General features: G+C 45.0%; 1 protein-coding gene and 2 long non-coding RNA genes across 3 annotated transcripts; 2 read left to right on the plus strand and 1 right to left on the minus strand.

The window, feature by feature from the left end:
• The first annotated feature begins 8781 nt into the window (after positions 1–8781).
• Positions 8782–116544, plus strand: LOC144580778 (uncharacterized). Its single transcript, XR_013530903.1, has 4 exons — positions 8782–8875; positions 13079–13136; positions 84560–84710; positions 111338–116544. It is a non-coding gene; the product is annotated as an uncharacterized LOC144580778 (long non-coding RNA).
• CXCL14 (C-X-C motif chemokine ligand 14) lies at positions 20723–28889 on the minus strand. The gene is made up of 4 exons (XM_002744177.6): positions 28615–28889; positions 28317–28422; positions 24523–24636; positions 20723–21895 (listed from the first exon to the last, which is right to left on the minus strand). Exons 1-4 carry the CDS (start codon positions 28712–28714, stop codon positions 21880–21882), a joined length of 336 nt encoding a protein of 111 aa, XP_002744223.3. The 5' UTR covers positions 28715–28889; the 3' UTR covers positions 20723–21879.
• LOC144580777 (uncharacterized) lies at positions 29075–32941 on the plus strand. The gene is made up of 2 exons (XR_013530900.1): positions 29075–29512; positions 30049–32941. It is a non-coding gene; the product is annotated as an uncharacterized LOC144580777 (long non-coding RNA).
• Positions 116545–143745: the final 27201 nt, after the last annotated feature.

Here is a 143745-nt window from a genome sequence, read left to right on the forward strand (position 1 = left end):
GGGCCATTGACGAGCTCCCTCCTAACCAGTGGGCCCAGCTGCTGGGGATCTTCTAGAAGTCGACACGCACTATGATCCTACATGGGACTCGGGCTAAACTTCCTCACCAGGCACAGCATTGAAAGGGAGTGAAGGAGGAGGAAGTGAAGGTGTTCCATGAACCTGTAGGTAACGTCTTTATTTGGAGCATTTCCAAGCCCTGCATTCACTCTGGAAATCATTTGTCACTTCTAGGGAGCTGTTTGAGCAGCCACGAGGTGGAGCTCAATGCCTGCCTCCCAAGGGCTCCTCTTCATTCCGGGAAGCCTTTTCCAGAGGGGGAGGGCTGGAAGGCGGGTGCAAAAGACTTGAAAAGAAAAGTGCCCAGAGGGCAGCTCTCCAGCTTTGTATGCCCCTATTCCTTGATGAGGATTGTAGAATCCCTGCCTTGAAGGGAATCTCCTCTCCTTGACACTCAAACCAGACCCCTTCCATTCTACCAAGTTAGCAGGGGTTTTCTTCCTTCCTTCCTTCCTGGGAACTGAAGCTTGAAGGGAGTGGGTGCCTTGTTCTCAGAGCCGATCTGGGGCAGTGTCCAGCTCCCAAGTCTGCAGTTTCTTCTAGTGTGAATTTCTGTTTGTGTTGAGGTGGCTTTGGTATTTTCCTCAATGGATTGCTACATTGCATGATTCCATGAGGCATCTTTTTTTTTTTTTTTTTTTTTGCAAATGGTGCTCCCTGAAGACATGTAAATATGGCTGACAGTTATTGTCCTGCCAAATGGAGAACTCTGTACTTAGCAGATACTCTAAATATGTAAAGAAAGAAAATTACTGCTATTAAAAAATAATCGCTTCCTTTTAAAAAAGAAGTATAAGCACAGGAATAAAAATCAGCCAATATGAAAGGGAGCATAATTAACAGAAAGTCAGGCCAGGTGCAGCGGCTCACACCTGTAATCCCAGCACTTTGGGAGGCCAAGGTAGGAAGATTGCTTGAGCCCAGGACTTCCAGAAAAGAAAGTCTCTCTCTGCTGACTTCAGCTGTCTTCCCTGGAGGCAGCCAGTTACTCTGGGGCTCCTCCAGAAATACATGTGCTTGAATGTGCATAGAATTGTGGGTGCTTTTCACATTATTTATTTATTTATTTTTGAGACAAGAGTCTCACTCTGTCACCCAGGCTGGAGTGCAATGGCATGATCTTGGCTCACTGCAACCTCCGTCTCCCGGGTTCCAGTGATTCTTCTGCCTTAGCCTCAGAAGTAGTTGGGATTTCAGGTGTGCTCCGCTGCACCCAGCTGATTTTTCTATTTTTAGAAGATACAGGGGTTTCACCATGTTGGCCAGGCTGGTCTCAAACTCCTGACCCCAGATGATCCATCTGCCTTGGCCCCCCAAAGAGCTGGGATTGCAGGTGTGAGATACCATGCCTGGCCTGCTTTTTTTTTGTGTGTGAAAGAATTGGCAGCATATTATTCTGGTTATAAGGTACCTCCAGGGCTCCTCTCTACCCTTCACACCCCTGCACCATGCCCCTGGATGCAGATCCAAGTGGACTTCACTGGGTGACTTCCTCACTCTCTTGTCTCAAGCGGGTTTGGTTCCTGATTTTTGTGCTGCGAATTTTACTAGTATGGCTGATTCCAAGCTACCAACAATGTAATAATTAGCTCACCAAATGACACTGACATGTAACAGTCGGCTCTCACAGGCGGGTGGAGCTGGCCCCAGAATATCATGGCCTGTCCTTTATTAAATGATCTTGAGTTACCCCTCTTGAGCATATCATCCATATTTCCTACCAGGATTCTGACTGATACACCAAATGCACAGTTCTGCACCTTAACAATATGTCTCAAGGATCCTTACATATTAGAACCATCAGATCCACCTTGTTTCTCTTAAAGGCTGAATATATCCATTGGGTAATTCCTTATTTTTTTATTATTTTTCATTTTTTTGAGACAGAGTCTTGCTCTGTCTCCCAGGCTGGAGTACAGTGGTGTGATCTCAGCTCACTGTGATGTCTGTCTCCCAGGTTCAGTTCAAGTGATTCTTCTGCCTTGGCCTCCCATGTAGGTGGGATTACAGGCATGCGTCACCATACCTGGCCAATATTTTTGTATTTTTAGTAGAGATGGGGTTTCACCATGTTGGCCAGGCTGATCTCGAACTCCTGACCTCAAGTGATCCACCTGCCTTGGTCTCCCAAAGTGCTGAGAATACAGGTGTGAGCTACGGCGCCCAGCCCATTGGGTAAATTTACAATTTATTTAACCATTTCACTATGAATGTGCATTTAAATGTTGCCAGTCTTTTGCTATTGTAATTGTATAATGAATCTTCTCATTTATATGCCACCTTAAATATGTGCATATAATTATAGATAAATTCCTTGAATTAGAATTTCTAGGTGGAAGAGATTTGCATTTAAAACTTGGTAAGCATTGCCAGATTCCCCTCCAATTGAGATTGTACCAATTTGCCAGCAACGGTGAGTGAAAATACCTCTCTGCGATACCTTCCCCAATACATTATAGATGTTGACGACTATTTAAACCAACCAGGCTAAACACAAAGCCTGCCTGAGAGGGGACTGTCATTCTCAGAGGGTATGCCCTAATCTGTTTTCAGGGGAGGAGAAACCAACTCCTGGCTCCCTTCCTCCTTCAGAAATTGCAGGGGAGCGAAGAGAGCCAAAGACTGTGAAGTTAAAAAAGATGCTTTAAGATTATGTGTCAGTGGTCTTTAGCTTGACAGTATCTGGAAAGGTTGCTAGTTTTGAAATGATACTTTTCACAATGTGCTCTGGAAGGCAGAGGAGAAAGGCAAAAAGGACCAGGTTGATGAAACTAATGAGGCAAGGGGAGAGGAATTCTGAGTTTCTGAGAAAGCGGTCAGGGACCTTGGGTTTAGGACAAGCGGAGGGAGGGGAGTTTACTGATCTGGTTCCCCATGGATAAATATTTCCATTGACTCCATTACAGCAAGCAGTGCTGCCCTGATGTCCCTGTATGTGTCGGCTCATCTACTGAATAAAATATACCTTCCTTCCTTCCTCCCTCCCCTTCTCTCCTTCCTCCCCTCCCCTTCTCTCCTTCCTCCCCTCCCCTTCCCTTCTTTCCCTCCTTCCCTCCTTTCTTCCCTCCCTGCCTTTCTTCCTTCCTTCTTTTTCCTTCCTTCCTTCTTTTTTTTTTCTTGACCGGGTTTTGCTCTGTTGCCCAGGCTGGAGCACAGTGGTGCCATCGCAGTTCACTGCAGCCTTGACCACCTGAGCTCAAGTGATCCTCCCACCCCAGCCTCCTGAGTAGCTGGGACCACAGGAGCGTGCCACCATGCCTGGTTAACTTTTTAAAAATTTTTGTAGAGACAGGGTTTCCCTTTGTTAATTGGTCTTGAACTCCTGGGGGGCTTGTTCATTTTTTGGTGAGACATTGATTAGAACTGAGCAATATTTTTTAATATGAAATTTTATTTTTGAAAAACAATTATTCAACTGGATTTTAAAACACTGAGCAGCCAAATTTTTATTAATAAGCTTTTTTTTAAGAATAGTTTTACATTTACAGAAAAATTGAGCAGATAGTACACAGAGTTCCCATATCTCCCTCAATGTAGTTTACTCTATTATTAACATTTTTTTTTTTTTTTTTTTTTTTTTGAGATGGAGTCTTCCTCTGTCATCCAGGTTGGAATGCAATAGCGTGATCTTGGCTCCCTGCAATCTCCACCTCCTGGGTTTGAGCAATTTTCCTGCCTCAGCCTCCCATGTAGCTGAGATTACTGATGTGCACTGCCACTCCTGGCTAATTTTTGTATTTTTAGTACAAAAATTATGTACTATGTTGGCCAGGTTTCACTATGTTGGCCAGGCTGTTATGGGCAGGCTGGTTTTGAACTCATGACCTCAGGTAATCCACCTGCCTCAGCCTCCCAAAGTGCTGGGATTATAGGTATGAGCCACTGCACCTGGCCTTATTAACATCTTACTTTAGCATGGCACATTTGTTATAATTAATGAACCAATACTGAGACATTATTATATTATTTTGAGGCAGAGTCTCACCCTGTTGCCCAGGCTGGAGTGCAGTGGCACGATCTTGGCTCACTACAACCTGTCTCACATGTTCAAGCGATTCTCCTGCCTCAGCCTCCTGAGTAGCTAAGATTACAGGTGCCCGCCACCTTGCCTGGCTAACTTTTGTATTTTTAGTAGACATGGGGTTTTGCCATGTTGGCCAGGCTGGTCTCCAACTCCTGACCTCAGTTGATCTGCCTGCCTCAGCCTCCGAAATGTTGGGATTACAGGCGTGAGCCTCTGTGCCCTGAGGAGACATTATTATTAACCAAATTCCACAGTTACTCCCATTTCTTTAGTTTTCACTAATGTCAACTTTCTGTTCCAGGATCCCATCCGGTAATCACATAGTGTTTAGTCATCATGCTCCCCTCTTTCCATGTGTCCTAAACCCAAGGTCCCTGACCACTTTTTCAGAAACTCAAAATTCCCCTTGCCTCATTAGTTTCATCAACCTGGTTTTTTTTTTTTTTTTTGCATTTCTTCTCTGCCTTCCAGAGCACATTGTGAAAAGTATCATTTCAAAACCAGTAATCTTTCCAGGTATTGTCAAGCTAAAGGTTCCTCTTGGCTGTTGAAGTTTCTGACTTTCTGTTTTTGATGACTGTGACAGCTCTGAGGAGTGCTGGTCAGATATTTTGTAGGGTGCTGGAAATGGGGATTTTAAATGATAACATATTGTGTCAAACTATCCTACAGAATACCTGGACCAACACTACCTTTGGATCTCAGGCTTCCCCAGCTGGGTTTTTGTGTGCAATCAGCAGGTGACTGTAAATAGAGTCTGGAGTTTAATTTTATCGGGGAAATTGGTCAGAGGACATTTATTTGGGAGCAGCCCATCTGGGTGGGTCAACTGAACGCTTCTTGAAGAGGAGGAGAAACATTTCCTACCTCAACATCAATCTGACCTACAGACTCATGATTCTTCTCATTAGCTGAGCCCATGCTTTGGAGAGGAGTAGGGGCGCAGGATGTTGAGGCAAAGAGAATTCATCTGGAGCCTGGCAGCTTTGGCTTGACTCATCACTTTGCTGGTCCTCTGTTAGCTGTGTGGTTCTTCAGAGCCTCAGAGCTTTAGGTTCCTCATCTGCAGAATAGGACAAGAATTCCTATTATCTGGAAAGTTGGAGGATTTCATGAAATAGTAACATATTCCAGGTTGGGTCTGGCATATTTTAGCTGCTCTAGAAATGATAGTTTTGATGATGATGGTGATGACATGATGATGGACCCAGAGAGGAATTCCAGGCCCAGAGAAGGCAAGAGGTCTTTGCTTTTAGAAGTTGCTTATTCTTCATTGAGCTGGAAACTCTTTCTTTTCTGGGAGAGCATATCTGGAGAATGGAGGCGCCTAAGTCTGCCTTTTGCTTTTCTTTTGGATAAATATGCTCTTTTAGGACAAGCATTAAACTCACTTCCACAGAGTGGTTTCTTCAGAAACTTGACTGTATTCTCAAGCTGCTAATAACGACATACCTGAGACTGGGTAATTTATGAAGAAAAAGAGGTTTAATGGACTCACAGTTCCACATGTCTGAGGAGGCCTCACAATCATGGAGGAAGGCGGGGAGGAGCAAAGGCATTTCTTACATGACAGCAGGCAAGACAGCGTGTGCATGGGAACTGCTCTTTATAAAACCATCAGACCTCATGAGATGTATTCACTATCACTAGAACAGCACGGGAAAACCCCATCCCCATGATTCAATTAACTCCCACCAGGTCCCTCCCACAACACGTGAGGATTACGGGAACTACAATTCAAGATGAGATTTGGGTGGGGACGCAGCCAAACCATATCACTGCCTTGAACCTTATTTTTGAGGAATGCAGTTGAGGCTTGCTTGTGAAACTACAATGCATCAATTTATTTGATTTCCAGGCACTTGAATTAAAAAAACATTCTGAGTGTATTGAATTTTTTCAAAAATGAACATCTTGATGTTCTAATAAATAGGCTGATTCTACTAGAATGGGGTAGAAAATGAGAACTGCTCAATTACTCATGAGAATCTTCCACCAACAGTTTCTGAACTCGAAGGAACAACCTTGCGATGTGGAGGAGAAAATGGATCCAACGTTTTTTTCCGGGGATTAAAAGTGAGTCGGAAATTGCCAGGACTTGGGAGAAAAAGGCTCTTGTTGAGTTCCCCTTTGAATCACCGAGTCCCTTTCTCTCAGAGTGCTAAGTGTTGAGATGCAGCGTCCTTACTGCCTAGAAACCCAACAAAGACTGGCTTGGTGGCTGCTTTCAGGTTTCAGTTCTATGTAGAATTTTAACCATGAAAAGATACAAAGTTTGGTTTCTTCTGAGTCCTTAACTGAACACCACAAAGGGGGACAATTAGAGGGGTGCTAGACTACTGTCTCTCACCAGCTGTGCTGCTGCTGTTTGGAATCTTGGAACCCCAGGAGCCACATGGGGTACACCATTCTAGCCCCCTCCATTCCTAGTGCTCAGATACGCACCACAGACTCAACCCTCCAGGGGCGGAGCTTGCTGGGCGCTGGGGAGGCTGCCTGCTGCGGTGGAGAGAGGATGGATCTTTATTTAGCTTTGTAGCCTGGTGTGTCACTGACTTGTAGGGTGTCCTAATCTGTAAAATGGAATAATAATGCCTGGATTGAAGGCCCATTATTAGGATGAGGTGAGATAATCATAGATACTGTTTGCATAGAATACGAAGGCAATAACGATAGTCATTCATATACTATAGTTGTTCTCCCAATTGCACCCCACCCTTGATTTATAGTGCAGATATCCTTCTGCCCATCTTTCAAAGCCCCCCTCTGCCCACTATCCCAGACCATTCCCAGCTCCCTGTACTCTGCTCTGACTGAGCAGGTCTCCATGGTTTCCCCTGTTCATCTTCCGGTTACACATGTGACTAAGGGGCTATGCTCCTGACCTTGAGCAAACGTCTTGATCTTCCTTAGAAATGGAAAGGGATTCTGACATCTTCCCCCTAGGGATCATTGCCAAGGAAAAATTAGACAATGGAAACCAAGTACCTAGCCCAGGGCCTGGCCCCTGGTAGATGCTTAATAAAACCCCCTTCCTCTGCCTCAGCCTAGAACGTGAGCAAGAAAGGACATCTGAACAGACAAAGGAGGTCCCACAAAGGCCATGCGCTGACTCTAGCATAACTCGGGAGGCTCTCTCAGCAGCTCACCTGGTTCGCGGTGTGCAGCAGAGTGAGCGTGTATCTAGACTTTGCACTCAGACTACTAGGTTCAAATCCTTTGTCTGCCATTTTCATCAAAAAGTTATAAATTTCTTCATGCCTGTAATCCTAGCACTTTGGGAGGCCGAGGTGGGTGGATCACGAGGTCAAGAGATCTAGACCATCCTGGTCAACATGGTGAAACCCCGTCTCTACTAAAAGTACAAAAAATTAGCTGGGCATGGTGGCGCGTGCCTGTAATCCCAGCTACTCAGGAGGCTGAGGCAGGAGAATTGCCTGAACCCAGGAGGCGGAGGCTGTGATGAGCCGAGATCGCGCCATTGCACTCCAGCCTGGGTAACAAGAGCGAAACTCCTCCTCAATTAAAAAAAAAAAAGGTTATAAATTTCTCTAAGCCCTAGATTACTTGCCTGAAAAAGGATTGTAAAAAATTTACCTAACATTTAAATGATTCCAGGATTAAATGTCAGAAAGCATGTAAAACAGCCCATAATCAAAACTCAGTAAATTATTATTGGTGTTCACCAAATATTGGAATAAATGTTTTTATAGTTTTCACATGAATAGTTTCACTAGCTATATATATTTAATAAAATTGTGGACTATAATATACTTAATTGTATCCCAACCTTTGAGTATTTTCATTTTACTTTTATTTATTTATTTTTACCTATGGTAAATGATACTTCAATGAACATCTCATGCAGGTATCAACTTCTTCCACTGAAACTCTTCCCTTAGGATAGACTCCTAGAAATGGGATTGTTCACTTAAAAGGCTTGTTCAGCAATTCCTGAAGATATTTCCATAATATCACGCTGGAAAGAGTGGCTGCAGAGAGTTATTTGATAATACAAAACACCCAGAAAGGGTTCTGTTAGGTTCAGCAATCACTCCTAATGGAGATCTTTCTTTCATGCTAGCTTTTTATTTTACTCCATTTGGTTCAAATCCATGGCTTTAAACCTTGTTACATTATATGATTATTTACATTTTTGAATCCAGTGGGGGCTGTTATTCATAGTTGCTTGTTTTTTTAAAGTCTTGTTAATAATACAGTTGATATAATTAGGAAGTTATTTATTTTTTGCAACGGCGCTTTACCCATTTTTTTTCTTTTTTTCTTTTATTTATTAGAGTGAGGGGCTTGACTCTAACTTAGGCAAAACCAGAATGAGTTGGCTCCTATAAATTGAGAAGGGCTGTACAAGTTAGGCAAAGAGAGATCCAGGGGTTAACCCATATGATCTTAGTCCCATCACTCCATTTCTCTGCTCTGATTCTTTTCATGTGTTGGCTTTGATTTCCGGCAGGATTTCTTCACAGGACCTCAAAACAGACTTCTGGTTGTCTGAGTCCAAGTCTTTACGGCTTGGGACCCAAAGAGATAAGAGGTCTCTTTTCACAACTTAACACCAAGTAAATGTTATGAAGTCTCTGATTGGCTTTCTTGGGTCAGATGTTCACATCTGAGCCAATCAATGTGCTGGGGGAAGGATCCTGAGCTCTGATTGGCCAAATTGGGTCACGTGCACCAAGTCCTGCTGCTAGCATCAGAGGTCATGGGATCACGATTTAAAGCTCCCTTGCGCTCCACGGGGAAGAGAGGGATTCTGGGATGAAGAGGAAGGTGAGTTACCAGGCTTCTCTGGACGTCATCTGTGAAACGGAGATTACAGCAGTGCCCATTTCCCAGGCTGGTTGTGCAGGTTATGTAAAACAATGGGCTTGTCACTCTGCCTGGCATGGAGTAGGTTTCATTAACTGTTAGCTTCGAAGACAGCCACGATAGTCACACCTACTATTAAGTAAATCTGATTAATATAAAGGCACTTAACCTGGGCATGGTAGCCCTCTAGCCCTGTAGCTTTTTGAAACGGGAGGAGTGTTACCAAGCGGCATTCCGAATGTCTTCCTAGAAATGTTGGAAAATCCCTAATCCTTCCTGGGAACTGTGCCTGGCACAAGGCAAGAGCCTCTTTCTCTTTTTCATTTTTATCTTTTCCTAGTCTTCAGGCCCCTCCTGATCTCTGCCCTGTGGCTACTTTTTTTTTTTTTTTGAGACAGAGTTTCGCTCTTGTTACCCAGGCTGGAGTGCAGTGGCACGATCTCGGCTCATCGCAACCTCCGCCTCCTGGGTTCAGGCAATTCTCCTGCCTCAGCCTCCTGAGTAGCTGGGATTACAGGCATGCGCCACCATGCCCAGCTAATTTTCTGTATTTTTAGTAGAGACGGGGTTTCACCATGTTGACCAGGATGGGCTAGATCTCTTGACCTCGTGATCCGCCTGCCTCGGCCTCCCAAAGTGCTGGGATTACAGGCTTGAGCCACCGCGCCTGGCCGGGCTACTTTTTTTTAACCCACCTGTAATTATCAGCAGCTACCAAATACCCGGTATCCCAGTGTGGGGGAAAGAAAGGGAAACCGTGACTTCCTGGGGCTCGATCAGTCCCTCCCAGAGGTGTATGCCTAGTCAGACGGAAGCTGGAATGGGCGAAATCTTTCCCTCGAGGTGAGCTGTTGACTGCATTTTCTACCTTTAAGAGGAGTGCCAGCCTTGAGGGTGGTGTGTTGTGTTCTTAGATTCAATGCAGGGCAGCCCACGTGACTTAGTTTCTCTCACAATGCAGCAAGATCTAAGATATAAAATCATCTTTCTCCCCTTCCTGCTTTAACATTTCTGAAATCAGAATATGCCTTCTAATAAGTGTGTGTATTGTAGGTAGTGGATTACCAGCCTTCCACAGCCCCACACCTACTTCTATCTTATAATAAATTGATGCTGCTTCTGACCATCAGTGGTGTCATAAAACTGAGAAATAACAGTAATGTGCATGCTAAGGGACTGTAGGCACTCAGGGACTGTACTAAGCATTTATGTGCATGATTAGGCTTAGTGCTTCTAACCACCCTGCAAGATAGGCCCAGCTATCTTCATTTAACTACTAGAGAAACTGAGTCTCCAAGCGGGACTTGGCTCAAAGTTGCATGGTTTGTAAGTGGCCAAGCCAGGATTCAAACCTAGGCAGCTCTTTCTGATTCCAGAGCCATGCTGTTATGTGATACGTTATAGTTTCCTTGTCAGTTTCGAGGGTTAGATCTTGCAGCGGGGGAGCATTCTACTTTGTATTTTATGATCAATAACCGGCTCAAAAGGGGAAGTCCCTTTGTTCCACCCTGCCTTCCCCTCCCCATGGCACCAACTTCAGGCGCCAAGCGGCACGCAAGTTGTGAAGCTACCACGAGGTGGCGCTTTTGATCTTTCTCCTTACTGTGAGCTCTGGGCCCGAACTGCCTTTCCCTTGTCTTTCTGTTAACGCACAGAGATGTGTTTAGTGGAGCTGTTGCTTGGTGGTTTTCAGCAGAATTAAAGCCTTGCAGCCTGCTGGGAGAGGAACAGGTCATAGTTGGGGTTGGACGCCATGAGGGGAGTGTGCATGGAGACGCTGTCTGGACAGAAGAACTCTGTTCAGCACCCAGATGGTGGCTGGAAACCAGTGGTAGTGTTTGGTCATTTCATAGTAAACCTCTTCTCCTTGGGCTGATTCCTTAGTATAAAAGTCCTATGAGTTCACTCAAGAATCTGTTTGAAAAAGAGTGAGCTAGGAATTTCAGTGTCCCTTCAGGAGCTTTCAGGGAATCTCAAGTAGGAGGCTTCCCGATCATTCTCCTTCCCACCACACAGCAGCCTGCACTGAGGAGGGCTGCTGTGGGGTGGGAATGTGGGGGACACCTTGGGGAGAGTCCATTTGCTGGGCCCCGGGCTGTACCCAGGCATGGGAGGGACACAGGACCACCCTTCAGGTCACCTTTCCATTGACTTGGAAGAATGAATGTCACAATTTTAGGGCTGACATGTCCCGCATTGGGAAGGGGCGTCCCAGACATGCCCTTGACCATGTGTGGATGATAACATTTCCTAATGATTCACAGAGTCAAATATACGCTCTAAAAGAAGAACCTGGACATCAGGGCTCAGTTCCAAGAAGCGTTCTCCCAGCTCACTAGCCCCAAGTGACCACTTTCCTTGCTCTCCCTCCTCCCAGCAGTTGTAAAACACATATTTTGTGCTAGGTGCTCACCAGGGGCTGGGAATTCTGAAACAAATCTATTTACTATTTTTAGGGAACCCACAACCTAGTTGAAGAGACAGACATATCTAGAAAAATGCGGTTTAATGTGGTAATGCTGAGAAGTGGTAAAATAGGCTCAGACAGGCCTGGGTTGAAATCCTGACTTGGCTGTCCGGTAGCTGGGTATCTTTATGCAAGTGATTGAATCTCCATCAGACTCAGTTTTCTTATGTATAAGACAAGGATGATAGTATCGATGTTATTGGGTTGATGTGAAGATGAAATGAGAACTTGTGTAAGGCACCTTGCCCCAAGCTTAACCCAGGGAGATGAACAAGTCTCATTGATCTCCTTATCCTCTAAGGGATTTGCAAACGTTTTTAGTATACTGGGTGATAGAATGTGAATTTCAAATACTTCCCAAAGGTTGGAGTGACAGGGAATAAACCGGTAAGATTAATTGGGGCACATGTAAAGTGGTAGGGCTAGCTTCAAAGACTCAATTGCCCCAGTGTAAGATTGGAGTGAAGATATGTGTGGCATGGAATTCTGCTCTTGTGTGATGAGGCCTTGGGGGCCAATTAAATGCCTGCTTAATAGATGTGACTGGGTGACTGAGAACATGAGCAGACTTAGATGGTGTGAATAAAAGTACTGTGTGCAGGACAAGGACAACGAGCCACAGCCACATAGCAGGTGGTTTGGGAGGATGACCTGGAAGGCAGGGGCCTGGAAACCATCACCTAGAATGCCTGAGTGGACAACAGGGTTAGCCTGGGAGGTCAGGTGTGTCCCAGCATGGCCGCTGCCCTCTGAATATCTCAAGACTGGCACCCGGAATAGGCGTTGTGCTACCTCTGTGAACTCTGGGGAGGGAACTCAGGAAGCATCTTTTACTGTCCTGATTTAATCTTAACACTTCCTAGCATGTGGACTCTTCCAATCATAGAGTGAGCTGCTTTTTGAGCTGTGAGGCTCTTGTTACTGGAAATATTCAAGCCACCTGGATGTCCTTCCTGGGATCCTCTAAGTCGGGAATTACTCACACAGGGCCCAAGGGCCATAAGGATGATGTCAGGGGAGCTCAAGAATCTCCTGAAATGATTTGCAAAATATACCGTGCATTTTTTTTTTTTTTTTTTTGAGACGGAGTTTCGCTCTTGTTACCCAGGCTGGAGTGCAATGGCGCGATCTTGGCTCACTGCAACCTCCGCTTCCTGGGTTCAGGCAATTCTCCTGCCTCAGCCTCCTGAGTAGCTGGGATTACAGGCACGCGCCACCATGCCTGTATTTTTAGTAGACATGGAGTTTCACCATGTTGACCAGGATGGTCTAGATCTCTTGACCTAGTGATCCACCCACCTCGGCCTCCCAAAGTGCTGGGATTACAGGCTTGAGCCACCGCGCCCGGCCACCGTGCATTTTTTTTTCAGGGAAAGGGAATCATATTTTTCATCAGCTTTTCAAGGTGGCCCAGAGTTCAAAAGCAGTTAAAAATTTTACAACTTCAAAGAAATTTTTCTAGTGGATACAATTTTTCTAGTAGGACTAGATTCTAAGGTATTTTTTCCCCAGGTTTAAGATTCTTTGGATTGTTGAATACATTTTTTTGAGGAACATGAATTTATTATTATTGACTACTATTCACTGTGTGTTTGTTATAAGCTGCACAAAATGTTACACATTCTATTTGAATTATCTCACTTAGGGTCTCAAAAAATTCTTTGAAATTAAGCACTATTATTATTCTTATTTTGCAGGTGATGAAACAGGCATGGAAATTTGCCAAGGTCACAGAAGGTTTCAGATTCCTTTTTGGTAAATAACTGCTTCAAGTTTGGCCTTTTTATGTCTGATAAATGTAATGTTGGCTGGGCATGGTGACTCAAGCCTGTAATCTCAGCACTTTGGGAGACCGAGGCAGGTGAATCATTTGAGATCAGGCGTTCAAGACCAGCCTGGCCAAAATGGTGAAACCTCATCTCTACTAAAAATACAAAAATTAGCTGAGTGTGGTGGCATGTGCCTGTAATCCCAGCTCCGTGGGAGCAGAGGCAGTAGAATCGCTTAACCCCAGAGGCAGAGGTTGCAGTGAGCTGAGATCGTGTCATTGTACTCCAGCCTGGGCGACAGAGCAAGATTTCGTCTCAGGGGAGAAAAAAAGTAATGTTAATCCCGGTAAGTTAATCCAGGTTTTATAGGATATGAAACTAAAGTTTCCCTTGGACATTTTAAAGGCAGATGATAATAACAATAGCAATAATAATAGCAAACAACTACCATTTATTTACTGCCTGCTTTCTCTGTTGAGACATTTATCTCATTTAATACTCACTATAACTGTGAAGTTGAAACGGGCAGAAATTAATTTGCCCATAGGCCACTAGACTTTGAAGGAGAGGGGTGAGAACAGCTCTGTAGACACCTGGGGGTAGACATCAGGCTGAGGGTCTGGGCCCCTTCTGTGTAGCTCTTCCCATCAGGAGCTGCTGGAATATTTCCAGGGAAGTACAGAAAACCCCTAGCATCTGGAGTGGGTGAGAATCCAGGTAAGACAGTGGCAGCTGGACATTTCCTGAAGCCCCAGGACTAATGCGCTGGCCCTGGGCTAAACACAGAGAAGATGGAGGCAGTAAACCTGAAGGGTTCAGGGGCCACCTCAGAGCTGCCCTGGCTCCAGGCCAGGTGGCTCAGAGAGGCTGCGACACCAGCAGGGACCCCATGGCCGGCATCTTAGGCCTCTGCCTTCTCTCCCACCCCAGCTCCTTCAGGCTCAGGGAGGGAAGAAAGTGAGCCGCCTTTTGGTGGGCTAACACTCCAGACTTTACCAAAACCTTCAGTCCTTGGTAAGGTGGGGGAGGGAGCTGCGCCTGTGGGTCTCAGGTAACGATCTCCCAGGCTTCTCAGTATGCTTCAGCCTTCTGCAGCCTCCTCAAATTGGAATAGGATGTCAAAGGCCCATATCCCATTACCAGTCCTCTGAAGTAGCTAATCCCTCACTTAAAGCGCATGCCAACCACATTGTCAAGGAAAGATTTGCCTCAGTCCTCTTGGAAGTTCAGCTGCTTGGCTGACTTTTGTTTTCTTGAAACCAGAACCTGATGCTTAAATTGCCTGGGGAATCTCATATGGGCAGACACATGGAGAGAGGGACAGTGATTTTTATTCCATTCTTCATTCAACAGTTGAGTCTCCAAAATACCTGGTGCCTCCCAGGGAACAATCCGCCAACATCAGATCCAACCTTGGTCTAGCAGGGAAGGCAGGCCAGGCCGGAATAGGGGGTTGTAGGGTACTCTATGGGTTAAAGAGTTACCATAACTTCTAAAGGGCCCGGAATAGGGGGTTGTAGGGTACTCTATGGGTTAAAGAGTTACCATAACTTCTAAAGGGCCCAGACTCACTTGGGAGTTGGTGATCCAAGGGGAGAGGTTGACTGATTGTTCCTTAGACGTCATTCAGTTCCACACCCCACATACTTTTCTGCTAGGCCCTGTCAGTGGGGTGATTATACAGCACGTCAACCATACTTGGACTCTTGAGAGTGAAAGTGAACATTCTTCATAATTGCATTGGGTCAACTACCGTAAACCAGGACTGTCTCAAGCCACCCAGAATATATGGTCATCCAACCTAGGAGTGTCCAAAACTTAACACTGCCCAGGACTGCTTAGCTTCTCTAAACCTTAAGTTCTTCATCTGTAAAATGGGACTAATAATGGAGCTTGGTGAGAAAGCAAGTGCTGTTGTGGTTATCATGTAGGTTGAACTTTGCTGCCCCTCAAAATATGTGGAATCAGTAGGATCGGTACCCTAGTAGCCATAAAGGAATTGAAGGATATGCTTTATCTTGTAATTTTCTTGGCTTATAAAATTTTTTTTGGTTGTACCAATGTGAATACTTACCTCCAGTCTGTTTTTGTAGGCCATTATTTCTGGGGGAAAAAAAACCTTTGTGATTTAGAAACGATTCTTGTGCAAAAGCTGCCTTTAAATAACAATGGGTTGAAAGAAAGAGCCTGTTGCTTCACCATCCTGTTGCTCTGGGGGAGTAACTTTGAATATTAGAGAGTCTCATCTGCATCTAATTAGACGTGCCTACCACTCATCCCAGAATATCAACTCTGTCCTCATTGTGAAATGGGGCAGATTATTTGAAATCCAGCTTGGAACTGATTTTCTACCCCACAGAAAATCATTTTGCTCTAACCAAAACATTGAGTTGAACTTGATGACATCACGGTCAGTGTATTTGGTGTTGGGGGAAACCCCCTGCTGTTTCTCTGCTCAAGTGGAATTTGTGTCTACCAAATGGGAGCTGGAGCAGCCATTTCACAACTCCAGGGCTTCCTTTCTGGATCAGGGGGAGAGGCCCTAGAGTAGCATGTGACTTCTGCAGACTCCTGCCTGTAGGAGACAGAACTAGACACTGACAAAACAAACCTGGCCGAGGCTGGTTGTTTGTGGGGCCCAGGTTAACTGGTGATGAATCTCCATTTGATAAACAGGGGGTCAGCCCCAAGCCTGAGCACGGGAGCATCGTGGAGCATCCTACGGGCTGGGGTGGATGGGAACCGTAAGACACTGCGTACTTCATAGAGCAGTCAGTCTCCTTGGAGCCAGACACACGTGGGTTTGAATCCTGCCTCTTTCACCTGCCAGCTGTGTGAATATGAGTGAGGTGTTCATCTCATTGAGCCTTGGTTTCCTCATCTGTAAAATGGAGCTTCAATAGAACACCCCCATGTGGTCATTACCAGGATTCAGTGACAAATGTATGTAAGGTATGTAAGGCCCTCCAAATAGGATCTGGCTCACAGTCGCAATAATTACACCCATCCTTGTCACTGTCCTCATGCAACCTCAGGGAACTTGGAGAGCCCTTGGCTGAGGCACCCGGACTCTCTGCTGCCCTCTGGCAGTGAGACTCAGCACACACTTGGATGGAGAAAGCTGGGAAGTGTTACTTTGACAGCAAGAAAATAGCTTAGGGTTTTAGTGCTTTCTTGAAAACCTCCAAGAATATCCATGGAACTTTTCAAAAACAGGAGAAGAAAATACCCCAGAGGCTCTAAAAGCAGCATGGTGTCTTCCTTGTATTCGAGGTTGAGCAGGAAAGGTTGTGTGGGCTTCCAGATCCTGGCAGGACAGGCAGGAGGTGGTGACCCAGGAGAGAAGGGACCTGGGCGAGAGGGGAGTGGGGACTGAGGCTGGGGCTGGGCTCTGTGGACATGCATCTGGGGCATGGCTGATGCTCCCGGGCCTCCTCTAAATCCCCCAGCGTTCTCTACTTCTGTTTTTGGGGCTCTGCTGTGGCTATCCCATCTCATCACACTGGGACATGGTGGCCACAGGCCATGTCAGGGCCGGCATGAAATCAACACCTTTTATTTTTCTTGCCTGATTATGACTTGCAATCTGCCATGAGCCTTCCCAGGACTGTCAGAGGTCTTGATCAGGGATCTCCTCCTCTGAGCCTGGGTGAGGCACCTGCCCCTTTCGGGCTGCCCCAGAGCCTGCCATGAGTCCATCTGGCAGTCAGACCAACAGGTGATTTCAGGCAGCTTCTTTGCCTCCCTTGGAGACTGAGTTACTGGAGGGGCCATCTCCAACATGCAGCACAGAGCAGACATTTAAACATGAAACAGTAGCTGGGTGAATGAATGGTTGAACTCTGTCCTTGGATAAAGGAGCACAGCACAGTTTGCATATAGCAGTAGCTCAGGAATGCGTGAAGAAAGCGTGTTCTCCAGGATCTCCCTATGATCCTAATATTAATTAAACTGTGTTTGAGTACCTCATAAGTGCTATCACAGATTCTGCAAAGTTTTTACAAAGCAGCATGTGACACAGCCCCTGTTTCTGAGAAGGGCCTCTCCTTAGATGCTCAGGTTAAAATAAAACTGTTAAATTGTAGTGCAAGTTATGTAATAATTCAGGACCAAAATGAATCCCCCATATGGATATTAGAGTTGATACTGGAGGCAGGGTCTGCTTCATGGGCTTGTGGCATGTGAGTCACACAGAGCATGTCTGGAGAGGGCCCCATGCTTGGTTTAATGCCCTGCTGTGGCCATCTAGAAATTCTTTTTTTTTTTTTTTTTGAGACGGAGTTTCGCTCTTGTTACCCAGGCTGGAGTGCAATGGCGCGATCTCAGCTCACCGCAACCTCCGCCTCCTGGGTTTAGGCAATTCTCCTCCCTCAGCCTCCTGACTAGCTGGGACCACAGGCACGCGCCACTGTGCCCAGCTAATTTTTTGTATATTTAGTAGAGACGGGGTTTCACCATGTTGACCGGGATGGTCTCGATCTCTTGACCTCGTGATCCACCCAGCTCGGCCTCCCAAAGTGCTGGGATTACAGGCGTGAGCCACCGCGCCTGGCTAGAAATTCTTAATAATTTTTGAACAAGGGGCCCTGTATCATTTTTTTTTTTTTGCACCTGGCGCTGCAAATTACATGGTCAGTCCAGGGTGACCAGGAGAAGCTCCGAGTGGAGGAGATCTGAGAGGGGTCAATGAGGGGGAGGAGTCAAGCTGCAGGGCTGGGCTGGAGCACTCTGAGGACATGGCCATGCTGGTGTCAGCCCACCGCAGCACCAGGCCTGCTGAGAATGAGCCTGTGGGAAGTCAGGGGCAATGGCATGTGGCTCCAAAACAAGCCTGACTGTGAGGAGGTAGTGGCTGCAGAGGAGGTGGGGCCTGCCCCTTGTGCAGAGGAGAAGCTCCCTCTTAACCAGGGAAACGTGTGAGAGCCACGAATGCAGGGCCCACTCTGAAAGGCCACCTGGTCTCGTTTTGCTGCGCTAAGATGACTCTCTTTGCTGGAAGGTGGCAGGTGGACACCCCACAGGGATATGGGAGACCCAGAGGAGAAAAGGTACCGGAAAGAGGTCTGTAACCCCCGGAAAGAAAATTCTTCTCCGGAGCCTCGCGCAGTTCCGGGTGCCTGTGGATCCTCATTTGGTGTTTCGTGAAGTGTTTGAGCTCAGAATCTATTCTCAGTGGTTGGGCTAATCCCTGTCTGCTGGAGGAAAGGGCCCAAGCTCTCCCTGGAAGCATAGCCCAGCCTCTGTTCTCCTTGGACCCCACCTCTGTAGGGAATGGAGACATTTACACACAGCCTCTCCACCCTTTCTGCTCTTTGACCCACTGAGGCTTGAGTTCCAGGGCTCCCTCTATTCTCCTAAGCAAAGCGCTTCCCTTGTCTGGGCACCTGCAACGTATCACATCGTGGGAGCACAGTTAGAGCATGCAGGGCCAGTGCTTGGGTGAGTTCCTGGATCAGTGGCTGGCCCGCTGTGAGGTGACACTGTTACTGTTACTAATGATCCAATCTGTGACTTGGGACATCAGAGAAGGGAGGGACCATCCAGGCCAGCAGAGTTGGAGGAGGGTGCCCTAGCTCTAGAGCCACAGGCAGGTCGAGGAGAACCTCAGTAAGGACAGGGAGTGTATGTGGCTTGTTCACAAGCAGTACCTGAGCCCTGTACTGTCTTGTAGTGGCTTTTGTTCTGGGTGTCCGGGGCTCTTCAGCCAGCTTTGTACATTGGCCTTCCCTTCTGAGGCTCCACTGGTGCTGCTCTGAGGCTGGGCAGGTTTTGCGGTTCCCAACAAGAGGCTGAGCCTCTGCTCTGCCTTGCCCTGGCATGCACTGTCTTATGGGGCTCTCCCACTCTGTTCTGTCTGTTGGTATCAGGGTTTCCCTCACCAGTCTACCTCCTTTCTCTGTAATGAAGGGAAAGGCAGGACCACCCTGGGCATTCATGGTCTCCAGCTCACTGTGGCCTCAGCCCACCCCTCCTCTACCCCTCAGCAGAAAGGCTGCCAGGCAGTGGAGGGTGTGATAAGTGGTCGCTTTGTGACTTTGGGCAACTTTTTTAACCTCTCTGATCTTCAGTTTCCTCAGGAATGCATGTGGTATAATTTGTGGTGCCAGGAGGAAATAAGGTGGTGATGACAGCATTTGTGGCAGCACCTTGTAGGGCCCTGCTAGGACAGGGTACTTGCTGGGTGTCCTCGTCAGTGTGTGCAGAGCCAGCGTGTCAGGAAGCTGTCTGGGGAAGTGAAAGGGACATGGGTGACTGGCTCTCAGTTGCAAGTGTAGCAGACAGGGTGGAGGCATGTCCCCCTGAGCAGTCCTGCTGGGTGTGGAGAACCCAGGGAGGGCAGAGGGGCCTGTTTCAGGGCCTGGCTGACTTAGGGTACAGTGAGATGCAGGGCTATAGGTAGTTGGTACAAAGTGCAAAGTGGCTTGCCTGATGTTATGCTTATTAAATAGCTTCTGGCTGGGCATGGTGGATCATGCCTGTAATCCCAGCATTTTGAGAGGCTGTGGTGGGAGGAGGATCACTTGAGTCCAGGAGTCTGAGACCGGCCTGGGCAACATAGGAAGACCCCATTTTGCCAGGCATGGTGGTATGTGCCTGTCGTCGAAGCTACTTGGGATGCTGAGGCAGGAGGATCCCTTGAGGTCAGGAGTTTGAGGCTGCAGTGAGCTGTGCTTGTGCCTGGGTGACAGAGTGAAACTCTGTCTCGGGGGGGGGGGGAGCGGGGGGAGGGCTTCCATTACCATGTGCTCACCATGCCCTGGTATCCTGCTGTGCCTGACATGGGCCTACCTCCTGCAGTCCCTAGAAGTGCCATGAGGTGTGCCCTACTGTCTGCCTGTCCACCTGGCAGGAGCAGAAACAGCTGCAGTATCTCCCAGGCATGGCTCCCAGATGCCCAGCCCAAGTCCCACAGCCTCCTGGGCAGGCATTTCCCACCTCCCCGAGTCCCCCTGGCGTCTCGGGGCCCTGGACCCCAGGCCATCTTGACTGGCCCCATCTACTATCTTCTCTAAGTGGGAGAATAAGAGTGTGATGTGATCACCTCACTGAGCCTTGGTTTCCTCATCTGTAAAATGGAGCGTCAATAGAACCACCCCTGTTGTGGTTGTTACCAGGATTTAATGAGATAGAGCATGTAAGGCTCTCCACACAGGGTCTGGCTTGCAGCAGGCAATAATTACACCAGTCCTCGTCTGTCGCCGTCCTCACGCAGCCCCAGGGAACTTGGAGAACCCTTGGCTGAGGCGCCGAGGCTCTTTGCTGCCCTCTGGTGGTGAGGCTCCGCGCTGTCTTGCGCGGAGGAGGCTGGAATGGTGATCCAGTTCCCTGTGCTCCAACCTGCCCGCTGGGATAAACCTGCTGCAGGGGTAGGAAAGCCTCAAGGCCTGGCTTCTTGGCTTCCCAACTGTAATGACAGCTCCACACATTCCACAGAAGTGATGGTGCTAACAGGTATTTGGGAAGTACCAGTTTTCTTTCCCAACATCTTTGTATTTTTTCAGGACATGGCAAACATTTTATTGTCATCCCAGGTTAATCAAATAGAAAAAAGGCAGCAGGCTAGAATGTTGGTACATTTCAAATATATTTTATTACTTTCCATCTTAGAAAGAATATGAAACCTGCATGCAACGCTAATGGTTTCTGACATGTATGTAGCATATAACACAGCAGTACAATGCAGCGCATACTGGGGGATGGGCAGAGTGTGGAGGGGGTGTTCTTAAGGGTATATGTACAGAGGAAAGGGCACATGGTCATCTCAGCTTTAGAAACAGGACTGCACTGTTTAACATTGAAGAATTACATGGGGAGTCACAAATATATTGCTTTAGTACTGCATGTTCCATTGCAGCGAGGGAAAGAAACATGCTTTGAAGGTTTTCCCTTGTCAACAGAAAGTGTGTCTGTAGCTGTGTACTGCACAAGTATTCATATATTTTTAAGTTTTCTCCTAAGGTTTTTGCTGACAGTGTTGGGAAACTCACATGCTTCTGAAGCATTAAAGATTGAACCTGTGAACCTTTCAGAAACCCTCAGGTTGGGAAAGACCCCACACCTTCTTTAAGAATTATTTGCCTTGCCATCACAGGCTCTTGGAAATGTTTCCTAGAGTGTGTAAAAATTAACCAGGGAAGAATGAAGCACATTTTTTTTTCTGGCAACCAAACTTGAGCTCCTTAAAGAACAGATGCAGAGAGACCTGCTCCTGCTTGCCTGGCCACAGGGGCCACTGCAGAGTCACACTAAGGCTGTGACCGGCCATAAGCCCAGGAGAGCCCGTGGCAGCTGTGCCGAGGCTCCAGGACCTCTGAGCGGAAGCTTCCCAAGCTAGGAATGGAGCAACACAGCAATGAATTGTGTCCACCAAGCTCATTGTTCCTCCCGGGCGCTTATAAAGCTCAGATGTATAGTGACGTATGGACAAATACAGAAAAAGCATCTTTTAAAAAGGAAAGGCATGAGTTTTCCCCTTTTTGATAAAAAGCAGCCTGTGATGAAGCCTGGAGCACAAGAGAGATGGGTCTCACATCTGGAAGCCTTTCGCACGCAGCTATAAAATGTAAAAACTGACCCTTGGTAAAAAGTGCTTCATAACAATATATAATTTGTGTCTTATGCCTGTGAGAAAGAAAGGCTTTTTTTTTTTTTTTTTTTTTTTAAATCTGCAAAGTCCTTTGCACAGTCTCCCAACTGGTCTGGAGTTTTCCTATCAGAGGTTTTTCACCCTATTCTTCGTAGACCCTGGGGAGAAAAAAACACACGTGTAAGTGGCTCAGGACACGAGGCAGGCAGTTCACAAGCTGCTGCTAAGTGGCTTTATTCATGTCTGGTCTGCAGGGAGTGCCCTTGTCCCAGGACTGCCCAAACCCCTGGGGGATGTGGGAGGGACCCTTCTGAGGATGTGGCCCCAGGGACCATGAAAACGCACACCAGTGTGGCTCTGTCCTTTCTAACCATCTGCAGTCTCACCTATGCAATCTCATTCTGTCCTCAGAGGCCTATGGAGCAAACCCGCTTTTCATGTGAGGAAACTGAGGCACCTCAGGCTTAAGATTTGCCCAGTGGCCATTGACTGTTAGTGGCAGGAATGCAGTCTTTCTCTAGCATGGTGGGCTCTCCCGCACCTCCTTGTTCCTTTCCGTGTCTGTACTCAGCCTCTCTATTTAGGGAAAATAGCAAGGGTGGGAGGCATTCTCTCCCTTGACTTAGGCTTTATATTTCTTTATATTTTGCCCAAAGAATGCATGTCCTCCAGAAGAATACTGGCTCTAGAAGCTGCTGTCTGGAGTCAGGTGGTCGGTGGGGCTGGGGCCGTGGCACGGGAGGCCTGTGCCCCTCAGTCCCCGCTCCTGGCCGCATTGCCTCATCTCTACGGGTTCCCAAGCCCACCTTCCCCTCACCTCTCAAGCTGTTTCCAGGTAGATATTTTGCTTTCTTCTAGTTCTGCCCCATGGCGGCCCTGGGGCCGTATTTTACACTCAGCTTATCGCTTCTCTGTCTTGTTCTTGATTTCTGAGTAGGACCACCGAATTATGCATTGAAATAAAATGCCTGACTCAGCTGCTTCCCGTGGCGGCCGGAGCTCTGGTCTCTGAAGTGCTCAGAGCTCCCCTGTGTGGTCCCCGTGGGCCTGAGCCCACCGTATACCCTTCTCCTTCCTCCACCCTAGGTTCAGTATTTTCTCTCTCTCTCTGCAAAGAGAACTTCAAACACTTCCTTTGTCACTGCTCTGCATTCATTAAGATATTTTCAACTTTTTTCAGGGGAGGGAGGTTGGGAGGGCAGGGACACCTCTTTCACTCCAAGAAAGAGGGGCAAACTTTTGTAACAAGGTGAGAGAACGCCTGGTAGCTGAGAGGCTCTCATTGCTTTTATTATTGGACTTTTGGGGGATAAAAAAGCAGGGCCATGTTTTGACCTGTGGGTGCTGCCTTTTCCAGGCTGCAGCTCAGGTGGAGGGGAGGAACCAGGTGAGATAAAGGTTTGGGCACCCCCTAGCAGTCAGACCAAGATGTCCTCAGCCTCTTCCATAACCTGCTCATGGGGTTAGCCTTGTGCCCGTGTTGATGACACAGGGCCTGGAGGGTGACAGAGAGTGGACTGGGCAGTTCTGGCTTTTGCCACATGAGCCGCCTGGTTTGACCAGAAAGAGGGCTTCATTCCCGTCAGATTTACAGAAAATAATTTCTCACTCTCATCACTTTCTATTTCAAGCAACTGCAGATGCAGCTGTTTTGGAGGCAGCAAAAAAGGCTCAGGTACAGGGGTTGAGCCCGAGTGTCAGCTGTGGGAGAGCTGGTCAAGGGCTGAGCTTGGGGTAGCACTGCAGGGCCGGGTGATGGGAAGGCAATGGAGGCACCCACTGTGGCTGCACCTTCCACTCTGTGAGGGCAGCTCATGGGGTAGCACCAGGAGGCCTGGTTTGCTGTCCTGGCTTTGCCCTGTGCTCCCAGGCAAGTCACCCTCTCTCCCATTTAGCCTTGATTTCCTCCTCTGCAGCGGGGGTGCTGGCACTAGCTCCTGGGGAAGTCACCTGCATGCGTGCATTCATGTGTGTGTGTGTGTGTGCGGTTCCTGATCATGCTCTGCAGGCAAACGTGTAAACAGACTCTGAGTATTTGAGGAGTGAGGCAGGACCGGCTACCTTCGCATGGTACCGGGGAGCTAGGAACTGGGTTCCCCCTCTGAGGCCAGATACCAGGAGGTCAGAGCTGGGAAGCCACCTTCCAACTCTGGGGAAACAGTGTCCAGTAAGCACAGGGCTGATTCAGGGCACTGGCGGTCTTAGCACTGCTGCCCTCCTTGGTTAACAGTGGCTCTGATTTTGAAGAGCCAAAACCATGGTGCCTTTCAGCACCTGCAAAGGAAGGAGTTTATCAGGTTTCTGGGCAGCGGTGGGTGTGGGCACCTTGGAGAAGAGAACAAGTTTTTGGCAAGGATCATCCTCAGCATCTTGTGGTTTTATAGCTAATATCCACCATCACCTAAGTGGTCACATGTCACCCCTCTGAAGTGCTCAGAGGCAGCCATGCCAGTGCTCTCCTTGCTGTTTAACAACTTACATAATTTAAATAAAAAGAGGAATTAAGATTATAATGCAAATGTAAGAGTGAGACAGACTTTAGTTTATAAAACGACAAACCTGACATCTTCACAAATGGACAAGAGATGCTAGCTTTGTTAAGCGGTGAGTTCCTCGTCCCTGGGGGTATGTAAGCAGTGTCTGAGAATCTGCATGCTGTGGGTGTTGTGGTGGGTGTTCACTTATTAGATGGGGCTAGATGACCTGGTTTGGGGGGTTCCCTTCCCATCCTGAGAGCCACAGCTGGGTCTGGGGGAAGAAGGAAAGCAAGTTAGGCGGCACGTACCTGCGCTTCTCGTTCCAGGCGTTGTACCACTTGATGAAGCGCTTGGTGCTCTGCAGCTTGGGGTGCAGGCAGTGCTCTTGACCTCGGTACCTGGACACGCTCTTGGTGGTGATGCTGAAATGGAGCAGGATGAGGTGGAGGGTTGAGGAGCCTGAATAACATGTTGCCCCTCATGTGGCCTGTGGGTGGCCCTGGTTAGAGCCTGGTCCCTTAGAGACTGTGATTTCCTCCCTCCTCTCAAGGGAGCCTACTTATGTGCTCACTCCCTGGCTGGCTCTTTGGAAGGTTCTGGGTGTTCCTTATTCTCCGACTCCATATTCAGGCCTAACCCTATATGGAGTGAGCAGCCCTCACTTTTCCCTTCAAAGCCCTGAGAGTCTGGGATGGTCTCTCTCCCACCCCCAACCTCATACAGTGTCTTGTCTCCAGGGCTCAGGCCTCTTTTGGGGAACAAAGGTTAGAGGACTCTTCCAGCCCCTCTGAGCCTGGGATCAGGAGGTGGAGAAAGCTAACGCCAGCAAGGAGCACGTGCCAAGACCTCTGTCCTTGGATTTGAGGAGCTCATGGTAGGGCTGAGACATGCCCTGCAGACACTCTGCTTTCTGTCTCCTCAACTAGTTCCCTGACCCACTGCAGATTGCCCCGGGGCTGGACACCTCCTGATCCTGAGGCAAAGTCTTATTGGCCTTGTGTGAGGTCCCAGATGTTTCACCCCTGAGCAGAAAAGCAAGACTTCTCTTCTGCACAGCCTGAAGATCTCAGGCCTCTATCAGCCAATGTCCTGACACCCAGCAGAAGCCTAGCCATGTGGTAGAGAAGCAGGTGTTGTGCAGACTGTAGGAGCCTGGGACTGAATCTCAAGTTTGGCTGTGGGACCTTGGGAAACCTCTCTGAATCCAGTTTGGTCATCTGTAAAATGTGTACAATAATAGGACTGTCTTGGGGGTTACTGGGATGGTTAAAAGATACAATCTTTACAAAGTGCCCAGGACCTGGTGGATGCACAGTTAATAGTTACTGTTATTAGCCATCGTCATGGAAGAGGAAGTGGCTGAGGGGAAGGAGTAGCCTTGCGGTGTGGGCTCCAGCCTGGTGGGCGGGCAAGCTTGCGCCTCAGAACTTCTGAGCCCCTCTCATCCAGGGCTGGGCCCCAGGGCTGACAGGAGGTAGGGGAATGAGGGACCACCTGGGGTATTTGGAAAAGTGCAAGGTGAGTGTTTAGGATGCCACTTCTTGAGGGTTCACAGCCAAGCAAGCTATGGTGGTAGACTGTGATGCTGGGATGGGCTTGGAGGGCAAAGAGGGGAGACTGGAAGTGAGAGTGGACAGAGTGAGAAGAGAGGCACAGAGGTTAGCTAGTTCCCCACTGTTACCAAATGGAAAGTGTCAGAGCTCATGGGCTAAGTTCTAGAAGCAGGCAGGATTGCCACGACGTCAGTCTCCCAATTGATGGGGAAAGAAAATCGGATCTTGCCACCAGAATGTGGCATAATGTTCCCGGGCAGCCTGTTCTCTTCCCTTCTCCGTCTTCTGGGTTTCTGGGGTCCCCTAGGGCCTAAGCTCCCAGGCTGGGTCTTCCTGCTGATGCCAGGTGATGGCTCCTGCCTTGACTGGACCCCTCTGTGACCCAGGTCATCCTGTAGCCTTGAGCACAGGCCAGGCTTCAGAGTGAACTCTGGCTGTCTCTCTCCCGCACTGTACCCAGTCACCCTGCAGGAATTTAGCAAATGCTTTTCTCTTTCTGCCTACAAGGCTGCTTTTGCATTCTGAAGGAAAGGACAGGCAACGCCTGATAAAAACCCTTTTCTCAGTGAGGTCAGCGTGCAGGCTGCCTATCCCAAATCCTGAAGGTCAAAGAGAACAGGAAGGGATGCTCAGCCCTCCCACTGTAGTGCTCAAATGCCACGTCATAATGCTGGGATTATGAAAATCAGTTGTGGAGGGCAGACATGGCGATTTGTGACTCCAGCAACTATCAGAAATTCTGAGTTCTGCGACCCTGTCTTACACAGTTCTGGGGGGTGTAAGGGGTTTTGGTGAGAGCTCCATGGACCTATGACACAAATTGCCCTTTTTAGAATCCAGACTCTTCTGGATTCCTCTGGGTGCAAGGACTCCCACTTGCAAAGCGGACCTTTCCCTCCTGCCCCTGCCCCAACCCCAGCCTCAGCAAAGATTTCTGGGTGACTCAGGGTGAGCTGGAAAACTTGCTTTTGTTCAGCCTTTGTGGCTGAAAACCTGCTTTGGCAAAAGTGCTGGCCCCTCATCTGATCTGGAGAGTTTTAGGATTGTGGATGGGGATAGGAGCCCCCAGCCCTCGGGGATGGAGTGGGAGGCTCTGGGGGTGGGGTGGAGGTTTAGTAGAGGATGATTGGATTGTGTGCTGATCTCCTGATGCCCCTGCAAGTTTCCACAAGGCTCCACAAGCCTTTCATGCACTTGCCTAGCTATAGTTTCCCGCTGTCTGTGGAAGAGTTTAGCCAGGAAAAGAGCAAGCCTATTTACTGAGGGCTCTGTCTTTTCTGGTATCACTGCATCCTTTACCCTGCTTTCTTCCCTGCAAAGTCTCAGATACCCTCTTGGTATATGGAGCATATTTCAGCTCTTAAATGAGTGAGATTTAACTTGCAATTCCCCCTGTCATTAGCCCCCAACCTGCAAGCCTTGAGGAGCTTGGAGCTCCTTTCCCAGCTCATTTGGCACTTGACCCCCACCCAAAAGGATTTTGGGTGTTTTTTTTTTAATTTGGTCTGTAAGACAAGGGGTAAGGGCAAGGGAGTTAATTTAGGTGCCAGTGAAGGAAGGCAGTGGGGTCAGCTCAGGCCCAGTAGCTTTCTGGATTCCCCTAACTTCAGCCTGACTGTGTAGCCCCCAGTGGGGGATGTAGGGTGCTGGGTTGAGGTGTGCCCTGCTTTCACAGACACTGTGTGAAGGTCTTTGCACCCGCGGGGGCCAGCCGGTGGAAGGTACTTGCCCAAACTGAGAATAAAGTGTGTCCTGTTTCTGGGGAAGGGGAAGAAGGGATGATGATGTGTGGCAAATATTTGGTGGCTGATTTGCCAAGGGCTCCCTTCCTGGCCAAGAGCATATTGATGAGGAGGCAGGGTGCTGGCCTCAAGTGGTTAACTGGGAAGGCCGAGGAGCAGGAAACTCAGTGTTCTCTCACTCTGCCCCAGTTTTTCCAGCATTGCCCACATCCCAACCAAGCAGGGCTCCAGCCATGTGGCACATTCACCCCAGCAGAGTACTTTCTGCAGGACTGCTCAGTATCCAGGACCCACAAGGAGTACAGCCCGTCAGGGAAGCCTGTGGAGCGTTCTCAAAATGAAATCTCTAGGAGCCAAAAACTGGCCGTCCACTGGTCTCTGACTGGAACAAGGTTCTGAAGGGGGTCAGAGTTTAAGATGTGTTTGCATTAACACTCTGTCCAGTGACAGAAGGCAGCACGCCTTGCAGTTTAGGTGTGAGTATGTTTTGAGTGATTTCAATCTAGATTTTCTGAATTGGCACAAGGGAGCCCTTTAACCCTCCATGGCCCTAGCAGAGTGGGTGGCCCATGGGACAAAAAGCGAGAGGACTCGTTTGAATCCTAGCAAGGGCGAACTTGGAAGCGCTGTTCCCGAGCGGGACCGTGACCCCCTTTCCCCACAGTCTTTTAGTGTCTCGCCAGCGTCCTAAGGACTCGCTGGGCAATTACAACAGCTTTTCCAGGGCCTTGAAAAAGTCAGAGAGAAATGCCCTGTCATCGGGGTGAGAGCAGTGCGTACCCCTCAAGGTGAGGAGCAAGAACTCACATAACCATCTTCTCCTCGCAGTGCGGGTACTTTGGCTTCATTTCCAGCTTCTTCACGTCGCTGTAGCGGATCTTGGGTCCCTTCCGGGAGCACTTGCATTTGGACCCTGTGGAAGATCGCGGGGCGACTGCTTAGTTGTACGCGTGGGAGGGGGATCTCCTGCTTCTCAGACACTCATGGTGCCCACCCAGACCCCCTCCCCCTCGCCCCGTGATCCCAGGATGCCTAGAAGTTGGCGCTTGGGTTCCCCAGGACAGAAGAAGCCGAGACGGCGACAAGGGGAGCTCCCCGCACTCACCATCCACGCGCGCGGTGTACAGCGCCAGGAGCAGCAGCAGCAGCGCAGCCGCCAGGAGCCTCATGCTGACCAGAGGGGCGCGGCGCGGGAGCAGGGACATGGGGAGGGCGCTGGCCCGTCTGTGCGGCGACTCCGAGACGCCACCCGGCTCTGCTCGGCTTCCTCTGCCCGGGGTGCGCCTCCTGGCTCGCTTGGCTCCGGCTGCGCCGTCGGTGGATGCCCGGGACTGTCTGTAGCCGTGCGCTGCGCGCTGCGCTCGGCTCTGCGCTTTCCACAGCCTCCCTCCGCCCGCCCTGGCCTCTTTTAAATCCGCTCCAGCCCTCGCAGCGAGCGAGCTCATTAATATGCAGCACCACTCGGTGACTCACTGAGATTTCTCAATGTGGTGAGGGGAGGAGACCTTCCCAGCCCGCCCGTCGCCCGCCCCGGGAAAGGACCGCAATCGCAGCGGCGCACACCCGGGGCCACGCGCGCACACGCACACACACATCTACTACCCTCTCGCTCACACAACACGCCTCCTTCGCACATTTGCACACCCAGACCACAGCGCGCATACACTTCCAGCGTCCTGCTCTGCCTTTGGGGAGCGGAGACAGTAGAGAGGCTGCTGAAGGGCACTGCTTTTCTGAATCGCGTGCTTCCCTCTCTGGCCAGGCAGGCCAACTGTTCTGACCCGCGCCCGGAGACCCAGGCCCAGGGCCCAGATCCTCAAAGACCTGAAAGGGTTTTGGAGCAGGTGCCAAGTGTGAGTGCATGCAGGCTTGACTCCCAGGGTCCTCTGCTGGGCCAGCAGCCCTGGCGGCCAGAGCACAAGGCCAGCTCTGGACAGGGGCTTGTCATAGACTGTACAGCAGCAAAGTCATTGACTGTGGTCACTGGAACTGACTCAAAGAGGGTATGTGTGTGTGGGCGGGGGCGGGGACGGGTATTGGGGAGGGAGTTTTACTTACTCCCAAAGGAAAGCTCCTTAAAGTGGGTCAGTGGCCTCGTGGCTTGTGAGGGTCTGGGTGGTGGGGAGAACCAGGAGGAGTCCTCACTCTCACACTGCTCTTCAAAGCCAGGCAGAGAGGCCTAATAGGGAGTGATGGCAACCATCTGGATGAAGGCCTTCCCGTGTCTAGACTTTGTGCCAGGATGCGAGGTGTAGTGGTGTGAGCCCAGCCCTGGTGGCAGAAACTCCCTCCTCACTCCTCCCCAGCACAAGTGGCTTCACCGCCTTCAGCTTTCGTTTTCATCCTTTGTAAAGTGCCGATCATCACAGTGTTTCTGATGGGGTGGCTGTGAGAGCTATGGAAATCATACATCTAGTCAGTGCCCAGGAAATGCGACTTATTGGCACCATCATTTTATATGTAATTTATCTATTATTTTGATTCTTACAAATTGGTACTTTTCTTCCAAGTTGGCACTTTCCATTTCTTTATTTGACAGGTGTGGAAACATGCTCTGAGAGAAGAAATAACTTTCCCAAGGTCACAGAACCAGGGAGTAGGTGACTAGTCCAGGAGAGTCCTCAGTATAGGTGGCTGCAGAACTGGGACTCCTGTCCCCGGGCCACTCTGTTGCTTTGAGACCTCTGTGCCCTTCACGTCTTGCTGCCTTGAGATATCCAGAGACAGGAGGCGGCTTGTCTCAAGCTCTTGGAGTCCCTGGGCTTGGCTCTCAGGATGGAGCTCATCCAGCTCTGTGCCGTCAGCCTGGCAGCTCCCAGGAGGCAAAAATGCCCCGAGGGCTTCTGGATGATGGGGACAGTCTGCTGAGGGGTGCAGTGGGACGACTCCGCATCATCTCTTCCCAACTAAAGAGCTCCTGCTGCTTCAAGAAGAAGCCGAGCCATGAAAAGCAAGCAGCGTCTATGCGTGCTGTTGTGCCTGTGCCTAAAGCAAAGTCAATAGCTGGACATTTGCATTTATGTATAAGATGAATATAAGGGAGTGATTTTGGCATTTATGTTAGTTTTGAAATAATTTTTCTTAATATAGAAACAGCACATTTGCCCAGAAAAATCAGAAAACACGAGCATTTTCACCCAGAGGTCTATACCAAGATGCTAGCTGTGTTATCTTCCAAACCATCTTTGCTTTGGGTGCACACGCACACACGGGATCAGGCTGCAGGTACTCTCTAGTAACCCGCTTGCCGTACCTACTGGCATACTGTGAACATTCTTCCATGTGGCTAATCTTGCCACAATAATAGCTCTCGTAATGGTTTCATTCGAGGCTGGGTAGTATAATGGCTAAGAGGTTGGTGTCTGGAGTCAGCCTGCTGGAGTATGCATCCTAGGTACTAGCTGTGTGACTTTGGGCAAATACCTTAACTCTTTTTGGTATTGGTTTCCTCATCTGTGAGATGGAGATGATAATAATATGTACAGCATCGGCAGAATTAAATGAGATGGTGCATATAATGCTTTTGATGTGGTCCCTAGCACAGAGTAAGATTTCGATATGTGCTGACTATTGTGATTAGCATGATTTAGATGCAGAGTATTCCATTGTCCAGATGTGCCAGAATTAATTTGACTATTCCGTGCTGGATATTTATTTGTATTGTTTTCAATCTTATCCTGTCACAACCAATGCTGTTTGACAAAGATTCTTGTAGCTCCATTTTGGGGTAACTTTTAACACATTGGATCAGGTCTCAGAAAAAGAAGCACTGGGCCCTGGCAATGACCATTTTAAGACTTTTCATAGAAATTGACAATTGCCTTCTAAAAAATACATTTTATGCTGCAAAGGAATTTCTTAAATATCAAGGTTTCCTAGAGCATGTAACGTATTTTTTTAAATTAACAATTTTATTTCTAACATGTTTGTTTCAAGAATACGTTGACTGATTAACTGGGATCTAACAGCACCAGCAATCATGGGCACTGAGTTTTCACAAGAAAAAGTAGTTGGCTCTAGAAATATGGACCAAACTGGAGTTTCCTAGGCTGGACCAGAGGTCAGACATCCCAGTGTTTCGTCCTCAGTCTGTGGATGCGGATATCTGGTTTACAGAAGGCAGCCACTGTGCAAGCAGAGCTGAGCTGTTGTTTGAGTTCTTCTAGAACCATGGCACAGGAAAGGATGCAGCCCCTGCTGCCAGCAGGTTTGTGGGTGGTGCTGCCCCACTGGGTGAGGGAGGGGGCTTGGCCTCTGACACACCTTCAGGACACAGACTCTCTGGTGAGCCCACGCTGAGGGTCTCTGAGCAGGTGGGTATGGGTGAGGTCATTCTTTGCACGGTGGCACTGCCTGCTTCAAGGAGGTCCCTAGGGTACAGTGAAGGATATATGCCCTGCCTGCATGTGTGCATGCGTGTGTGTCCATGTGTGTGTGCAGATGCCAACACATCAATGATCACATTGGGTTCTACAGAGGAGGGAGGAAGTGGAAACAGGACACTACTCTTTGAGGGAGTGGAAATTTTGCTGAGATGCCCAGGGATTTGCTTATTTCTTCTCTTTACATTTATTGAGCACCCGTGGTGTGCCAGGCTTTGTGCAAGGTGCTGGGGGTTTGAGGTGAGTCAAGATAGCTGTGTGCCTGTCCCCAAGCAGCTCAGAGTCTAGTGGGGAAGGCAGACATTAACTATACAACCACAGAAATCAGTATGAAACTCCTGCAGAGGTCAGTGACCTGGAGGGTGGATGGTGATGGGAGACTCATCAGGGGATCTGACGGGATAGGGAGGTGGGGATGGATTCTTGGAGGAAGGGACCACTGAGTTAGAGATGAAGGCTGGAAAGGAATTAACCAGTGACCACAGGACGGAGGCCACTCCTGCCCCTTCATGGTTCCTGCTGCTCACACAGTGATCTCCTGGAGGAATTCATTGCTCCTCATCTCATGCAGAGTCCAAGCCAGGTCCTCAGCAGTGCACACCCCATTGTGACCAGCACCTGCCATGCTCCCCAAAGGCTGTGCTCCGGCCACTCTGCCTTGTCTTATCTTCAAACATCCAAGCCTGTTCTCACCTCAGGGCCTTTGTGCTCACTGGCCCCTCTACCTGCAGTGCTCCTCCCTGAGGGCTGACAGGTACCCCTCTTCTCTTCACTGAGCCTTGGCTCCAATGTTCACTGTCCAGATCCAATCACATGAGCACACCCCCAACAGCAGTCACTCGCTGCGTTGCCACTGGTTTTACTGCATTCATTGTATGTGCAGCAACTTCAGATTGTTCATTTTCATGTTTATTTGGGGGTGCATTGTGGATGATCTGTCTGTGTCTGTGGGTCTCTGTCTTGCTTATCCTCTGTCTACAGCAGTGGTTGGCACATAGCGGGGGCTCACTCTGTATCTGTGGAGTAAATAAAAACATGTTTCAGGCAAAAGCCCAGCGTGTCAGAGTACTTCTGAATCCAGGCTAGACGGACGAATAGGTTGCATATGAGAAAGTGTGTGTGTGGGTGTGTTTGTGTATGGGTGTGTTTGTGTGTGTGCATGTTTGTGGGTGTGCAGGAGATGTGTAGGGGTGGCCATGGAGAGTCCATATTCCCAGGGAGGCCAGTTGCTCCTCAGGGCATTTGTTTTAGAGATGAAGTGTCTGGGAGGAGGAGGCGGTGATAGCAGGAGCGTGGCTTTCCAGGAAATCCCACAGGTGTCTGGTGGGCACTATCTCCTTGGTCTGCTGAGAAAGGGGTCTTGACTGGTCAAGGCTGGTTTCCTGCCCTGGGAGCTGGGAGCCAGGCCAATTCCTACCCCCATTCTTTTAGCTCTTTTCATAACTGATCTTCTTTTCAGAAGAGGAGTCCTTTTTATTTCCCTGGCAGGACAGGAATCTTGGAATTCAGCTTTGGTAGGGGCTGAGTATACGGGTACACTGGCTTTCATTGTACATATGAGGAAACTGAGGCCCAGCAATGGGGTTGAAAGCACACAAGGTCGCCTTGTGCATTAATGTTAGCCAGGGCTCCTGTCTCTGTGTCTTGTACCTAGCTACTTAGGCCACAGCAAGGTCCTGGGCTCCAGTAACCTGTCTGCCCATCACCACTCATGACATGGTGGGTCACCCCAAAACACCTGTTTCCATGGTATTGTGTGGCTGCTGGCTCAGTTTAAGCCTGGCAGGTGCCTCTCCCTCTCCAACTCCTCCCTCTGCCTGTCACCTGTAGCCTGTGGAGTCTGGGCAGCCAGCTGCCTCCTCTATGGCTCTCCTTTAGCTACAGCCCTGAATGCTGACCCCTTCCCTGACCATGCTCTGGGATGAAGGAGATTGAAAGACCAAGGTTCCCAAGAACGATCTCCGGTTTTGTTCTTTACACTGGGGATATTTAGGGATCCTGAATAACTTAAACCCAGAGGAAATGATGCAGGGGGCAGCCAGGTAGTATTGGATTAGGCTCAAAGCAGCCCCGAGGCAGTCAGGGTGAGGGGCTCTGTTCCTCGGATGGGTTACAGGGGGCACTGTAGGATTCTTGGGAGAAAATTCTTGCAGCAAATACGACAAACCAACAAATAGCATTTATTCCACCTTCTGTTCACCCCACAACACTCCCTTACAGACAAGCATCTTTACTATATTAAGAACACATACAAAGATATTTCTAAAGAGGGCCCTAACGTATAAATGAGCAAAGGACCTTAAAGGACAATTCAGGAGAAAAGAAAAAGCAATTAATCAATTCATCAAAGAACATGCACCCTCATTAGCAATCAAGGAAAAGCAAAGAAGTGCTGCCATATCATGGCATCTTGGTTTTGGTTCGACTCAGTGAGGAAATGTTATTTTAAATAGCAACATCCAAAGCTGATAATGTTAAAGTGAGGAAGCATGACTTAAGCATCTCTGGTGGGACTATCGATCTATCAACTGGTACAAAATTTGGGGAAATCGTATTTATAGTATGGTATCCAGGGTGTTTGAAGTGAACCATTTCATCTTATTAACCACTTCAGAAATCTGCTTAAAATTCTCATAATGGAGAAACACCACATCCAAAACTAGTCCTTGTTAAAAATAAAGATTTTACCTGAATGCCCAACAATGGGGGATTGGGTAAATAGGGAAAGCTCTAAATTCGTGGGATAAATGCTTATGCAGTAAGTAGAAAAAACACAAGGTTGTGTGAACACTGTGATTGCAAGTATGCAAAACGGTAACCTCTGTATAAAGGATGGCCAGAAAGTGATACAAACATCATTCTCTTAGAGTGGTGAAATGTTGGGCGTTGTTGAAAATCTTCTCTCCTTGCTTTCCAGTTTTTAGAATGTTCTTGTTATAACAGCAGTTCAGGAACAGTTGATTCAGTGAGGGCTTGGGCAGCCTCAAACCTCACTGAACAGACCTTGGTGGATGGTGGGCACCTGTGCTGTGCAGCTGGCACCACGGAGAGACAAGTAGAGTCCTTGGTGGCTTGGGTGAGTCCTTGGTAGCTTGGGTGAGTTCCATGGTGAGGGTCCAGGCCCATCTTTAGAGCTGTCCTTCTCTCCTTGGCACAGGGGGATGAGCAGCCCACCCAACTGGCCTCACTTGTCCTCGTTCTGTCCTGCCCGGCCTCTTGCCTCTCTCACCAGCCCCTGTTCCATGTTCGCAGCAGAGTCCTAAGCCTCTGTGCAGGCACTACCAAGTTCTGTTTCCTTGGCTAGGCTGGTTGTTTTTGTTTCCCTTCCCGAATCTGCAAAGATGTCATTTTACAGGGAAGCCCTCCTTGACTGCACACATCTACCCGACTCCCCTCCCGGCCCCAGGGAAGGAGAGACACCTGCTGTCTGCGTGGCCCATAGACCCCTTTCTCTCCAGGGCCACTCCTCACACTTGCAAAGGCTTCTGCGAGGTCTTCCCTGAGCTCCATGATCCTCTGAGGTTGCTCTGTGTCTTTCTTATTAATTCTGGTTCCCCAGCATGAGCACAGGGCCTGGCACATAGTAGGTGCTCAATGAAGAAATGATTGAATGCAGGATGAGTGAATTAATGTGGACCACAGTTTATCACAGTCCAGCATGTTACAGAGTCAGACTTCCTGGTTTAGAATCCTAGTCTACCTAGTGCTTCTGCTTCCTCATCTGTAAAAAGAAGATAATAATAATAATAATGATAAATAAGGCTATGATAAAAATTAAATGAGCTGATATAGAACAAACATGATGCGCAGTGTCTTGTCACATACCAAGTATTCCATAGATGTTCATTCTTGTTTTATGATTATTAAATCTCCTAGACTCACCCCCTCATCTGTGGGTTGGCGTGGCTAACTTCTTTTGGTTTATATTTATTAAATGCTTATAGAATACTTACTGTGTCTCAAGGACTGTTCTAAGTGGCATGCAAATATTAATTTATTTCATTTTCATAACCACCACATGAAGTAGGTTATCCCCATTTTACAGATGAGGAAACTGTGGCAGAAAGAAGGTTAAGTTGCCCAAAATAACTAGCAAGTGGCAGAGCTGAGATTCGAACCCAAACAGGCTGACTCTGGAGTCCTGCTCTGCACGGCCATACGCTGCCTCCCAGGAGGAGGGTAGGGGGCGCTCCCCGCCTTTTGCCCAGGGGTCACCACCACCTTCCTGTCTGCATGCTGCTGCCACCTGGTCCTCAGTTCTTCTCTCTGGAGGATGTCCCAGAGTTCCCAACCAGCTAGGATTGTCAAATATAACAAACAAAAAATATAAAATTCCCATACAATATTTGGGGCATACTTATACTAAAAATTATTCCTTGTTTATCTGAAATTCAAATTTAACTGGTGGCCTGTATTTTAACTGGCAACCCTACATCCAGTACAAGAGGGTGGTAAAGTGGTGGTCCAAGGAGTTTCTGCAGTGATCTCAGACACAAAGACATGGAGCCTCAGGGTCTGCCATGGGCAGAGTGTGGGGAGAGAAAGGCTAGGCACACTGCTAAACTCTCCTAGGACACAGTGGGCACTCGTGCTCTGATAGGGAAGCAGGGATTGAGGCAACAGCTTAAACAACTGCTCTGGGATGGGGAAGGTCAAGGGAACTCTAGGATGCTAATGGAGCCCTGTGTGGCAGGGAAGGGAAGGGGGATAGGGCTGAATATGTAGATCAGCCCCAAACTGTGCAGAGCCCTGGGCAGCTGAGGAGTTTGGGCTTCATCACCTGGATTATAAGGAGCCATTGGAGAATTCCAAGCAGGGTTGTGTGATTCACTTTTGCCTTATGAGAAGATCTGTCTGGCTGTTGGATGAAGGAAGGATGGCAGAAAGGGAGTTAGGAGGCAAGAGAAACCTTGGTTCAGGGAAGTTCTTGCCAAAAGTCAGCACTTTTTTTTTTTTTTTTTGAGACAGAGTCTTGCTCTGTCACTCAAGTTGGAGTACAGTGGTATGATCTCACCTCAATGCAACCTCCGCCTCCCAGGCTCAAGTGATCCTCCCACCTCAGCCTCCCAAGCAGCTGGGCCTACAGGCATGCCATGACCCTTGGCTAGTTTTTAAATTTTCTTGTAGAGATGGGGGCTCACTATGTTACCTTGCTGGGTCTTGAATTTCTGAGCTCAAGCAATCTGCCCATATAAGACTCCCAAAGTGCTGGGATTACAGGCATGCACCACCATGTCCGGTCTTTCATATAAGTTTGTCTCCTTATTTCTGAAAGTCTTTACCTTCTGAGAAAATGTAATGCAGAGATGGAAAAGAAAAAGCGTTCTCAGTCTTGTTTGCTGTCAGGAGGAAGTGTCTGTGATAGTGGTGTTTTGATTTTTGCCAGTTCTTCTGTCAGTGTGGTCTCTAGCACAGCAGACGGAAGAAAGTAATTGGGGCTGGGGTGAGCAGATTGTGATAAATTTGCTTTTAACCAGTCTCTGGCAGCTGATGAAGGAGAATAGGGTCCAAGGTGTTGCTCAGAGGATTTACCTGCCAGGTAAACACTAGCCTTCATGAGTCTTCTATGAAGAAAACTTTCCAAGCAACCATCTGAGATATGCCGCAATTTGCTTTCTTAGCCACTAGTTACCTCTGGACATGACCAGGTTCTTAACAGTGAGCGATTTACGGCCATAAAAGAATTGTCATAAACAGCTCCCCGGAGCCAAGAGTGAGGCCCTGATTTTAAGCACATAATGGAATCATATCAAAAGCAAGGAGGGGCGGCAGGAACCATAAATCCTGGAAGTGCAAGATCTGTCCGTTGTGAAACTTGTGCTGAAGGGAAACCAGATGTGGATGCTGGAGAGAGAGAGGGAAGGAGGGAAAGTATGTGTGGGACGCTGAGAACAGGTCCCCGTGTAAAGCTAGATGTCCTGCTATGTGTTGGTGGAGGCCCAAATTCTAGAGGCTTAGAGCCACGGAAAGCAGGGTGGGTTTGCTCCTGGTGCTGTGGCTGGTGGTCCTGTATCCAAGGACCAAGGCAGAGGCCAGAGAGTTAAGGTTCTTGTAGCTGCTGTTTCAGCTGGACTAACAGAAGTATTATACAAGTTTTTCCTGAAATTTTTGTCCTTGAAAACACAACATGTGGGGCAGTTCTTTAAACATGTATTTGAGCTATCACAAAGAGACTAAATTTGTTTATCCTATGGGGGGGAAAAGCCACTAACACATGGTGACATGCATTTGGATTGGGATGAAAAACATGATTATCCAAGTTGCCATCCTTGACCTGAAATGGGGCCTTTATTTGATTCTGGTAAGCACAATCCTCTGTAAACACCAAGTCAAGTGCTTGCTGAGTGCCTGCTCTGTGCTGGGGCTGCAGGGCTGCAGGGCTGCAGGGGATGCGGGCCAGCGGCTCGGCGGGATGTCTGCAGGCCAGAGGGGCCCTGCCAGCAAGCTGAGAGAATACTTCAAATCAGTTACTGATGTGAGGATTCCAGATGAGGGGCTGTAAGGTGGTACCATCCAGGACAGGGACCGGGAGCACTTTCATGAAGCAGTTGGCGGAAACAGACCTTGATGGCTGAGGAAGACTGCTCAGGTAGAGAGGGGTGAGTGAAGGTGACCAGCAGGGACAGAGCAGCTGAGGTCAGCCTGAGGTCAGAATGCATGTGATGAGTCAGGGACTGGCTGGGTTGATGGGAGGTAGAGTATACGCAGAGAGTATGGGCAGCAAGGAGGTATTGCGGACAGCCTTGAATGCTGCGTCAGGAACTCATCATTAATTTAACTAGACAATTGGATTTGGTGCCTAGGTCTGTTTGAAGCCATTTCAACTCACATTTCACAAACAAACAAGCAAAAACAAGCCGAGAACCAAACAAATGATACCATTCTGAAAACAGTACAGCAGCACCGAAGAGAAAAAAGGGACACATAGAACCTTCCATCCTTCCTAGAACCAGTCTAGGCTGTGCCCGTGCACAGGAACTTTCACACAGTGACACCCATGCTGCATAATTCTGTGTACACGTTTTTCTTTGGTGCTCACTATTTCATAAACACTCCCACCTCTATGTAATCCCCACTTTAAATGCCTAGGGAGGTTTAAAAAGTCCTGGGGTGGCCAGGTGCAGTGGCTCATGCATGTAATCCTAGCACTTTGGGAGGCCAAGGTGGGCGAATCACTAGGTCAAGAGATGGAGACCATCCTGGCCAAGATGGTAAAACACCATCTCTACTAAAAATACCAAAATTAGCTGGGCGTGATGGCATGCCCCTGTAGTCCCAGCTACTCGGGAGGCTGAGGCAGGAGAATCACTCAAACTTGGGAGGTGGAGGCTGCAGTGAGCCAAGATTGCGCCACTGCGCTCCAGCCTGGGCCACAGAGAGAGACTTCTTCTCAGCAACAACAACAACAACAGCAACAAAAAGTCCTGGGGTGAAATACAGACTTTGTGAACAACTTCCAGCTTAGTGATTTTAAATTTGGGATTCTCAAAGAGTTTCTCTAGTTTATACTTGCAGTGGCCTGGGAAGCCCTTAGACCTTGCTCCCCATTTCCCTCAACCACGTGCTACCATAGTACGCCGAAAAGGGAACTGTGTCATGGTTGTGACCATCTGCCCCGTCCCTGATAGGTGGCTGGGCTGGCACCGGGCACTGGGTTCAGTCCTGTAGGGGCTCTAGGTTAATTTTCCAAGTCAATATGCTGAAAGGCCAAGGCCCTGGAATATCAGCTTATCAAAGTTAGTTTCTAGTAACTACTGGTAGCATTTACCGGCCTCTGCATCTTGCTGAGTGTGCCCGTTTTCCGTGTATTTGGTGGTTGACATGTTCTCGCATACTTTGAATTTGGGAGGTTCTGTGTGGTGTTGCAGAAAGGGAAGGTTTTAAAGATGCATTTTATTTATTTATTAAATTAAATTAATTTATTTATTTAATTTTGAGATGGAATCTTACTCTGTCACCCAGGCTGGAGTGCAATGGCATGATCTCGGCTCACTGCAACCTCCGCCTCTTTGGTTCAAGCTATTCTCCAGCCTCAGCCTCCTGAGTAGCTAGGACTACAGGTGCCCGCCACCACACCTGCGTAATTTTTTGTATTTTTAGTAGAGATGGGTTTCACCAAGTTGCCCAGGCTGATCTTGAACTCCTGACCTCAGGTGATCCACCCACCTTGGCCTCTCAAAGTGCTGAGATTATAGGCATAAGCCACCACACCTGGCCTAAAGATGCATTTTAAATCCAATCTATTGGCTTTCCTTATGAGGTAAATTCCCAGATTTGTTTTTTTTTTTCTTTGTTTAAGATGCAGAGAAAAACACCACATTTCTGGTAGTGCCTGGGAATAGGGATTTGGGATGTTCTTGTTTAGGGCTCCCTGTACCTATCCCATATCCATGGCAAGATAAAGCCCTTTTAAGAATAGGGTTTTCCTTGTGCATATAGGGCCTCTAACATGGGAAGTCCATGTGAACTGACTCCCAGGGAACTGCACCTCTCCCCTCTCCTTCTCCCCATCAATGCAGAGGAACACCCTCTGAGCCAAGGCTGCCTGGGTTGCAGTGGAGAGGAGTGAAGAGCTGGAGGAGGCCCTTTCCCACACCATCTCTGCCCATGGGCCCTGGGCTGTGGCCAGCCTGCAGGGCCTGGGAACTCTGCATGGCCCCTGAGTGCCTTTGCTCTGTGTTTGGGCCTGTAAAACTGCTTGGAGCCTCCAAGAATGCACCATACTCCTCTTGCAAAATCACCTTTTATTTGTCGTTGTTTTTTTTTTAATGAAGGCACCTGGTTTCCTTAAGCTCAGGGCTTCTCAGAGAGCTGGGGGCTGAGCTAGTAGAAGAGAACAGAGACCTGCTAGGGGACCATAAAGCCTGAACGTTTCCAGGGCCGCTGCTGGCCCACCCCCACCCTGACACCTGGGCTAGGGGTTATGCTGCTCCCTGTCCTGCGAAGTGGGTGGGAGGCTTTGGAGAAAAGACAATGGGCTGGCTTTGTGAGACCTGAGATCCAGACGTGCCATGGCTCTCAGGCAGGGCAGCCTAAAGAGGGCATTGCTAAAGGCCTATGTGTGCTTTACAGATGCCATCTCTTCGAGTTCTCTACCCAGCCCAACATTTAGCACATGCCCATTGACGATGAGAATAAATGACTTTTTGGAAGTCACCCAGTCTGTATGCAGAGCTGGCTGTGAACTCTCACCCCTCCCGACTCCAAGATCCTGTGCTGCCACAGCATCATCCTGCCTGTCAGCCGCCAGGGTGTCTGGGTGACCAGGGCTGCCTTTTCTCCAAAGCTTTCCCCTAACTGCAGGGTGCCTGTGACTCTACTATTAGGCTGCACTTCTCTGGGGTCCCCACACCCCCATGATGATGCAAGTGCAAAGCAATGGAAGGTCACACAATGCCCCCACAGACATTCTCATGTCACTCTGGGGGGCAAGCATTCTGATCCCTGTTTAGGGTGTAAAGAAACTGAGGCCTAGAGCAGAGAAGGGACTTATTCAGGGCACAGGGGTGGGGAGCATTTGTTTAGTTGTTTGGCTGATGTTTAGAATACTACCTGGTATGTCACTTAGATGTTTGTGGGATGGTCCTTTTGTGCCATGGAGCATGACTCAGGACGTGGAGGCAGGAGCACGGGCCTACACCATCTGTCATAGCTGCCTCCTGGGCCCACCTCCAATTTCAGTGGCAGCTGTGTTGGACAGTTCTGATTCACCTCTCCCTGCCTCCACCCACCTGGAGTGTTCCATGTATCCTGCTTTCTTCTGCAGAGCTTGCTCCAGCTATGCAGCTCCCATTGCCTTTCCTCAAACACAGACTGGAGATGTGGAAGGGGCTTTGGATGGCCAGAGTGTACACCTCTGGGGCAGATCCCAGCCAATGGGGAGTGGGAGCTGGTGAGTGACTGTTCTGGCCCTGCCTTTCAAGGAGCGGTTCTGGGAGGCAATTGCACACTTTCAGAGACCCTGGCAAAATGGGGGCCCTGTTGCCTATACCGTGACCCTGAAACTCCCCTTACCTTTTCTCCTTTTAGTCGCTCTCTCCCTGCTCCCTCTCTGCTGTGTCCTGGGATTTCTCCTAAATAGATCACTCAGGTTCTTCGAGGGGAGAACATACGCAAGCAGCTTCTTGGCTGAGCCTGCCCCTAACTCTTCAGGGTCAGTGAGGAACTCCCGGGACCAGAGACCTGCAGTATGAAAGGCCTTTGAGAACCACCCAGCTCTGCTTATGTTCTAGTGGGAAACTGAGGCCAAGCTGGAGGACTGACTGGCCTAAGGTCCCTTAGTGCCAAGGCAGGACTAGAGCTTGCCATCCTAGCTCTGAGGCGAGGATCCAGGGTTAGAAGAGACTCCGGATCCAGGGTTAGAAGAGACTCCAGGCCTGTCCCCTGGGTTTGGTGGAGTGGTGGCAGGAGTAGAAACATGAGCTGATGTGCAGCATACCTACTAAGCGCTGACCCTTCACCCCTGTGGCCTCTTTAGGGAGGCACGATGAAGCCTGGGCTGTTGTCAGGAACAGGTGTCTGCTGCTTCAGGAGTGCTCTTCTGCTCCTAAACATCTTGACTTTGTTCTGTCTCTGAAAGTTCATTATGAGATGTTCATGCCTTTGGAACGTAGTGAGTGCTCATCAGACTAGTGCCAGCACTGTAGCTCTAGAACGCATGTGTAACAGGTGTCACTGGCAAATGCACACCACTATAGAGCAGGGCATGTTAAGAGCTCAGCTGGCAGTGCCTAAGGAAATAGCTCATGAAAGGGTAAGTCTCTTGGAAAAGGAAAGTGGCAGGGTGTGGCTTACCAGAAAAGGAAGAGGAAGGCAAGTTAGGCATGAGGGAGTGTGTATGTGTATGTGTGTGTGTGTGTGTGTGTGTGTGTGTGAGAGAGAGAGAGAGATAGAGAGACAGTGAGAGAGTACCACATGTGTGTCCTGAAATGGTCTAGAGATGGCCCTGAGAGGCGGGAAGGTAAAGCGAGGGCGCAGGGAACTCTGGAGAGAGCTGGTTCCCATGCAGGTACTGGAGAGTGAAGAACAGACATCTGGGGCATCCAGAAGCTCTGAAACCACCAAAAGCCTCAATGCTTTAAGGCTGAACTCTCAAGCCCAGACAGGAAGAGAGAGTGCAGTGCAGGGTAGAGCTTGGGAGACAGAGATGCTCAGTATAAACATTCTATAACTGATAGAAGTATCATTGGCTGTCCTGAACCACCACTCAGGCTCCTGGAGCTCTAGCACCTGTTAGAGGAAACACCCCAGCAGAGCTCAGCAGGACCTAGGCTCCCGGCTCCCTGACTCCTGTTGAATAGTGAGGGCTCAGGTCTCAGGGTTCAGAGCACACTGTCCAGGCTCTCAAGGTTGTATTGCATTGTTCCCCCAAACTCCTCTTTTCTGATTGACCAGTCCCTCATTTCTAGTCATGGCTGATAGAGTCTTCAGTGTCCTCTACTCCTGAGGTCAGAAGCCAGGGTTTCTTGATCTTGGAATCTTGTAGGGCTACAGGCATGGCAGGGCCTCAGGAAGATGCTGAGCATGGACTTCTTATTCCTGCAGAGGCTCACCTACAGCTGGTTCCCTGTGCTGTGACCCACAGCTAGCCACAGGCACAATGCATGTGTCTTAACCTCAGGTCAACACTCAATGGGTATTTAGTGTGTCTAGCCTCTGGCAGATCCAATCAGAATAGGAGATATAAAGGGGGCTTTGATGGATCTGGGAAGCAATTCCATTTAATTAAGCAGCATTTGAAGTTGGTTAAGCCACATCTATGGTTTCCAGCACCATAGACAAAGTTACAAGGCTTTCTCCCAGGAGGCAGATGGAGGACAGAGCCTTCAGGGACTGACTGATAAGCTAGAACCATGGAAGCGGTCCATTTCTGTGGGAACCTGACATCCAGGGCTTTGAGGAGTAGTCCCTACTCCAGGTATTTTTTCATTAGATCTTGTACCTAGATTATGGATCTTAGATATATAATCGATGTACCTTTGAAGTCTGATCATAGCGTCAGTTGTAATTAACAAACTAAATGACAGACAAGTGTTCTGAAACGGGAGGAAGAGTTAACAAGGATGTTATTGTTCTTTTTGGAATCACAGCTGGGAGAAAGGTTGGAGTCAAGGCTTGCTAACTTCTGGGGCCAGCCCCCCGGTCACTGGCTGGATGGGACGGAATGCTCTGTGACCACAGGAACTGCATCATCTTGTTTACCTGGCACAGTGTGTGATACACAGCAGGGGCTCACTAAATAATTACAGAATGAATGATTACTCCCCTGAGGGATTGCCCTAGGTAAGAACACAGGCTCAGTGAAGAGCAAAAGAGGCTTTCCTCAAACACTGTGACTCTAGTGGTCAAGGAGTCAGAGGGCTGCCACAGGACTTCATCTTCAGTTTCTAAGAACCTGAGTATAAAAATCAGCTCTTTTAAAGCTTTGGTGTCTGCTGAGATAGGCATCTGTTTAGGTATAGAACTGCTCTTTATTTAAATTTCCCTTGAGAGAAAGTGGCTTCAGCTGGGGTTACATAGAAAGAACCAGCGGTTTGGTGAAACCTGATACATCCCTGACCCCCAAGTCCCATTACAATCCAGAACACAGTAAGAGACTGCATGATGTGGTGGGAAATGTAGAACTTTGGCACCAGAGAACGCGAGCTCCAAATCCTGCTGTCTCACTGCCTAGCTGCGTGACTTTGGGCAGGACACGTAACCTCTTTGATCTCAATTTCCTAATCTGTAAAATGGAGCCAGGTCAGTACCCTCAAAGGATGAATGTGAAGATTGCATTAGACCTACCCCAGTGCCTGGCACATGGGAGGGGTCTGGACTGCGTGTGTGGGGGTCATGGTCGAATTCAACCTTACCCTAACTGTTCTTCCTCTTGGTTGACCCCCAAGGGGAAGAGCAAGAGTAGAGCAGCAGGCTGCAAGGATGTCATTGTAGCCAAAGGGGTCAGTGAAAGGGAGTAGGCAAATACAAACCTGGCCACCCCTCAGCCGCTCTCGCAGCATCACTGCTTGGAGGGTGCCCAGATCCCTCGTGTGCATAGCACTTAACAGCGTGAAGAGCATCTTCACACACGGGCTCAGGTAAGTCTTTTTGTCCTCCTGTTAGGCAGGAGGTCCAATGATCGTCATACACGTTTCACAGGTAAAGAAACTGAGGTGCAGTGAGGGAAAGGGTGTTGGAAGTTCAGTTAAGATGGAACCAGAATCTTGGTCTCTCAATTCCTAGTCCAGGGAAGTAGGCCTCAGCCTCATGGATCTGAGGCTAGGACTAGGGCAGTTTCAGGCCTCATTTCTAAACAGTCCCTGGTGGAGGCAGGTGGAGCCCTCCATCTTCAGGCAGTGTCATTCTGGTGAACCCCCCCTCCCTCACCCTGCTCCACTGTCATGCAGCCCCTGTCACTTGCTCTGTTTGGAGACAAGATTTTGTGGGCGGGGTATGGGGTTGGTTTCCTAAATCCTTGGACATTGCTCTTCCCACTGTATGTCCCTGGAGTTGTGGGACTTGATGATTCTACCCAATCTCATGGGCTCCAGGAGGTCAGAGCTGCTGAGGGCCCCACACTGGATTGGAAAGTTATTGATGGATAGGCACCACCAACCAGGAACATAGAGCTTCCGATTGACAGACACCACTCACTGTGGACACAGGTGCACCTATCCAGGGAACTCCCCCTTGGCAAGTTAGAAAAACTGTCATGTCTATCACCTTGAAAACTTCAGAGTTTTTCTGGGTAGATATGACTTTCATGTTTGTGGGACTGTTGTGTTGTGGCAGAAAGGAGCAGGAGGAGAGAGCAGGAGCTTTGAATTGAGATGGGCGTGGGCGTACATCCTAGCTCTGTCTCTTCTTAGGTGTGTGACCTCTCTGAGACTCCAATTCTTCATTTGTAAATTAAATGTAATTATTATTATATGTATCTCATAGTGATATTATGAAGATTACGTGAAGAGATTGCACTGTTATTTTGGCAGCCTCCAAATGCCCACAGGACAGCCTTTGGGAGACACTTCTGCTTTAATACTTTAATGTGGTGTAGTGTCATGGTTGGGGGTGCTATTGGCAGTGGGTTGGAACCCAGCTCTGCCACTGAATAGCTGTGTGACCTTGGGTGAGAGATGTTAAGTCAGCATCTCTATGACTCAGTCAGCCTTTGTGAGGAGTAATGCAGGTAAAAGCCCTAGCATAGTGCCTAGCACATTAGGCAGGGCTGTTAACCCCAGACAGAGAGTCAGTGACTTGCTCAAGGTCATACTTAAACTTATAAGGTTGCTCTGAGGATTAAATGAGTTAATGTATTAATATTTACAGCTTGTAGCATAGTGCCAGGCACATACCTATATTTCTGTCTCACTGGGCTCAATGCAGGAAACGGAAACCAAGTTGCAGATCTGAGCAAGAAGGGATTGGATACAGGGAATAGAGTACTACAGAATCATGGGAAGGGCTGACGGCGTGGCCACTGGTGGGCCTCTGTGAGGATTCCCAGGGCAATTCAGAAGTAACCCTCCAGGGTAGGGGTACCTGCCTCTGACACTGGAATTAAGAGCTCAGGACTCATTCTTGCAGTTGGGACACAGGTACCAGAAAACTGGAATCCAGGACGCACTTACTGCAGCAGTTCCACCAGGACGTGCAGAATGGCCACTGGAGCCAGCTGCGAAGGACCCTGCTTGTCCATAGAAGCAATCAAAGGAGAAGCGAGGATGGCCTCCACCTCCTTCTGCTTCTCAGATCTGGTGTGAGTGCACCCAGTTGGTGGCACCTAGTTCACATTCTAAACTTTAGCTGCAAAGGAGTCTGGGAGTCTGGGAAAGGTGTTTAGCTTTCCAAAGTCTCCACCTAGCTGGGCGCAGTGGCTCACACCTGTAATCCCAGCACTTTGGGAGGCAGAGGAGGGCGGATCACCTGAGGTCAGGAATTCGAGACCAGCCTGGCCAACATGGTGAAACCCTTGTGTCTACTAAAAACACAAAAATTAGCTGGGCTTGGTGGTGTGTACCTGTAATCCCAGCTACTCGGGAGGCTGAGGCAGGAGAATCACTTGACCCAGGAGGCGGAGGTTGCAGTGAGCTGAGATTGCGCCACTGCACTTTGGCCTGGGCAACAAAGCAAGACTCTGTCTCAAAACAAAACAAAACAAACAAACAAAAAACACAAAGTCCCCAATGAGGAGAGTAGAACGGAGACGGAAAGAACCAGTCCAAAAGAATTCAATGCGAAGTGCTACCCATCGGGATGACTGCAAGTGATCAAAAACTGTGGCGTAATTATCATTGTTATTGCTATGCTGGCTTTCCAAGGCGGCCTGGCTTCAGGAGGACTCACACATTTGGTTGCCTCCTATAAAACAATGCTAAGGATTTCCTTCTGCCTTAGGGGCTTCCCTTGCCCAGTGCTTCTTCCTGTTGCATCAGCTCATTTAACAGCATCGTCATTTCTCCCTCCACCATATTGCCTGTGCCAGGAACTTGGACTACTCTGACTTGTTCTCCTTCATTACCAACATGCTCACCCAACCACTCACCAAGGTTTGTAAAGCCTCTACAATGGCACACCGTTAACTTAAGAATCATGAGGTTCATCAGTTTGAAAAGGAGAGCTTCATTTCTTATAAAGGGTTGCAGCCTACAGGCTGGTTACCCTGCAGACTGGGAAGCATGGCCTCTGGCAGAAGCTGGAAGCAGGCACTTGAAAGAAGGGAAGAGTGAGGCAGGATTTTATGCTGACCAGGTTGGCTAAGTATACATATTCAATAGGTTAAAGGAGGAACTATGAATATTCATGAAGCAGGACACACACATGTGTAGTAAGTGAACATGCTTATTGTATACATCCCATGTTCACTTTGGGGTGGAGTCTTAACATTTACATGCATTAAAATTAGGCTTTGTACATCATAAAGTGAAATGGAGAAGACGCAGGCATCCTGTGTGCAACCTCTGTAAACTAGTCAGAACTGGTCTGTGGTCAGTGGTCTCTTATCAGGAAGGAATGCTGCTCAGTGCTGTGTCAAAACAGCAAAAGTAGAGGGGAGTGCAGTCGGGCTGGATTCTGTTTAACTCTTAGGAAAGAAAGTCTAATGGTGGTGAGTGAGGGAGGGGGTATAATGAGGTGTGTCTGACCTCCCTTCCCATCATGGCCAGGAACAGTATTTTAAGGCTTCTCTGGGGTTGTCTTGGCCAAGATCATGGTTCATTCAGTTGGTCGGGGGTCTTAGGATTTTGTCTTTATTTTTAAATACCAACGAATCCCTCAGCCCATTGCCACAGCCCTGTCAAGTCTTCTTCACACTCTTGGAGCTGGACAGCATGGCTGCCTTCTCCCTGCCCTCCCAGCTTCTAAGCTTATGCTCACCTGGATGGTCATGCTTGCTTCTCATTTTGGGGACCACTGTCTGATTCTGTGGCTGTGCACATCCCTCCCAGGCTGTCTGAGTTGGCATCCTTAGAGCAGATGGATATTGGAGTGCCCCCCTCCTGTCAGATTCTAATGGGGAATCTTTGGGGGTTTGCTGTAATCAGGTCACCCATTGTTCCCCTTTCTCTTATTCCTTGGCCATACACAGGTGGGGAGCTACTGTGCTGTATTGGGGTCTGCAGCTAGCCCAGCCATTTATCAATCACTGGGGCACTTCTAGAAAAACTGGAAGCAGGAGTGGGCTGCTGGGGAAACCAAGGCTTGGAGTTGTGAGACCCAGATAGCACTGCCTGTGTGAGTGGCTACTCCAGCTGCATATTTCTTCCACCCGAACTTCTGACCACAGACCAGCCCAGTAAGTTGCTTATTCTTCCTCCCTCCCTCCCTTATTTCCTTCCTTCCTTCTCTTGGTCCATTTTATCCAGCCAGTGTTTCTTGGTGCCACTTTTGGCCTGATCCTGTGCAAGGAGCTGGCATGCAGAAGGAGTAGCCTCAGTTCTGGCCTCCAGCACTCCCAGGCTTGCCCACGATGGGGCTGCCTCCCCAGAAGCCTTGTAGAACTTTAAAAATTTGGGGGATATCAGCACATGGCAATGACCTTGAGAAGAGGAATCTATTCCTGTCTGTCCCTGCCATAACGTATCTTAGGGAAAAAAAATTGTATTTCTTCATACTCCTCCCTCCCTCGGCCAACCCCCTTGGGGCTCAATATCTCACTCATCACTTTTGCTGTGTTTGAGTTGTCAAGGATACTTCTGCTGGCCTCATTACAGCTTTTCATGCGGGGAACTGTGTCTTTGGGTGTGGTTTCTGATTGATTAAAAGTAGGTCAAAGTAATAAGGTAGATGGAAGCGCTTCTAGGTGCCTTCACAGCTCTGATGCTGATGACTGAGACATTCCAAAGGAACAGCTTGGAGAGCAGATGAATAATGTGGTCCTCCTGCTCCCTGTGGGCATCCCTACATTCTTGGCTGCTCACTGCCCAAGCCCCAAGGCTGTAGGTTTGTGGATTTTGAGGATCCATAAGTCAGGGACAGCAGTGCTGGAGTCCTTTGAGGGGGTGTACCCTGGGACTCAGCTGGACTTTTCCACCGAATGGCTGGGTTGAGAGGGAATACCTCTTCTGTTCTCCTGCACAGAATTGTGTCCACGCTGTCTCTCTGACAAACCTTTCTCTGGCCCCCACCCTTTTGTAGTCCTCACTTCTGTATCTTTGTTCCTCCTGCTTGGAAGGCCTCCTTCTTCAGGGACTGCATTTGTTTTTCACTATTGTATCCTCAGCACCAAGCACAGTACCTGGCACCTAGTAGTTGCTCAAGTGTTTTTTGACCGACTGCCTGACTAAATGGATGAATGAACAAACTAATCCTTCCCCGGCTTCACAGAGTTGGTCACATAAGTGGGAAGTCAAAACATAAACCACAGAAGAAGGAACTGGAAAGGGAAGGGCTGACCATTGTGGGGAGGAAGTGATGAGGGAAGTTCTGACTGCTGAGGTCACCCCATCCACGGGGTCACCCCATCCGTGAGGCCACTCCATCTATGAGACAAGTAAGCCGTTTAGTGGCTGTTTTGTGATAATAACCTCTGCTTGCCTCCTGTCCTCGCAGCTCTCTGGTTGGCGGCCATGTAAGAATGCTTTGCAGTGTTTTGTGTACATGTGAGAGGTTGCCACTGCGGAGGGCTGGCTCTTCCCACAGGTACCTCCTGCTGCCATCCTGAGGAACCTGGCCTTTCCTTAATTCTCACCTTCCTGGACATCTCTGCAACCTTCCAGGGAAATGCTCTTGTATCCTTGAGCAGCTCATGTGTAATTGAAGAATTTGTCTTTACCTTGTCTACAGCTCCTAGGAGAAAGTGTGGCTCTTTCCTGTTTCCATTTTGACTAGAACCTGTGAGTCACAGTGTTTGAAGAAACTCCCTTTCCTCCCCAAGCTTTCAACTTCCTTTCAGCTTTCTCTGGTGGGTCCCACTCCGTTGCTTCCCTGGTGTCTCCAGCCAGACTGCAGAGACAGTGAGCTGCTCATCTGGACTTCTTGCCCTCAGCCTCTGCCCTCTCTGATCTATTCATCCCCCAATAGCTGCCAAAGTGAAGGCCTTAGCTGAGCCAAAAAAAAAAAAAAAAAAAAAAAAATTGCATTCTTGAATTCCTGGGAAGGTGAGGCGTGCAAGCTTTGATGTCAGAAGACTGGAGTTTGAATCCAGCAGTGTGCGCCCTTGCTCAGTGACCCTGGGTGGTCACTTAATGTTTCTGGGCCTCGATTTCTTCTTTTTATAAAACATGGTTAACAGTGTCTATTCCACAGGTTTCTAGTGAGGAATAACTTCAATGTCAATCACTTGTATAGTGCCTGCCACTTAGTAGGAGCTCAAAGAGGATTAGTGCACCTGTCTCTGGCACATGCTAGGCATTGTTCCAGAAACTTCCTATCTCTTAATTGTTTGTAAATAATGTGTACAGAGCCAGGGCCCACAGCCAAAACAGTGAGCCTCTAATATGGAGAGAATCAACTCTGATGAACAAAATAGGATCACTTGTGTTTGGATTCCTATATGCTTGTATATGCTGCTAAAGGAATTGTGAACACTCAGTGAGGCTGACATTTCCCTCACAATGTGCTCACCAATGTGCTTTCCTCAAACCATTTATAAAAAGCCCCCAGAGATTCCACATCAATTCAGTGAGACTTCGCCACAGTGAGTGGACTTCTGCAGACCTGGGATGGACCTGGCTTCCAGGTGGCTTCCTCCCCTGCCCTCTTCCCCATGAATGGGCTTATGCACAATGGTTTATTCATCTCTCCTCCCTGGAGCTTATGAGTTACGGGATTAGGAATTCTAGTAACTAAGTAGGTTTAGTTATTAAGTAGAATATTTTTTTTTCTTAATGCAAAACATTGCCAGTGGGGGCTTTGTGGCCATCAGTCCTTGTGTGCAGTTTTCTGGGTAAAGAGGCATTCCACCAGGTGTCTGTTGATCTGTTGGTCAGTTACACAAACTCATACCTCACTGTCAGTCCATTCAGCCCTCACGCCAGCAGGCCATTGCTATAGAGACCGAAACAGCTGAAGCGTGTACACCTGTGGAACCTGAGGAAAGCTGGGGGAACCTGTGTGCACGTCAGTTCCCTTGGTGGGGTCTCCACTGACCAAATCAAATAGGCTCAGAGGGAAAACAGAAAAGTCACTCCCAGGCCTCCAGCCCAGGCTGACATTCTGGCTTCAGACTAATGTTCCAGAAGTTCCCCTTTTTGCCTGTCTCAGCCATACATTTATCTGGTTCCTTCTGTCCCTCCAGGCTCCAGAGGCCGTGCTGGAGTCCTCTTAGGAATTCCAGACACCAGCTCCCAAACCCTGCACCTGCACCCTGCAGCCTCACAGCTGCAGTGGGATTGCTTTCTGAAGATGCTTTTAAGAGGTTGAAGGTAGATGACTTCAGGCAGATGATTAGCCTAATTAAGCTTAATGCCTCCTGCAATTACCATGCTGGCTTTGAAGAGTGTCCCATTCCTCCCTTTCAGCCCGAGGGCTGAGTAGAAATCCTGATGAGGCAGGACAAGTCTCCCAGCAGGCCCAGCCCTGCCTCTAGTCACATCCCTCTGACGGCCCCTCCCTGGGTTTGGTGGGGGGGTTGGGGTGCACGCCAGCTTGGAGCCCTGGGGAGTCCGACCTCAAGTGCAGGCCTGGTGGTGACAGCCAGCTTCCTGCCTGCTTCACTTAGCGCCCAAGGAAGGGGGTTCAGAAACAGGGTGTTTCAGCCTTGGGGGCAGGACACAGCTCCCCAGACTTACTTGCTGAAAGGAGAAGGTGTTCCTTTAACAATGAGATGCTCTTGGTTCTCTAGAGTGCGGGAAGAGGCCTCCAGTCCTTACAAGGCTCTGTGACCATGATCAGGCACATTCTGTCACCTCCTCTGGAAGTGGTGGGGCGGGGGGAGTGGAGGGTGACGAGGTCTCTAACCTCTGTCAGGATCAGGTCTTGTGGGTGTTTCCCCTGTCCCCTTCCCAGGCCAGTGAAATGAGTGCAGGGGAAAGCAGACAACGTGGAAAATGAGCAGAGAAATAAAACAAACAGCCTTGACTTATTGAGCCCTTGCTGGGTGCTAAGTTTGTTGACATGAATGGTTTCATTTAATTCTTGCAGTAACCCTACGTGATGGGTTCCGTTAGTACGCCCTCTGTGCAGATGAGAAAACAGAGGTTTAGCAAGCTGTAAGAAACCTCAGAGTCAACCTCAGCCCGCATGACTCCAGAATCTGTCCTTTCCATCCTCATGGATGAGGCACAGGTAGATATTTAACTGCATGAACAAGTAAATGAAAAACAAAAACCAATGAAAAGCAGCCTGTACTTTACCCAGCCCTGGGCCAGCCTGGGCCAGGTGCTTGATAGGCATCTCTCTGTCTCCTTAAGTCTCCCAGACATCCTGTCAGGCAGGTTTAAGTGCCCATTTTATTAATGAGAAGTTAAGTGCAGATAAATTGAGCTTTTCCTGAGTAAGTGGAGAACCAGCAAGTCCTTGGGCACCGAGGATTGGGGGGGCCAGGGGTCAGAACACCTGCAGCCAATGGCTCTTTGCCCTTTTGATGGATATTTCTTTGGCAGTTTTAGCCTCTGGTTCCCTATGAGTAGTCTGTTTTAGTGGGTCCTACCCCGACCTTGTAGTCCGCAGTTGAGATAACTGATGTTTGGGAAGAAGGTTTTTCCTATAATTGATACAAGAGTAACTCAGCGAGCTGGAGCGACTTTGACTAGAGGGGACTTTGAGGTCTTAAATTCAGCATTGCCCCAATCACAGGAGACCAGACTAGAATATTATGGGTCATAAAAGGTCAGGTGTCCAAAGTCTGCAGCAGCAGCCCAGCGAGGTGGTCAAGAGCATGGTCTTTGGAATGAGACTGCCAGGCGTGAACTCCAGCTCTGCCACTTGCCTGCTCTGTGGTCCCGCAGTGTTTCCACTTGTAAGTGGGCAATAATAACACTCATCTCATAGCCTGCTGTGGGGAGTTACGTGCTTATGAAGCACTTAGCACAGTGTCTGGTACAGAGTAAGTGCTAGGTGGGTGTTCGTGAAATATAAACACTGAATGTCATCGAAAAGTGCTTTTAAGTAATTTTGGGTATAAACTGTGAACTGCAAAATTGTATCCGTTATGCTTCTTTTTAATGTGTATGCATTTAGACAAATTTTAATAATGACTATCTCTATGTTATGGAATTTTGGATAATTTTTATTTCTTTCTTTATAACATTCTCTATTTTCTACAAGGAGAAAGAATTACTTTATAATTTTAAAAATAGAAAACAAAGACTTCTCTTTCATGCTGGGGTCCAGCCCCTATTTCCATTATGAGATTAATTCTAAATGATGAGTACTGTGTTCCTTTGAAAGGCTGGGAGGTCTTGTCTGGAAATGTCCCAAGGCTTTGCATCTTCTGAGCATGAGGATGTGGCTGGGAGGGTTTGTGTCTTGCCTGTTTGACTACCTTGTCCACAGTGAGCATTGCTGGGAAGAACGTCTGGGTGTGGTCAGCCTTTCCTAGGGTCTCATTTCTCCTGGCTTGTTCCTAGCTCCTGCAGAAATGCTGCAGATATCCATATAAACAGTGGACACTCTTGATTTAGCTTACCTTACGTACTTATTTTTCAGAAATGAGAACATTTGACATCTTCTTCACTACCTCTACCACTGCTTGACTTTCTTGCTGGGAGTTTGGCTATTTTGAAACACATATCTTTGGTAGTGAACTTGGTAGTGAACTTGGAAATTGTCCTGAGTTTGGTATCATTGTAAAGTCTCTGGCTGGGTGAGATGTTACTGCACTGTCTTGGATCCTGGGAAAATGTTTATTTTATCACAATACCAGAGATGAGCAGAGAAATATCTGTGGTGTCACAGAAAATACAAGTTTTGGGGAGATGGACTTCTGGCTTGGAAAGGTGTCGTCCAAGAGAAGTTTGCTGGTTGAAGCCAGCATTTTACATGTTACCCATTATTTTCAAATTTAAGATTTAGCTCAGGAAATGCATATTTGAGTACCCCAGATGGGCTAGATTCTTTCCTAAGAATTGCCACTGCAATGACTGGAGAACAATTTCAGCCCTAGGGGAAAGAAAAAAATATATGGCATTTCAGCAAAGGTGAACTGGCTCAAAAATCCTAAGACCGTATTTGTATTGACATAAAGCTAAGTCAGGTCTGGGCCTGCTTCTGGACAGAGACCCAGGTATTTGGACTGGCTTCTGCTCTACCAGGCTTACATTTTTCTTCCATATAAAATGTCTGCATTGTCAGGGAGTTTGTCTGAGGTGTAGGGCTATCTTAACAAGATAGAAGAGTGTGTTAACTTGGGTCAAACCTGAAGTTAATTTGAGACTCCAGAAATGATAATAGTTTACTAGGATCTGACTTTTTCAACTTTTTATTTTAAATATTTGAGAAGCACTGATCTGCTAAGTTCTATCACATTTTGAATCCTCTAAGTGGACAGATAAGCCCAGGTCACTAAGTGACTGCTGTGTCTGTGGCAGGCCCTTTTCATCCTCACCGCAGCTGTGTGAGCCAGCAGCACTGTCGGGTCTGTTTCACAGGTAAGAAACCAAGACTGGAGCAGGTCAGTGGCTTGGCTATGGGTCCCTGTCTAATGAGTGGCAGACCCTGGACTAGCCCCCAGCTCTTTTGTCTCTGAAACACTCAGGATCCATTGTTATCTCTGGTACACAGAATATGCTTTCTTCCAGGGACAGGGAAACTTGCCAGCAAGGGAGTTCCTTGGAAAAATAGCATCACCACTTGAGGTGCCTTTGTATTTGTGGCCTCTGAACAAACCTCCCCAACCATAAATAAGAGGTTTTCCAGGCCAGCGAAGCTGCTTTGAACGTGTATTTGGTTTGCTTTTACAGTTCCAAGGAACAATAAAATGGCTAAAATTACCACCGTGGCAATGAATTAGAATTCCTTGCTGGAAAAGCCTGTAATTCTCTTCTGTTCCCTCCCTTCTTCACCGTGTGTCCTGCCTTGACTGCTCATGGACTCATCTGACCCTCAGAAACTCTCACCCAGGGGACTTGGCCTAGACCCTAGGACCTCTCAGTGTCCACTGAGTTGACACATTTCCTTCTCCTTCTCATGCCTGATGGTTGCCCTTCCAAAGGTGCTGCTTCTGAAAAGCTCAGGTTCTTAAATTCACAGTATTCACTGGTTTGGGTTAGAATGTTCTCCAGCCCCTTTCCTTCCCCTATGTTCTTACACTGCTGCCTTTGAATTATCAGTAGCAAAAATAATGAACATCAAAGGTTGAAGTTAATGATGACCTACTTATCAAGTTCCAGTAAATACAGCTGATCTCCAATCAAAGGAGATCAACTCATTTCCATGCGTGCATGCATGTGTGCACACATCCATCCTTCATCTACCTACTCATGGAATTGCAGCACCTGCTTGTGCCAGAGGCTGTGTTAAGTGGCGAGGTATAACAGCGAGGAAGACGGTCCTGATTCTTACCTCTAGGAGGAGAGATCCTCCCAAATTACACTCTAGAATGAGATGTGCTTCAATCAGAAAAGTGTAGGTTACATGTTCTGTTGGTGATTGCCTTTAGAAGAAGAGCGTGCATGCATCTCTGAGGGTATATCTTTTCCTGCTTCTGTATGAAATAAGTTAAGCCCACTGGAAATTGTATTAGGGAAAAAGAGAAATTTCTTTAGCTCAGGATTTCTTAGGAAATAGTGATTTGTTAGTTCCTAGTGGAAGTTCATCTTGGTGACTTCAAAAGGGGCCCATTTTTACTCTGGTAGGTATGTAAATCAGCACTCAGCAACAGTGGAAGCAGTAGTAGAACTGGCTTCTTTACGGGGCTGAAGTTGGGAGATTAGAGTTGTAGTTCCACTTCTGCCACTAGGTTCTGTGGGATCTGGAGCAAGTCTCCTTACATTATGCTGCCTCTGTGTCTTCATTCTTACAGTGGAGACTACACTTGTTTTCATAGTTCTTAAGAATATTATACTGATGTGAACATGTGTGGGAATTTTTAAATAAATGCAAGGCAGGAAGAAATGTACTTGAGTGAGTCTTTTGACAAATGGTCCAAGCTCAGAGATGTGTTCACAGCTGTTAGGACCAGCACACTTGTTGCCTTAGTTAGAGTGACATACACCTGGTTTGCCCAGACAGTGCTGATTCATACCTGAAGTCCTGATGTAAGTATTAAGACTGATCCTTTTTATGCTCAAGACTGTCTTGATTTGGAGGAGAAATCATATGTTTTTCTTCCTATAGAGGATGTGAACTAAGCAGAACCTTGACCTCTGTCTGAGTGGCATGAGTTCTGTCATGCTTTTGGTTCATCAAATAATGGTTGTCAGAATGGGGCCAGCACCACCCCGAGGATCAGTGCTTGAGTATGTGGAGCTCAAGTTAGAAGTAAGGAGCTGCTGTCTAGGCAGTTTTCCTTTTCTCTCCATAAAGGATGACTGTGCAGTTAACCTAGAGTGTCTCCAGATGAGCCAGCTAATGAGGTGGTTCCCAGAAAGCTGGGTCCATCGGAGGAAAGGCAGATTTCTATGTGGGACTGCACCTGTCTTCTCCCCCTTACAGCCATGGCTCTGCAGTTACAGGGCACATGCTGGAGCACGCAGGTCAGTCATACCTGGAGGTGTAGTAACATGATGAGGTTGCTGCGCCGTGGCCAACATGATGACTGATGGAAGTGCATAGGCTGAGCAGAAAATAGAAGATGACTTCTTCCATCCCTACCCTCCCTCTTCTGTCAAGGCTGGCCAAGCTAGAGTGAGAGGAAATTAGTGAATTTGTCCGTGGTGCCCTGACATCTGTCAAATGTGAGAGGGATAGATTGTGTTCCTTGCCAGACTTGCTGCTTCTTTGGGTGACCTGGGACAAAACCTTAGATCTTAATGGAAGGAAAGAGGATGAGGGGGTCTTGGCCCTTTATTTATGGATATCTGCCATGTTGGGCTCCTATTGGAAAACAACTGCTGGCACTTTGGAAGCTGAGCTTCAATTGGCATGACCTGGTATTTCCTGGGGGTGGAAGGGGCCTGGGTCTCAGAGTCCCAGTGTCTGAGTTGTAAGTCTGGCTCACCACTGATCCACTCTGTGGCTTCTTCCCCAAATTTTTCCATCTGTAAATTGGGGTTAGTTTTTACCCCAGTGATCTCATATCATCTCATCTATCCCTCACTCAGGAGGTTAAGGAGATTTGTGAAGTCACAGGTTACTTTATTTACTCACTGAACGTACACTGAGCACCTATCATGTGGCAGCATGTAGAAGGTGGCAGGATTACAAGTGATTGAGACAATCACAGCCTTGACCTTCATGAAGCTGCTGTTTCATGAGAAGATATTGATGGTGAATCACCAAATAAACTGGCAAAGAAAATAGTTAGATTCCACTTTAAATGGTATGAAGAAAACATACAAGTTCTGAGATACATACAGGTACCTGAGTGAGGGAAGGGGGTACCATTCAGACGAGGTGATTGGAGAAGACTTATCTCCGAGGATGACCTTTATACAGAGACCTGAACATGACCAGACAGCTGTGCAGAGTTACAGAGCCATGTTCCAGACAGAGGGACGCAGAATGTGCTCCATTGCCATCTCTGGAAGGTGGTTTACTAATCTGCCTTACAAGGATCGTGGGAAATAACCTGAGCCCACTGAGTTACAGGTTAACTCGTGCCCAAGGTAGATAAGTGGAAAAAGCAAGGTGCAGAACAAGCTGCACAACTTACCATCTATATAAAAGAGGATGTGTATACATTCGTATATGCTTGTACATTTGCAGCTATCTCTAGAAGGATATACCAGAAATTGATGGTTATAGATAAGAAGGGAGGTAAAACAGAGACTCACTTTTAATTGCATATCTGTTTTTACTGTTTGATATTTTTAAACACATGCATATATTACTTTAGAATAAGCTCACTTTTATAAAAATATGTATACTTATTTAAAGTAAATGTTTGTAGGCCATTTGGTAGCAAAAGAAAGACAGGTATATGGGAGTGTGGGTATGTGTGGAATTTTCCAGGTTCCAGGAAAACAAGCCAGGTCTGGAATCGAGCAGTGCCTGGGGCCAGCTTTGGCGTGGAGAGCCCAGGAAAGGGGGGCATGATGACCCCCTTCATCCACCCACGCATGCACAGACATATTTCCATGGCCTTTCTTCTCGCTGCACACGACAGGGTACCAATTTCCCCTCGCTTATGCTTCTACCTAAACTTAGTAAATGTGTTTGTTTGGGCTTGAAAAATCACAGCCCCAACTCTCATACATGTGCTGACTTTTTATATACTTACTTATGTGCATGTTCAATTTTTTTGCAGGATTAACCCTTAGGGCTCCTAGCATAGAGTCTCATGTCTCATGTAGTATCAGTACTTTAACATGTGGAACATATAAAACAAGTATTTACTTGCCTTGATAGGTTATTTATTTTTCCTTTTCCATGTTCTTTCCAGGGTAGTGAAGACGTCAATAGCAATAATTTCATCAGATATTAGGATGAAAACTTCTAGTGAGTTTATAGAAAGTCAACTGAATTATGGTGGAATGAGGTGTCGAGTTAATTGAATCTTCTGTTTTACTGTCTTGTTTACTTCCTTTCTGTTGTTGAACTTCTGAAAGCATGATTATGTTTACTTTCCTGCCTAATGCTTCAGCTACTTGAAATCCTCTCCTCTCCAGAACAGAGCTGATAACCAGTGAATAAAAGGAAAAGTTTAGTGAACAGGTAAAATCATCCAAGGTTTACCATGTAATAAGACTTTAATCTTACTCATATAGCAATTGCTCTCTCAGAGCTTATTCTCACTTTATATATAACTTTTAATGTATAGAAGTTTTCTACTTTTAGAAATTCTACTTTTAATAAGTAGATTTTTCTAATTTATATGTTTACAAAAATTTAGAAGAGTAGGGGAATAGGCAGATACTTCGACGTTAGCAAGACATGACAGTCTACTAGCACAGAAAAGATGTACAAAAAGCAGAAACTCAATTTCCAGAAAAACATAGTGTTGAGGGACAGATTAATTACTAAGGGCGGGAGAGTTCCATGTGTCTGGAAACATTACGTAATAGGTATACAATCAGTGCTTCTGAATCTTCAATGTAAATTATGTTCTAAATCTGTTTAAAGAAGACAGAAGCCAAGCAGTAAATTTTAGAAAGATTGGTGGAAATCAGAAATGGTTAAAAAATTTAAATTCTATGGTGCAATGAATGTTTTCTTAACATGGAAAAGAACAATTGTCAGGCCAGGGTGAGGTGGCTCATGCCTGTAATCCCAGAACTTTGGGAGACTGAGGCAGGCAGATCACTTGAGGCCGGGAGTTCAAGACCAGCCTGGCCAACATGGAGAAACCCTGTTTCTACTAAAAATATGAAAATTAACCGTGTGTGGTAGGGCACACCTGTAATCTTAGCTACTAGGGAGGCTGAGCCACGAGAATCGCTTGAAACTGGGAGGGGGAGGTTGCAGTGTGCTGAGATTGTACCTCTCCACTCCAACCTGGGTGACAGAGTGAAACTCTAAAAAAATCACAAACAAACAAACAACCCCACTTGTCTATACTAACAATCAACATTGTAGAAAATAGGGAAAGAATAGAGACATTTCTATTAAAACCAACAATATAATAAGAATGTTCTCCCTTATTCCAGCCTCTACTACTTAAATATTATTTCATGCAATAAGGCTTGGAACCCAAAAAAAGACGCAGCTATTGAGAAGAAGAAATGAAGTTATGATTATTTAAAAATGATATAAGTACTTTCCAAGAAAACTTAAGAACATTGATAGAAACATTATTAGAATTAATAAGATAATTCATTAAGATTGGGCAGGCAACATGAATGCTTTATATGCTGTGGCTTTCCTAGGTATCAATATTAACCACTTAGAAAATGCTATAATACAGAAAAATTCGTTTTAATTGTCTAACACATAAAATACCTAGAATAAGCAGAGTAAAAAATAAGTTGGACAAATTTTAAAAATTATAAGACATTACTGAAAGTCATTGCAGATTATTTGAATCGTTATTTATATATATTTGAATGTTTATGAACTGGAAGACTGCATATTTTTTCTTTTTTTTGAGACAGAGTTTCACTCTCGTTACCCAGGCTGGAGGGCAATGGCGCAATCTCGGCTCACCGCAACCTCCACCTCCTCCGTTCAGGCAATTCTCCTGCCTCAGCCTCCTGAGTAGCTGAGACTACAGGCATGCGCCACCATGCCCAGCTAGTTTTTTGTATTTTTAGTAGAGATGGGGTTTCACCACGTTGACCAGGATGGTCTCGATCTCTTGACCTCGTGATCCACCAGCCTCAGCCTCCCAAAGTGTTGGGATTACAGGAGTGAGCCACCGCACCTGGCCTGCATACTGCATATTTTCTAATTGGTACCTACTATTTTACATATTTATGGGGTACATGTGATACTTTGTTGAATGCATAGAATGTATAATGATCAAATCAGGGTTGTTGGGGTATCTGTCACCTTGAGGATTTGTCATTTCTGCATGTTGGAAACATTTCAAGTTCTCTCTTCCAGTTACTTTGTCTATACAATTTATTACGGTTAACCCTGCTATTGAACATGAGAACTTATAACTTCTATTTATCTGTATGGTCTGTCCACATCGACCCACCTTATTTCGCCTCTTCACCCTTGCCCTGCCACATACACACCCTTCCCAGCCTCTGGTAGCTATCATTCTACTCTCTATTTCCAAGAGATCAACATATTTAGCTCCCACATATGAATGAGAACAATGTGATATTTGTCTTTCTGTGTCTGCCTTATTTCGCTCAACATAATGACTTCCAGTTCCACCTATGTTGCTGCAACTTACAGGATTTCATTTTTTGTATAGCTGAATAGTATTCCATCTTCTTCATGTATTTGTGGTTCGCACAAATGTGGTTTAGTATATCATATTTTCTGTATGCGTTTGGACCTTGGGTTGATTCCATATCTTAGTTATTGTGAATAGTGCTGCAATAAACATGTGAGTACATATGTCCCTTTGATATACTGATTTCTTTTCCGTTGGATGAATATCCAATAGTTGGATTGCTACATCATATGGAAATCTTATTTTCAGTTTTTTTGAGAAATCTTCATGCTGGTTTCCATAGTGTTTATATTCCCACAAACAGTGTAGGAGGACCCTTTTCTCCACATCCTCACCAGCATCTGTTATTTTTTGTTTTCTTAATGATAGCCATCTAACTGGTCTAAGAACATATCTCATTGTGGTTTTGACTTGCATTGCTCTGGTGATTAGTGATGCTGATCATTTTTTCATATACCTGTTGTCTATTTGTATGGATTTTTTGGAGAGATGTCTATGTAAGTCCTTTGCCAACTTTTTAATGGAATTATTTATTTGTTTGCTTGTTTTTCGAAGCTGAGTTGTTTGAGTTTCTTATATATTCTAGACACTAGTCCCTTGTTGGATGAATACTTTGCAAATATTTTATCCAATTTTAACAGATTGTCTCTTCACTCTGTTGATCGTTTACTGTGTGGAAGCTTTTAAGTTTATTATAATTTCATTTGTCTATTTTTGTTTTTGTTGCCTGCACTTTTGAGGTCTTAGCTATAAAATCTTTGCCTAGGACCAAAGTCCTGAAGTGTTTTCCCTATGTTTTCTTCTAGCAGTTTTATAGTTTCAGGTCTTATGTTTAAGTCTTACTTAATCTTGAGTTGATTTTTGTACATGGTGAGAGAGGAGTCTGCTTTCATTCTTCTGGTTATCCAGTCTGTGGATCTATGGATATCCACTCTTCCTACCGCCATTTACTGAGGAGGGTATCCTTTCCCCAGTGTAAACACTTGGCACCTTTGTTGAAAACCAGTTAGCTGTAAATATATGGATTTATTTTTGGATTCTCAATTCTGTTCCATTGGTCTGTGTCTGTTTTTGTAGCAACACCATGCTATTTGGTTGTAGCCTTGTAATATATTTTGAAGTTAAGTGGTATGATGCCTCCAGCTTTGTTTCTTTTACTCCAGAATTCTTTGGCTACTCAGGCTCTTTTTGGTTTTTAGGATTTTTTTCATGAATTTTAGGATTTTGATATGAATTTTTAGGATTTTTTGATATGAATTTTAGGATTGTTTTTTCTATTTATGTGAAAAATGATATTGTTATTTTGATGGTGATTGCATTGAATCTGTCGATTGCTTTTGGAAGAATGGTCATATTAACAATATTAATTCTTCTAATTCATGAGCCTGGGATGTCTTTCCATTAGTTGTGTCTTCTTTAATTTCTTTCACTAGTGTTTTGTAGTTTTCCTTCTGGTGATCTTTCACCTCTTTGGTTAATTTTATGTGTAGGTATTTTATATTTTTGTAGCTATTGAAAATAGGTTGTCTTCTTGATTTCTTTCTTAGCTAGTTCCTTGGTGTATTAAAACCTTACTGATTTTTGTGTATTGATTTATTACTCTGTGACATTACTGAATTTATCAGACTTAAGAGTTTTGGTGAGTCTTTTCTAAATATAATATTATATTATATTTAAGCAAAGACAATTGACTTTCTCCTTTCCAGTTTAGATGTCTTTTCTTTCTTTCTCTTGCCTGATTGCCTTGGCTAGGACTACCAGGACTGTGTTGAATAGGAGTGGCAAAAATGGACATCCTTGTCCTTCCCACAATTCAGTATGTGTTAGCTGTGGCTTTGACATGTATGACCTTTACTATGTTGAGTTACATTCATTCAAATGCTTAATTTATTGAGAGTTTTACCCGTGTAGGGATGTTGAATTTTATTAAATGCTTTTGCTTCACCTGTTGAGATGATCACATTTTCTTCCTCCCTTTTATTCTGTTGATGTGATTTACCACGTTTGATTTGTATATATTGAACCATCCTTGAATCCCTGGGATAAATCTCGCTTGATCATGGTTGATATGGTTTAGATTTGTGCCCCTGCCCAAATCTCATGTCAAATTGTAATCCCCAGTGTTGGAGTAGGGCTCTGGAGTGAGGTGGTTGGAACATGGGGGCAGATTTCACTCTTTATGTTCTCGTGATAGTGAGTTCTCATGAGATCTGGTTGTTTAAAAGTGTGTAGCACCTCCCCCTTCTCTTTCTTCCTCCTGCTCCAGTAATATAAGATGTGCCTGCTTTCTCTTCACCGTCTGCCATCATTGTAAGTTTCCTGAGACCTCCCAAGCCATGCTTCCTGTGCAGCCTGAAGAACTGTGAGTCAATTAAACATCTTTTCTTTATAAATTACCCAGTCTTGGATTTTTCTTTATGGCACTGTGAGAACAAACTAATGTAGAAAATTGGTACTGAGAAGTAGGGCATTGCTATAAAGATGCTTGAAAATGTGGAAGCAACTTTGGAACTGGGTAATGGGCAGAGGTTGGAACAGTTTGGAGGGCTCAGAAGAAAGTAGGAAGATGTGGGAAAGTTTGGAACTTCCCAGAGACTTGTTGAATACTTGTGAATGAAATGCTGAGAGTGATATGGACAGTGAACACCGGGCTGATTAGGTCTCAGATGGAGGTGAGGAACTTAATGGGAACTGGCACAAAGGTCACTTTTGTTATGTGTTAGCAAAGAACTTGGTAGCATTGTGCCCCTGCTCAAGGAATCTGTGGAACTTCAACTTGAGAATGATGATTTAGGGTATCTGATGGAAGAAATTTCTAAGCAGAAAAGCATTTAAGATATGGCCTGGCTGATTCTAATAGCATATTCTCACATACATGAGCAAAGAAATGACCTGAAACTAGAACTTATATTTAAAAGGGAAGCAGTGGGTAAAATTTTTAGAAAATTTGCAGCCTGGCCACATGGTAGAGAAGTAAAACCCATTGCTGAGGAGAAATTCAAACCAGCTGCAGAAATTTGCATAACTGAAAGGAAGGCAAGTATTAGCAACCAAGACAATGGGGAAAAGTCACTGAAGGCATTTCAGAGACCTTTGAGGCAGACCCTCCCATCACAGACCAAGAGGCTTAGTAGGGAAGAATGGTTTTACGGGCCAGCCACAGGGCCCTGCTGCCATGTGCAGCCTTGGGGCACTGCTCCCTGCATCCCAGCTGCTCTAGCTTTAGCCATGGCTCAAAGGGGCCCAGGTGCTGGGGCTGCTGCTTCAGGAGGTGCAAGCCATAAGCCTTGGATGGTTACACTCAATATTAAGCCTGTAGGTGCACAGAGTGCAAGAGTTGAGGCTTGGGAGCCTCTGTGGAGATTTCAGAAGATGTATGGAAAAGCCTAGATGTCTAGGCAGAAGTCTGTTGAAGGGGCAGAGCCCTCATGGAGAACCTCTACTAAGGCAATGCAAAGGGGAAATGTGGGGTTGGTGATCTCACACAGAGTCTCCACTGGAGCACTGCCTAGTGGGGCTGTGAAACGAGTTCCACTACCCTCCAGACCCAAGAATGGTAGCCACACTGACAGCTTGTGCCATGCATCTGGAAAAGCTGCAGACACTCAATGACAGCCCTTGACAGCAGCCGTGGTGGCTGAGCCCTGCAGAGCCATAGAAACAGAGCTGCCCAAGGCCTTGGGAACATACCCCATGCATCTGTGTAGCCTGGATATGAGACATGGAGTCAAAGGAGATTATTTTGGAGCTCTAAGATTCAATGATTTCCCTGGTGGGTTTCAAACTTGCATGAGGTCTCTAGCCCCTTTCTTTTTGTTGATTTCTCCCTTTTGGAATGGGAGTACTTACCCAGTGCCTGTACTCCCATTGTATCTGGGAAGTAACTAATTTGTTTTTAATTTTACAGGCTCATAGGCAGAAGAGACTTTGGACTGTGAACTTATGAGTTAATGTTGAAATGAGTCAAGACTTGGGGAACTGTTGAAAGGGATTCTTGTATTTTGCAAGGTGGGGAGAACCTGAGATTTGGGAGGGGTCAGGGTGGAATGATATGATTTGGATTCGTGGGAAAACAAACTCATACAATGGTATATTACTTTTTTATGTGCTGTTGGATTTGGTTTGCTAGTATTTTGTTAATAAATTTTATTTCTACATTCTTCAGGGATATGGCTGTAGTTTACTTTTTTTGTTGTGTCCTTATCTGGTTTTGGTATCAGGGTAATGTTGGCCTCATAAATGAGTTGGAAAGAATTTCCTTTTTTTAATTTTTTGGAATAGAGGATAATTGGTGTTATTTCTTCTTTGAAAGTTTGGTAGAATTAATCAGCAAAGCCATCCAATCCTAAACTATTCTTTGCTGAGAGACTTTTTGTTACTGATTGAATCTCATTATTTATTACTGGTCTGTTCAGGTTTTCTATTTCTTTCAGATTCAATCTTGGTAGGCTGTATATGGCAAGGAATTTATTCATATCCTCTAGGTATTCTACTTTGTCAATGTATAGTTGTTCATAATATTCTCTGATGATCTTTTGTATTTCTGTGATAACAGTTTTAATGTCTCCTTTTTTCTGATTTTGTTTATTGAGGCATTCTCTTTTCTTCTAGATTACTGTAGCAAGTGGTATATCAATTTTGTTAATTTTTTTAAGAAAATGACTTTTTATTTCATTTATTCTGTATTTTTTAAATCTCTATTTTGTTTAGTTCTGTTCTTATCTTTATTATTTCTTTCCTTCTACTAATTTTGGGTTTGGTTTTTGTTTTCGATTCCTTGAAGCTTATCATTAGATGTTTTGAAATCCTTCTTTCTTTCTTTCTTTTTTTTTTTTTTTGAGACAGAGTTTCGCTCTTGTTACCCAGGCTGGAGTGCAATGGCGTGATCTCGGCTCACCGCAACCTCCGCCTCCTGGGTTCAAGCAATTCTCCTGCCTCAGCTTTCTGAGTAGCTGGGATTACAGGCATGCGCCACCATGCCCAGCTAATTTTCTGTATTTTTAGTAGAGATGGGGTTTCACCATGTTGACCAGGATGGTCTTGATCTCTTGACCTCGTGATCCACCCACCTTGGCCTCCCAAAGTGCTGGGATTACAGGCGTGAGCCACCATGCCCGGCCCTGAAATCTTTCTACTTTTTTGAGATACTTGTTTATTGCTGTAAATTTCCCTCTTAGCTGGTTTTGATATATCCTGTAGGTTTTAGTGTGTTGTGTTTTGACTTTCATTTCAACATTTTAAAAATTTTTCTCTTTAAAGATAGTTGACATGATTTTGATTTTTAAAAAGTTTTTGAGACTTGTTTTGTGTACTAATGTATGATTTATTATTTAGAATGTTTTGTGTGCTGTTAAGGAGAATGTGTATTCTGTAACTGTTGGGCGAAATATTCATTAAATTTCTCTTAGCTCCATTTGGTCTAATATGCAGTTTAAATTCAGTGTTTCTTTGCTAATTTTCTGTTTAGATGATGTATTTAATGTTTAGAGTGGGATTTGATGTCCCCAAAAATTATTGTATTGATGCCTATCTCTCCCTTTAGATCTAATAATATTTGCTTCAAATATCTGTGTCCCAGTGCTGGGTGGATATATATTTAGGATTGCGCTATTCTATCCTCTTACTGAATTAATCCCTTTGTAATACAATGATCTTCTTTGTCTGTTTTTACTGTTTTGACTTAAAGTCTGTTTTATCTGATATAAGCACAGCTATTCCTACTCACTTTTGGCTTCCAATTGCATGGAATACCTTATTCCATTCCCTTATTTTCAGTCTATCTGTGTCCTTATAGGTGAGATGAATTTTTAGGAGGCAGACAATGGTTGAATCATTTTTAAAAATCTTTCAGCCAATCCATATATTTTAAATGTAAAGGTAATCTGTTTACATTTAAGGTTATTTTTGACATGTGAGGGCTTATTCCTGTCATTTAAAAATTGATTTCTGGTTGTTTTGTGTGTCTTTTGTTCCTTTCTTTTTCTCTTATTGTTTATCATTGTGGTTTGGTGGTATTCTATAGTGGTTACATTTAAGTTTTTTCTCTTCCTTGTTTGTATGTGTTCTCTACCAGTGGCTTTTCTGTTTTCATGATGGTCGTTATTGTTCTTTCTCCTCTGGATGCAGGATCCTTTCAAGCATTTCTTGTAGAGCTGATCCACTGGTGATGAATTTCCTCAGCATTTGCTTCTCTGGGAAACACTTACTTTCTCCTTCATTTATGAAGGATGATCTTTCTGGGTATGGTATACTTGAGTGGTGGTTTCTTTCTTTTAGCATTTTGACTATATTATACCATTCTCTCTTGGCCAGTAAAGTTTCTTCTGAGAAGTCTTCTGTTAGTCTGATTGGGGTTTATTTGTAGATAACTAGATGCCTTTCTTTTGCTGTTTTTAGAATTTCCTGTCTTTGACTTTCAAGTTTCACTAAAATATGCCATGGTAAAAACCTTTTGAATTTTGTTTATTTTGGGGAAAATATGAACTGCCTGTATTTGAATGACTAAATCTCTGGCTAGACTTGAGTTATTTTCATCTTTTGTTTTATTTCACAGGTTTTCTAACTCTTTTGTTTCCTTTTCAAAATGCCTGTCTTCACGTTCTGAGATTTCTTTCTTCTGTTTGACCTAATCATTGTCAAAGCTTTCAAATGCATTTTGTATTTCATTTAGTGAATTCTTCAGTTTCAGAATTTCCATTTGGTTCTGTTTTTATGATATCTAGCTTTTTGGTAAATTTTTCATTTACATCTTAAATTATTTTTCTGAATTATCTCATCTCTCACTGAACTTCTTTAGTATCATTATTTTGAATTCTTTATCTGGGATTTATACATTTCTTTTTGATTGGGATCTGTTGGTGGAAAGTTATTGTGTTCCTTTGGCAGTATTGTGTTTCCTTTCTTTTTTGTGTTTCTTGTGTCCTTATGTTGATATCTGCACATATAGTGTCATGGTGTCACAGTCACTTCTTCCAGTGTTTTCAATTTGCTTTCATAGGGGAGAACTGTTTCCTGAAGATGTATCTATGCTGTTGGTTGGGTAGGGTACTTTGGCTCTGATTCTGGGAGTGTTAAGTAGTGTAGTCTCTGTATGATTTCTTAGCTATAAACAGTGTCAATGGTGTCTATGATTTTCTCAGTGACTTAGGGTATGTTTGTTAATGGAGGTTATGGTGAAGATTTTTGGGGAGACTGGGATGCCAAGTGGGCCATACTTTGGGCACCTGAGGTGGTAGCATTTGGATGAGCATGCCTGTCCTTGGGTCCCAAGTGATGTTCACTGGATTTGGTGTTAGTCCAGGCAGGCCCCTCCTTGGACCTCCTGGTGGTTGCTTGGGTGCCAGAAATGGCAGCAGAAATAGGTTGCACAGGTAGGTGGGTTCTTGTGCCCATGGGCAACAGGAATGGTATGAGCAATGGCAGTAGCAGTGGCCAAATAACCTTCTAGGACCCCAGCAGTCCATGTTTATGTTGGTATGGCTCTCACAGCTTGGACAGGTAGGTCCCCAGAGCCAAAGGTGATGCATGGGGGTGGCTTTCCACTATGGTGGTGGCAGTAAGTTTAGTAGACCTGACTTCAGACCCCAGAAGAAGTCCTCAGATGTCACTAGTGGTGGGCTGGGCTGGGCAATCCCCAGGCCCCTGGATGGTATGCTTGGGTATTGTGGGGATGGAGCTGGGCTGGGTGGACCTCCCTTCAGGCCCCCCATTGGTATATGCAGGTGCTGACTTTAGTAGTCAGAAGCAGGGTGATCCACAAGCTGTAAGCATGCTTAGGTCAGGGAGCAGTGTCTGTGTTGTAGTCCTGCTACTGGGGAGGGCAGGGTTGCTTTTTCTGGAAGCGCCCAAGATAGGAAGATTTCACAGGAGGTTGCGATCTTTGCTTATACTTCAGCCCTGCAGCAGCCTGCAGGTGGTAATTGCAGGCAGGGGAATTTGTCCTTAGGCATGCAAAAATGCATGGCCACCCCTCTGCTTGGGGAGTGGGTTTGTTGCTCCTCCTGACTCTCATCTCAGCCAAGTGGCAGGACAGGACACAGTCCAGTGGGAGCTAGGCTCTCAAAACGGCACCATGCTGCAGCTGCTTAGGATTCCAAGGTGTGTGAGACCCAGCATGAGCTCCCTCTCTAGAGAAGTGCAGTCTCCAGGGGGCTCTGTATGTCAGACTTGGGGCTGTGAGGGTTGAGGGACTCTCCCATGGCTAGGACTGTAGGTGTGTGGTGGGAATCTGGACTGCTGTAGGTCTCTCTCACCCTTTTCCCACATTAGGGAGCCTCTCCAGACTCACAGCCAATCCCAGCTAAGCAGGTTGCCTCACTTCCTTCTCCTTCTAGATGATCTATTCTAAGTTCAATTATCTATATACTATTTTGGTTCCTCTTTGTGTAGGATGCATCTAGTCAGCCATCTTAAAGTCCCTTCTAGGACTGTGTATTTTGAATGTATGTGATACAGGGGCTGCATGCTGCTAAGAGGAAGAGTACTATAGTTAACTGGATCCAAGTGCCAGCTTTACTACTTACGGGATGTGTAAGCTTGGTCAAATTGCTAAGTATCTCTGGGTCTCAACATTCCCATCTACAATGGTTTTGTGAGTTAATATGTGTAAAGAGCCTAGAGCAGTGCCTGTTACATGGAAATGGCTCAATAGATATTAGCTGTCATTTTGATACTAATTTCTCTAAATTATGTTTTCAGTTTGTGGGACTATCAAGCAAAATTATAAAAGGATTTTTGGGAGAAATGTTACAAAAATTATCTGGTAATTAACAAATTGGTAAGAATGGCCAAGAAAATTTAGAAAAATAGGAGTTGTAGGGGTATTTCTATGTCCAGCTATGTGTATTCCAAGGCCTTAATAATAATAATATAATAGTTCTGACACAAAAATTGAAAGACAAATCAACAGAATAGAATAACGCTTAAGAACAGACCCAAGTGGGATATAGGAATGTAGTTTATTATTCAACATTTTACAGCAATTGGTAAGGAAGGGTCATTTGATAAATAGGCTGAGGCAATTAATCCAGTACTAAAAAAGAATTAGATTCTTTCACGATATCAGTGTTTTTCAAAGGTGTTCACAGGCATCAGAATTCCTTGGAGTATTTCTTAAAATTTAGGTTCCCAAGCTCCACCCCAGTGTGCAGAGTAGGGTATTTAGTTCCCATTAAAGTGTGGGAACTGCTGTCACATGCTTTACATTAAAATACATTCCAGATGAATTAAGTAATAAATGTCAAAATTACCCTCTTAAAACCAGAAGATAATATAAAGGGTATCATAAACATGAATTATCTTTCATGTTTATGTAAGATCTTGTATAGTTCAATAAGAAGACTATGAAAACATGATAGAAAAAAGGGCAAAGGATTTGAATAACCACATCATAAAAGAAGAAAGGAGAAGGGCAAAAGCCTATGGAAAAATGCCAGACTTCACTAACATTCAAAAAATGCACAATGAAACAATATATCATTTTTCATATTTCAAGAGGAAAAGTACCTGAAGAATGAGAAGATCCAGCAATGCTGAGGACACAGTGAAATGGTAACTTTGATATTCAGGGAATGGGTGGGTACTTTGAACCAGCTTTCTGAAATGCTTTGTATCAACAGCCTGAAAAATATGCATGCCAAGGGGCCAGTCCATTCATCTTCTATGAATTTATCCCAAAGAAGATTCAGAGATTCACATACAAACTTATATACATGCAGATATTTGTTGTAGCATTATTTAAATAGAAAAAATTGGAAACAGCTGAAATGTCCAACAATATGGTAACGGTTAACTAAATCATGGCTCATCCATATGATGACTACTCCGTGGTCATTAGAAATCATATTTTTGAAGAATCCTGTCATTAAATGACATGAGAAAATATTCATAATGTATTAAGTGAAAACACAAGAATACAAGCTTTTTTTAATTAAAAATAATCAGAGACAGAGAAAAGATGGAAATAAGAAAAAATATATATCATATGTTAATGGTCTTTATTTACATCTAGATGATTAGATTTGAGCAATTTTTATATTCTTTATATGTTTTTTATTTTCCAACTTTGTGTGATGTACATGTATTACATTTCTAATGACAAAATATTAATTAAAAGATAATAAAACAGACAAGACTGGCCAGGAGATTCTGTAATAAATGTTACCTCAAAATGGTAATAAAGAAAGACTGTGTTTCTGGATTCAATAGAAAGATCAATGAAGCTGAAGCAGGGGCCATGAGGATGGATGGGCAGGATAAGGGCTGAATATGCGGGGGCTTGCAGGGCACCAGAGCTTCTCAGGGCAGCTGAAAGCCCTTCTGAGTCACCCTTCACTGCTGACTCCCCGGACTGGGTGCAAATGAAACCTGCGTGCTAAGGCCCTGCTCCATTGTACTAGCTACCTATAAACATGCTGCTCCAGCAAAGGTGGATGGCACTTGGACAGCCCTTCTTGGTTTGTTGCTTTGAAAGGAAGACTTTTAGTATAAAGACTTCGGTATGAGACTTTTAGTAATAAGAGTTTGCTCTCGGGAAGCCCTGAGGTTGCTGATACAATTACCTGGCTAAGCTTTGTCTCCTCTTAACTCCCCATTTCAGTGCCTCACCTAGCTGCAGGATCCTGGTTGCTTGCTGGCCAAGACAGCTGGTGAGAAATTCGGAAGACACTGTTTCCCCACAGGCACAGTGCTCAAGGCTCTTGGCCATCCCAAATGGATGGTAGCATCTTCCTGAGGATACCATCATGTCTGGGGAAGGTTAGTCTCCAGGCAGGTTTGGAAAAAAAATGGAAGGCTCACAGGTGTTGGAGCCATATAAACTGGGTATAGACGATTCCTGCTGTTCAAACATGAAGGTGCCACCTGACCTCAGGCTTGTTCCTTCACTTAAGTAGTCTGAGCCCGAGGATCCCCTTCTATAAACAGGTTCCCCGGTTGGGCGCGGTGGCTCAGGCATATAATCCCAGCACTTTGGGAGGCTGAGGCGGGTGGATCACGAGGTCAAGAGATCGAGACCATCCTGGTCAACATAGTGAAACCCCGTCAGTACTAAAAATACAAAAAAATTAGCTGGGCTTGGTGGCGCATGCCTGTAGTCCCAGCTGCTCAGGAGGCTGAGGCAGGAGAATTGCTTGAACCCAGGAGGCGGAGGTTGTGGTGAGCCAAGATGGTGCCATTGCACTCCAGCCTGGGTAACAAGAGTGAAACTCCATCTCAAAAAAAAAAAACAAACAAAAAACCAGATTCCCCATTGGTAATAGTACCTTAAGGGGCTTATTTAAGTTACATTAAATAAGCAACTGTATGCAAGTGTTTATCCCAGCCTAACACAGAGGAAGCACCCAGGAAATCACATTTATCATTATTGTGGTCTTTCTGTTCTCCCTAACCTTGCAGAAGAAGGTTAGCTGTTACTTGACGGTGTGTGGTGCCAGATGCCATACAAAATGTGCCTGGCACCTGTGCAGCAAGACTTCTGGGAACACATGTTGTCACCATTATTATTGCTGTTGCTGTTGGTATGGCCTCTGTCCCCCCAGGCAACCCATGAAGAATGGGAAGGCTCTCCAGCCTCACCTTCCCTGACCTTACAGCTCTTGGATATCTGTGAGAAAGGGCTCCCTGTGCTGCTTCTCTTGTTGGCAGGAGTGGCTCTGGGGATGGAAAGCATGTGGATGGGAGCTGTGGTGGGTGTGGCTGTTCCCTGAAATGAGCACAAAGCCTGGCTTTGCCTTTCTGTCTTCTGCCTTCCAGTGTTTGCAGCTTCTGCTCACTGTCTTTTCCTTAGCTGCGGGCTCGAGAGTTGCCGGGCAGGGTGGATGAGGTGTCCTGAGAACCTAGGAACCACAGTGCAATGAAGGGGTGGGGTGGAGTGTTGATATTCCGTCCCAGCACATCTAGAGGCTGGCAGGGCAAACTGGGGCCACCCGCAAGTGGGACACGCAGGACCCAGTGGAAAGGCAAAAAGATTTTAGGTTCTATACAAACTTTTAGAAATGTCAATTGTTTTGTGTTTGTTTTAGTGGGTGTTAAGAAAAAGAAAATGCATTAAATGAGTAACTAAGTTTAAGTAAAAGTCATTTTCATGTTAATATGGAAGAGAAATATAAAATAAATAATAGTGTAGATGGTAAACAGATGATGGCAGAAAAAATTGCAGCAATGGTGAAAATGACTGTTTGGCCAATGCTGTTCCAGGGAAACTGGGATTCTTTGCCCGCCTCTTGTAAAGTGAATATGCCTTGATGATTTGTCTGTTTTTAATGTGTCATCTTAAATGAGTAGTAGCAAGGTGGGGAACCCCTTAAATTAGTTCAAACCCAGAGGAGCTTAATCAAAATTTGATGCTTGTTTGAAGCGTGTTTGAGTCTGTAGATACATGGAAAAGACAGTGACTGTTTTTGGCTGGTGCAGCTGGCTTGGCGTTTTCTTGGCTGGATCAAATGTTGGAGAAGACTGCTTTCATGTCTGTGGCCAACAGGTCAGATTTGTGGAACACTGTCCATCCCAGTCAGGTGACAAAGCATTGCTAATACAATGAAGTGATGTGGTTTCCTTCTCTCTTTTTTTTCTATTTTCTTTTATTATTTAAAACTTTTTTAAAAATTGCATTTTAGGTTTTGGGGTACATGTGAAGAACATGCAAAATTGTTACATAGGTACACACGTGGCAGTGTGATTTGCTGCCTTCCTCCCCTTCACCTATATCTGGCGTTTCTCCCCGTGCTATCTCTCCCCAACTCCCCACCCCCCGCTGTCCCGCCCCTATTTCCCCCCAACAGAACCCAGCATGTAGTGCTCCCCTCCCTGTGTCCATGTGTTCGCATTGTTCATCACCCGCCTATGAGGGAGAACATGTGGTGTTTGATTTTCTGTTCTTGTGTCAGTTTGCTGAAAATGATGGTTTCCAGATTAATCCGTGTCCCTACAAAGGACACGAACTCATCATTTTTGAGGGCTGCATAATATCCCATGGTGTATATGTGCTGCATTTTCCCTGTCCAGTCTATCATCTATGGGCATTTGGATTAGTTCCAGGTCTTTGCTATTGTAAACTGTGCTGCAATGAACATTCGTGTGCATGTGTCCTTATAGTAGAACGATTTATAATCCATTGGATATATACCCAGTAATGGGATTGCTGGGTCAAATGGAATTTCTATTTCTAGGTCCTTGAGGAATCGCCACACTGTCTTCCACAATGGTTGAACTAATTTACACTTTCACCAACAGTGTAAAAGTGTTCCTATTTCTCCACATCCTCTCCAGCATCTGTTGTCTCCAGATTTTTTAATGATCGCCATTCTAACTGGCGGGAGATAGTATCTCAATGTAGTTTTGATTTGCATTTCTCTAACGACCAGTGATGATGAGCACTTTTTCATATGTTTGTTGGCCTCATGTATGTCTTCTTTTGTAAAGTGTCTGTTCATATCCTTTGCCCACTTTTGAATGGGCTTGTTTGTTTTATTCTCATAAATCTGTTTGAGTTCTTTGTAAATTCTGGATATCAGCCCTTTGTCAGATGGGTAGACTGCAAAAATTTTTTCCCATTCTGTTGGTTGCTGATTCACTCTAGTGACTGTTTCTTTTGCCGTGCAGAAGCTGTGGAGTTTGGTTAGGTCCCATTTGTCTATTTTGTCTTTTGTTGCCAATGCTTTTGGTGTTTTGGTCATGAAGTCCTTGCTTACGCCTATGTCCTGAATGGTTTTGCCTAGATTTTCTTCTAGCGTTTTTATGGTGTTAGGTCTTATGTTTAAGTATTTAATACATCTGAGTTAATTTTAGTGTAAGGTGTCAAGAAGGGGTCCAGTTTCTGCTTTCTGCACATGGCTAGCCAGTTTTCCCAACATCATTTATTAAACAGGGAATCATTTCCCCATTGTTTGTTTTTGTCAGGTTTGTCAAAGATCAGATGGTTGTAGATATGTTGTGTTTCCTCCGAGGACTCTGTTCTGTTCCATTGGTCTATATCTCTGTTTTGGTACCAGTACCATACTGTTTTGATTACTGTAGCCTTGTAGTATAGTTTGAAGTCTGGTAGTGTGATACCTCCTGCTTTGTTCTTTTTGCTTAGAATTGATTTGGCTATGTGGGCTCTCTTTTGATTCCATATGAAGTTTAAGGTAGTTTTTTCCAGTTCTGTGAAGAAGGTCATTGGTAGCTTGATGGGGATAGCATTGACTCTGTAAATTACTTTGAGCAGTATGGTCATTTTCATGATATTGATTCTTCCTAACCATAATCACGGAATGTTTCTCCATCTGTTTGTGTCCTCTCTTATTTTGTTGAGCAGTGGTTTGTAGTTCTCCTTGAAGAAGTTCTTTAGGTTCCTTGTTAGTTGTATTCCTAGGTATTTTATTCCCTTTGTAGCAGTTGTGAATGGCAGTTCGTTCTTGATTTGGCTCTCTTTAAGTCTGTTATTGGTGTATAGGAATGCTTGTGACTTTTGCACATTGATTTTGTATCCTGAGACTTTGCTGAAGTTGCTTTGCTTTGCTGAATCTCAGTTTCAGGAGATTTTGGGCTGAGACAATGGGGTCTTCTAGATATACAATCATGTCGTCTGCAAATAAAGACAATTTGACTTCCTCCTTTCCTATTTAAATACCCAATATTTCTTTTTCTTGCCTGATTGCTCTGGCTAGATCTTCCAGTACTATATTGAATAGGAGTGGTGAGAGCGGGCATCCTTATCTAGTGCCGTATTTCAAAGGGAATGCTTCCAGTTTTTGCCCATTCAGTATGATATTGGCTGTTGGTTTGTCGTAAATAGCTTTTATTATTTTGATATATGTTCCATCAATACCTAGTTTATTGAGAGTTTTTAGCATAAAGAGCTGTTGAATTTTGTCAAAGGCCTTCTCTGCCTCAATTGAGATAATCATGTGGTTTTTGTCTTTGGATCTGTTTATGTGGTGAATTATGTTTATAGACTTGTGGATGTTGAACCAGCCTTGCATCCCCGGGATGAATCCTACTTGATCATGGTGGATAAGCTTTTTGATGTTCTGTTGCAATCGGCTTGCCAGTAGTTTATTGAAGATTTTTGCATCTATGTTCATCATGGATATTGGCCTGAAATTTTCTTTTCTTGTTGAGTTTCTGCTGGGTTTTGGTATCAGGATGATGTTGGTCTCATAGAATGATTTGGGAAGGATTCCCTCTTTTTGGATTATTTGGAATAGTTTCAGAAGGAAAGATACCAGCTTTTCTTTGTGTGTCTGGTAGAATTCGGCTGTGAACCCATCTGGACCTGGGCTTTTTTTGTGTAGTAGGCTCTTAATTGCTGCCTCAATTTCAGACCTTGTTATTGGTCTATTCAGGGTTTTGACTTCCTGGTTTACGTTTGGGAGGAGGCAAGTGTCCAGGAATTTATCCATTTCTTTCAGGTTTACTAGTTCATGTGCATAGAGTTGTTTGTAATAATCTCTGAGGATGGTTTGAATTTCTGTGGAAACTGTGGTGATATCCCCTTTATCGTTTTTTATTGCATCTATTTGGTTATTCTCTCTTTTCTTTTTTATTAATCTGGCTAGTGGTCTGTCTATTTTGTTGATCTTTTCGAAAAACCAGCTCCTGGATTTATTGATTTTTTGAAGGGTTTTTCGTGTCTCTCTCTCCTTCAGTTCTGCTCTGATCTTAGTTATTTCTTGTCTTCTGCTAGGTTTTGAGTTTTTTTGATCTTGCTCCTCTAGCTCTTTCAATTTTGATGATAGGGTGTCAATTTTATCATGTGGGCACTTATTGCTATATATTTTCCTCTAGAGACTGCTTTAAATGTGTCCCAGAGATTCTGATATGTTGTGTCTTCATTCTCATTGGTTTAGAAGAACATCTTTATTTCTGCCTTCATTTCATTGTTTATCCAGTCAACAATCAAGAGCCAGTTGTTCAGTTTTTATGAAGCTGTGCAGTTCTGAGTTCGTTTCTGAATTCTGAGTTCTAACTTGATTGCACTGTGGTCTGAGAGACTGTTTGTTATGATTTTCATTCTTTTGCATTTGCTGAGGAGTGATTTACTTCCAATATGTGGTCAATTTTAGAGTAGGTGTGATATGGTGCTGAGAAGAATGTATATTCTATGGATTTGGGGTGGAGAGTTCTGTAAATGTCTATTAGGTTTGCTTGTTCCAGGTCTCAGTTCATATCCTGGATATCCTTGTTAATTTCTGTCTTGCTGATCTGTCTAATATTGACAATGGCGTGTTAAAGTCTCTCCTTATTATTGTGTGGGAGTCTAAGTCTCTTTGTAAGTCATTAAGAACTTGCCTTATGTATCTGGGTGCTCCTGTATTGGGTGCGTATATATTTAGGATCATTAACTCTTCTTGTTGCATTGATTCTTTTACCATTATGTAATGTCCTTCTTTGTTTCTTTTGATCTTTGTTGCTTTAAAGTCTATTTTATCAGAGATGAGAATTGCAACTCCTACTTTTTTTTTGCTCTCCATTTGCTTGGTAAACCTGCCTCCATCCCTTTATTTTGAGCCTTTGTGTATCCTTGCATGTGAGATGGGTTTCCTGGATACAGCACACTGATGGGTTTTGGCTTTTTATCCAATTTCCCAGTCTGTGTCTTTTGATTGGGGCATTTAGCCCATTTACATTTAAGGTTAATATTGTTATGTGTGAATTTGATACTGCCATTTTGATGCTAGCTGGCTGTTTTTCCCATTAGTTGATGCAGATTCTTCATTTTGTTGATGCTCTTCACCATTTGGTATGTTTTTGGAATGGCTGGTACTGGTTGTTCCTTTCTATGTGTAGTGCCTCTTTCAGGAGCTCTTGTAAAGCAGGCCTGGTGGTGACACAATCTCTGAGTACCTGCGTGTTTGCAAAGGATTTAATTTTTCCTTCACTTATGAAGCTTAGTTTGGCTGGATATGAAATTCTGGGTTGAAAGTTCTTTTCTTTAAGGATGTTGAATATTGGCCCCCACTCTCTTCTGGCTTGTAGGGTTTCTGCCGAGAGATCTGCTGTGAGTCTGATGGGCTTCCCTTTGTGGGTAACCCGACCTTTCTCTCTGGCTGCCCTTAGCATTTTCTTCTTCATTTCAACCCTGGTGAATCTGACGATTATGTGCCTTGGGGTTGCTCTTCTTGAGGAATATCTTTGTGGTGTTCTCTGTATTTCCTGGACTTGAATATTGGCCTGCCTTGCTAGGTTGGGGAAGTTTTCCCAGATAATATTCTGAAGAGTATTTTCCAGCTTGGATTCATTCTCTTCGTCACATTCAGGTACACCTATCAAACGTAGATTAGGTCTTTTCACATAGTCCCATATTTCTTGGAGACTTTGTTCATTCCTTTTTGCCCTTTTTTTCTCTGATCTTGCCTTCTCATTTTATTTCATTGAGTTGATCGTCAACCTCTGATATCCTTTCTTCTGCTTGGTCAATTCGGCTGTTGAAACTTGTGCATGCTTCGCGAAGTTCTCGTGTTGTGTTTTTCAGCTCCATCAATTCACTTATATTCCTCTCTAAGTTGTCTGTTCTTGTTATCATTTCGTCAAATCTTTTTTCAAGGTTCTTAGTTTCTTTGCATTGGGTTAGGACATGTTCTTTTAGCTGACAAAAGTTTCTTATTACCCACCTTCTGAATTCTGATTCTGTCATTTCATTACACTCATTCTCCATCCAGCCTTGTTCCCTTGCTGGTGAGGAGTTGTGATCCCTTGTAGGAGGAGAGGTGTTCTGGTTTTGGGTGTTTTAATCCTTTTTGCACTGGTTTCTTCCCATCTTTGTGGATTTATCCACCTTTCATCTTTGTAGTTGCTGACTTTCAGATTGGATCTCTGAGTGGACCTCCAGTTTGTTAATGATGAAGTTATTTCTGTTTCTTAGTTTTCCTTCTAACAGTCAGGCCCCTCTGCTGTAGGACTGCTGAGGTCCACACTAGGCCCTGCTTGCCTGGGGATTACCTGCAGCAGCTGCAGAACAGTAAGGGTTGCTACCATTTTCTTCTTTTGCTATCTTTGTACCAGAAGGACACGTGCAAAATGTCAGTCTGATGTCTCCTTTATGAGGTGACTCTTTGGATATATGGCGGTCAGGGAGCTGCTTTACATGGCAGTCTGTCTTTTATAGGAGCTCAAGTGCTGAGCTGTGAGCTCCGTTGTTCATTCAGAGCTGCTGGGAAGGTACGTTTAAGTCTGCTGTAGCAGAACTCATAAACCCCTTTTTTTCCCCCAGGTGTTCTGTCCTGGGGAGTTAGGGCTTTATTTATGAATTTCCATTGTGCTGCTGCCTTTTTTTCAGGGCTGCCCTGCCCAGCAAGGAGGCAGCCTAGTAACTGTTTGCCTCCAGAGGCTTTGCTGAGCTGCTGTGGGCTCCACCCAGCTGCCCTGTGAACTTCCCTGCAGTTCTGTTTATATGGGTATAGTTAGAACTGCCTCAGCAATGGTGGCCCACTCTGTAATGGCGGACTCTCTCTGTAATGGCAGGCTGCCTCTGCAATGGTGTAGTGCCTTGGTAATGGCAGACGCCCCTCCCCCACAGAGCTGGACCATTCCGGGTTCAGCTGTGCTTGCTGTGAAACTCTCAGCCCTAAGTGTTTCCAATTGCTGGGTTTTTTTGTCGGGGTGGAACCGGCTGAGCCTGATCACCTGGCTCTCTACCTCAGAGCCATTTTTTTCTTTTAGTTGAACAGTTGACTCTCTCCCAGGTGTTCCAGTTGCTTGTTGAAAAGGTGCCAGAATCTGAGTGATTTCCTGTGCGGCGACCCACTGCGCCAGCTGAAACAGTGGTGCTTTTTTGCCTGGGAATCTCCTGGCCTGGCTCCCTGTTTCAGTCCCCTTTTTAATCAGATGAATGGGTGACTCTGCCTTCCCAGAGCTCTAATCGCCAGCTAAAAGGGCACCCAGATCAGTGTATTTTGTACAGAGAACTGCCATGCCTGAGCACCGGCAAAACAGCTGCGCCAGCCAAAACTGGTCTATAGGCTATAAAATTCCATCTGGAAATGTGTCATCCACTCACCCTCTTACTTTCACTCTTTTCACCCTCTTTACTCATCCCTTTCACTGGGAGCTGCAATCCTGAGCTCCTCCTAATTGGCCACCTTGGATCTTCTCAGTTTCCTTCTCTTTATATGAACTGAGTTGTGGAATATCACGGTGCCAGGCCCATGACCGGTGACACATTCTGATTTCTGTCCTTGTGGAGCTCTCTGTCCACAGGAGAGATGAGCCATGGGCTCAGAGGTCCTCACTGTCTTCTATTCAAGACAAGGGCCATAGCAGCCATAGTGATCAGAAGAAGGAGGGGTTTCCCCAATTTGGGGAAGGGTGCAGCCCTGGTAGGTGAGGATGAGACGAGGAAAGGCCTCCCAGAAGAAGTGATGGTTAACCTGGTCCCTGAAGGGAAGGGTTTTCTAAGTGGGGAAGAGCCCTGCAGGAGGAGGAAAGGCATGGGTGCAGGCACAGAGGCCCCACAGCACAACAGTGTCCCTGCTGTGTGCTGTGAAGATGGAGGGGCCCTTAGAGCAGATGAGGGAGGGGCATGGAGTGGAAGGGTGGAGACAGCAGAGATGTGGCTGGCAAGATGGGCAATCCCTCGTTGGGACTGGAGGAGGTCACAGTTCCTCACTAGACAAGTTTACTGGAGGTGAACTTGTTTCTAGAGCTCTTGGTCAGGGTCCTTTTCATCCACACCTAGATGGCTGCACTCCCACAGACTCTGTGGGACATGACATGGCCCTCCAGCTCTCTGAGATGTGGGACATGGATTGGCAGAGCCCAACTTGGATTGCCTGCCTCTGCAGTCTCACTCGGGTGTTAGCTCTGGGGCTTAAGGTTTAGTTCCTTGTTGGTATGCATCTGCTCCCAAGATCCCTCATGGCAGGCTTGTGGTATCTGGGAGTTCTGGGTGTTTTTAAGGCCTTCAGGGGTGCCCCCAGGTAGAACAGGCAGAATAAGGTCTAGGAGAAGCAAGAACGCAGGAGACAAACCTCCCTAGACTCTCTCCTCTAGTATTGGCTGTGATGACCACCAGGAAGGAGACCCTCAGAATCCCACTGGGTCAGCCTTCACATCCTGGTGAGGGGCAGGAGTGGGCACATTCTGGGAATGCAGCCAGTTCAGTAACTCTCCCATTAGTATCTCCAGTCCCCAAGAAAGAATTCCTTTATATGAGCTGAGTGGCCACCACTGCCCCATCTCCTGTGTTTTGGAACCCCTTGTGTTCTTCAAAAGTCAATGGCAGGCCCTAAAACCCAGGCTGAACCTGATGGAGCAAACCCCAGGACAGGGTAGTGGTGAGGCTAGGCCAACTCAGGATGGTGAGGCTGACTCTGCCTGGCCAGTCCTGCCTGCCCTCACCAACCCTTTTCCATTCTCTGATGAACGTTTGGACAAGGTGGGTGGCAATGAGCTTATTTAAAGTGTCAAATTCCTGAGGCAGATGCTCGAGTATAAACAATGCTTTTCCACACCCAGCTGTTTTTCTGCAAAGTGGAATTTCTTCCATGTCGTCCTATAAACATCCACGGGTGTGTGAGCTCTGCTTAAAAGTCAGTCAGTTGTTCCCAGCATTACTGGCTCCCAGGTTTTAAAGTGTGTTCCTGGTGAACAGTGGCTTTTTAATGTTAGAACATTGGGCCTTCAAGCCAAAGCCTTGGCTTATCGAGGGGAAGAAAAGAGTCCGTTTTAAGGAGAACTTTGGGGAACTATGCAGAGATTTCTAGCATGCATGTGTGCACATAAGAGTGTGTGTGTGTGTGTGTGTGTGTGTGTTTCTGCAAAGCAGGCTTCCTAATTCCTCTCTAATGTGGACGAAACCACTTTGGTGCTTCTCTTCAGAATGAGTTGGGGGGTAATGCCCAGATCTATGCCTCCAAACAAGTTCTGAGAGTTCAGGTCAACTATATGACCCTGAGAGAGTTGACTCTATGGGCCCATTGGAATGTTGGGGGTGGGGTGTGAGAGCTGGGAGTTCCGAATTTCCCTGGGCCTATTGCTAAGTTTGGGTGATTTTTGCCTGCACTGCCCTCAATCCCAGATTGGCCAGGCCAGACCTTCTGGTGCTCCTCAATCAGGGACTGACCATCCAGGCTCCAACTGGCCGCCCACCTGGGTCTTCTGGTTACCTTCTGGCAACAGACCTATAGAAGTAGTCCCACTTATGGCCTGGCCCAGCCTAGGAGATGAGAGAAGCCTAGGGAGAAAGGAGCCCATCTGTGAAAAAAGGAGAACCCAGGATCATGCAGAGGGAGGGAACTGCTTACTGTGGGAGAAATGAAAGCAGAGTGTTGATCCTTGAACTGCTGGTCTCAGACCCATGTCAGCCCCTGCTCTGTCTGCTCCATGGGGTGGTTGACTGTTCAAGCTACATTTCTCAGGCCCTCTTGCCTTTGGCTTCTGGCTATGTTGGGCCAATGGGAGGCACCAATGGGAGGATGGAGGGTGAGAGGAAGGAAGAAACCAGGGCATTTCTCCCCGTGTCTGTTTGGGGTGGTGTCTAGGATAATTGCTACATCCCCACTGTGGTTCTGTTATCCACGGACAGCCTCTCTCTGTCTCTTTGTGGGCCCAGGTCATGACTGTGGTTGCCTCCTGGGCTCTAGTAACGCCACCTCTTTCCTTTGACCTACCACCTTAGAAGTGGTAGCATATTCCTGCTACTGCTGAGCTCTGGCTGGCTCCCTGTTTCCCTGTGTGGTCTTTCTGCTCTTCCAATATTCTGGAACTTGTTCTTTGTCTTAAAACCCTTCCATGAAGGTACTTAATGGTTTTTTGAGTGGGCCCTGACTGGTACAAGGACTTTCCTTCCCTCCTCCTCATCACCCTTCCTTTCTTTCTCTCCCATCTCCATTTTGTTGAGGAGTCAACGTTTGCTGCAGTGAGCTGGTGGTGGTATAGGCACCCAGTCCTATTATTACTACATTGTCCATGCACAGTATATTTTAGTGATCACGTCAGGAGGCAAGGGCATCATTGTGACCCTCCCATGGTAACTCCTGTTATGTGGGACCTGAAAGTTACTCCTTTACCCACCTCCCTCCTTTAACATTTGTGGAGCAACTCCTCTCAGCAGAAAGACTCTATGCACTGTTGGGAGTGGGGACTGGGGCCTGAGATGAGGGAGATAGGCCCTGTCCACCATGAACCCCATGCCCACTGAGATTGCTAAGGCATGCACACAAGTGAGGGTGATGTGAGGCACTACCTGAGGAGGGTGGCTCAGGGAAGTGTGGAAAGGGAAGCCTCCTTTGACACAACGAATTAGGCTTCTCTTCTGGAGAAGGTGACATTTGGCTGGGTTTTGAAGGACAGGTAGGATCTGGGGAGGTGATTGTAGGGATGTTACTTATGAAAGACATTCTGGGGTTAGAGGCGGAGTCTAAGACTCCCAATTTCTCTGAATAACTGCAAATTTCCCAATTGCCCATCTGTGTCTTAGTAAAGACTTCCAAAACCTTTTCATGGAGATACTGGAACTACAGAAGGGGGAGAATCCATACACCAAGGAGCCGGGGGAGAATCCTTCAGAGGTTTTAGGCAAACACAGACTATCTCAAGGGTCCCTGTCTAAGGCTGGGTTATTTTCTGATGGACTCTACTTGGGATTTAAGGGACTTTCCATATATCTGCTTATGGAGATGGGAAAAGGTAAGTTGTTGGAGGAGAGAAGAACAGAAGAAGGGTAAGATCAAGTTTGGGTCCCAGAGATCTTCTGGAGAGTTTGTCCCAGTGGATCTGGTTTAGTGTAAGGCAGCCTGAGAATATGGGACAGAAGGGAGGTGACATTGGGCAGATTTATATCAGTCAATGGATGGCAGTCTCTTTAGCAGTCCCTGTCTCTGCATGACCTGTCTCAGAGGATGGAAATGCCTTCACTGCACCAAGGAATATGACAGATCAGAGATGGCAGATATGGGACAAACAGAAGGGGAACCTCTCTCCTTCTTTTGTTCCCACCTGTCTTCCCTCCCTCCTACTTTGGAGGGATGTCAGAGGTGTCATTACCAAGATGGAGGGTGGGATTTGAAATATATCATGGATTTAATAATGGAGATTTGTGGGATTTCATCTTGCATGCCTCAGCCCCCTGAGACCACCCCATGTCCAGATGAGCATATGTGTGAAGACAAGGATATATGTCCACAGCGCTGGGGCCAGGAAGCTGCAGCTGGTGCTAGGTTAATTTCCAGAATTAGGCTGCGGTCCCTTTTCATAAATTCCCCAATAATTAGAATAGCCATTAAACTGTGACTTTTTAAGGGGGAGAGATTTCATTATAGATCCAGTTTTGCCTTGGGCTGCTGTGGATCATTTCACAGAAATTCAGGGTTGGAATGGCCCTGAAGGGTCATCCAGCGCCAGAATCTCCACCATTATAGCCCCCCGCTTTTTTTCTTTTTCTTTTTTAGCAGCCCAGCTTAAAGAAAGAAAGAAAGAAGAAAAAAAAAACCCTGCTAGACGTTGGATGTACAGCCAAACACCTGGGTTGAGATCTGAATGCAGAAAACAGGCATGGAATGCCAGGAATGCAGCATCAGTGTCTAAGCTGTGGCCTCCCAGGTCAGTATGGCCTCTGGGCATAGGACCCCACAGTACCCCACTTTGCTGGCTGCCTCTGAGGGGCAGCTGGATACACAGGGGTTGGGGGTGGTCGTCAGCTTGGTGTTATAAATGATCTTGGGCTTTGGAGCACAGAGACCTGGCCTCTAATCCCAAGAGACCCTGGGAGGTGGGGGTGGAATGTGGAGTGAGGAAGTAAGAGACGGAAGGGAAAGAAACCGATAAAAGGTGTGTTAGCTAGCAGCCCAAGAGCTCTGGGAGACCATGTGAAATGTGATCAGAGTTATCACAACCAAGGGGTGAGGGATCTGGGCATGGATCTTTCAACTCCCCATCCATCATGGGTGGAGGGTTGCTCTCAGTGGTGGGCGTGTTAACTCCTCAGCACTTCTGGCCTGCTCTGCACATGGTTTAGAGGGCCTGCTGGCCAGAGAAAACCCTAGGGCAGAGACTATCAGGAGCCTGCTGAAAGCAGTTGGAAGCCATAGGCTTGACATGAGAATGATGAGTCAAGGAGGAATGGGCAAGGCACCAGCAGTGACTGCTACAGGTACCTGCCGCAAGAACCCAGACACTCATGATATGATCAGTCCATCCTCATGCACCTGCCGGGAACCCAGTGTATGATCCTCTTCACTTCCACAAGGAGGATTTGTTCTTACCCACAGCTTAGGAAGGGATCATGCATATGACAAGAAATGGATGGCTCAGCTAGAATATCGGAGGTCACTGAGAGTTCTGGGGAGGCAGGTCATAGTTTTCTTTCTGCTGATGTGGAACCTGTATGTGCCCGAGGGTACCCCTGGGCTCAGCAAACTCTCTTAGACACATGGGCTTGGCTGGCTTTTTTCTGCCTCTGCTGTAATCCCAGGAGGCCTCCTTGAAAGGTTTCTTCTGCTGCTTTTTCTAAGAAAAATCTCTTCCTTAGCTTTGAGACTTGAGCACTCAGCCCCATGAGGGGAGTTTGGAGAAAACTGCCATAGCTATGCTCATTCTCATGGGGATGAGGAAACCCAGACTCCAGCAAAAATAGGCAGAGCCTTGATTTGAGCATCCAGGGATGGGGACCTCGGGATAAAGCCAATGGATGGAATTTTAGAAACTAAACATTCTTCTTTCTTCTGGTGGTCAGGGTGGAAGAGGTGAGAGCAGGGAAAGATTGTTACACTGGGCACTTTTTTTTTTGAGATGTTGAGTGCAGCGGAATGATCTTGGCTCACTGCAACCTTCACCTTCCAGGTTCAAGTGATTCTCCTGCCTCAGCCTCCTGAGTAGCTGGAATTACAGGTGTTTGCCACCAAGCCGGCTAATTTTTGTATTTTTAGCAGAGATGGGGTTTCACCATGTTGGCCAGGATGGTATTGAACTTCTGACCTCAAGTAATCTGCTTGCCTTGGCCTCCCAAAGGGCTGGGATTACAGGTATGAGCCATTGCGCCCGGCCTTAGGCTGAGCACTATTCTAATGAGCACATCCCAGATACTTAGCAATAACGCTCTTGGACCTGGGCCTGGTCTGAAGCTGGCAGCATCATCTCTACACTGTTGTATCAGATAGAAGGCAGGGAATATGCCAGAGCCTTTGAGTCCTTCTCTTCCTGCATCAACTCTGAACTTCCAGCAGAAAGCCTCCAGATAGAGGCATGCAGGTTTGTCCTCTGGAGAAACAGACAGTTTTGCGGCTAGCTTTATGATGATCAAAAGTCAGCTGTGCTGAGTGTGGGGTTCTTCAGGTAGCATTTTGGGCATTGTTTGGTTAGGAGAATTGAGAATGGAAAATGAGAAAGGGAAATAGTCTGCAAGAGGGGCTTTCTTATTCAAAACGTTAATTGGCTCTGCGTTCCTCATGGTGGGATTCCTTCAATGGACTGATGTGTTTCTTGGGAAGTGGGCTCGGAGTGCCCAGGTTATGCTCCAACTTTTGTGTCCAAGATATGGAGGTGTAGCCATGGCTTGTGCCTTTGGGACATTGGCAGCCTTTGATCTCCCCATGGCTCCCATCTGTTTGGCAGCTCAAGAATTGCTCTGTGCAACTGGCACTATAATAGTTCTCATTTTAGAAATGTTTCAGGCCTACTTAATGCTCTGGGAGGGCAAATTCAAAGCTGAAAGCCCCAGGGTGACCCAGCAAATGTCTAATTTTCCAGAACTAATCTGTCCTGCTCGACTTGTCCCCTTTCCTCTTTCCGGATCAGCATAACCGTCAAAATCATTCTCATGTTGTGCAAAATGACAACTGCAATCGCGGAAGAATGGAACGGGGCTCCTCCAGAGAGGAGAATCTATTTCGAGGATGATTCATTTAAAATGTTGTTCGATGAGGTTGCTTTGCGGTTTATCCGTATGTGGAGGACAGCCACATGATTTAAAGAGTTTCTCAATCCCACCTTTAGTGTAAATTTCAATGGGAGTAACTTCCTGTGGAATACTTTTGCTCTTTATCTAAAACACTGCTGCTTTTGAAGTCCATCCCAGGGGAGGGGGAGGTCTCTGAGCCAATGTCAGTCCTCAGTCTATGATTTAGATACCTCCTGCTTAGAGACAAGTAAGTGCCTCCATGTTGTGTTTCTTCAGAGCCCCTTTACCTATGTGGTTCTTGGCCTCCTGAGGATGAGCATGAAAGAGGTGTGTAAAGCTAACTTCAGTGTGACAACACATGTGGCTTCACTGTCTTGCAGCAACCTCTGGAGGCCTGATCCATCACAACATCATGAGTTAACAGGATGACCGGGTCACAGGAGGCTCTGTCAGCTGTACTACAATGCATAGGCTTTGTTTTGAGGGACATGGGGAGCCACCAAAAGGTTTCATGCAGGAAGAAGGCAAGGAACATTGCTGTCTTAGAAGGCTGACTCAGGCTTCTGTGTGGAGGATGGATTAGAGAAGGGAACCTGGAGGCACAGGGACCTGTTAGGAGGCAGATGCGTTTACCCAGGCGGGAGCAGGAGTGGTAGTCGGGACTTGAGAAGGGGTAGATGGAATGTTAACGAGAGGAAAAGTCAAGAAATACCTAGAGGTAAACTTCGGAGTGCTCAGGGATTGACTGTGAAGTACAAAGCACTTTCTCTATTGTAAAAAATAGAGAAGAGCCTGGGCAGAATGGTAGGAAGAGCATTCAAACCCATGTTTTGAACTACTTTTTAAATCATCATTTCCCAGATAATGTCATTATACTAATTTGAAAGGGAGCAATCCAATTCATTTTCTATTTGTGGTTGCCAGACCCATGAATACTTAATGGTTTTGAATTACAAAGCCTCCAGCCGCCGTCAGTAGGACTGGAGGGCGAGGAGAGGCCAGTGTTGAGGTATTGATAGGCTGTGTACCTCCTCATGTGTCTCCTGCTTCAATAGCGTCTATTTTGAGCTGAGTTTTTTCTGAAGCTCCAGCAGGGTGAGGAAAATGAGCATTCTTCCTGCTTCCAGGGCTGGCTGTCAGAGTTCAAGAAATGATCCGTTGTGACAAATGGCAATGGCTTCAGGTTATGTGGGAGGACTGCAGACCTAAGATGGGCCATTATCTCTGCAGTTTAATAATGATGGCAAGTAGGGGAGGGCAGCTGATCTGTGCAAGGGGAAGACGACAGACTATGGATGGAAATTATTTTTATAGATTTCTTTTAAGAAAGTGGGCTGTACAGTTTATTCACAGACACGACGCCCATGAGAAAGGTGCTGGGGCTGGAAGAACTGTGTACTTGAGGCATAGTGAAACTCATCACAGACATTGCCAGGAAGGAATTGTGCCCCCCGCCTCACTCATACCCCCAACGTAACTGTATTTGGAGATAGAGCTTTCAGGAGGTAACTAAGGTAACTGAGGTCATAAGGATGGGGTCCTAATTCAATAGGGTTGGTGGCCTTATAAAAAGAGGAAGATCTCCCTCTGCCCTGACTCTCAGTGCACACACCAGGAAAGGCCATGTGAGTGCACAGCAAGAAGGCAGCCCCCTATAAGCCAGGAAGAAAGCCCTCTCCAGAACCATGCTGTCTCTTGATTTTGGACTTCCAGCCTCTGTAACTGTCAGAAAATACATTTCTGTTGTTTAAGACACACATTTTATGGTGGCAGCCCAAGCAGACTGCAGTAGACATGTAGCTGTGAGGATGATCTAATAGTGTCTCATCTGAACCAAACAAGTCCACTCTTATGGTACAAAGTTGAGAATTGGCAGTGAAAACTAATTTTTCTGGATTTAGATCTTTAATCAAATGGAGAAAGAGACTGGTTTTTCTTTCTTCTTCTTGCGTCAGTGATGTGGCAAATATCTTGTTTGCTCAGTTTTGAAATCTGCATAAACACTGTGAACTTTAAACATTTTTTAAAACTTAATTAAAATCATATATTGGCGAATGGCTAATATATTCCTCATGTAACTTCTGAATTCTCTCGGTATCAGGGAGGATACATGCATTTCTCCCAGAATTTGAGCTATTTTCAGAGACTAAGAGTTGGGCAAGGCCAAGTGATTCTTCCGTTTCTGTTGCTGTGCTGTGGGGGTACCTTGCCCACAGCTCTATCTTTCACCAGTCCTATTTGCTCTCCAAACATGAGGTAAGAAGGCAGATCCAATTCTAGCCTTGAGTGGGTGATGTGGGGTGCTGTGTGTGCTTGACCTGTGGGCTATGCTGCCTCCTCGTGAAGGATGTGGTGGACACTTCTATTAATCGCCAAGGAGATGATGCTGGCATGAGGTCCGTCCTATGACCCAGTGTACCCTGCCAAGTGTAAATAACAGGCATCTCTTCCAAATCACCTAGGAGAAACCATTCAGGAGGGAAGGGCGAAATACTTTCTGAGTTGTGACCCAGGGAGTGGAAGTCCTGGCCAGTGACCAATCAAAATGGGGCCATGGGGCTCCTATGATATGTCCATATCATGTTGAGCTCAAAACCATGGAAGGACATTAGAGAAAGAGAAGGCCTGGGCCTTGTCTTCCAGCAGCTCAGGATTTCCCTGACTGACTTGCATTGGGAGATTTTTGAGAAGGGAAAACAGTGATTTGGGGTTCAGTGGTGTCCTGGATGGGTGACATAGTCGACGCCTGAGTTTGGAAAGGCCTTCTGGAGTAGAGGACCTTGTTTGGACCCTCAAAAGGGGATGAAGTCTGACAGGCCCAAGCAGGGCTCCAATGGCTGCTACATTTGTTTGCTCACTAGGCAAATACTTTTGAAGAATCTGTTGCATGCCAGGCCTGGGCTGTGCCACCATGTTAAGAAGAAACCAAGTAGCCATAGCCACATGGGGGGAGAATCATTTCTTCAGGGAAGATGGGGCTCTAAAGACCAAGAACTCTGAAGCCAGATGAATTTCTTATTCCCGAGAGGAAGCCCAGCGTCCCCCAGGCAGCAAGTGCTGCTGTTGCTGCGGCTTTGTTTTATGACAACTGCTAATTGCCTCCGTCTGTGTCTCCTCTGACTCCAAGTACCCATCCTTCCTCTCAGTGGCCCCCCATGTCTCTGTTCCACATGGGAACAGGATTCCTGGGGCTGGCCTCTGAAGGTGCCCTCTGTCTGCAGGAAAACTCTAGTGATTGTGACCCGCCCTGTCGCCTCTGTGCATGTGGAATCCAGGGTTGTTCTGGAATCCAGGGTTGTTCCACAACTGCAGTGGAGCTGGTGGAACATTCTCGTGCCACAGATCAGGAAATCATCTCAAGGCATCTGCCAGCCCAGGGCTCTGAGAGGGATTGCTTGCTGGATGCTGAAGCTGCATTTATTGAGCTGGGGTCTGGCTGTAATGGTAGTGTTGGATCCAGACTTCGGCTAAGTCCATAATTAAATGGGTAGGGTGGCCAGACCTGGGAACCTGGCGGTGATACCACCACCAACAGCAATAATCCCAGGCATGGGACCTCTGTCTCCAGCTGGGATAAGAGATGTTTCGAAACCTTGGTGCTAGAGGAGCCTTAGAGGTTGTCTTACTAGATGTCTTGAGGTGATGTTTTAGGGCAGGACTTCATCTACAGATTTTCGTAATACTGGTCATTTAGCCTTGAATAAATCAGTGGTGTGCTGGTAAATGTTTAACAAGTGGCTCTCTGGAGAAAGTAAAAAAAGTCTTGATTTGCAGTTTGTCAATTTCCATGCTATAAATAGTCCCACCATGGCTGGTTTCAATTTACCAACACAACATCCATGAATGCAGAATTGGGAAGAGACACTAACAGCCACCTCTCACGAGAGAGTATGAGCCAGATCCTGCCTGCGGCTACTTTAATGGGATGCCGTTAAGTAACGGGAAACCCACTACATCTTGGGGCAGTTCCTTCCAGTCATCTTTCCTTCTGTCTGGGGTTTGCAGATTTCATACCTCTTTGAGGACCAAAGTAAACCCATCTGAAGCAAATGTCAGAAAATTATATCCAGCCAGAATCTGTCATTCTTTCCTAGTAATGAGTACTCCCCCAATTCCCCATACCCATTTCTGGTTCCTATTTCTACAGATATTTAAAGAAGGAGGGACTCTACGATTAGAGATGAATGATTCTTGTAAAAATGAGTAATGATTGTATACTGGTCTTAGATAATAAGCTTCTATGGACCCCCCAGATTGCCCACATATAGGTCACTCCAGATCTAGCTTATTACATTTCCAGGTAACTTCATTTGACAATCACAGTAAAGAATCTACCTTGTGCAGGCATTATGCTAGGCACTGTGGGGAAACAGTAAGTGAGGCACGGTCTCAGCTCTTAGGTGGCTCACTGTTTAGCGAGCGAGAGACACGTCAGCCAAGACTCTCAAGTGTTTTGTTCTGTGAGAGAGGGGCGGAGAATGTGCTTAGAGGTCTCCAGTTGTAGATAGGTCACTTCTAACTGGATGGTCAAAGAAGATGATGTGAAATTTTTTGCCTCAATGGTAGTCATTTGTAAATTTCTACAGTGTTTGTGGTTTGCTATCTCTGGTGTCCCTGCTATGGAAAGGGACCAATTTGTGTGTCTGACTTCTAAGAGCAGAGAACACTTTCCCCATGAAGCTCTGGGTGGCTTCTGTCACACACGTCTGCAGAAATCTGCCCATGTTGCAGTGACAGGCAGGAGATTTAACAGTACCATTGTTAGTCCTGATCAATAGCTCAGCATGTGGAATGGAATAAGCCCATCATTCTGTCTTAGAAACATCCTCTGTAGCAGCTGCACATACAGTAGTCAAAGTCTTTAGATACTGGACTCTGGTGCCAACTTTCAACTTCCGTTACCTCAAGGTTGAGTAACACCATATTCACACACGAGAAAAACGTGTGAACTGTTGCTAGCCAAGCTAGGTCACGTTGTACATCTCTGCTGAAGTGTGGTCTGCTTCCCACGGGACTCAGGAGGACTTCTCCAACTTCTGTGCTGCCTTGGTACAGAGGGATACAGAGGAAGAGTGGATATCCATTAGGAGTAGGGTGGAAATAGAAAAGATGACCTTTAAAAGCCAGCTTCTGTGAACAGACACAGTTACTCACACCAGTGAATGGCATTTGCTTAACAGTCATTTAGATTTGGAGTTGATATGTGTAGTGAGTTAAACTGACCCTGTCTCTGACCTTCAGAGTTTATAATTTATCACCAATGCGGTCAGCACAAATCACCAAGTAAAATTTCTATCACATGCTGGTTCTGAAAATGGTGAAATGACTCACACAGTAAACCATATCTTCCTGTTGGAGTTGAACCAGTGGAGGAAGTTTGTGTAAAGAGATGGCTGCTGCAGAAATCCCAGGATTTCCAGATTAGATCAACTAATTAATTAATTCTCTTTCTCTCTCCTCCTCTTCCCCCCATCCCCCACATGCCTCCCACTTCTTGGAAAGGAAAGTTCAAGCAGGCATACAGGAACACAGAGAGGAGCAAGATGTTACCAACTTCAAGAGCTTCAGGGTCTGAAGTCAGTCAGGGAAAACTGGATGAAAGATTGTTGAGGGGTTCATTTTTTCATGGCCCCTAACTCCTTAGTGTTTTCATGCTGGAGATCAAGATGAGGAGTATAGCAATTTTATTTAATCCAGTAGAATTCTTCTTTGTCAAATGTATTTTCCATCAGAAGAGAAATGCAGGGGGGCTGAAAGCTCTGGTAGACAGCAAAGCACAGAAAATCCCTTTCACACAAGCAGCAGAGACTTTGACCAGTTACAAGGCGGGTTAGAGGGCTCAACCCCCGTTCTTTGTTAAGGTGGCATCCTCAGCCTCCTGTCAGTTTTTGGGAAACTAGTTGGAGACTCTGCTGACCAGGCATGCCACACAGACAAGGCCTGCACTGGATGTTTGGGCTGCATTTGTTGTGGTTGGAGCACAAGTACCTTGCTTCCTAGCAGCAAAAAGCCCAAATCTAGATCAAGAATGAGGATATTTTTCATCACTTACTCTATGTCACCAATTTTTAGGATATACTTTTCTCCTTATTTTCCACATTTTAACATCTGTAAAATTAATGGCATTGCGTGGTTACTGTCACCCAGGGAACAGCTGTGGCATAGTTGTCATCTATACATGTGAAGACCTGATCTTAGCTATTGATATATTCACTGCAATTGTGCTTTCAAGTTGTATGCATTTTGGTTCTACATACGTTAAGTTTAATTGACATTTTTAATGTTTTAAAAGAGATTACACTATGATATTGGAAAAAAAGTAGAAGTATGTAAAACTGATAATTAGTGAAACAAATATTAATATTTGTCACTGGAGAAATAACCAAAATTCTGTATTTTCTTGCAGAACATCAAGTACTGTGTGAAAATATGGCTTAAACTTTAATGTGCTAATAAATCAAATCACCTGGGAATATTATTAAAAATATTTGGTAGGTTGTGGGAGGAGAGCCAGTAGTTCTTCATTTATAACCAACACCCAGGTGATATCAGTGTTTCAGGTCCAGAACACAGTTTGAGTAACAAGACTTTACAAGACTGAAATAAAGAAGTTAGCCACCAGTAGATAAAACTGTGCTCATTTTGTTTCTGAGTTGCATGTAGTGGATTGTGTATCACTTGCTAAGTCATGCTACTAAAGGAAAGAGAAGTACCAAATCCCCAGGGATAGGATGAAAGAAATTTTATAGCAATAATGGTGTGACTGATTTCTTGTGTCTCATATGGTTATTGAGAAGGTATCGTGTCATAGTTTAATTTGGATACCAAATATAATGTTTTACTAATCAATTGGCCTCAGATTTAATTTAAAAAACCATACTCTACATACATCATTATTTTTATACAAATCATGGTGCACCAGTTTCAACTCTATATGGACCTTTCCTCTGCATCTTGTCAAGAAAGCCAATGACAAGGTACTATGTTCTCAAAAAAAAAAAAAAAAAACCCAGCAAAACAAAACACAATCATAAATATAAATGACTCTGATTTCTTTCAAATTTTTGCTCTTACCTTCTTCTTCTAACTAAATGGATTAAATACCACATTTTAAACTGAATTTTCAGTGAAAGACCTTAAGTAGTATCAGTCTCATAGCCACGCTCTTTGATCAACCAACCAGCTAAAATAGGAAAAATATGGGGCCCAAAAAATGATGTTCAGATACCAACAGCTATGAAAAGTACATGCAATATGCTCCTCAGGCAACAGTTACTCAGCAAGCCAGGGCTGTTAACTACCAACTTTGTCTTTATAATGGTTCTAAGATCATCAGAAGTTACTTCTGTGCGTAAAGGGCTATAGTACAACTAGGGAGATGCCAGGCAATGAAAACTTTCAGTCTCAAAGCTCTTATGTGTTGTTCAGAAAGCTTTATATTCCACAAACCAGCTTAAAAAAATAATATGTAGCAATCACCAGCTTAAAAAAAAATAAAATATAGCAAATCAAAATTGACAGATGAGGCAGAAATCAGAGTTTGGAGATGCTATGGGGTAGGATATTGTAGAGGACAAATGTTCAGAAATTTAAATAGGAGTCCTTGGATTCTTGGCTGAGGGCTGCAGTGTTTGTGTATAGGCAGAGTGGCTGCTCAGGATCTAAGACCTTAATACGAATGTAAGAGATCTCAAAGAGCTCAAAGAAGAATTATGGTCAAGCCAGAATGAAGAGAACTTAGTAAGCATCTCAAACATTCAGTTATTACCCTGGAAAGGTCATGTATTAGGAATAAAGATAATGCTCTAGAATAAGGTTCATACCCTGAGACTAAGGAAAAAGAAACAAAACCCAAACTAGATCAGTTCAAACAGAGAATAAAATCAAACTCAACAATATCAAGAGGACCCACCAATGACAAGTATCTTCTAGAACAAACAGCAATAGCCTTTAAAGGATGACAACATTATTCAGATTTCCAAACAGTGGAGACAATGTCAGGAATACAAAAAAAAATTACTAGACATATGAAGAAGCAGTAAAATGTGATTACTAGTCAAGAAAAAATAAAAGCCGCAAGGCAAACCAGGTGTTGTAATTAGCAGACAAGGATTTTAAAACCTTACTATAAATATGTTCAGGAACTTAAAGGAAAAAGATGGGCTTGATGAGGAAACAGATGAAAACCGTAAAAACAAACTAAATGCAAATTTTAAATTAAAAAGCACAATATCTAAAATGAACAATTCCTTGGATTAGAACAACAGGAGATTGGAGATTGCAGAAGAAAGGGCCAGTGAATTGGAAGAGAGAACAATGAAAATGTTTCAATCTGAAGAACAGAGAAAAGGAAGAGTTAAAAATTAAACAGAGAATCATATCCTATGGGAAAATAGCAAGCAATCTAACATACGGGTAATCAGAGGCCTTTAAGGATAAGAGAATGGGGCAGAAAACTACCTTAAAAAATAATGGGCTCAGAAGTTATCAGATTTTTTGGAAAACATAATCTTCAGAAGATAAGCAAACCCCAAGCAGGATTTATTTAAAAGAATGCATAGCAAAGGACATTATAGTCACCGCTGAAAACAAATGAAAAAGAAGAAAACTGCCACATGATATAATACCTGACAAAAATATGGAAGAGGAAACCAAAAGACCAATATCCCTCTGAACATAGACAAACATAAAGAATCCTTAACACATTTTAAGGAAATTGAACCCAGAAAGATATACAAAGTATTATACTAGTTATGACCAACTGGAATTTATCTCAGAAACAGAAGCTTGGTTTGCCATTTAAAAATTAATAATCCTAAGTCACTATGATTAGAAGAAAAAAAGAAAAACCATATGATCATCTTAATAAAGAGAGAAAAAGCACTTGACAAAAATTTAACACCCATTCATGATCAAAATTCTCAGAAAACTTGGAATAGAAGGGAGCTCTCTCAATCTGATAAAAGGCATCTATGAAAAATCTACAGCAAACATCATACTTAATCATTCAAGACTGAACATTTTTCCCCTAAGATCAGGAATAAGACAAGGATGTCTGTACTCATTATTTTATTCCATTTGGCATTGGAAGTCATAGCCACTGAAATGGAGCAAGAAGAAATTAAAGACATATACGCTGGAAAGAAATAGAACTATCTTTATTCACAAGCAGTGTGATCTTGTATGTAGGAAATCTTGAAGAATCTACAGAAAAAAATACCAGAATTAATCAAATGAATATAGCAACGTTGCAGGTCAACATACACGATTACTCAGAAGCTTGGTGTGGGACACGTTAAGTCTGAAATGTCAGTTGGCAGTTGGATTTGAAATCCTGGGTTTAAGGAAGAGGCCGGTCATGGAGAAATAAATGTAGAAATAAATTTTAGAAGATATTTATGACCTTTGGATGAATGAAATCCCCTAAGGAATAAGGATGGAGCGGGAAGAAGAGAGGTCCAAGGACTGAGAGTCCTTTCGTACAGGGACTCTTCTAAGTTTCACGTAGTTGGCTCTTTCTCTGAGTCCTGATTGTGAGAGGAGGGACTTATGGTGTAGAGACAGTAGAAATCAATATTTCCTCCAAGGGACTCTCATTTGAACAACAACAATAGGCTCCCAGTGGGTGCTGGAACTCTTGCTTACATAGTCGGTTCTCATTAATACTGACGCTCTTTAGTTAGCATTAGTGATGACCTCTTTGGGTAGCTGTAGGGCAGAATTGGTCCCTTCTGGCCAGGGAGAGGGGTCATATGAATCTTCTTTCCTTTGCTTACCCAACAGGAAGCATTGCTATGATAAACTCCAGGGCTGCTTCTTTCTTTGGCTTTTTATTATGCTTTGGCATCTCATCTAGTCCGTGTGCATTTTTCTCTGGGGCTCTGTGGAGACAGAAATGCTCTGATACATCACCATCATCCCCATCATCCCCTGCTGCCAGCACCAGAGTGCTCACATGGATGTCTCACTCCTCACTTCCACCCCCAGACCCAGGAAGATGAAAGTGCTGGGCATTTCATATAGCCTGAGGCTACTGACAACTACTATAATATATAGAGCCAGATGGCTTTACATATTTTTCTGAAGACAGAACACAGCTTGTCTTTCCTAAGATATTATCTCTTTAATGAGCATAGGTAGTATACTTAAGGCCTTTTTCCAATGCTGTGGATATGCCGAACCTACTGGGAAGTTTGCTTAGTTTTCATAAATCAAATTGGTTTCTACCTTCGTACACTTGGGGGCCAGTTCTGACATTTATTGATGGTGGCTGTCACATTGGTGTTTGGTTTTCTCTTCTCACAGGGAAAGTACCTTTGTTTAAAGGGAAGCTTCTTGGATGGTGCTGATTTCTAGGGCCAGAGGGCTGCTCTTAAGGCAAAGGTAGAGCTTGGGATGAAGTGGTGTTGCTCTTAAGTGGGAAGTGTGAGAGACAGCAGGGCTCTGAAAAGGAGCCCTTTGGGATGGAGCAAGTTCTTACCTGGGAGAACCCAGGGCTGCCCTATTGTGGACAGCCCCTGGCCCGTGGGCAGGACCCAAACCCCTTAGGTGGCTTGCTTGGCTCTGCTGGCTATAAGAGGTCTTCAGCATGGTTCCCCAAAGAGCCTGGTAGAAATAGACATATTTGCAATTTGCATTCTAAACAAGCTGTTTGGAATAAATATGCTGGCTACATTGTTTTCTTGGCTCTTATTCATTGGTTAATAATGTGTTATTTTTTTGGAAATAGCTCTTTCTCTGTTGGCTTGAAAGATGAATCCAAGGGAAATGTTGTGTTGGATTTTGTGCTAATCTTTCAAAATAACACGTGTGCAGGAGTGGTTTGGTCAAACCTGGCTACAATCTCATAGAAACTCATAGCGAGTGGATCCAGACAAAAGGGGAACTGAGGATGAGATGAAAATTCTGGGGGCAGGTCCTGACTCAAATGTGGCTCCTGATGGGTACTTGCTCAAGAGTAGAGAGAAAAGGGCACAGGGTCAGATGGTATCCACAGGACTGGCTTCTGCAAAGGAACTGAGAGACTATCTCACACACAGGCTCCGAGGGAGAGAACCCAGGCTCAGTGGGAGCCAGGGCAGCAACAACACAAGTCCTAAACCCCTGGCACACAGGAGGGCAGAGAACGTCGGCAGTCTGGGGTGCACTGAATAGACTCAGCCCCCAGCATGTATGTCAGCCATCCCGTCACCTGGACTGCAGCGCGTCCTTGCTGGACACGATGTATTGTTCTGAAGCAGGTTCTTTTTACAGCCACAGCTGCTTGATTACGTTTTTGAGTTGCTTCCTGATGGGCAGTGGGGAAAAAGCTGAGAACAGCTGCAGCCTCAGTGAGAATGAGGCCAGATTCCTTCTGTGTTCTCAACCCTGCCCAGTTTGGGTCTAAACATACAAGACTCTGTGAAGAGAAAGCTGAGCTGAGTTTCTAGGCCCCTCTATAGTGACCAGTTCAGAATGTCAGTCAGCCACACTTGCAGGAAGAGCCTCTGGGCTGGTAGTAAGGGTGGAACAAGAATGGTTCTCCGTGCCAAGGTGGTCCCATCACTGCACAGAACAGCATCTCCCATCTAGCCTGTCTTTCATGGACCTTGCTCTCCTGCAATGCTGATGAAGGGGTGACTTGCCCTCTGCCCCACTCAGAGAGGTCAGGACAGACGCCATCTCAGCCTTCACAGAGTTAACTCTCCCAATGGAAAGTTCAGTCCTTTCAGCCAACATTTATGGGCACCTGGTCATGCCCAAAACCATGTTCTTTCTGTGGGGCAATCTCGTTCTTGGCCTTGGGGAGCTCCCAGGTTAGTGAGCAGCAACCCCACTGACTCACATGAGTTCTCAGAGCAGCTACCAACATTTACGGCACTAACATGTGGCACATATTTTCACCAGCATTGTCACATTTAATCCTCCCAACAATGCCATGTGTTTGGGGCTATAATTATCATCTCATTTTGCAGATGAGGAGACTAAGGCTTAGAGAGCTAGGTAACTTGACCAAGGCTGCCGCTAGTGAAAGGAAGAGTCGGGATGAAAACTCCAGAGCCCGCACTGTTTATTAGAGCCAGAGGATGGATCTCAGAGAAAAGAGATACTTTAATCTAGTTTTTATGCTAAGCATTTGATATTACACACTGTGCTATGGAGGGGCCAAAGAGGTTATTCTAATAAGGAGATTAGAGAAGGCCCTTTGGAGAAGATGATTCATGAGACAGACTTTGGAAGACAAATTGAATTTCAGCAAGTTGCAGATGGGGAGGAAAAAACCCCAGTAAGAGGGCAAAAGTGTCAGAACCGAGCAGGGCATGTTTGGGCTAAGAAGCATAATATGGTGGGAACCTGGGACTTGTGAGAGCTGGTGGTGGAAGGTGACACAGGACAGCTAAAATTCTGGAGTCTGACTTTGTGAAGCAGACAGTACAGCCATGAGGGTTTGGGGCAGTAATGTTTCTGATCTGAGTTTTGATTGATGGTTACATCTGATGAGCCCCAGGTGCACATGTCTCTAGGCTCCCTGGGGCAGTGCCACCTGCTAATATTAATGAAAATAGCCAGCGTTTGTTTTAAATGTCTGCATCACTGCCATCATTCCAGAGGCTTTATATTCATTATCATTAGTTTTTATCACAGCCCTGCAAAGCAGACAAGAAAACTGAAGCTCAGAGAAGTTAAGTCACCTTTCTGATGCCACCCGGCTAATGAATGATGGAGGTAGGAGTCAGAGCTAGACTTGTGTGATTCCAAAGCCATGCTCTTTGTACAACACATGGGATGTTTCCCTGGAGATTAGAAATGAAATGACTACTTTTTCTGCTCATCCTCATGCCCAGGAGATCGCTTTCTCAGGTGTAAGTTGACAGTGAGGCTGTCATCTAGCACTGATTTTACCTGCAGGGAAGGACGTTCCACCAAGGCCTTCTGTTGCCATCACTGTTGACTTCTGAGCTGGGCTTGCTTACAGCAGAAGGCACTCACCAGAGGGCAGTCTCTCAAGGGAGAACTCCAGGAGAATCTCTTGTATTCAGAGGCAAGGGGGATTCGCTTTCCTGTCCTCTGCTTCATCTGTCCCCATTTTAAAACAGCCAGAGGCTCTGCAAGGCTTCCTCTGCACTGCTCAGGTGCACGCCAATTTGGAATGAAACCAACTCTCAGCCAATTAAATGGTGTACGGGAGTGTTTATATAATTCCGAGAGTAAGGACTTGTGGACAGTTTTTCCTTTCATTGTTTGCCTCTTTCTCATTGCGTTTGAGTTTACAGATGTGAAGCCACAGCTGGTTTCCTCCTTTCCATGAGGGCCCTTTGATAGCCAGTCAATTGAGTTTTCCATTGTTATTTTTCACAGGTCTAATAGCTGTTGGCAACCACTTTGTGTTATTTTGTTCACATAATTATTCACTGAGCATGAAATACCCCTGAGCAACCATCAGCGTCTCAGCTGTGGCCTTGCTAGCTGGCGTCACCACTAGGAAGTGGTTAAAACCTTGAGGACAAAATGGGGATTTCTTCTAATGAAGTTGATTCAGCCACTAAGAGCAAAGCCTGACATGTGTTGAGTTCTGATTCACTCCGAGTTGCTGTGACATGGTTGCCCAAGTGCCCTGAGTTCTGCCAAGCCTGTGATCATAACTCCTCTTAGAAAAGTGTTTTTAGGGAAGACAGATCAGCCTGGTCTCTCCTGCCCATGATTGAAATTGAGGGCAGAGACTATTGGACCCCACATAAAACCTCTTCCTTCCTTTCTGGGGCTTGTCTGTTCTTCAGCAGCTCATGTTTTACTAGCAGCTGCTAAGAACTCATAGTTCCAGCACCCAGGAAAGCATAAATATCCAAAAGAGAAAACTCAAAGACTTTCATCGGCTCTCTGCCTGTGTAGGCTCATGTGCTGTTAGGAGAGAGAGAACATAGAACTTCTCCCTGTGTCTCATAACTTGAACTACAATTGCTGGCAGTGAAGTTCAGGGCCAAGGGAGGAGTAAAGAGAGTAGGGACAGGGGATTGCATTGTTGGGCATGACCAGGCAATGTGATGGCTGTAGGAACCCACACTTAATAAGAGACTTGGGAATAGCTGCCAGTTTGTATGAAAAAGAGCCCTAGGAGGTGTTTTGAGTCTTGAAAAAAAATCTTATAAATAGAAGAAAGAATTTTCCCTTAGTAAGCTTCTCAGGATTAGGTTCCAAGGCCCTAGAGGAGGGAATAGGAAAGAATTTAATTTCCCGCTGGAAGGATTTGCACACTGCAGGGAGGGGTGTTGGTGGCATTCTCACTGATGACACTGCACATGGAGGAAGAGCACTCTCCAGCCGGCCTCAGCTCTGGAGGGAGTTCAGGAGACTCAGCATGTGTTTGAGGAGCCTTATGGCAGAGCAATCATTCTTATTTAGACTGGCATTTCCATGTAGCAAGTTGATCCAATTGTTCCTCTGTACATGAGGTTGTATAGGTGGTTGCCTGATCTCTGTTCCTCCAAGTTCTGGTCACCTCTGAGCCACCACCTGCTTGCTGCCTAGACTCAGGATGTGTACAGCTTTGGCCTCAGTTTCCTCAGTTTATAGTCTCCATAAAGTTTTTGGAAGGATTTAATGATCTAATGCATGTAAAGTACTGATTATGTGTATATACTCATTATATATATGTAATAATTTCCCTTTATATATATACACACACTTATAATATAATTTCCCATTATATATAATGGGAAGGACATTATGCTAAGTGAAATATACCAGGCACAGAAAGACAGACACTACATCATCTCACTGATGTGTGGAGTGTAAAAGAATTGAACGCATAGAATCAGAAGTAGAATGGTAGTTGCCAGTGGCTAGGGGGTAGGGAAAATGGGGAGATGTTGATCTAAGGATATAAAGTTTTGATTATACAGGATGAATAAGTTCTGGAGATCATGGTGAATATAGCTGATAATACTATATTGTATACTTGAAATTTGCTAAGAGAGTGAAAAATGTTCTCATCACACAAAAAGGTAATTATACAAGAGGCTGGATATGTTCATTAGGTCACTGTGGTCATAATTTCACAATGTATACCTATATCAGCATATCATGTTGTACACCAAAAATATATACAGTTTTTTTTTATTTGTCAGTTGTACTGTACCTCAATAAAGCTAGAAATAAATAAATAAATGAGTTTTGAGGAAACATAAAAAATGTCAGAAGCCAACACTGGTACTTTATATTAACTCAATTCTAGATTTTATTTGGATTTTACTAGGTTTTTCTAATAGTGTCCTTGTTCTGTTCCTTGATCCAACCCAGGGTACCACATTACATTTAGACTTATTTTTATTATCCTCCTCCTTTCGTTCTGTAAGAATCCTGAGGACAGGAGTCATGCCCTCTCTTATCTCAAGCACAGCACTGTCATGCATGGAGCTATGGCACAACCACAGCTATATCAGTAACTTTGCTCTAAAAACGTCTTGCCCTCAAATCTCTATAATCTGGGGAGATCATTAGGGCCTAGGGTGGCAGTCCTTAGTGCTCCACCCACCCTCAGCCCCCAGCCTCCCGGAGGACAGAGCCAGGGCTTGTGCAGAGGAGGCCTCCTGGGCTCTGGGGCACAGGAGCACATGAAGTCTTTGCACTGTGCTCCTGGCAGGGAAAGACAGGTCACTTTCTGTTTTTCTGAGACTCTTGAGCCAGGCTTTGGGCCTTCCCCACCATCCCAAGCCAGTGTCAGTCCAGTGCCTTCTGCAGAACAGGCCCTGTGGCAGGAACCCCTGGGGCCCTAGCTTTCTTTGTAACATGACTCCTTGGAGCATAGGCCTCCTCTCTGGGAGCCCTGCTTCGAAATTTCACCACTGAGCTTTAGAAGGAGCTTTGCTTCATTTCCTGCCTGGGGCCTGTGCTGGTAGAGAGAGGAAGGTGGTGGCCTTAGGGGCGCAGGGCCTCCTGGTATCTTCTGGTTTTGCACTAGACCCTTCCTCTCTGGGCTCAGGACTGTGTGGCCTGCGATGAGAGGCTTCAACAGGGAGCTTCATTCTGGGATCCATTGAGAGGCTTATGAAGGGTAGGTAGCCCCAAGCCCCAAATTAGTGCAGACCCTGGAGGAGAGTTTGACATGAAGACCTTCAGCACTGGCTAGAGAGGGCTGGTTTTTGTCATTCTTTACCAGGACCTGCACTCGAGCTGCCTGTCAGATCTGGTCCTTTTACCTGGAGCCATGCTGCAGTCTGAAAGTTTCGGGTCCTGGGCCTTGGAGTTGTGTGGCAGATGCTTTCAACACTCCAAGTCCCAGGGCACTCCTATCAGGCAGCCAGCCTGCCTGGCAATGGAGCCTGGCTGATGACCAAGAATGCGCACTTAACACACGTTCCTACACCAAACCTTAAGTACATTAATATTTTGAAACCTCAAGTCAGTTTGTTCTCTTAAAAACTAGAACCACAGGACCTCAGAGGCATTGTGCTGATGGGCTCTGATTTTTCTGTTCATGAAATGGGAATCGCAGGCCGTGGAGGCCGGAGACCTGTGCTGCAGCCCAGCTGTAGCACTATGTGCCATGTGAGCCTGGGCAGGTCCCTAACCCCCAAGCCTCAGTTTCTCTAGCTTAAGGGCCTACCAGCTCTGAGGGTTTATGATCCTAGAGGGAACAGAGACTCTGAATTTGACTGGTTTATAGGAAAGTTTATTTGAAATCCATGAGGGCCTATGATTGCTTGTAAATGTTTAAGATGCATTTTTTTGTAAGTCTAAACACAGGCAAAATGACAAGAATGTAAACAGTGCTTAGAAAGTCCCTTTTTCCTGGTGCCTTTGGATGAAAATCACAGTAAAAGCATGGAAAAGGCAGGAGATGACAAGGCATGAGCTGGTCATCATGCCCCTGGGGGCCTGGAGGACTTCTCTGTGGCTGCCCAGAGCTGGGACAAGCCAGTGGCCTGGACACCAGTTATGGTAGCAGTTCCTTAGTTCTCTCCCAGGAACAAGGGCTTGGAGCTTGCAGCCTTAATATCCCAGCTTCCCTCTGGGAGGGCCCTGCAGAATCACTTCCTATTGCCAGCTCTGGATTCTTGTTGGAGCCAGGCGACTGAGTGATGAGGTCCCAGCTAACCAATTTATGGGAAGATTGAGTAGAGACAATAGCGGGAACCCTGTCCTGTGCCTGGCCCTTGCCCTGAGGTGCTTGGCATCCACAGCATCTACAGAAATCACTAGGTGTGGGGCCCTGTGGGATAAGATTCCTTTAGGGTGGAAAAGAGTTCTGTGGTTAATAACACAAATTGGAAAAAAAATGGTGTAAATGATCAACCTGGTGTCAGTCGGCTAGGGCACCCCTCGTGAGGGGGACATGAGTCTATCAGGCTTTATTCTTTACTTCATCAAGTGTTGATTGAGTGTCTAACCCATCCCAGGTACTGGGTGGGTACCTGACTTGGTGGTGACTGTATCCTGGTGGGGTAGAAAGAACACGAACAGGCGAACCACAGGTGAAAAAGGAGTAACAAATGGCAGACAGGGTGCTCTGATGAGAGTGACCAGTGACTCAGATGGAGTGTCAGGGAAGAATTTTCTGGGATAGTGCCTTTACTCTGAGACCAGAAGGGTTAGGAGGAGCCAGTGTATCAAGGGTGGAGGGAAAGGAATCCCAGGCGACATAACAGCACAGGCTAAGGCTCTAGAGCCAGGAAGGGCTGGGCTCAGGCTGCACAGAGTGCTTTGAATGAGTGAGGGAATTCAGGCATTGAAGATGCACATACAGCGTTTCTTTGACTATGTGTCTTGGGTGGTAGGGGGTGGCTTTGGGGTTAGGATGATCATGGGGATAAAGATGCAAACAGGACTATGTTTGAACCCATCAGAGACCTTGGAATGGACATATCCTAGATTAAGCACAGCACCTATGCAGTGAAATGCCTGACTCGTGGCTAAGAAGCTGAAAACCATGGCTTTCTAGGCACTTGTGGAAAGACAGTGAATTTATGCAGGCTTTCCTACATCCACCCACTTCTCCTGCCAGCCATCGTCAGAGGCCATTCTCATCGTTTGCTCTTTTCTTGTGATGATTGATATTTTCCCAAAATATATATTATTTTATTTCCTGCAGCCTCATTTCTTTAGGTGGCCCACAACTGCCTGAGGAGAAAGTGGGCAGGAGACCCAGCTCCAGTGCCAGAAACTCTGTGAAGCCTTGTCCAACCTCAAGGTCCTTGCTGAGGCCTGTGTCCTCTGTGCTTGTGTCAGCTTGGTTCTCTAAACCACACACTGTCGACCATTGCTACTCAAAGTGTAGCAATCGTTTGACCACTTTGGCAAATTCAGATTCTCTGGGCTCTTCCTAAACCATCTGAATCAGCATCTGCATTTTAAGAAGGTCCCAGGGTGATCCCCATGTTCATGACAGTTTGAGAAGCAGAACCTTACTCTGACTTCTCCAGTGGTAGAACGCTGCTCTCCTAAAGGGGAAGGTGAGGTGAGCTCTTAGGGGAAGAGCCCAGCTTCCCCTTTTGAAGCTGAGTTGGGAAACATAATGGCCATTTCAGCAGGGACTCAGTACCTTGCTGATTTGACTTATTTGGAGGTGGGGTGAACAAAATGGGCAAAGGGGAAAGAAGAGAAGAGAGAACATTGATAACACTTCATCTAGGGTCTTAAGAATCTTGGAGAAGGCTGTGGATCTCTCGGAATGTTCTTTGTCCAAGGCGGTTTTCACTTTGTGAGTCCTGACCTATGTTGTTTATGAAACCATGACCACCACTTAAAGATATTGCAAGATTGAGAGTGCAGTGACCGGATGTGACCAATCTTTTCCTTGACCTCAAATCCCAGAGACTCCAGACTGGCTGTGTGCTTCTCCATTTCCCAAAAGCCTCGCTTACAAAGGGCAAAGGTCAGAGAAACCAAACTTATGAACCAGCGCTAAGATATATTAAGGACTGCACCTCTCTTCCCTTTTCCTTCCCTTTCCTGGACGGGTACACTCCAAGCTCACTTAGTCATGAGAGTGGAGGGACATTGCCAGCATTCAAGAGGTCAGAGCTGTGGCAACAGTGATTGAGGATGATGCTTCCTTCACATGGAGTGGGTGAGAGCCTCCAGACACAGTGAGTTCCCAGGAACCAGGGATCATCAGGAGGGTGCTGCCTTGGAGGAGGGTGACTCTACGACAAGGGATGACCCTGAACGTAAAGTGCAGTGGAGTAAAGATGGAGTGGAGCTAAAAAAAAAACCTCTTTCTTTCAAAGCAACTGATTGTTATTAAGCACCTACTGCTAGTTCAACCCTGGCTAGGCTCCAAGGGAATGGGAGAAGGTGCTTATTTCAACATCAGGACCACAGGGTTGTTTGCTTAGAGTCAAACAGAACTGAGAACATCTAATCCCTACCTTTGGATAGAGCTTGTCATCTGTGTGTGTGTGTGTGTGTGTGTGTGTGTGTGTGTTAGGGGGAATTGGGGGGTATGAGCAGAATGGGCAGAGGAGCTCATTTTCTGCTTCCTGATTCCTACTGGCCTATTTCTCGATCAAGAGCTTTGTTTGTTAACTTTATTCACAGAATAATGTACATATATTGGCCTACTCCCTGCCTTCATCTCTGGCCCCACTTCCTGACACCCTTATACCCATGCCAGTTATCAATATATTGCCATCCGGGCTCCAAATCTACCCTTATTTTCCTGCTTGTTGATAACAGGGTGAGCTTTGTAAATATTTCTCCCTTGCCAGCTGGCAGGATGTAAGCCTTATTGACAAAGGGCATTGGAGAGACACTCGAGAGAGAAGGGGTTTCTCCTCCCTGGTTCCCATGAGCCTGGTCCACCAGGCTTCTACAGACATGCTTTCTTCAGGCTTAGGTCCTGGGAGCATGTAGTTTCTGCTATGCCAGGCTAATGCAGTGAACTCCCTTTCCCAATGCCCAGCTCCTGTAGAGGGGCTTTTTGAACTCCTACAGTGACTGACAGCCTCCTCCTTCCCAATCATGTCCTCTGGCAACCTTCCAGTGGAATGCCACACTCATTCTTGTGAATAGCTTCCCCTCAGGACTCCCTCAGGTGACTGTACAGTGAGTTTCCAGGCATGGCATCTCCCTGTGGACACCTTCCCCTGACACCCTAGAAGGCAGATTCCTAGCAAGTCCCACCAGCAAGTCATCTCCCTTCGTTACTTTTTTCTCATCCAGTAGGCTATGGCTGTCCCCTTTCCAAGATATTAATCTCAGCCCTAGAGGGAGGAAGGGCTCTTCTGTGGGCACCAATCTCAGCCCTCGGGGTAGTAGCTGCTACCTATATCTGCTGTTCTTATATTCTTTAACTCTTACCAGTCATTATTCTACTCCTTTATTAATAATTCTTCATGATAACTTTTTTCAGTTTGGGAAAATTACTATGTGGTATCCTTGTCCTGATTGCACCCTGTGGGCAGGACTTTGAGGAGCGTATTTGCTTGTCCACTAGTGTGAAATGAAAGATAATATGGATCTACATAGATTTGTAGGTAGCTCTTAATGGTTTGGCTGGAGAGACAGGAACTTGGAAGGAGCAGGGTTGAAAGGTTAGTGATAATGAAGTCTGGGGAAGATGTATATGGATGGATCTCTCTTAGAATGGGCACAAATGGTGATGATATTTGTTTCCTGTGTGAATGCCCAAAGGGCATCATTACTGTAGAAGAGGTTAATAATAAGGTGGACAAAATAACATGCTCAGGAGCTATCAGTCAGCCTCTTTTCTCAGCCACCCTAGTGCTTGCTCAATGGGACCATGAATAGAGAAGCCAAGTTGGCAGGGATGGAGGTTATGCAGGAGCTTAACAAGGTGGGCTTCCCCTTATAAATGTTGTACTAATATTATAGCTGGGTGCCTAACCTATGCAGAGACAAAACACTGAGCTGCTGATATGACACAATTTCCTGGGGGTGAGTAGACAGTCACCTGGTGGAAGATTGATTACAATGGACCTTTTCTATCACGAAAGAGGTGGAGATTTGTCACCACGAGAATAGATATGTATTCTAGAAATTGACTTATCTTCTTTGCACATAGTGCTTCTGCCAGCACCATCATCCACGGATTCACAAAATGCCTATCCACCATTATGGCATTCTCCATAGCATTGCTTCTGATCCAGGAACCCGCTTCTCAGCAAAGAAAATGCTGCCATGGATTAATGCCCTTGGAAATAACTGGTCTCACCATATACCACATTAACTGGAAGTGGCTGGGCTAAATGAAAGGTGCAGTCACTTTCAGAAGACGTGGTTGCAGCACCATTTGGGATTAAACACTCTGAAAGGATTGGGTTCTGTCTTAAAGGACATAGTATATGCTTTGAGTCAGACCATAATATGGTGCTATCTCCCCATAGTCAGAATACAAGGGTCTGGGAATCAAGGGATATAAATAGAGTTGCATTTCTTACTATTACATTTAGTAATCCATGCACAGAATTTTGGCTTTGCACAGGAGCCACAACTATGATTTCATTAAGCTGAAAGAAGGATCAGGTCATTTTGAGCTTAAAGACTGTGATGGTCTGAATGTCTTCAAAATTCATGTGTTGGAAATTTAATCTCGAATGCAACAGTGTTAGGAAGCAGGGCCTGATGAAAGTGTTTAGGTCGTGAGGCCTCCACCTTCATGAATAGATTAACACCATTATAACAGGGCTTGTGGGGGTGGGTTCATGCTCTTCCACTCTTCTGCCATGTGAGAACACAGCATTCACCCTCTCTGCCCTTCCACCTTCTGCCATGGGAAGACACAGCAAAAAGGCCCACACAAGATGCTGGCACCTAGATCTTGGACTTCCCAGCCTTAAGAGCTGTGAGAAATAAATTTCTGTTTTTTATAAATTACCCAGTGTCTGGTATCTTTTTATAACGCACAAACAGACCAGGACAAGGCCATTGAATCAACAGACGGAAACGTTACTCTACTGGTTAGAGTGGTTGATCCTGATTACCAAGGGGTGATTGGATTGTAGCTATATAATGGGGGCAAGAGAGACTCTTTCTGGAGCCCGGGAGATTCTGTGGGTCACCTCTTAGTACTTCCATACCTACTAGTAAAGGTTAATAGAAAACTACAGTAACCCAAATACAGGCAGGGTAATTGAGGACTCAGACCCTTCAGGAATTAAGGTTTTGGTCACTCTACCAGGTAAAGACCCCAGCCCGCTGAGGTCCTGACTGAGCGTGGGGAAGCACAGATTGGTTAGTAGAAGAACGAAGCCATAGGTATCAATTATAACCTCAAGACCAGTGACAGAGAAGAGGAGTGTACTGTTCCGCATGTTTTCTCTAGAGGAGGAGGAGGAGACTGCAGGCTAGTTGAGGTACAAGGAGCTAGAGGAAGGGAGAAGACTTGTGCATAAGGTAGACCAATCTCCACTCCCCATAAGCTTCCCTTGGAAGATAAAGGAGCTAAAAGCAGTAAAGTTGAAATCAGTAGGCCATGTCCATGATGTGTGGCCAGAGAAGGAATACCTCATTGAGAGATATTTCCTCACAGGATCCAACCTCTAAGACTGAGTTCCAGGAATTGTATAGGCAGACACAGCCATGGAGCAAGCATATACTCAGGGGTCTCATAGGGAACTTTGTTCTCTCTGGGGCTGGGAGGCTTTGGATGGTGGTGAGGGTAGCAGCAGGGCTAACCTGGGACTTGGCAGGTGAAGCCCCTGTTTCTTAGTGGCAGTGGCAGCTAGAGAGCTATAGCCTGCTTACGAAACAGCCACCAGTGGAGCCCAATTGTGTCATTTTTGGCAGGAGAGAGAATTCATGGGCAACCATCTAGGGTCAAGGAGGATCCAAAACTGTGGGATGGGTTACTAGGTACAATAGTGCAGGGAGCCTGGATTTCTGGGCCCATACGTTATGGCAGTGGGAGAAATGGCATCATGTATTGGTTGCTGGTTTAAAACTGAAACTGCAGCCTGTTGGAGAGACCCCAATCTTGTAAGGTGTGGTCTCGCAACCAGCCATAGCTAAGGGCTCAGGAGGCAATTCCAATATTCTATAAGGCCAGACGGTTCTGGGACATACAGTTTATATCAGTCAGGGTTCAGACAGGGAAGGAGAACCATTGTGAGTGAAATGGAATGAAACATTTCTTTAGGGAATTCAAGCTAATGTAAGTGTGGGAACTGGTGGAGAAGTCCACGGAAAGCTGATTTCTCTGCATCTCATGGTGGGCCTGAAATTGTTACAGGTTATAGAGCTATGACTCAGGAAGAAACACCAAACATAAAGTGGGTAGGGCAAGGACAAATGAGTCTGTGGTGATGGCTGATTTTATATATCAACTTGGCTGTCCTACAGTAACCAGTTATTTCATCAAACGCAAATCTAGCTGTGATTAACATCTGCAGTCAGTTGACTTTACATAAAGGTGATTATCCTTCATGATCTGGGTGGGTCCAATCATCAAAGGCCTTAAGAGCAGAAACTGGGGTTTCCCAGAGAAGAAGAAAGTCTGCTTGTGGCCTGCAGCATCAGCTGCTGCTGGAGTTTCCAGTTCTCCTACATAGACTGCGGGAACTCGGCCTGCCCCACTCCTGTGTGTATTCCTAACAGCGCCGAGCATAAGGCTTGGCCCAGAGTGGATGTTCAATAAATATTTCCTGTATTGAAACGACATCCATCTGTCGGAGTCAGTGTGAACAGAGCTGTGCCTTGGGGCAGAGGCGGAAACTGGGGGACCTAGCAGGGCCTTTCCTGTCCTTAGGTCCTATGACATTGAGTGGGAAGCACTCCAGATTGTGAATAGGTTGTTGGGAGACAAAGCGGGAAGGGAATCCGAGATCTGTAAAGTAGAAATGAAATTTTAGGGGGAGTGCTGGAAGAGATGCAGCTTCAGGGGAAGATTCCAAACCTTCGGCTTGGCTGTAAGAGCTTGCTGCAGGTGAGAACTTATGTTGGCTGTTCTGAGGGGCCAGGCGCTTTCTAAGTGCTTCCTGTGTACTAACTCATTTCACCCTCACAAGGACCCCATGAGATAAGTGCTCTTCTGTGCTCCCTGACATAAGGATGAGAAAACAGAGGAACAAAGAGGCTAAGTAGCTAGAAAAGGATTCATTTCTCCCCCTGGAGGCCTCTTCTCCAGGCAGACCCCTTAGTCAGTGAGAAGTGGTCCTTTTGTCTATCGTGTCTAATTCCAGCCCAGCGCTCCACTGGATTGTATCTTCCAGAGTTTGCCAAGAAAGTCCCCACAGGGCTGAGTGAGTTTTCCATCCTCTCAGGACCCATGGTGCTCTACATCAGCCCTGGTGGTCTTCAGTGTGGGGACAGATTTCTGTGCAAATCTTTTCACTCAGAGCTGCAGGGCTGGCTTTGTGGCCACATGTGTGATTCATAAAGTTTGTGTTTTCCACAGGACTTGGTTTCCAGAGCGTTTTGGCCTGAGCACTACAAGCTTTCAAGAATTTCAGCCGAAGAATGCTATCCACAGATTGCTCAGCTACGTGCATCCTCCCCACGGCTGTGAAGTTTGGCATGGGTGTTCTATTATTGCTCTGGGATCAGATTTTGGAATTTTATTAATATTAATATTCTTTTCTGCAAGGATTTGGAAGCGGGGTCTGGAGCAATACTGGTTTCTCCAGGTTCATCATTATTCCCTGCTGACGTGCATGATTGCCCTCTTTCTGTCAATTTTGACCCCATTTGCCACGTTGACTCATGTCTTTCTTATCCTGAGGGCAGGTCCTTGTGCAGTGCATGGAAAAGGAGTATGACTATAGGTGAAGGAATATGTTTAGAATAGCTATAAATTTGCAGTTGCCACATTAGTTGGGGTTAAGAACTCTGTTTACATTAATTTTTCAAACTAAAATAAGCTCGGCTTCAAGAGGGGGGATTTGATTTTTGTCTCTTTTGGGACTCCTTCTCTGATGCCCCCCTACCCTGGGTTGTGAAAGTTCTGAGGACCACATTGGCCAGCATACTGGGGAAGGTGCTCTGGTCCCCACCTCACACCGGCCACCCTGATGTGCTAATTGTCCAGTCCGACATGGTCTGGCTAGGGTAGCTTTGCTATTTTTATATCCAGCTTGAGCACAAGATCATTGCAAGAGCTGAAATCCCTGGGTCCTGCCTTGGAGGTCTGCTAGCTTCCTGCTGTCCTCCCAGGACACTGGACCTTGCTAATTATGAAACCCCTGAGACACCATCTTTTCCTTGTTCTGGGGATTCTGCCCCTCTCTGTTATGGGTTGTATTGTATCCCCTCCAAAATGGATATGTTGAAATCCTAACTCCTAGTGCCTCAGAATGTGACCTTATTTGGAAATGGGGTAATTGCAGATGTAATTAGTTAAATTAAGATGAGGTCATTCTGGAGTAGAGTAGCCCCCCTCCTTTTTTAATCAGAAGAGAAAAGATGCTCAGGGAAAAGGACATGTGATAACAAAGGCAGAGATGGGAGTTATCCATCTGCAAGCCAAGGAACACTTGGGACTGCCACTGCCAGCAAACCACTGGAAGCTGGGAAGAGGCCAGGAAGAATCCCCGACATGTTTCTGAGGGACCAAGGCCCTGCAGACACCTTGATTTTGAACTTCTTGCCTTTAAAATAGTGAGACAATAATATGCTGTCTTAAGCCACCCAGTAGGTGATACTTTGTTATGGGAGTCCTAGGAAACAAGTATACCCTCTATCTCAGGGTGAGAAGCTTGCCCGTTCCTCCACCCTCCAGGAGCACCCAGTATAACCCCTCCTCAATGGTCATCTGAATGGGCACTCACAATATTGGGTACCCTTCTCAGAGGGTGAGTGTTGCAAAGGTGATGCTGAGACCAGCCACTTTTCTTCAACCCTGTAATTTGGTTCTATCACCATTCAGTTCCAAGCAGAGCTAAATCATATATAGCAGGTGACCAGGGCCAGAGAGAGTTTGGAGCCAACATCCAAATACACAAATTTTCCTTTCAGTTTGCTCTTCTGCCACAGAGACCAAGGTGAGACCCTGGTTTGGTGAAAGGTGTTTTTCAGAATGCTGTAGAGCAGGGCTTTCTGTGGGAAATAAAAACGTATGAAAGTCAAATGGTTGTGAAATGCAAACTCTTGCATATTTTTATGGCACATGGCAGCCATAACCAGGACATGAGCTATGGGATAAAGGAAGCCAACAGTTATCCCTTGTTCTTTATGTATACAGAGAGTAATGTTGCTTTTGGCAGTGATCGGGGTAGGAACTGTCGGTTACAGAACGCTGTTCAAAGTGACTGGGAGATGGGAGTCCCAAGTGAGTTCTCTTGATGCTCACTTTACAGAGTTCCCTCTAGCATGACAGGCCCTACCGGGCTCTGAATAAATAGCTGCTGACTGTGTGTATCCGGTCTAAATTCACTGGGCAGGAGTGTCAGTAGTACTTGCCAGCCTGCCTTTGCCATGGGAAGGTTGCTGTGGGTGACAGCCAACTGGAAGAATGCATTGGTCTGATGAACTGACCTCCAGGGACTTCCTCTTTTCACTGTAGACCCTTCTGATCTTTTACAAAAACTTCTAATTCAAGTGACCTGAGTCAACCATTGACTTTGATCACTGGGTGGCACAGAACACACACACACACACACACACACACACACACACACTCGTGTATATACTCAAACACACACACACACCACACACAAGAGCTTTGGGGCTCATTTTTAATCCATTAGCTGTGTGTTTTTACAGACTTAGTGGATTACCTTATCTATATTGATACTAACAAACAATCACATAATTCCCGAAGAGCAGGATTCTGGTTTGCCATTTTCCTGTTAAAAGTCAACTCTGGCCAAAAGGATGCTCTTCTCCTCCTGCTGCAGCCTGGGAGACAAGAACCTTCACATTTTGTTCTTTTCCACTAACAGAAGGAAATAACTTCTAATTGGCTCACAGGCAGGCTGTGTTTGTGGGAGGTGTGTGTGTGTGTGTGTGTGTGTGTGTGTGTGTGTGTTTGTGTGTATGTATCTGTGTCTGTGTGTTGTAAGCTGGAATTTAGGAACTAAGGAGCATTAGATGTTTGTATCCATTTGTTCTCACATTGCTATAAAGAACTACCTGAGACTGGATGATTTGTAAAGAAAAGAGATTTAATTGGCTTGTAGTTCCATAGGCTGTTCAGGAAGCATGGCTGGGGAAGCCTCAGGAAACTTACAATCATGCCAGAAGGCAAAAGGGAGACAAGCACATCTTCACATGGTGGCAGTAGAGAGAGAGAGCAAAGGGAGAAGTGCCATACACCTTAAAACAACCAGATCTCATGAGAGCTCACTCACTATCGTGAGAATAGCAAGGGGGAAATCTGTCCTTATGATCTAATCCCCTCCCACTAGGTCCCTCCCCTAACATTGGGAATTATAATTTGACATGAGATTTGGGTGGGGACATAGAGCCAAAATATATCATTCTGCCCCTGGCCACTCCAAAATCTCATGTCTTTCTCACATTTCAAAACACAATCTTGCCTTCCCAGCAATCCCCCAGTCTTTTTTTTATTGCATTTTACATTTTGGGATACATGTGAAGAACATGCAAGATAGTTGCATAGCTACACACTTGGCAGTGTGATTTGCTGCCTTCCTCCCCTTCACCTATATCTGGCATTTCTTCCCATGCTATCTCTACCCAACTCCCCACCCCCTGCTGTCCCTCCCCTATTGCCCCCAACAGACCCCAGTGTGTAGTGCTCCCCTCCCTGTGTCCATGTGTTCTCACAGTTCAACACCCCTCTATGAATGAGAACATGTAGCATTTCATTTTATGTTCTTGTGTCAGTTTGCTGAGAATGATGTTCTCCAGGTTCATCCATATCCCTACATAGGACATGAACTCATTGTTTTTGATTGCTGCATAATATTCCATGGTGTATATGTGCCACATTTTCCCTGTCCAGTCTATCATTGATGGGCATTTGGGTTGATTCCAGGTCTTTGCTATTGTAAACAGTGCTGCAATGAACATTCGTGTGCATGTGTCCTTATAGTAGAACGATTTATAATCCTTTGGATATATACCCAGTAATGGGATTGCTGGGTCAAATTGAATATCTATCTGTGGTTCCTTGAGGAATCGCCACACTGTCTTCCACAATGGTTGAACTAATTTACACTCCCACAAGCAGTGTAAAAGTGTTCCTATTTCACCACATCCTCTCCAGCATCTGTTGTCTCCAGATTTTTTAATGATTGCCATTCTAACTGGCATGAGATGGTATCTCAATGTAGTTTTGATTTGCATTTCTCTAACAACCAGTGATGATGAGCATTTTTTCATATGTTTGTTGGCCTCATGTATGTCTTCTTTTGTAAAGTGTCTGTTCATATCCTTTACCCACTTTTGAATGGGCTTGTTTGTTTTTTTCTTGTAAATCTGTTTTAGTTCTTTGTAAATTCTGGATATCAACCCTTTGTCAGATGGGTAAACTGCAAAAATTTTTTCCCATTCTGTTGGTTGCCGATTCACTCTAATGACTGTTTCTTTTGCCATGCAGAAGCTGTGGAGTTTGGTTAGGTCCCATTTGTCTATTTTAGCTTTTGTTGCCAATGCTTTTGGTGTTTTGGTCACAAAGTCCTTGCCTACTCCTATGTCCTGAATGGTTTTGCCTAGATTTCCTTCTAGGGTTTTTATGGTGCTAGGTCTTATGTTTAAGTCTTTAATCCATTTGAAGTTAATTTTAGTGTAAGGTGTCAGGAAGGGGTCCAGTTTCTGCTTTCTGCATGTGGCTAGCCAGCTTTCCCAACACCATTTATTAAACAGGGAATCCTTCCCCATTGCTTGTTTTTGTCAGGTTTATCAAAGATTGTATGGTTGTAGATATGTCGTGTTGCCTCCGATGCTTCTGTTCTGTTCCTTTGGTCTATATCTCTGTTTTGGTACCAGTACCATGCTGTTTTGATTACTGTAGCCTTGTAGTATAGTTTGAAGTTCAGTAGTGTGATGCCTCCCGCTGTGTTCTTTTTACTTAGAATTGACTTGGCTATGTGGGCTCTCTTTTGATTCCATATGAAGTTTAAGGTAGTTTTTTCCAGTTCTGTGAAGAAGGTCATTGGTAGCTTGATGGGGATAGCGTTGAATCTGTAAGTTACTTTGGGCAGTATGGCCATTTTCATGATATTGATTCTTCCTAACCATGAACATGGAATGTTTCTCCATCTGTTTGTGTCCTCTCTGATTTCATTGAGCAGTGGTTTGTAGTTCTCCTTGAAGAGGTCCCTTACGTTCCTTGTGAGTTGTATTCCTAGGTATTTTATTCTCTTTGTAGCAATTGTGAATGGCAGTTCGTTCTTGATTTGGCTCTCTTTAAGTCTGTTATTGGTGTATAGGAATGCTCGTGATTTTTGCACATTGATTTTGTATCCTGAGACTTTGCTGAAGTTGCTTGTCAGTTTCAGGAGATTTTGGGCTGAGACGATGGGGTCTTCTAGATATACTATCATTTCGTCTGCAAATAGAGAAAATTTGGCTTCCTCCTTTCCTATTTGAATACCCTTTATTTCTTTTTCTTGCCTGATTGCTCTGGCTAGAACTTCCAGTACTATATTAATGGGAGTGGTGAAAGAGGGCATCCTTGTCTCGTGCCAGTTTCAAAGGGAATGCTCTCAGTTTTTGCCCATTCAGTATGATATTGGCTGTTGGTTTGTCGTAAATAGCTTTTATTATTTTGAGATATGTTCTATCAATACTGAGTTTATTGAGGGTTTTTAGCATAAAGGGCTGTTGAATTTTGTCAAAGGCCTTCTCTGAATCAATTGAGATAATCATGTGGTTTTTGTTTTTGGTTCTGTTTATGTGGTGAATTTTGTTTATAGACTTGCGTATGTTGAACCAGCCTTGCATCCCCGGGATGAATCCTGCTTGATCATGGTGGATAAGCTTTTTGATGTTCTGTTGCAATCGGCTTGCCAGTATTTTATTAAAGATTTTTGTGTCTATGTTCATCATGGATGTTGGCCTGAAGTTTTCTTTTCTTGTTGGGTCTCTGCCGGGTTTTGGTATCAGAATGATGTTGGTTTCATAAAATGATTTGGGAAGGATTCCCTCTTTTTGGATTATTTGGAATAGTTTCAGGAGGTATGGTAACAGTTCCTCTTTGTGTGTCTGGTAGAAATAGGCTGTGAACCCATCTGGACCTGCGCTTTTTTGTGTGTGGTAGGCTCTTAATTGCTGCCTCAACTTCAGATCTTGTTATTGGTCTATTCATGCTTTCGACTTCTTCCTGGTTTAGGCTTTGGGGGATGCAAGTGTCCAGGAATTTATCCATTTCTTCCAGGTTTACTAGTTCATGTGCATAGAGTTGTTTGTAATATTCTCTCATGATGGTTTGAATATCTGTGGAATCTGTGGTGATATCCCCTTTATCATTTTTTATTGCATCTATTTGGTTATTCTCTCTTTTCTTTTTTATTAATCTGGCTAGTTGTCTATTTTGTTGATCTTTTCAAAAAAACAGCTCCTGGATTTATTGATTTTTTGAAGGGTTTTTTTGTGTCTCTCTCTCCTTCAGTTCTGCTCTGATCTTAGTTATTTCTTGTCTTCTGCTAGGTTTTGAGTTTTTTTTTTATCTTGCTCCTCTAGCTCTTTCAATTTTGATGATAGGGTGTCAATTTTGGATGTCTCCACTCTTCTCATGTGGGTACTTATTGCTATATATTTTCCTCTAGAGACTGCTTTAAATGTCTCCCAGAGATTCTGGTATGTTGTGTCTTCGTTTTTGTTAGTTTCAAAGAACTTCTTTATTTCTGCCTTCTTTTCATTGTTTATCCAGTCAACATTCAAGAGCCAGTTGTTCAGTTTCTATGAAGCTGTGCGGTTCTGAGTTCATTTCTGAATTCTGAGTTCTAACTTGATTGCACTGTGGTCTGAGAGATTGCTTGTTATAATTTCCGTTCTTTTGCATTTGCTGAGGAGTGATTTACTTCCAATTATTTGGTCAATTTTAGAGTAGGTGTGCTGTGGTGCTGAGAAGAATGTATATTCTGTGGATTTGGGGTGGAGAGTTCTGTAAATGTCTATCAGGTTTGCTTGTTCCAGGTCTGAGTTCAGGTCCTGGATATCCTTGTTAATTTTCTGTCTAGTTGATCTGTCTAATATTGATGGTGCAGTGTTAAAGTCTCCCACTATTATTGTGTGGGAGTCTAAGTCTCTTTGTTAATCATTAAGAACTTGCCTTATGTATCTGGCTGTTCCTGTATTGGGTCCATATATATTTAGGATCATTAGCTCTTCTTGTTGTATCAATCCTTTTACCATTATGCAATGGCCTTCTTTGTCTCCTTTGATCTTTGTTGCTTTAATGTCTGTGTTATCAGTGATGAGAATTGCAACTCCTGCTTTATTTTGCTCTCCATTTGCTTGGTAAATCTTCCTCCATCCCATTATTTTGAGCCTTTGTGTATCCTTGCATGTGAGATGGGTTTCCTGGATACAGCACACAGATGGATTTTGGCTTTTTATCCAATTTGCCAGTCTGTGTCTTTTGATTGGTGCATTTAGCCCATTTACATTTAGGGTTAATATTGTTATGTGTGAATTTGATCTTGCCATTTTGACGCTAGCTGGCTGTTTTGCCCGTTAGTTGATGCAGATTCTTCATTTTGTTGATGCTCTTCACCATTTGGTATGTTTTTGGAGTGGCTGGTACTGGTTGTTCCTTTCTATGTGTAGTGCCTCTTTCAGGAGCTCTTGTAAAGCAGGCCTGGTAGTGACACAATCTCTGAGTACTTGTGTGTTTGCGAAGGATTTTATTTTTCCTTCACTTATGAAGCTCAGTTTGGCTGGATATGAAATTCTGGGTTGAAAGTTCTTTTCTTTAAGGATGTTGAATATTGGCCCCCACTCTCTTCTGGCTTGTAGGGTTTCTGCCGAGAGATCTGCTGTGAGTCTGATGGGCTTCCCTTTGTGGGTAACCTGACCTTTCTCTCTGGCTGCCCTTAGCATTTTCTCCTTCATTTCAACCCTGGTGAATCTGACGATTATGTGCCTTGGGGTTGCTCTTCTTGAGGAATATCTTTGTGGTGTTCTCTGTATTTCCTGGACTTGAATATTGGCCTGACTTTTTAGGTTGGGGAAGTTTTCCTGAATAATATCCTGAAGAGTATTTTCGAGTTTGGATTCATTCTCTTCGTCACATTCAGGTACACCTATCAAACGTAGATTAGGTCTCTCCACAAAGTCCCACATTTCTTGGAGACTTTGTTCATTCCTTTTTGCCCTTTTTTCTCTAATCTTACCTTCTCATTTTATTTCATTGAGTTGATCTTCGACCTCTGATATCCTTTCTTCTGCTTGGTCAATTCAGCTGTTGAAACTTGTGCATGCTTCACGAAGTTCTCGTGTTGTGTTTTTCAGCTCCATCAATTCACTCATATTCCTCTCTAAGTTGTCCATTCTCGTTAGCATTTCATCAAATCTTTTTTCAAGGTTCTTAGTTTCTTTGCATTGAGTTAGAACATGTTCTTTTAGCTCACAGAAGTTTCTCATTACCCACCTTCTGAATTCTGATTCTGTCATTTCATCACAGTCATTGTCCATCCAGCTTTGTTCCCTTGCTAGTGAGGAGTTGTGATCTCTTGTAGGAGGAGAGGTTCTGGTTTCAGGTGTTTTCATCCATTTTGTGCTGGTTTCTTCCCATCTTTATGGATTTATCCACCTGTTATCTGTGTAGTTGCTGATTTTCAGATTGGGTCTCTGTGTGGACCTCCAGGTTGTTGATGATGAAGTTATTTCTGTTTCTTAGTTGTCCTTCTAACAGTCAGGCCCCTCTGCTGTAGGACTGCTGAGGTCCACTCCAGGCCCTGCTTGCCTGGGGAACACCTGCAGCAGCTGCAGAACAGTAAGGGTTGCTACCAGTTTCTTCTTCTGCTATCTTTGTCCCAGAATGATGCCCGCCAAATGTCAGTCTGATCAGTCTTTTGTGAGGTGACTCTTTGGATATACGGGGGTCAGGGAGCTGCTTGAGGAGACAGTCTGTTCTTTATAGGAGCTCAAGTATTGAGCTGTGAGCTCCATTGTTCATTCGGAGCTGCTAGGCAGGTACCTTTAAGTCTGCTGCAGCAGAACTCATAAACCGCCTTTTTTTCCCCAGGTGCTCTGGCCCGGGGAGGTAGGGCTTTATTTATGAGTATCCGTTGGCTGCTGCCTTTTTTTTTTTTTTCAGTGCTTCCCTGCCCAGCAAGGAGGCAGCCTAGTCACTGTCTGCCTGCGGAGGCTTTGCTGAGCTCTGCCCAGCTGCCGTTGAGCTTCCCTGTATTCCTGTTTATATGGGTGTGGTTAGAACTGCCTTGGCAATGGTGGCCCACCTCTGTAATGGCGGACTCTCTCTGTTATGGTGGGTTGCCTCGGCAATGGCAAGCTGCCTCAGCAATGGCGGACTACCTCCATAGGGGTGGAGTCCCTTGGTAATGGTGGACGCCCCTCTCCCACCGAGCTGCGCCTCCCTGGGTTCAGCTGTGCTTGCTGTGCCCTGGATTTAGCTGTGCTTGCCATGAAACTCTCAACCCCGAGCATTTCCAATTGTCGTTTTCTTTTTGTTTGCTTTTGTGGGGGTGGGACCCACCTAGCCTGATGACCTAGCTCCCTGTCTCAGAGCCTTTTTTTTTTTTTTAAGTTGAATTGTTGACTCTCTCCTAGGTGTTCCAGTCACCTGCTGAAAGGGCGCCAGGATCTGTGTGATTTCCCATGCGGTGACCCACTGCACTGGCTGAAACAATGGTGCTGCCCGGGAATCTCCTGGCCAGCTTAAAAGGGCAACCAGACCAGTGTATTTTATATGGAGAGCCGCCAGGCTGCAGCACCAGCAAAACAGCCCCGCCGGCTAAAACAGCCCCGGCGGCCAAAACTGCCATGCTGGTGACCTGGAGGACTCCTCCACCTGGGAATCTCCTGGTCTGTGGGCAATAAAGATCCATCTGGAAATGCGGTGTCCACTCACCCTCTGCACTTTCACTGGGAGCTGCAATCCTGAGCTGCTCCTAAAGGGGCCATCTTTGTATCCCCCAGTCTTAACTCATTAAATCAAAAGTTCAGGTCCAAAATCTCATCTGAGACAAGGCAAGTCCCTTCTCCCTAGCATGTATAATAAAAAACAAGTTAATTACTTCCAAGATACAATGGAGGTGCAGGCATAAGGTAAATGCTTCCATTCCAAAATGCAGAAATTGGTCAGAACAAAGGGGCTACAGGCCCCATGTAAGTCTGAAACTTAGTAAGGCAGTCATTAACTCTTAAAGCCCTAGAATAATATCCTTTGACTTCTTGTCTCACATCCAGGCCACAATGATGGAAAGGTTGGGGTCCCAAGGCCTTGGGCATCTCCATCCCTGTGACACTGCAGGGTACAGCTCTCTCAGCTGCTTTAATGGGCTGGCATTGAGTGCCTGCAGCTTTTGCAGGCTCATGGTGCAAGCTGTCGGTGGATCTACCATTCTGGGCTCTTGAGGATGGCAGCCCTCTTCTTGCAGCTCCACTATGCAGTGCTCCAATGGGGTCTCTTGGCAGTGGCTCCAACCCAACATGTCTCCTCTATACCGCCCTTGTAGAGGTTCTCTATGAGGGCTCTACCCCTGCAGCAGACTTCTGCTTAGACATCCAGGCATTTCCATACATTCTTTGAAATCTATGTGGAGGCTAGATTTCAAACCTCAGCTCTTGCCTTCCGTATACCTGCAGGGCCAATACCTAATGGAAGCTGTAAAGGCTTGGGGCTTACCTTCTCTCAAGCAACAGCCTGAGCTATACCTTGGCCCCTTTTAGCCATGGCCGGAACTGGAGTGGCTGGGACACAAGGCACCATGTCTTAAGGCTGCACAGAGCAGTGGGGCCCTGGCCCTGGTCCACAAAACCATTTTTCCCTTTTACATCTCCAGGCCTGTGATGGGAGGAGCTGCCACTAAGGTCTCTGAAAAGCCCTGGAGGTATTTTCCCCATTGTCTTGGCTGTTAACATTTGGCTCTTCTTTACACATGCAAATTTCTGCAGCCTTGAATTTTTCCCAGAAAATGGGTTTTTCTTTTTTACCACATGGTTGGTCTGCAAATTTTCTAAACTTTAATGCTCTGCTTCTCTTTTAAATATAAATTCTAATTTTATGTCATTTCTTTGTTATAAAAATGCATATAGGCTTTTAAAAGCAGTCAGGCCACATCCTGAATGCTTTTCTGCTTAGAAATTTTTTCCACCAGATACCATAAATCATCTCTCAAATTTTCACAGATATCTAAAGCAGGGGCACAATGCTGCCAATCTCTTTGCTAAAGCATAGCAAGAGGGACCTTTACTACAGTTCCCAGTAAGTTCCTCGTCTTCCTCTGAGATCTAATCAGCCTGCCTATCTTTGTCCATATCACTATCAGCATTTTGGTCAAAACCATTCAACAAGTCTCTAGGAAGTTCCAAACCTTTCCTCATCTTCCTATCTTCTTCTGAGCCCTCCAAACTCTTCCAGCCTCTGCCATTATCCAGTTCCAAAGTTTATTTGAGATTTTCAGGTACCTTTCTAGCAATACCTCACTCCTGGTACCAATTTTCTGGTATTAGTCTATTCTCACACTGCTATAAAGAACTACCTGATATTTGGGGATTTATAAAGAAGAGAGGTTTAATTGGCTCACAGTTCTGCAGGGTGTACAGGAAGCATGCCTAGGGAAGCTTCAGGAAACTTACAATCGTGGCTGAAGGTGAAGAGGAAGCAAGTACGTCTTCATATGGCAGCAGGAGAGACAGAGAGTGGAGGGGGAGGTGCTACATGCTTTTTTAAAAGCCAGATAACATGAGAACTCACTCACTATCATAAGAATAGCAAGAGGGAAATATGCCCCTATGATCCAATCACCTCCCACCAGTTTCCTCCCTAACACTGGGAATTACAGTTCAACATGAGATTTGGGTGGGGACGCAGAGACAAACCATATCAATGTTGCAGCACAAATGGTTTTGGTATATAGCTGCACTTGGTGCCGGATGCCTCCACTCATTCCTTGGGCCTTTAATTGTGCATACATAAAGTTGGCTCATCTAGAGGCGCTCTAAGCTTGGAAATGGAGGCTTTTGTTTTTTAAATTAAAATCTTTTTGATATTCACATGCAGTTGTAAAAAAATAATACAGAGATATCCTCTGCACACTTTACTTAGCTTCCTCCATGATAACGTCTTGCAAAACCATCGTGAAATATCACAACCAGAATATCAATGATGATACAATCAAGATACAGAAGAGTTCCATCACCACCATGGTCTGCCCCCACCCAAGTCTGTCCCTAGTCCCTGGCAACTGCTAATCTGTTCTCCATTCCTATGCTTTTGAAAGACATGGTATTCATCAGGTCAATCTTGGTGAAGTTGACTTTATTCCTCACTAATGTCCTAAGCCCTCTGCCATTTAGATAGTAAAGAAGCTGTTCTCCAGGCTGTTTACAAGGTCAGCATCATGGTGGCTAACTGTGCAGACTCCAGAGGCAGTTTATTTAGGTTTGAATTCTACCTATCAAAATTACTAGCTGTGTGACCTAAGACAAGTTGCCTAACATCTCTGTGCTTCAGTTTTTTTTTTTTGTATGTGAAATGGGGATGATAAAAAATGGACTAATCTGAGAAGATTGTTAAAGGATTAACTGAGTTAATAGATCTAAAGTATGAAGAACAGTGCTTCTCAAGATTTTGTGTCATGCATATTATCTGGGTCTTGTTAAAGACCAGCTTCTGATTCAGCAGTTGGGGTCTGAGATGCTGCGTTTCTAACAGTCTCCTGGGTGCTGCTCCTGCTGGTCCACAGCCCACATTCTGAGCAGCAGAGACTCAGAACAGTGCCAGGCTGGAGTAAGCACTCAGTAATTGTTTGCTGTGTTTTCTCAGTATGAGTCTGAAGTTATGTTGGACAGAACCCAAAGCAGTGAACCTGAGTTTCATGGCTCAGACTCTGGAATGCCCTTGACTTTGACAGTCCCACAGCTAGACTGGACCTCTGAGAATGAGGCAGACAGCCCTAAAGGAAATGGGTGAGAGTGCGGATGGTGCCCTTGTCCCAAATCTCTATCATAGTGCTGCTTCCTACAGAAAGAGGCAGGCCTCAGGAGTTTTTTAGCCCCCTCACCAGCTTCCTGTCTGCCTCCAGGACAGCAGCTGCCTCTCTTCCTTCACCAGAGCAGGCACACCTGGAGAGAGACAGCAGCTACAGACAGATCAGAGAAGCAAGAACACCTGTGCCCAGGTAGCTGGGAGCAGCTCTAAATTGCCAAAGGTTGGCCTGCTCTTATGACATCAGTGACAGTAATGGGAATGAGAACTGTGCCCAGGGAATGGTTCTACAATGTGCCTTTATGGAATCTTTGTGTCCTAGGTTGCCATGGTTACCAGACTTAAGCCACCAGCCTTGGGAAAGGTGAGCAAGCTAGGATTTTTCTGAGACAGTTGCAAAGCTGCCTTCCAGGCATCCAATCCCACAAAAAAAAACACAGCCTCCTTGCAAAAATATGCATGGCGCCATCAGTGTATAAAGCTAAAAGCCTCACTCCTTTTTTTCTCCCCTCCAGTCCTTTTCTCAAGGAGTAAACCCTATCAACGACTGGTGTGTGCCTTTCTACTACTTTCTCTAGGGGTGCATTTTATACATTCATATAGAAACAATAAGGAATCGTACTATGCACATTGCCTCACTACTTCAACTTGCTTTTTTCACTTCAGAATAAATCCTGGACTTTTAAGTGTTTTGACCATATTAACCTGGGGACCTGCCTCCTTATTCTTAAAAGCTACACCTTACAGTATGGATATACCACAGTATAGTTGATTCATGCTTCACTGATGAACATTTAGTTTATGTCCAAGTTTTTACCTTTACAGGTTGCAATAAACATTCTCAAGGATAGGTGCCTGAGAGTGACATCACCAGAGCAAAATGTAGATGCATATACATTTTTGATAGGTGGTACCCTACAAAAAGATCATATCCCCCACTATTAACTTTCCACTGGCAATGCTACAAATCCCTTCCCTGCTGTGGCAAGCTATTAGCAAGCTTTTTGATTTTTGTCAGACTGCTAGGGCTGGTTTCAGGTTGCATTTCTGTAAGCATTAGAATGGTGGAGCATCTCTTCTGATGTTTATTTGCCATCTGCATCTCATGAAATCAGGTTCGTAGTAACCCCCTGGCCGGGATAGCTGCCTGCCCAGCTCAGATCACCACTGAGAGCTTCACAGGAGGAGGTAAGCAGTATTTATTTGTTTAACTTAAAGACTTTGCTGCAGAAGCAGTCACCACAGTCCCCAGAGGGCCTACAGCTCATGTTGGAAGAAAGAAGAAAGTTTCCATGTGACCCCAGACTCTCTGGTCTGGTAACTGTTAGTCGTCATTCTGTGTCTGTGATGGTGTAACTCCCGCTAGCCCCTGTGTCCACATAAGAGGCTCATCTGTGGGTCTGCGTGGTCCTAATATAGTGTGATGCAGCCAATGGGAAGAGCCCTGGGCTTGGGGCCAGCAGACCTGAGTTCAAATCCTGGCTCTTCCTGTTGAAGGCAGGGGTGAGCTTCCCCTGGCTCTCCTCCTCCTCGTTCTCTTTGCCATCTTGCAGCTTTTACCAGCCTCTCCCTGTCGTCAGGTCCCTTGGGAACAAGGGATGCACCCTTTGTTCTGTGACACTGCTGTTGCCAGCTCCTTTCTCAGTTCTGTCACCATTCTTTCCTTCCTGCCTTTGAAGGGCTCTTGTCTCAGTGTCCTCCAATTCCCCCTCTATACATTCCAGATCCATTTCAATAGCACCCACTAGGGTGGCTTCAGTGTCATCTCCACCCAGCTGGCTCCCAGCTCACATTCTCCCCTGCCTTTGGAGCAGTTCCCCCTGCTGCCTTGTGCCCAGGAATACGCACCATGTTCACATCCCAATATGTTCCTCCCTATAGCTGATCCTTTGTGCTGTGTCTTAGTCACTCGAGCCAAAGACCTCAAGAGTCGGCCCTTGGGTCCTCCCTCTCTGTTGCTAGGAATTTTTTTATGACATACCATTGCTCACTGAATAAAATTTAGGTTCTTTGGATTTTGCCCCAACTGAATTTCCTAATTTTCCTCCTCTGAGTTCCCCACGTGTCCTACATTCAAGTCAAATCAGGCTATTTACAATTACTCCCATAATCATACTTTCTGATCTCTGCACTTAGAATAGACTTTCTCAACCTGGGAGTTATTGACATGTTGAGCCAGATGCTTTTTTGTTGAGGGGGCTGTTTTGTGGATTGCAGGGTGTTTAGTAGCATCCCTGTCCTTTACCCAGTGGTGTCACCCTGCCCCCAGTCATAACAACTAAAAGTGTCTCTAGACATTACCAAAGGTCCAACCCCTGGGGGACAAAAATCACACCCCGGTAAGAACCATGCTCTAAAATCATATCATGGAAATCCTTCTCCCATATCTCTTCATCCCTGATTTGTAATATAGTGATACATTTGAAAAAGCAAATTATAGAAAAGTATACACCATGATTGTTGTGTGTGCGAGTGAATGCGCATTGGAACAGGTATGCAGAAATGAACACAGTTGTGTAAGCTGTGTTTCTGTGGCCTACTCTTGTGTGGGCTTTAAAACGTGGCTACTTTTTACAGGACCAGACTGCATTTGGTTATCTCTCACCTCCACCTGGTATTGCAAGATTCTGGCCCCAGAAATTCCTGGGAACCTTTTATCTCCTGTGACCTCACAAAAAAATCTCATAACAGACAAGTGCCCCTCCCATGGAATCTGCACTGGACTCAGACACCTGTCAGGCTGGGTGATGCCCCTACATGAGCCACCTGCCAGACACTGATGTTCTCCACTAAGCACATGGGTCCTTGGGGTCTTGATGTGGCAACTGCATCTGTGCCCTTATGGTGCCAGTCTCTTCGTGTACTCTGCAGTCAAGATCCAGTCCTTGGGTCCTCCCTCTTCATTGCTAGGAATTTTTCCATGACATCCCATTGCCCACTGAATAAAATTCAGGTTCTTTAGTTCTCTGCTGAACCATAGACTTGTGATTTTAGTAAAACTGCTCTTTGCCACTGACATAGAAACCCATGAAAAGCTGGGCTGGGCCTCAAATCCAGGAGACAGATACGGTGACAGACTCATCATTCTGACCACCTTGGCTTTGTCACTGATCCAGCACGTCGTGCCTGACTCTGTCCCGGTAGGTTCCCATATCTCTTGGGCAAATGGACCCTGGTGACCTACCCTCAGCTCTCTAGCCCAGACATGTCTGCATCCTAGTGGTGAGTAAGGACAGATCTAGAATGGGCTCTTTGTTATAATGGAAAGCAGGATTATGAATTATTTTTCTTTTGGTAGCTTTTAGGGTACAAGTGGTTTTGGGTTACATGAATGAATTGTATAGTGGTGAAGTCAGATTTTAGTGCACCCTTCACCCAAGTAGTGTACATTGTACCCAATATGTAGTTTTTTATTCCTCACCCCCAACCTCCCCCTCCTGAGTCTCTATAGTCCATTATATCACTGTTTGCCTTTTCGTACACATAGCTTGGTTCCCACTTATAAGTGAAAACACACAGTGTTTGATTTTCCATTCCTGAGCTATTTCACCTAACATAATGGCCTCTAGCTGCATTTAAGTTGCTGTAAAAGATACATATATATTTTTAAATGGCTAAGTAGTATTACATGGTGTGCATAAACCACGTTTGTTAAATCCACTCATTGGTCTATGGGTGCTTAGGTTGGTTCCATATTTTTGCAACTGTGGATTGTGCTGCATTAAACACACACATGCAAGTGTCTTTTTTATATACTGACTTACTTTCCATTGGATAGATACCCAGTAGTGGGATTGCTGGATTGAATGGTAGATCTACTTTTAATTCTTTAAGAAATCTCCATACTGCTTCCACAGAGGTTGTATTAATTTACATTCCGATCAGCAGTGTATCATCATTTCCTTTTCACCACATCCATGCCAACACCTATTGTTTCTTGACATTTTATCAATGGCCATTCTTGCGAGAGTAAAGTGGTATCTCACTGTAGTTTCAATTTGGACGTTGAGCATTTTTTTTTCTTATGTTCATTGGCTATTTGTATATCTTATTTTGAGAAATGTCTGTTCTTGTCATTTGCCCACTTTTTGATGGGATTATTTGGGTTTCTTTTCTTGCTGATTTGAGTTCCTTGTATATTCTGGATACCAGTCCTTTGCTGAATGCATAGTTGGCAAATACTTTCTCCCATTTTGTGCATTGTCTGTTTATCCTGATGATTATTTCTTTTCCTGTACAAAGGCTTCTTACTTTAGTAGGTTTCATTTATTTAGTTTTGGGTTTGTTTTCTTTTTTTGCATTTGCTTTTGGGGTCTTAGTCATGAATTCTTTGCCAATGCCCATAATAGTTTTTACTAGATTATCTTCTAGAATTTTTATGGTTTCAGGTCTTGGATTTAAGCCTCTGATCCATCTTGAGTTGATTTTTGCATAAGGTGAGAGAGAGGGATCCAGTTTCATTCTTCTCCATGTGGCTAGCCAGTTTTCCCAGCACCATTTATTAAATAAGGTGTCCTTTCCCCAATTTATGTTTTTGTGTGCTTTGATAAATGACTTTTTGAAACTAAATTATCTTAAACACTCTTGTTAAGAAAATGTTAAAAAAAAAAAAACTTGTGAAAAAAAATCTGCTTCATCCTTGAGTCCTGCCTCCAAGATTTCTGAGCTTCCATGAGGCCTGTCTGCTTCCAGTATGATGACATGTGGGCTCTCTGTCTTTCCTTCCAGGTCCCACACTTTAGCTTTCTCATGGGCCTTTTCATAGGTCTGCTCTGTAGAGTACTTCTTTGGGTACTTTTTCCCCCTCTCTCTCTCTCTAATGTGGACTCTCCTTGAAGACAGTGCCTTAAATCCACTGTGAGCACTGTCACTATTAGGTGAAACTCCAGGGTGTGATTTGATTCCTTGAGCATATAATGGTCATCCTGTGCCGTGAACTAGTGACAAAGGTGGTCTGTAATGCAAAGTCCTTCCATGGACCATCCAGAACACCAGGATCCTGACCAGCTCTGCCACCATTCACTGAGACCCTGGCCAGCTCTCATAACTTCATGTCTCAGTGTCCCATCCACAAAGTGGGGGAAAGAGCCCCTACCCCAGGGATCTGGTGAGACTATGTATTTAAGTGCACTGAATCACTAGAGGAAAACTTCTCCATTTATTAGAGGGCTATTTTTAATATCTGTACATGTTAAACCAGGAAATAGTGATGTGGTTTTTCAGTACAATATCCCAGAGCTCTGCTGTCTTCAGATATCTTTCACATAAAAAGCTTATGTTCAGGAAGAACTCTGCAGGCTAGAGTAAGGATTGAAACCCAGTTCTAATCACTGCTAGCCTACATCCTTCTGCTCTTCAGATGTTTTCCTGTAGTCTTGGGGGAACTTCTAGAAGCAGGTACCAACTTATAGCCATAGCTGAAAACTAGGACTCTCACTTTGGGACATGAAGATTCTAGGAAGATGTGGGAAAAGCTTTGATTTTTAATAGAAGCCTGTGGTTCAGGCATGACAGACAGAGAGAGAGAGAGAGAGAGAGAGAGAGAGAGAGAGAGAGAGTTTGGGGGAAGGAAATATTGTAATTTAGGAACCCAGTTGAGAGTTGTAAGGATCTGAGGATCATAGTTGCTGCTTATTTAGAAAAGGAAAGCTATTTTCCTCCCCATACCTTGCTTATTTTGGAGGACCAAGGGCATAGGGTGACAACTTTGGGAAAACAAGGAAGGATATTCTATAGGAATAATGCCCTACTCATCCAAAATTGCAGGAATCATGTTTACCATGAACAAATTTCCCAGAATACAGAGTATTAGCCCTATGGGCAGATTTTGAAAAGTATAATCATTTGGGAAGGGAATGTTTCTAATGGGTGTGCACCTTCTCTGACTTTTCAAAAGGAGTACATGGAATGGCATTTGTTTTTTTCCATATTTCAGCTTTATTCACTTGCGCCCTGAGCTCTAGCCAATCTACTGTTCCATGTTCTGGAACACGCCCATACTTTTCCATTTCTGAGTCTGTGCTGCCCTGGTCTCTATGCACCTTCAGCTAAGGTGCATCTTCAGCTAAGTATTCTAAAAGCACTGCTTGACATTGTGAAATGGGATGGCACCACTCTGGTTCAGAGCTCTAAAATGGGGTTAGAATGCCATTCTAAGAAGGACTGCCTGCATGTCCTGCAAACTGGCAAAACAGAACAGGAACTTGCTTTGAACCTTTGAAGTGGCCAAACAGCTGGATGACCAAAACATCAGTTTGAAACAGCTGGATTTCAAACAGCAACTGAGTTGCTGCAACTCCTGAACAGTAGCAACCAATGAGCTATGAACCAAGAATAATTCTTGCAAAACGACTCGTGTAACCACCCTTAGTTTTCTTGTGATTTTCTCTTAAAAACTCCTATTCTCTTCCCTCTCTTTGGAATATAATTTGGCTTTGAGCTGAATCTGTGTCTCTCAAATTGCAGTTCCTAAGACTCCAATAATATCTTGTCTTATTGCTTTGCTCTCTGGTTTGGGTTTTTTTTTTTTTTTTTTTTGCCTTTTCTTGATTGACAGCATCTAGCATACACAGTTGGTGCCAAATAAATACCTTTTTATGGTAATTCAGGTCATAAAAAATCCTGTCATTTGAAAGTTCTGTCCAGTTGGTGAAACACTTTCATTGTTTCTTTTCAAACAGTAATGTTTTCACAGGGATTCAGGAGGAAAAAAGACTGTTCACTCACTCTACAAACATTGCATCACTTCCTACTTTGACCCAGGCATGATGCCTTAGTCTCACCTGTGGAGCTAAGTGCATGGGCTTTGTGACTGCTCTTTCCTGAGTATCTAATCTATTTAGAAATTTCTGGGGTGTGAAGACATAGTCCTGGACTCTCTGAAGGTTGTAGCAGCCAGTGCAAGAGTCCAGTGGAAGAGCTGTCCAGGGCCAAGAAAGGGCTTCATTCACACTGCAAGATGTCATAATACTTAATAAGCAATTTTGAATGACTGTTGGGTTAATTCCTAATCTCGTGTTTAAAATCTCAACTAATAAATATTGGTACTACAAGAGGCCCGAGATTTCATCATAATGACCAAATGATCAAAACTCAGGATCCTATAAGCTGAGATGTTTAAGACTTACGGTTTGAAAATGAATATGAGCTATGTATACATGCAGCAAAGTTAAAGGTAAGCTTACATCCATGAAATATATCTAGAAGGATGAAGTTAAAAATGTAGTGACAACCCGCCACCTTCTAATTTCTGAAATGTCTCCTTGCAAGCATCAATCTAGTCATGCTCTGGTTACATCCAGTTGTCAGTTACTTGGGTTTATTAGCAGCTACTTGGTGCTATTTGATATACTCATATCAAATAATTTCAGTCAATTAGACAGCATTTATTGAGCCCCTACATGGGCCTGGCATAGTGGAACATGGACACGTATCAAGCACCAACATCATCCTTGAAGGACTCACTGTTTAGTGTGAGACACACAAATGTATGAAAAGTGACATCATAACCTAGAACATCCATCACGGCTGCCACCTCTGACCTATAGACTTGCACAGAGCAGCAAACAGGGGATGAAGAATTGAAAGAGGCAGAAAGTTCTTTAGGAGTTCTGTTCCCTAACCCTACAACGTAGGATAATTAGCTTCTCTTCCTTGCTTGCATCCAGGAATAGATAATGCAAAGATTAAACAAAGCTATTTAACACACTAGGTATACAATGAGCATCAGCTCTGGGAGGGGTCTCTGGGAAAGGCAAAGATGAAATATCCATGGTGTGTGACTTCAAAGATGTCGTAGCTCAGTGAAGGAGGGAAGACAAGTGCTTGGGTTATTTTCATAAAAGAGAATGTCAGTAATAGTAATAATGACAGCTGTCCTTCAGTGAGAACTCAGGATGTGCTCAGCACAGTGCTAAGTTTTTCTCATACACACACATCACACCTGTTCTGTGATGTCAATGCACTTGTCATGTTTACCTTTGAAGAAACAGGCCATGACAGGCCAGTTATCCTAGGCACATGGCCTAGGATATGTGCCTAGGATAACATGGCCTTCGAGGAACCTATCTGAGATCTAATTCGGGACCTGTCTTCTCCCCAGCCTGAGCATTCAGCCTCTGTCATGCATCCTTGGAAGAGAGGCTTACAGGAGATGCCCTAGGGGCTGGAGGTGGGAGAAGACACTTCTGGATAGGGGCTGCCCTCTTGGGTTCTCCCACCAGCAGACTCTGAAACAAGGATTTGAGTGCAAGTAGCTTATTGGGAGGTGATGCTGGGAAGCACCCAGTCTGGGGGAGGGATGTGAAAGAAGGGGAGGGAGGGAACCCAAACAGGAATACATAATCAAGCAAACTACCTCTGTGGGCACCTGGGTGTCACTTCCCCTGGGGAGCTCAGTGCGACAACATAGACCACGGTTCAGAGTGATCCTGAGTGGTGAAGAAGCTGGGGATTTTATCACCATGCCCACCATCTCTCATTACCTGAGGGTCGCTTCTAAGAGTCTTAACTCTTAGGAACTCTGGCTTGCCTGTGTGCTATCCAAGAATGTGCCCCACAGCTAGCAAAAAGCCATTCAGCAGGAAGACTCTGAGTTCTCAATGAACAGCCTCAAGCACAGAGGTGAGTGCACTGCTCTAGGTATGTCTCAGAGTCTGTGGTCCCTGGACCATGGTACCCCAAGGCTGAGGGATGAGATGGCAACGCAAGTCTCCGCTCCCCTCCAATGCTGAGAGGCAGCATGCTGTGCTTGAGCTTGGAGCCCAAGTCATTAACTTCTTTCCAGAATGAGAGGTCTCCAGGCTCCATGGTGTGAGTTCAAGCCTAGCAGAGAGCAACTTTCTGCCTGTAAATAGGCATCGGTACTTTGCGGACCTTCCCTTGATGACTGTGATGGTATTCCTACAATTTAGAGATCAATTAACTGAAAGTTTCTCAGTAAACTGTTGTAGAAGCCTTTGTAGGTGAGTTTTTCAAGTCACCCCAGATTTCAGGGCAGTAGGCCTGAATTTGCCTTAGCTTTGCCATTTACAAAGCTCTGTGACTTTGGAGAGTCCCTTAACTTTTCTGAGTCTCAGGTGTGAAAAGGAACTATCAAGCAGGCCAGCCTTCCTGGTTTATTGACTGGCTAGCAGGTAGTACCTGTCACCCAGCACAGAGCTAGGGGCTTTCTAAGGAACATGGGGAGGTGATCTATTGTGCAAGCTCTTTTCAGTTTTTGAATAGAGCTGCTGGCTGGAGGCCTCCCAGATCTGGTTTTAGAACTCCCTGCTGCAGTCTTTTCCAGGGATGGACACAGAGTGGAGGATTGGAGCATGGGCTTTGCAACCAGCAGGCTCAGGTACAGTCCTGGTTCTGCTGCTCACTGGCTATCTCACTCTAGGCAAATCACTTAATCATGTTGAGCCTCAGTTTCCTCAGTTGAGGTATGAAGATGGTTAACTCAATTCTTCTTAGTATGGTGAGAATTAAATCAGATAGTGCATGTTCAGTGCTTTGCATGGTGTGCAGTAAATTTTAGCCTCTTGTTATCATCGCTTTGCCCTGAAATGGGTCTCACTCGGTAGGTAAAGCCAGGAGGAAGCATTTAAAGTTTTGCCAGTCTCCTGGAAGAAGTACTGACGTCATGGAAGCAGATGCTCTTTGCCTGTCTCCATCTGTAATTGTCAGTCTTTGTTCTCTTCCACAATTAGACATATCAGATTCAAAAGAGACATTGTCTCATACTAATGAATAGATTAATAACCTCCCTCCCCAGATGCAGGAGACTTTATCAGCCTCTTGAAATGTTGATGACGTCTCAGAAAGGGAGTTTCATGAAGCCACGCCTGAATAAATGATTCATCCCTGGTATACCTGAGCCTCACCCTTGGTGAGAGGTTGGAGCCTGCAGTCATGGCACAGAAGAATGGCTTGGGGGGGTCAGTGTTGGGGCACATGAAGTGGGTACCCAGGGGCTAGCTCCTAGCCAGCTGTTTGGGGAAAGATGAAAAACCCAACTCTAACATCAGAGAGTGGAATAAGGGCTGAAGGAGCTAGAAAAAAAGAAAAGGCATGCCTTTTAAAATTGGGCTCAAGCTTGCAATTCCCAAGTGTGCCCAGGCAAGTCCTGACCTGGAGTTGGGAAGCTTGTCACTGATGAGCTAATGGACACTGTGCTAGCCTTTTTTCTTTATGCAGGAGGCTCTCTAGAAGGCTGGCCATGGTGCCCTTGGCTGAATCTTTTCTGGCCTGGTATCGGCCTTTAGGTTTGCACATCATCAGTTCCATTTTCTCACTCTGGTTTGGGGTACAGACTAGTTAAGTCAAGGTGCTGTATGTAAGAGGTTCCTCTTTCCAAAGAAACCCAACCAAGAGTCTGTTTCCTTTATCCCTGAATGCATATCCCAGCTGGCTGATGTTGGGGGCAGGCCTGTTAACCAGCAGAGGGTCGCTGCTCCCATCTGGTGGGGAGCCCTGCCCCATTAGCATTTGATGAAACTGACACTTTCTCACTTTCCCCGTGGGAGCTTAGCAGCCTATGGAGGAAGCAGAACTTATTTAGTAGAGAGAGGTTTCCGAAAAATTGAGAAGAGCATCAGAGCCTTTTAACAAACACAAGGCCATTTCATATTTATTCTTTCCTAATACAATTTGACCTACCATGGAATGAACTATTTTAAAAATTATCTACCAACTCATACAACAGAAGGCATTAAGTTCCCCCTACTCCCCCACCCCCCACCCAGAATTAACTTTTTAATTTTAGAGACGGTAGAAGAAAAACACTGAGACCAAAGTATCTAGCATTTCAAGAGAAGCCCCCATCCCTGGTCTGGCCAGTTTGTAGGAACTGGCCTTCCCAGAGGGATTGGAGGTCTGAGCAAAGCCAACCATTAGCTTCCAAATTGATTTTCAAACCAAAATTGGAACAGTTCTCAAATGCTCCCAGGATTTGGGGCTATTAATACAGAAGAACAATAAGAAGGAAAAAGTGAGTGTGTAAGAGGTGATTTATGACTGAAAGGAAGTTGCAGCCTTGGAAACTTGTATGTAACCCAATCACAGACCCCTCTGGAGATGTTCCAGGGAAGAGATGAAGAATGTAAAGGGAGAGGGTTTCTGAGGGATATTAAAGGTTATAGAAGGAGGTAATGTGGGCTTTGGGCCTGAAATGAGCAAGTGAGGAGCTGATCATGTTGAACGTCTCATAACCACAGCAGGTTTTTGTGCAGCTGTCATCGGTGCCTGAGACACCCCATGAGCCTTTCCTTTTATTCGTTTCTTACCATTAGTCCATCACCAAGCAGGTTAAATGGCAGGAAGAGAGTGTCCCCACCAGAGTGTGAGACTGTGACCGCTGCTCAAACCCAGGGTCTCATCTCAGGTGTCAAATCTTCAACAGTCAAGGTCACAGCTCTAGCTGCTAATCGGTAAGACCAGCCATGGCCAAGTTGAAGTGGAGGCTCACAGGGAAGTGTGGTTGGGCAGCCAGATCCTGGCCAGGTGTTCTGAAAATGAACACATAACATCCCCTGTTTTTTTCATAGTTTCTACAAAAGTTATTATTTACAGTTTTATTGCGGTGGAATTGATATTCAAGAAGTTATACGTATTTAAAGTGTGCAATTTGATGAGCTTAGACAAATGTATATGCCAGTGAAATCACAACTACAATCAAGATAGCAAATGTATCCATCGCTACCAACAGATTGCTTGGGCCCTTGTAAATACCTTCCTCCCTCCCTCTTTACCCCATGCTTCACCCCCAGGCACACAGTGATTTGGTTTCTGTCAAAATAGATTAATTTGCATTCTCTAGAATTTTTAATAAATGGGATCATTCAGTATGTATCTGATCATCTGGCTTCTTTCAGCATCATTATTTTGATACTAATATTCACCCATGCTGTTGCACATATCAATAGTTATTTCCTTTTGAGTGGTATTCCATTGTATGGCTATATCACAATGTGTTTTTTAATTCATCTCTTTATGGGCATTTGGGTTATTTCCAATTTAGGGCTATTACAAATAAAGCTGTTATGCACGTTTATGCATAAATCTTTGTGTGAAAATGTATTTTGATTCCTCTTTGGGTAAATGCCTAGGAGTAGAATGGCTAAGTAGCATGGTAGATGTATGGTTAACTTTCCAAATAACTGCTAAACTGTTGTCCAAAGCGACTATGCTTTATTGTATTCTCACAGAAATGTCTCTGAGAGTGTCAGTTCCTGCACTGCTAACACTTGATATGGGCACTTTAATTTTAGCCACTCTTGGGAAAGTGTAGTGGTTTCTTATTGTAATTTTCACTTGTATTTCTCTGACAACTAATATTATTGAATATATTTTCATTCACTTGGCATTTGGATATCTTCTTTAATACATATGTTCAAATACTTTCTTATTTTTTAAACCAGATTGTTTGTCTTCTTATTGCTGAGTTGCAAGAGTTCTTTACATATTTTGGTACAAGTTTTTTGTCAGATGTTTTGCAATTATTTTCTGAGTCTGTGGCATGCCTTTATATTTCCATGGATGTCTTTTAATGAGAAAATATTTAAATATTGATGAAGCCCAATTTATTGTGTATTTTTAATTCTTTGTGTTTTTTTGTATTATATTTCAGAAATCCTTGCCAATTCCAAAGTCATTTAGATTTTTCTCTAAGGTTTTCTTCTACAAGTTCCATAGTTTTAGCTCTTCTTATATTTGGGCCTATTATCTGTTTCAAGTCATTTTTTATGCATGGTGTGAGGTAAGATGTGGTAAGGGTCAAGGCTTTTTTTTTTTTTCTCTCTTTTTTAACTCATGGTATCTGATTGTTCTTGTAGAAGTTGTTCTAAAGCTATCCCTTCTCCATTGAATTGCCTTGATACCTTGGTCAAAAATCCATCAACTATATGTCTGTTGGTCTATATCTAGACGTTCTTTTATGTTTCATATGTTAATATATCTATCTTTGTGTGATCCACACTGTCTTTCTTACTGTAGCTTTATTTCTAATTTAAAAAAATATTTTAATTGATTTATAATATTTGTATATACTTATGGGGTGCCTGTGATATTTTGTTACATGCACAGATTATATAATAATCAAGTCAGGGTATTTGGGGTGTCCATCACCTCAAGTATCTATCATTTCTACGTATTGGGAATATATCTAGTCCTCTCTTCTAGTTTTTTTGGAAATATACAATATTTTGTTAACTATAGTTACACTACTCTGCTATTGAACATTAGATTTTACTTCTTCTACCTAACTGTATGTCTGTACCCATTAACCAATCTCTCTTTATCACCTCCTACCCACACACCCTTCCCAGACTCTGGTATCTATCATTCTATTCTCTACCTCCATGAGATCAACTATTTTAGCTCTCACATATGAGTAAGAACATGTAATGACAGTCTCTTTCTGTGCCTCATTTACTTCACTTAACATAATGACCTCCAGTTCTGACCATGTTGCTGTCACACAATTTTATTCTTTTTTATGGATGAATAGTATTTTATTATGTATATATACCACATTTTCTTTATCCATTTGTCTGTTGATGGATACTTAGGTTGATTCCATATCCTGGCTATTGTGAATAGTGCTGCAATAAACATGCATGTGCAGCTATCCTTTTGATATAGTGTTTTCTTTTCTTTTGGATAAGTAGCAAGTAATGGGATTACTGGATGATATAGCCATTCCATTTTTAGTGGGTTTTTTTGAAATATATTTGTTTTCCATAGTGGTTGTACCAATTTACATTCCACCAACAGGGGTTAAGAGTTGCTTTTCTCTGCTTCCCTGCCAGCATCTGTTACTTTTTGTCTTTTTAATAATAGCTATTCTAACTGGGGTAAGATGATAACTCATTGTGGCTTTGATTTGCATTTCCCTGATGATTAGTGATGTTAAACATTTATTCATATACCTGTTGTCCATTTTATGTCTTCTTTTGAGAAATATCTATTCATGTCCTTTGCCACTTTTTAATGGAATTATTTGTTTCTTGCTGAGTTGAGCTCCTTGTATATGCTAGACATTCATTCTTTGTTAGATGAATAGTTTAAAAATATTTTCTCCCATTTTGACAAGCTGTCTCTTTACTGTTACTTGTTTGCTGTGCAGAAGCTTTTTATTTTATTATAGTCCCATTTGTCCATTTTTGTTTTTGTTATCTGTGCTTTTGAGGTCTTAGCCATAAAACCTTTGCCCTGTATATGGATATTCAATCTTCTCAGCACCATTTACTACAGAGGGTGTCCTTTCACCAGTGTAAGTTCTTGGCACCTTTGCTGAAAATCAGTTGCTGTAAATATGTGGACTTAATCTGTCCCATTGGTCTACATGTTTCTTCTTATACTAATACCATGCTATTTTGGTTACCATAACCTTGTAATATATTTTAAAGTCAGGTGATGTGATGCCTCCAGCTTTGTTTCTTTTGCTCAAGACTGCTTTTGGCTATTTGAGCTCTTTTTTTTTTGTTTGTTTGTTTCATATGAATTTTAGGACTATGTTTTATAATTCTGCCAAAAGTGACATTTGTATTTTGATAGGGATTGCATTAAATCTGTAGATTGCTTTGGGCAATATGGTCATTTTAATGATATTAATTCTTCTGATCCATGAGCATGGAATATGTTTCCATTTGTTTGTGTCCTCTTCTTATTAAAATCAGTGTTTGGTAGTTTTCTTTGTAGTGATCTTTCAATTCCTTAGTTAAATTTATTTCTAGTCATTTTATTTTATTTTTTGTAGCTATTACACATTGACTTGCCTTATTGATTTATTTCTTAGTTTAATTTTGGTGAACAAAGATGCTACTGATTTTTGTATGTTGATTTTATATCCTGCAACATTACTGAATTTATTACATCTAAGAGTTTTTTGGTGGACTCTTTAGGTATTTCTAGATATAGGATTATATCATCTGCAAAGAGGGTATCTTTTGTTGTTGGTCTATTCAGGTTTTCTGTTAATATTTCTTCTTGACCCAATCTTAGTATGTCGTATGTGTCTGGACATTGTCTGTTTCCTCTAGGTTTTCTAGTTTATCAGTGTATAGTTGCTTTAATAGTTTCTGATGATCTTTTGTAGTTCTATGGTTCAATTGTAATGTCTCCTTTTTATTTTCTGATTTTATTTATTTGAATCTTCTCTGTTTTTTGCTGGCCACTCTAACTATGGGTTTATCAATTTTATCTTTTCAAAAAGCCAACTTTTCATTGACCCCTGTTTTGGTCTCTATTGCATTTAGTTCTGTTCTGATTTTTATTATATATTTTCTTCTACTAATTTTAAGTTTGGCTTGTTTTTACTTTTTTAGTTTCTTGAGGTGCATCATTGGACTGTTTATTTGGAACGTTTTTTCTTTTCTGGTGTACATGTTCATTGCTATAAGCTTTCCTCTTAACACTGCTTTGGCAGTATCCCATTGGTTTTGATATGTTGTGTTTCAATTGTCATTTGTTTCAAGAAACTATTTGACTTCCTTCTTTATTCCTTCTTGATCCAGTGGTTATTCAGGAGGATATTGTTTAATTTCCATGTATTTGTACCATTTCCAAAGTTCCTCTTATTATTGATTTCTAGGTTTATTTTGTTATACTCTGAGAAAACTTGATATAATTTTGATTTTTAAAAATTTGTTGAGTTTTTTTTGTGTCTTAACACATGGTCCGTCATTGGGAATGTTCCATATGCTGATGAGAAGAATGTGTACTCTGTAGCTGGTGGATGAAATGTTCTGTAAATATCTGTTATATCCATTTGGTCTAATGTGCAGTTTTGATTCAGTGTTTCTTTGTTGACTTTCTGTCTAGTTCATCTATCTAATGCTAACAATAGAGTGCTGAACTCCCCCACTATTACTGTTTTTGAGTCTATCTCTTTAGATCAGGTAATATTTTCTTTATGAATACAAATGCTCTAATGTCAGGTGCACAAATATTTAGGATTGTTATATTCTCTTGCTGGATTGGTTCCATTATCATGAATATATATATTTTTTACTCTTTTGACTTAAATCTGTTTTATCAGATATAAGTATAGCTACCCCTGCTCACTTTGGTTTCTGTTTGCATGAAATATCTGTTTCTATCCCATTACTTTTGGTTTATATGTGTCTGTTCAGGTAAAGCGCTTTTTTTTTTTTTTTTTTTTTTTTTTTTTTTTTTTTTTTAGGCAGCATACACTGGGATCATGTTTTTTGAATCCATTCAGCCAGCTTATATTTTTTAAGTGGAGAATTTAATCCATTTACACTAAAGGTTATTGTCGATATGTAAGGTTTTGTTCCTGTCATATTGTTATTTGTTGTCTGGTTGTTTTGTGTATTTTTGTTCCTTTTTTTTCCCCCTTATTGATTGTCTTTGTGGTTTGCTGATTTTCTGTGGTGGTACCATTTGAGTCTTTTTTCTTTCTCATTTGTGTGTTTGCTTTACCAGTGAATGCTGTATATTTTCATGATGGCGAATGTCATTCTTCACTTCCAGGTTTAGGACTGTCTTGAGCATTTCTTGTAAGGCTGGAATAGTGGTGGTGAATTCCCTTAGCATTTGCTTATCTGGGAAAGATTTTATTTGTCCTTCATTTGTGAAGGGTAATTGTACTGCTACAGTGTTGTTGTGTGCTTTTCTTTTTCAGCACTTTGACTATCATCCCATTATTTCCTGGCCTACAATGTTTCTGCTGAGAAGTCTGCTGTTAGTTTGATGAAAGCTCCTTTATTCATGACTCGGCCCTTTTCTCCTGCTGTTTTTAGAATTTTCTCTTTAGAAACTTTAGATAGTTTGACTATAATGGGTCATGGAGAAGACCTTTTTGGACTGTATGTATTTAGGGATCACCGAGCCTCCTGTGTTCAGGTGTCTAAATTTCTTGCTAGACTTGGGAAGTTTTCATCTATTATTTTGTAGAAAAGGTTTTCTATCCCTTTTTTTTCCTTCACCATTGGAACGTCAAAATTTCAAATATTTGTTCACTTTATGGTGTCACATATGTCACATAAGCTTTGTTCATTCTCTTTTACTTTTTTTCCTTCAGTTTTGCCTGACTGGGTTATTTCAAGAGATCTGTCTTCAAGTTCTGAAATTCTTTTAATCTAGTCTATTCTTGAAACTTTCCAATGTATTTTGCATTTTGTTTAATAATTTTGTAAGTTCCAGAATTTGTGTTTGGTTCTTTTTAATAATATCTATCTCTTTGGTAAAATTCTCATTCACATCCTGAAGTTTTTTTTTTTTTTTGTATTGTTTTTCTGTATTCTCTTGTATCTCACTGAGTTGCTTTAATATCTTTATTTTGAACTACTTACATGGGATTTCATAACTTTCTTTTTGATTGAGATCTGTGTTGAAGATTACTGTGTTCCTTTGGAGATATAATATTTCCTTTGTTTTCACGTTTCCTGTGTACTTACATTGATATCTGCACATCTGGTGTCACAGTCACTTTTTCCAATTTTTCCAATTTGCTTTTTGGGGGCAGGGAGTAATTTTTCCTGAAGCAGTATCCATGACGCTGATTGGTAGGTAGGGTACTTTGGCTTTGATTCTGGGTATGTATAGTAGCATAGTCTTTGGTATGACTTTTTTCAGCTGTAAGCAGCATTAGTGGAGTCTGTAATTTCCTCAGTAGCTTAGGGTGTGGTTTTTAGTGGAGGCTGTGGTACAGTTTTGCTGGAGATAAGGACATTAGGTGGGCTCATTTCTGGGCGCTAGTTGTTACAGTCAGGGGCTGAACATGTCTGTCCTTGGGCTCCAGGACAGTGTACACTGGCACTGATGCACATAAATCCAGGTGAGTTAATTCTTAGGTCTGCAGCAGTTTGCTTGGGTACCAGTAGTAGCAGCAGTGGGCTGGGGAGACTCAGAGGTTACTCTCACTGCTACTGCACAGGTAGGTCTAAAGAGTAAGCAAAGAATAAGGTAGTTAGGTCTAAAGAGTAAGCAAAGTGCATGCTCCTCAGCCACCTGCATTTGGTTTCTGCCACGAAAGTAACCTTGCCCTCTCCAGTAGCAGGGCTGAAGTTCAGCTGCTACCACCACCACCACCACCCAAGCATTCCACATTGGGCCTGGGGATCACCCTACCACCTGGGAGCCTGAGAACAGATCTACTTGGCCCAGCTCTGCCCGACAGTGCCCAGGCATGCTGTCTATGGGCCTGAGGACTGCTCAGCCCAGTCCACCTCTGTTGTAAGCCTCCTACCAGGGGTCTGCGGTCAGGCCAACCCAACCTGCCACTATGATCATAGTAAGCACCCACCCACATTGGCACCTGCAAGTCTGGGCACTGACTTGCCCAGCTCATCACAGCCAACACTAACACCAAAATGGACCACTTGGGACCCAGAGGTTAGTCTCACTGCTACTGCCATTGCCTATGCCCCAACTGCTACCCAGGTAGCACATGTGGGTGGGTGCCTACTATGGTGGTAGTGGCAGGTTAGGTGGGCCTGACCACAGACCCCCAGTAGGAGGCTTAACAGCAGAGGTGGACTTGGCTGGGCAGTCCTCAGGCCCATGGTCAGCATGCCTGGGCACTGTTGGGCAGAGCTGAGGTAGGTGGATCTGTTATCAGGCTCCCAGGTGGTAGGGTGATCCCCAGACCCAATGTGGAATGCTTGGGTGGTGGTGGTAGCAACTGAACTTCAGCCCTACTACTGGAGAGGGCAAGGTTATTTTTGTGGCAGAAACCAAATGCAGGTAGCTGAGGAGCATGCACTTTACTTACTCTTTAGACCTGCCTGTGTTAGCCTGCATTGGCGTCTGCTGCAGGAAGGGGAGTTTTTCCTTAGGGCACATGAAAATGCACAGTGACTTTGCTGCTGGGGCCAGTGTGGTCTTTGCCAAAGACTTGTACTTCAGCCCTGGCCCAGGACTTCAGGCCAGGCACCTGGCCAAGGTAGTTCAATGGGGTTCAAGACATGTGGAGCAACAGAGGCTCTTGAGCCTCCAGGCAAGATGCACTCTGCTGGAGCTGAGCTGTCAATATAGTGCCTTGCTATAGCTGCTTAGGTCTTGGGGGTGTTTTGGGATCTAGTGTGAGCTTCCTCTCTGGAGCAATGCCTTCACGTGGTCTCCAGGCACACCCTGTAGGTTAGTCTAGGGGCCCACGAAAGTCTTGGAGCCTTCCCATGGCTAGGATGCCATGGCATCTACAGTGGGAATGTGGGCCTCTGGGAACCACTCACTTACCCTTTTCCTGCATTGGGAAGCCTCACCAAGCTCCCAGTCAATCCCAGCCAAGCAGGATGTTTCACTTACTTTTTCTTCTTGCTTTAGGTATTTCTTGTCACTACTCTGTTGAATTCAGGTGCTCTTTCTTAGATGGTCCATTTTAAGTGTGATTATCTACTAATTATTTTGGTTCCTTGTGAAGGAGGTGGGTACCAGATGCCTTTGGTCAGCCATCTTGAAGCCCTTCTCCAGTGACCATTACCTACACTACATCTTGAAACCAGATGGTATGCATTCTCTGATGCTGTTCTTTTTCAGTGTTGTTTTGGCTAGCACAGATCCTTTTCATTTTCATACAAATTTGACTTGCTAATTTCCACCCCGTAAAATTCTGTTGACATTTTGATTAGGGTTACGAAACATTTATGAATGTATTTGTGATAAAATTTAGATGACTTTCAGTCACATGTTAGTCTGTTTTCATACTGCTTTGAAGAAATACCTGAGCCTGGGTAATTGATAAAGAAAAAATGTTTTAATGAACTCCACATGGCTGGGAAGGCCTCACAATCATGGCAGAAAGCAAAGAAAGAGCAAAGGCATGTCTTACATGCCAGCAG

Source organism: Callithrix jacchus, chromosome 2 (assembly GCF_049354715.1).
Source record: "Callithrix jacchus isolate 240 chromosome 2, calJac240_pri, whole genome shotgun sequence".
In the NCBI taxonomy this organism is placed as follows: Eukaryota; Metazoa; Chordata; class Mammalia; order Primates; family Cebidae; genus Callithrix; species Callithrix jacchus.

What these genes read in the sequence shown, in the direction of transcription:
- CXCL14 (XM_002744177.6), bottom strand. Translation starts at nt 28,714, where the DNA reads ATGTCCCTGCTCCCGCGCCGCGCCCCTCTGGTCAGCATGAGGCTCCTG. An exon ending in GTACACCGCGCGCGTGGATG is followed by an intron (nt 28,423 to 28,614) that starts GTGAGTGCGGGG and finishes GATCTTCCACAG; the next exon opens with GGTCCAAATGCAAGTGCTCC. An exon ending in TGCGAGGAGAAGATGGTTAT is followed by an intron (nt 24,637 to 28,316) that starts GTGAGTTCTTGC and finishes GCTCCATTTCAG; the next exon opens with CATCACCACCAAGAGCGTGT.